This window comes from Cornus florida, unplaced genomic scaffold, assembly GCF_030987335.1.
Source record: "Cornus florida cultivar Cherokee Brave unplaced genomic scaffold, ASM3098733v1 CherokeeBrave_3.0.0_Hap2_Chr02, whole genome shotgun sequence".
Classification (NCBI taxonomy): Eukaryota; Viridiplantae; Streptophyta; class Magnoliopsida; order Cornales; family Cornaceae; genus Cornus; species Cornus florida.
Genome location: NW_026775572.1, coordinates 18,424,414 through 18,550,402, shown reverse-complemented (window position 1 = coordinate 18,550,402; position 125,989 = coordinate 18,424,414). Strand labels below are relative to the sequence as shown.

The 125,989-nt window shown below is 33.2% G+C and overlaps 17 protein-coding genes, 1 long non-coding RNA gene and 1 other non-coding gene across 29 annotated transcripts in view; 8 read left to right on the top strand and 11 right to left on the bottom strand.

The window, feature by feature from the left end:
* LOC132294029 (mitochondrial import receptor subunit TOM6 homolog) overlaps positions 1–2,455 on the top strand; it is a 2,653-nt gene extending 198 nt beyond the window's left edge. The window contains exons 1-2 of the mRNA XM_059791750.1: positions 1–101; positions 2,255–2,455. The exon at positions 1–101 is cut by the window's left edge and continues 198 nt beyond it. Of these exons, the coding sequence (XP_059647733.1) occupies positions 1–71 (71 nt within the window). The 3' untranslated portion in view covers positions 72–101; positions 2,255–2,455. The remainder of the gene's footprint in view (positions 102–2,254) is intronic.
* A 2,519-nt stretch (positions 2,456–4,974) lies between these two features.
* On the top strand, positions 4,975–7,169 carry LOC132294028 (CASP-like protein 5C1). The gene is made up of 3 exons (XM_059791749.1): positions 4,975–5,516; positions 6,491–6,623; positions 6,836–7,169. Exons 1-3 carry the CDS (start codon positions 5,383–5,385, stop codon positions 7,028–7,030), a joined length of 462 nt encoding a protein of 153 aa, XP_059647732.1. The 5' UTR covers positions 4,975–5,382; the 3' UTR covers positions 7,031–7,169.
* A 751-nt stretch (positions 7,170–7,920) lies between these two features.
* LOC132294024 (pentatricopeptide repeat-containing protein At2g15980) lies at positions 7,921–10,998 on the bottom strand. The gene is made up of 3 exons (XM_059791742.1): positions 9,319–10,998; positions 9,139–9,204; positions 7,921–8,488 (listed from the first exon to the last, which is right to left on the bottom strand). Exon 1 carries the CDS (start codon positions 10,992–10,994, stop codon positions 9,399–9,401), a length of 1,596 nt encoding a protein of 531 aa, XP_059647725.1. The 5' UTR covers positions 10,995–10,998; the 3' UTR covers positions 7,921–8,488; positions 9,139–9,204; positions 9,319–9,398.
* Positions 10,999–14,397: 3,399 nt separating this feature from the next.
* On the top strand, positions 14,398–15,383 carry LOC132294027 (protein VACUOLELESS GAMETOPHYTES). The gene has a single exon (XM_059791747.1). It carries the CDS (start codon positions 14,530–14,532, stop codon positions 15,229–15,231), a length of 702 nt encoding a protein of 233 aa, XP_059647730.1. The 5' UTR covers positions 14,398–14,529; the 3' UTR covers positions 15,232–15,383.
* A 585-nt stretch (positions 15,384–15,968) lies between these two features.
* LOC132294025 (plastid division protein PDV2) lies at positions 15,969–21,982 on the bottom strand. The gene is made up of 2 exons (XM_059791743.1): positions 21,524–21,982; positions 15,969–16,763 (listed from the first exon to the last, which is right to left on the bottom strand). The coding sequence occupies exons 1-2, from the start codon at positions 21,776–21,778 to the stop codon at positions 16,107–16,109; spliced, it is 912 nt and encodes a 303-aa protein (XP_059647726.1). The 5' UTR covers positions 21,779–21,982; the 3' UTR covers positions 15,969–16,106.
* Positions 21,983–22,184: 202 nt separating this feature from the next.
* On the bottom strand, positions 22,185–29,363 carry LOC132294026 (uncharacterized). 3 transcript variants are annotated; one of them, XM_059791744.1, is made up of 5 exons: positions 28,797–29,363; positions 28,380–28,448; positions 25,264–27,954; positions 23,800–23,850; positions 22,185–22,960 (listed from the first exon to the last, which is right to left on the bottom strand). In XM_059791744.1, exons 1-3 carry the CDS (start codon positions 29,194–29,196, stop codon positions 27,686–27,688), a joined length of 738 nt encoding a protein of 245 aa, XP_059647727.1. In that variant the 5' UTR covers positions 29,197–29,363; the 3' UTR covers positions 22,185–22,960; positions 23,800–23,850; positions 25,264–27,685. The 3 variants fall into 3 exon arrangements, with proteins under 3 accessions (XP_059647727.1, XP_059647728.1, XP_059647729.1); XM_059791745.1 differs by having other exon boundaries at positions 25,264–27,909; XM_059791746.1 differs by having other exon boundaries at positions 25,264–25,812.
* Positions 29,364–32,923: 3,560 nt separating this feature from the next.
* Positions 32,924–38,891, bottom strand: LOC132294023 (probable E3 ubiquitin-protein ligase ARI2). Of its 6 annotated transcripts, none has more exons than XM_059791740.1 (7): positions 38,507–38,891; positions 37,714–37,749; positions 37,325–37,604; positions 36,477–36,954; positions 34,779–35,327; positions 34,531–34,698; positions 32,924–33,366 (listed from the first exon to the last, which is right to left on the bottom strand). In XM_059791740.1, exons 1-7 carry the CDS (start codon positions 38,624–38,626, stop codon positions 33,348–33,350), a joined length of 1,650 nt encoding a protein of 549 aa, XP_059647723.1. In that variant the 5' UTR covers positions 38,627–38,891; the 3' UTR covers positions 32,924–33,347. The 6 variants fall into 6 exon arrangements, with proteins under 6 accessions (XP_059647723.1, XP_059647724.1, XP_059647720.1 ...); XM_059791741.1 differs by having other exon boundaries at positions 32,924–33,363; XM_059791737.1 differs by having other exon boundaries at positions 34,536–34,698.
* Positions 38,892–40,983: 2,092 nt separating this feature from the next.
* On the bottom strand, positions 40,984–45,122 carry LOC132294021 (uncharacterized). 3 transcript variants are annotated; one of them, XM_059791733.1, is made up of 7 exons: positions 44,966–45,122; positions 43,388–43,484; positions 43,120–43,258; positions 42,097–42,179; positions 41,895–41,954; positions 41,627–41,731; positions 40,984–41,284 (listed from the first exon to the last, which is right to left on the bottom strand). In XM_059791733.1, the coding sequence occupies exons 1-7, from the start codon at positions 45,052–45,054 to the stop codon at positions 41,153–41,155; spliced, it is 705 nt and encodes a 234-aa protein (XP_059647716.1). In that variant the 5' UTR covers positions 45,055–45,122; the 3' UTR covers positions 40,984–41,152. The 3 variants fall into 3 exon arrangements, with proteins under 3 accessions (XP_059647716.1, XP_059647715.1, XP_059647717.1); XM_059791732.1 differs by having other exon boundaries at positions 41,820–41,954; positions 44,966–45,120; XM_059791734.1 differs by lacking the exon at positions 41,627–41,731 and having other exon boundaries at positions 41,820–41,954.
* A 1,391-nt stretch (positions 45,123–46,513) lies between these two features.
* Positions 46,514–48,194, bottom strand: LOC132294020 (uncharacterized). Of its 2 annotated transcripts, none has more exons than XM_059791730.1 (2): positions 48,054–48,194; positions 46,514–47,327 (listed from the first exon to the last, which is right to left on the bottom strand). In XM_059791730.1, exon 2 carries the CDS (start codon positions 47,301–47,303, stop codon positions 46,644–46,646), a length of 660 nt encoding a protein of 219 aa, XP_059647713.1. In that variant the 5' UTR covers positions 47,304–47,327; positions 48,054–48,194; the 3' UTR covers positions 46,514–46,643. The 2 variants fall into 2 exon arrangements, with proteins under 2 accessions (XP_059647713.1, XP_059647714.1); XM_059791731.1 differs by lacking the exon at positions 48,054–48,194 and adding an exon at positions 47,787–48,033.
* Positions 48,195–48,909: 715 nt separating this feature from the next.
* On the bottom strand, positions 48,910–55,145 carry LOC132294019 (uncharacterized). Its single transcript, XR_009477956.1, has 3 exons — positions 52,873–55,145; positions 52,691–52,778; positions 48,910–49,365 (listed from the first exon to the last, which is right to left on the bottom strand). It is a non-coding gene; the product is annotated as an uncharacterized LOC132294019 (long non-coding RNA).
* Positions 55,146–65,357: 10,212 nt separating this feature from the next.
* On the top strand, positions 65,358–71,120 carry LOC132294017 (probable 1-acyl-sn-glycerol-3-phosphate acyltransferase 5). The gene is made up of 4 exons (XM_059791728.1): positions 65,358–65,504; positions 67,020–67,779; positions 68,093–68,223; positions 70,600–71,120. The coding sequence occupies exons 2-4, from the start codon at positions 67,184–67,186 to the stop codon at positions 71,007–71,009; spliced, it is 1,137 nt and encodes a 378-aa protein (XP_059647711.1). The 5' UTR covers positions 65,358–65,504; positions 67,020–67,183; the 3' UTR covers positions 71,010–71,120.
* Positions 71,121–71,905: 785 nt separating this feature from the next.
* On the bottom strand, positions 71,906–73,824 carry LOC132294018 (UPF0496 protein At4g34320-like). Its single transcript, XM_059791729.1, has one exon. It carries the CDS (start codon positions 73,209–73,211, stop codon positions 72,090–72,092), a length of 1,122 nt encoding a protein of 373 aa, XP_059647712.1. The 5' UTR covers positions 73,212–73,824; the 3' UTR covers positions 71,906–72,089.
* Positions 73,825–77,245: 3,421 nt separating this feature from the next.
* LOC132285855 (putative lipid-transfer protein DIR1) lies at positions 77,246–77,840 on the top strand. The gene has a single exon (XM_059788090.1). The coding sequence runs from the start codon at positions 77,315–77,317 to the stop codon at positions 77,636–77,638; it is 324 nt and encodes a 107-aa protein (XP_059644073.1). The 5' UTR covers positions 77,246–77,314; the 3' UTR covers positions 77,639–77,840.
* A 448-nt stretch (positions 77,841–78,288) lies between these two features.
* LOC132295736 (adenylate isopentenyltransferase 3, chloroplastic-like) lies at positions 78,289–80,010 on the bottom strand. The gene is made up of 2 exons (XM_059794027.1): positions 79,551–80,010; positions 78,289–78,740 (listed from the first exon to the last, which is right to left on the bottom strand). The coding sequence occupies exons 1-2, from the start codon at positions 80,008–80,010 to the stop codon at positions 78,289–78,291; spliced, it is 912 nt and encodes a 303-aa protein (XP_059650010.1).
* A 20,329-nt stretch (positions 80,011–100,339) lies between these two features.
* LOC132298113 (small nucleolar RNA snoR83) lies at positions 100,340–100,471 on the top strand. The gene has a single exon (XR_009479536.1). It is a non-coding gene; the product is annotated as a small nucleolar RNA snoR83 (small nucleolar RNA).
* Positions 100,472–106,184: 5,713 nt separating this feature from the next.
* On the top strand, positions 106,185–107,890 carry LOC132285848 (NEDD8-conjugating enzyme Ubc12-like). Its single transcript, XM_059788080.1, has 5 exons — positions 106,185–106,290; positions 106,608–106,716; positions 107,095–107,173; positions 107,275–107,391; positions 107,482–107,890. Exons 1-5 carry the CDS (start codon positions 106,188–106,190, stop codon positions 107,620–107,622), a joined length of 549 nt encoding a protein of 182 aa, XP_059644063.1. The 5' UTR covers positions 106,185–106,187; the 3' UTR covers positions 107,623–107,890.
* A 3,978-nt stretch (positions 107,891–111,868) lies between these two features.
* LOC132294016 (NEDD8-conjugating enzyme Ubc12-like) lies at positions 111,869–114,085 on the top strand. The gene is made up of 6 exons (XM_059791727.1): positions 111,869–111,989; positions 112,614–112,721; positions 113,040–113,148; positions 113,398–113,476; positions 113,575–113,691; positions 113,781–114,085. The coding sequence occupies exons 2-6, from the start codon at positions 112,619–112,621 to the stop codon at positions 113,916–113,918; spliced, it is 546 nt and encodes a 181-aa protein (XP_059647710.1). The 5' UTR covers positions 111,869–111,989; positions 112,614–112,618; the 3' UTR covers positions 113,919–114,085.
* Positions 114,086–114,366: 281 nt separating this feature from the next.
* On the bottom strand, positions 114,367–117,001 carry LOC132294015 (probable NAD(P)H dehydrogenase (quinone) FQR1-like 1). The gene is made up of 2 exons (XM_059791725.1): positions 116,009–117,001; positions 114,367–114,892 (listed from the first exon to the last, which is right to left on the bottom strand). The coding sequence occupies exons 1-2, from the start codon at positions 116,557–116,559 to the stop codon at positions 114,634–114,636; spliced, it is 810 nt and encodes a 269-aa protein (XP_059647708.1). The 5' UTR covers positions 116,560–117,001; the 3' UTR covers positions 114,367–114,633.
* A 1,950-nt stretch (positions 117,002–118,951) lies between these two features.
* On the bottom strand, positions 118,952–124,680 carry LOC132294014 (deSI-like protein At4g17486). Its single transcript, XM_059791724.1, has 4 exons — positions 124,425–124,680; positions 122,449–122,701; positions 120,460–120,747; positions 118,952–119,543 (listed from the first exon to the last, which is right to left on the bottom strand). Exons 2-4 carry the CDS (start codon positions 122,645–122,647, stop codon positions 119,293–119,295), a joined length of 738 nt encoding a protein of 245 aa, XP_059647707.1. The 5' UTR covers positions 122,648–122,701; positions 124,425–124,680; the 3' UTR covers positions 118,952–119,292.
* Positions 124,681–125,989: the final 1,309 nt, after the last annotated feature.

Below are 125,989 nucleotides of genomic sequence, written 5' to 3'. Positions count from 1 at the left end.
CCGTGGTTCGAGTCACTCCTTACATTCTTCACTACTTTTCCGATGACGATGAACTCAAGCTTGAACTCTGATCCGTCCTCTTCAAATCGATTTCTTATGAGGTAGTAATTCACTCAAACAATATATTCATATACATGTATGTATGTCAAAGATTGTAATTGTACTGTGCGTGTTCAAAATTTGTTTATTTTTCATTATATAAAATATGGGTATGATTACTTTACCTGTTCTTTTTTGGGATTTTATGAATTATAAGTTAATTAAGATCTTGGTGTTTTTTTTTTTCAAAATTATTTGTTGTTTGAATTTTGTATGTAGATGTATATTGTTCTCTGTGATGCAAGTATATTAAACTCTTTCTGTTTTAGAATATGGTAGAAAGGGGTATTCTTTAGTTGAAATTTATCAACTTCGGGCTAATTAAACTCAGATTTTGTTTGTCCCAACATCTGAAAACCAGTAAGTTGGTTGTGGGAACAACAGGGAGTTGTTGTATTCAGTTACCCTTGTGAAGTAATCATGTTTAGGGAGCAATGGAAGTATTTATTGTACTTAAATTGATTTTGAAAATAAAAAAGCTATGGATTCTAAGTGGTCTGTGTGGATCACAAACACACATGCTTATATAATTTCACTATGCTAGGGAGTGATTCCAAGCTTTGAATTTCAGCCTTGGATGTAATGACACATTCTTACTAAAGAGGGTTTTAGCCTTTTAGCTTTTGCTTATGTTGGTGGTGATGAAGTTACCCTAGCCCACCATAGGATAATGGTGGTCCCAGGAGAATGAGGTAAGGGTGAAACTAAGGTGGCCTTTGGAGAGGGAATGCAGTAGTGGAGAAAATTCAGGAGATTCTTGATGCTGCTTTCCTCCCTTCCTTGCACTTTTCAGGGAAAAAAAGGAGAGAGAGAGAGAGAGAGAGACCTCTAGCATTATGGCTAAATATAGATACCTGCGGACCATAGGAAAATATTCTTAGCATGATATTTGGTGAACGTGTATCTAAGAGGACACCTCGTATATTTCTCTAAGACCACCCAGATAGACCAAACATCTGGGAATGCACCTCGGTAAGTCTGCGACACAATCCTCAGCTTATACCATGACCGTGCGTAGAAATGGAGTACCATGAGCATACCTCTCACGGTTAAATAGGAAATTGCTGTGAGCAATGTTGTTTGGGTAGATGAAGATGACCTCTCTCTCTGTATATATATATAATTTGGACCTCAATATCTTCCAATTGTATTGTCGGCCCACATTAGTATAAACAATTGTTTAGAAATGTAAACCAAGATGTAATATTGCCTCGCACTAAAATATTTCATGTTAATGTTTAGTGTGATTATTGTGATACCACCATGAAGTCACTGATCCAATTGAATTAGCTTCAACGGATATTTGGTTTCGAATTACCTTCAACAGATATTTTCTTTCCTGCTTTTATTGAGTTTAAAATTTGAACTGTGGTTTGTTTTCATTGGGAATTAGCCTATTATTTTCAGCTGGCTAAGCTTTTCAGGTCTGTGTGAGATTTTCCCCTGGCATTGGATTTGTGCTCCTATCTCAGCATGTTTATCTCCTTTACCTAATACTTACTGCTGACTGACCCAGAACTGGGTTGGCATGCTGGAAGAAGGGGTTGGCTTGTTGCAATGTGACCAACCGTATTATCTATCTCCTATAGCCAATCTGGTATCTGTGAGATTTCCCCTAGACTTGGGTTTGAGTCTACCTTAACCTAATAGCTTCTAAGATTTATAATTTCCAAACAATACATAATCTCCAAATGGATTAGATTGTTATCGGAACAATTTCAATTTGTCTTGTCCATTACTTAATGGATTGTCAGATTTGGATTATGGGTCTCTTGCCAATTCAAATTACCAATCAGATCCGGTTCAAAATCCAATCCAATGACATACATGGACATTATTTCACTTATGGCTGAAATTTCTTATTATTCATTGTTTAATTACAATTCACTCTTTATTCTTGTGGAACGCTGAACACACACACTTATGCATGTAGCACCTTATAAGTTGGATCTTCAGCTTGGACCCCTGCCACATTAATTTTTAGAGAATAACAACAGTGGCAGAGGGTAACAAAGAAATTGATAAAATACAATGATATTATTTGTACTTTTGAAGTCTATGCAGCAATCAGATTATCTGCTATATAGATTATTCGTTGACATTATTACCTACAGAATATTAATTTATCCTTATTTTTGGTGTTCATGTTGTGCAGATGTGTAGTTGGTTTGAGACGGGAAGAATGCTGGGACGCAGAGTAGCTCTTTTAGGGGTTTTCCTTTTATCTTTTTCATTTCTCATTTTTGGTTTGTCCCTTTTCAATTGAATCCTGAAAAATAGTGTGACTGGCATGCACTTGTGATGGATTATATGTTACTTTAGATCTCAAGCAAATGGAGAATTAAATTCTGGTTTATCTTTTGATGTGGTTGGATATGAACATGGAGTGTTCTTGTGGTATTTGTGATATTGACAGAATATTTTCTTTTTCCATAAAAAGACCATTTGCTTTATTTTTCTCATGGACCATTCAGTGTTCTCTATTGCTCTCCTATTCCTTCCCTATTAACCAAAGAAACCACCATATTTATGAATTATGACTCCCTTTCCTCCTTTTCCTTTCATGTCACACTTCTTTCCTACCAAACACAATATAGAAGGAACAGTTCTCTCCATTCAATTCAAAGAAATTTTCAATGGCTGCCCTCCTAGATTTTAGAAAAAGAAATCAATCTCTTTCATTTCTTAGATATTCCTTCCTTGCACAATGGAAAGTAGCTGCATTTTTTATGATGCGTTACCTTTGCTATCAACACTTCCTGATGATCTTACATGTAAGAAGAATTTTGGTTCCTTGGGTCTATTTTGGACATGAAAAAAAAGCAATTGCTGAAATTTTTTATTTTGTTATGAGAACTCGGCTCAATTTAATTAGAGGCCTTACAAAAAGTGGTCTTTCACTATTATATAATTCTCTAATTCTTTTAAATAGTGTAGTTGTTCATTTATTTAATTTTCGCCTAAATTTTTTTATCTATTCTTTTGTTCATTATCTAATAGACATGAAACAAAATATTTAATTTTATAATAGTAAAAATTAATAAAATTACAAAATAATTTAAGGTAAAGAACAATTTAACTTCGGTCCCGTTACTCTAAAAGAAATTTGAAAGACGTTGGAATTGGAGAAAAGGAAGAGAAACTGAGAAAATAGGATCCCCTCCAAGCAACTACAGCATGTTATCTATAGACATGAAACAAAATATTTAATTTTATAGTAACAAAAATTAATAGAATTACAAAATAATTTAAGGTAAAGAACCATTTAACTTGATTTACAAAACTTCATCCACAACATGTTATGGCACTTTCTTACCCTTTTTCTTAGAAACTTTCTTTTTGTATTTTCTCTACCACCAACATATTTCTATTCACAAATTCTAGAAAAATTCTCTATTCACAAATTCTAGAAAAATTAGTATTACCCAAATTTGATATTTCTACACAGTGATTTTCCTTCTAGGTGCAAGAATCATTTTCTTTCTCCATAAACCCTTAAAATAATTTCAATTTCCAAAGATCCATGCCATGCGAGAGTGATAGAAGGATTGACTGGTTTTGAGAGAAGAATTCAATTGAAAGAAGGAAACTGCTCCCTAATATGAAAGTTAGATGGTAAAAAAGAAACTACTCCCTAATATGAAAGTTTGATAGGATTAATATTATAAATACTTGGAGAGAATCCTTTCTGAGAAGATATGAAAAGTTTACAATTCTCGTATAAGGCTTAACCATATAATGATTGAGGAGAATAAAAATAACAAAACATGGAATGACCAGGAGAGGGAGAGAAAAAAAAAATTTTAAAAATAAAAAAATAAAAGATTGAAATCTTTTGGTCTACTATTAATTTTCACTATTGGAAGAAGGTTATAAAACTTTTAGGAAGATTTTAATATACGGAAACAAATTTTTGGGGATTTTTATAATTGAGAGAAGTATAGAAATCTTTTGGCCCATTATTTAAATTTCTCATTTGGAAGGAAATAAATTTATTCACAAGATTATATTCTACATGAAAGTAAAAATTATTTTGCGAGATTCCATTGATTGGGGTCTTAAGCGACCGTTTACTCAAATTATATGTTGGTTGAGAATTGCTCGGGAATTCATTGATATAATAACTTTGCCAGGTTCAAGAGGCTACTCTTTTTTCAGTGGAAGTATGGTTCGATAGCGAGGCGTGCTCAGAATTTGTCTGGAATTAATCTCCTAGAGTATTTCATGAACCTCAAGTGAGGAAGAGCTTTTACCATTAGACAACTACTCCTTTAGAATTAAGTAAATTTGGTCCCCGGCCTCTTAGAGTATCTCATAGGCAACCACCAGACTGTCTTGGAGTATCTCACAGGCCACACCTGGACCTCCAGTTGTACGACTCCCTTAAGAATAATTAATAGGAATTTGGTCCTAAAAAAATTCATATGAAATTTGATCGTATGTCTGTGGAACATTTAAATCTAAAATCTAAGACCAAATTATCTTCAACATTTTTTTTTTTTTTTGGTATCGTGCTGATTATTAAGGAATGAAAGATATGTGTTGTTTAATATTTATATACTACAAATTTGGGACAAGGTAAATATAATTTGTTAAATAAATGGAAAGGTAAAAAGTCAACTTTCTTTAATAATGAATATAATTTTATATATATATATATATATATACACAGCTGTGAAAAATATAGAGCATTTTGGATTTGTCGTGTCGGCAGAGTAAAGAAAGAATAAAAAAGCAGAACTTTCGGATGGTCCACGGATCATGTCTCATGTCCGTAAGATACCAATAAACCACATGAATACATTACAATGAACTGTTGGAATGTCACATTCTGTTTTGAAATAAATAAATCAAAATCAATCCAATTGTCAAATTCCGAAAAAAAAAATAATAAAATAAAATAAATTAAAGCATATATGCATATACAATCAATACTTTTTCAATAATCACGCCAATTTCCCATCCCAAAACTCTCTCCAAGCAACACACGCACACAAATAAAGTGTCGTCTCAGGCTGACGTTTTGTTTAACCATATTATGTCCTTCCTCACCGATTTTCTTTTCTGACTAATTCTGGGTCATACACGTATATATAAATATATGCATATATTAGATAATTTATACACAAGTATATAGTATATATGATTGATTTGATGACAGATTTGGGTAGTAGGCAGAGGTTGAGGAGAAGGATTGAATTGAAGGGTCAGGATGTGTTTTCAGAAAGGGAGATACAACCATCATCAAATTAATGTGAATTGCAGCAGTAGATGTAGATCGTCATGGATGAAGAAGTACCTGGTTCTGTGGGGACAAGTGGTAGCCTTGCTCTGAGATTGGGGCAGACTGTTTTCTCTTCTGCTTCTCTTCTTTTCATGTCTCTCGGTGTTGAGTTCTACAACTTCACTGCTTTCTGGTATATTTCCTTACTTTTTTTTTTTTTTCACATTTTTTCATCTTCATCTGCAATACCCGTATCACAGATTTTTGAATACCATATATATATATATATATATATATATATATATATATGTATGAGGTATATCTGTTTTGATGCAAAGTGATATAGTTGATGAAACAACCAATTAGAGCAATTATAAATGAAATTTGCTGCATATATTCCCCAAACTTGGACGTTCCAATTAACAAATTTTCAAGTCTCATACTATGAGTTTCTCTCTTTTGATAGATGTATAAAGTTCTAAAAGATGACAAACATACAAAGGAATTGAACAGAAAAACAAGGGAACTACTAAACTGAAACATAAACACTGTTTTAGTTGAAATTAGTAATGAAGTCTGGAGGTCGAGTTCAAATTTTATCATCACATTAATAACTTAAATTGATAGAGTCGGAACAAAAAAGAAAAAGAAAAAAGGCCACACGAGTGGCCTTGGTATAAACTTGGCCTCTCAAAGGAGAGTTAAGGGTTCGAATCTCGTGAGGTATGTATGCGTGAATTTGGTTTACCATCCAAAAAAGAGACCCTAATACTGCTGATTTAAAAATTGTACAGAAACATTTTTTTTTGGTTGCAACTCTCTTTTATAGTAATTTGGAAACAGTGTTCTCGTTTTTCTAGGTTTTCTATTCAAAAGTGCAAATTACTTAGAATGTAGTAATTAGCAAGAGGTAGAACTTAATACTGAAGCACACAGAGAGAAGAGGAAAATGATTTCCTCCTTCAAGTGTCCAATGTCCATTAAGACCTCAAATAGAGTGCACTGCCATCGTAGTGAATTTAGAATTATGTTGGTTAGGAAATTGTTTCACTTCAAGCATTTATTGGTACAGCTAAAAGGGTCTTAATGCTCTATTTGTCCTTTTTTTTTTCATAATCATTTTTTTACTAATACAATTTTTATTTATTTATTTATTTTTTTTTTCAGCTTTTTGGTAACAATCATGGGTTTGGTGATTCCATGGAGTTTCATTCTGGCATTGGTGGATGGCTACTCTGTCCTGGTTAAATGCCCTATTCGCCAGCGAGGAATACTGCTGATTGTTGTAATTGGAGATGGGGTATGTCCTGCTTTCCATTACTCATTTACAGCTAGATATGTTCATGGACACTAGTAGTGACAAGAGGCATGCTAGGCTTGCTATCTTATGACATTTGTCTATCTCTTGGATGACGTGAACCTCACCTCATTCAACGGATGATGGCCGACACACAACACGTGCGACTATTGCTACCATTTCTCGTAATGATAAATTCAATTATTGGATGGCAGGTTTTATCCATTCTCACATTAGCTGCAGCCTGCTCAACCGCCAGCGTAGTGGACATTCTGCTCCATGCTGACGGATCTTATTGCCCTCCGAAATTTTGCAGTAGATATCAGATATCTGCTGCAATTGCCTTCTTGTCATGGTTTTCATCTTTGGCTTCATCTCTTTTCAATCTCTGGCTACTTCCCACCTTGTGATTCTCATAATTAGAATTCTTTGTTTTCTTGAAATCTGTATAATCCTTGATTTTTCTAAATCTGAACTCTGTATATTATGGTGTTCAAATTTTGATACAAAAATAATCCAAAATGATACAAGTACAAAGCTGTGGATGAATTTGGTTTGGTGTCAGGATCATGACATTATTGTAGCTTAAACAATGAATCAGTAAACCATAACATCTGCATACATACACATATATATATATGATGATGATGATGATGATACATATTACAAACTTATCTCATCTTCTGAACATATAGATGTGAATATGAAAATTGCACAGATCCTTTCTTAGTGAAAGTAGTTTATGAATAAGAGTGGTGGATGCTTAATATGTTCATGTGCACACCACCAAGAGTACACACAAGGGTTCACACACACATGCACATGTGAGCAAAGGATTCATTGTCCCTCTCCCAGGCACTCTGGTCCGGGCATATTGTTTTCTTGTGTGTGTGGGTAGGTGGGGGCTCACATTGGTAAAAATTACATCTCCCAAGGCAAGTGAAGACATTTTTTACAATATATCCCCTCCACTGTTGAATCCCATTACATCTCTTATGCAACAATTTCACTTCACCACATTCCATTACATCACTTCACCACGATATAGTGCGTCCACAGGACCAAGACACATGATTCCCTCAATGGAGCAAAATAAGTTTTTTGAGGAGCATGTCAAACTAGGTTCAGCTCACCTGATAAATAAGGTGCATTTGATGTTTCAGTTCTGTATAACCTAGCAGAAGCTTATTGATGGCATTGTGCAGCAACTAACGGCTAGAGGTCATTCATTAATGGAGATCAGATGAAAATATATGCTACAGCAGTTACTCTCAAAGAATCCATTATGGAAATCACAACCTTCAGAAACAAAAACCAATACTTCAGAAACAGCTAAATTTCAGAACCCACATTAAAGATTGGGGAATCAAGTGACACAAATTCTCCGGAAGGTATTCTCTACAGAATATAATCATCTTTCCCACCAAATCAAAAGGCCAATAAAACAAGTAATTCATATCAACCTTTTTGAGAATACAGACACTTTTCACCTAATCTGTTTATGATTTATATACGACTAGACACCAATCTTTCCAATGACGTAGAGCTGATTAAATAAGTAACCCAGAATCCATACTAAGGAGTCTAAGGTTTCAGATTGTCAAAGAAATACAATGAAGGTCGGCCAAGAATCACCTTCTGATTCTTAACAGCTCCTATTTGCGGTAAGCCAATTAGTACTTAATCCTGCATGCCAAGGTATTGATCTGTATTTCTGAATCCACCTTGTCATCAGCCAAGTGCAAGAAACTTCCCCCAGATATTACCATTTTCAGAAAATGGCAGACTTTTAGAACAGCAGCGTCCTCTCAGGCTGTGAGAGTTTATGCTTCTCTCTAAGGTCTGAGTGTGCTTGAGCTAGCATGAGCCTGTCCAAATTCTGAGCTATCATGTACTAATCCAATTTTTTTGGCAATAAAATTCAACTAAATTACAGGGAAAAAGAGACAAATAAGATAACATCAATATAAACTATCTGATCAATCAATCAAACGACAGGATAGAAGCAAGATCAAATTACAACCAGTGTAAAGATTACCACTATTTACACCCCTTCAAACTTCTAGTCAACCCAACTGTTAATTAGTGTACCATCCATATTTGTTATACATGCCAAAAAACAAGTTGATCGGACTCCAAAATCTTATTCCAATACTACAATAATACTAAATGTAAATTTTATGGAGATTAGATGATCACGAGTTGTTACTAGTTTATAACACAATTAATATGTCATGCATAGTGAAGATCTATTATAGATAATTAACTGTGAAGCCTACTCTAAAATATAAGAAGAACTTGATTGCTCCAACCAAGGAGAGAGAACTATGTAAGCTACAAGGGAAACTGTCAAAATTGTAATAATAAAATATTCCAAATTGAATGTAATCTATCATCCCAGAAGGCAGACACCATAGAGTTAATTTTGCTTTTACTTTTACCTCATATGCTACAACTATTGTAATGCAATTCAAATCATACTGTTAAGTTACAACAAATCATCAACGGATTCACTTACCATGGTGAAAAATGCAATTTAAGATATCCATGCCTATTCCAAGAAGAAATCTCACCAAAAACCTACCTGTACATCCAGAAAGATATGTTGTCAAACAGTAATAGAGGAATTACCCGACAAAGGCAAAATTTTAGAAGTATAAAGTAAAGAACGCAGATGATATTTTCCTTTAAAACATACCATATCTATGTTCAACAACAAGATTTGGAATTTCAGAAGTGGAAGTAGCTTGCAACTATTGGGGAAAATAAATAAATCATTTAATTCACTTCCTGTTGCATTTGAGTTTCAAGCATTTCCTTCCTCAAAACTCCTGCTAGTTCATTGTTCCCTTGTTTCACATACCCATCAATAAAAGAACCATAAATTTCCGAATCTGGTTTGAATCCTTTACCAACCATCTCTGCCTGAAGCTTCAATGCTTCTTCCATTTTACCCTCCTGACACAGACCCTTTATCAGGAACTCATAACTCTTTCCCCTTGGAGCAAGATCATGTCTTTTTGACCCAACTCTCAAAAACTCCAAAGCTTCAGAAACCCTACACTTATCACAAAGTCCTCCGATCACTGCATCAACTGTTGAACCCTCCGGCCTAAAACCTTTCCTACACATATCCTTATACAAGAGCATCGCCGAATCAACATCTCCAATCTTACAATACCCATTTATAAGATGCTCAAAAGTCACACAAGTACTCTCAATCCCACTCAACCCCATCTCTCTGAAAAAGTCTTCAGCTCTTCCAATATCCCCAATTCCACAAAACCCACCAATGATAGTGTTGTAAGCCACAACATCATGCTTCACACCCTTGACTCCCATTTCTTCCCACAACCTCATAGCTTCTTCCATCTTCCCATCATCACAATTCGCCGCCATCAATATACCGTAACTTTCCACATTGGGCACACAATTCAGTCTCTCCATTTCTTTCCAAACCTCCTCCACATTTTCAATCAAACCATCTCGATAAAAAGAAAGCAAAATTGTATTAAAAGTGTGTACATTTGGCACAACCTTAACACGACCCACTCTATCTTCAACCTCACCATCAAACCCAAAACCAAAAACCTCTCTGTACATACCATACCCAGCATAAGAACCGCGACAATTCGAAACCGACCCAATTATCAAATTACAAGTACTAACCGTTGGGTAAATGCCGCGAGACCGTAGCATCCGAACAATTTCGATACACTGATCGATCCTCTTTGATTGCAAACATGCTGTAATCAGTAAATCGAACACGAACGGTGCCGAATCGCAGGTTCGATAGGTTTTGACCAAAGTTTCGAAGATTTTAGGTGGCGATGAAGATGAGGACGGTGATGATGATGAAGAATTAATGGGTGGTTCGGATGAACGAATTGCGGATTGGATTAGGGTTAGGGCATGGGATTTGAGGCGAGCGCGAGAGAGGATGTGGATGATGGTGGAGTAGGAGAGGAGGGTGTGGTGACAGAGGGAGTGGTGTTGAGTGAAGAGGAAGAAGCGGAGGGCAAGGTGGGGATTGTTGCGGAGGCTGAGGATAATTTGGGAAACTTCCGAGGGTTGGAAGCCGCCGGGAAAGAGGGATCGGAGTTGGGTCCATCGGGACTTGGAGCGGTGGTGTTGGAGGATGGAGACGACGGTTGAGATTAGAGTTTCGGATTGTTGAAGGGTTTGAACGGACGGTGATGAAGAGGGGGTGGTGGAGGAGAAGAGAGAAAATGAAGAGAGAGAGTGGTGGTTTTTGGGGAAGGAAGTGAAGAAGAAAGTGCGTTTCAGAACTGAGGACGCCATTGAAGGAGAGCAGATTTTGGTACTGGTCTTTAGTTTTCTTTCAGGTCCTTTCATTTTTATGTAATTTTTCATTTGACAGGCAAAAATATTATTATTATTATTTATTATTTTAGCAGAAGAATTAACCACTATTTAAACGTTCTAATGGTGCAGTTGTGTTGATAACTCAGTGGATCTCTCGTCTCATGAATTCTGAAATGTGAGGTTTGGACTTTTTACTTCTACTGAGGCTTTGAAGTGTCAGAGTTTTGACTTTTTATATTTACTAATCTAATATTCAAAATCTATTACTTTTAAAAAAATAATAATAATAAAATAAAGAAAAATAATTCTTGTACCAATAAATTGCTAAACATATTCTATTAATTGTTTAATGATGCAATAAATAAGGAAGTGGAGTCTTTACTTAGTTATATTTGATATAAATAACCAATTAAAAATTATTCTATTAGATATTCATTGTTAGTGTTCGGTGTGAATATTGCTACTTTAAAATAAAAACCGGGATCACTCCATTTTACAAATTAAAATGATGTAATTTTAATTTCCATATACAGCTGCTTTTAATTCAGGTTGTTTTCTTAGTAATTCTAATAATGAACTTTAGCATATTGTTTTCTTAGTTTTTCCAATAAAGAACTTTATAGCATGCTTTTTTCCCAATTATTGTAGTTTTGATTCCAATTCATGTTGTATGTTTGCAAGTATCATTAGAATGAACCTTTTTAAGCTCTTATTCTTGATTCAAATCAATCCTCTAAATTTGGAAGGACTTGGATTTGAAGCAAAAGCAACAAGCAAGTAGGAGATTCCTAAATCTCTACAGTTATTGATGTATTCTCGATTTTTTTTTTTTTTTTTTTTAAGAATTAAGAGAGTTTTTAATTTACTCTATTGATTTAAGATAACTGATATAATAATAGTGGAAGAAAATTGTAGAAGTAGCTACCTGAAAGTGTTTTTTTTTATCCATTGGATGCTTGGCAGCTTTCTTGGCATGGAAAATATTATTCTGGATTTAGAGAGCTGCAACATTTACATAATTTTGAAATTTTTTAGTTTTAAAGTTTTGAATTTCCATACTTATCGAATTTTAATATATCAATATTTTTTGTGTTTTAGTGTGCTTCTAATTCAAAGGCTATTTTTTTTTTTTTTTTTTTGACAAGAAATTAAAAAACTCATTTGCTGATGTGGAGACTTCAACCTTCATCTTTTATTTTAGAAGGTAAAAAGGTTACAATACTGAGTAAAAATTAGTCATACTCCCATCTACAGTTAAAAAAATAATTTATGTTTTTATCATGAGATTCTGACAACCATCTATTTGTGTAGTTGTTGGTGAGGTCATTTCTCAGAATTCTTGGAACCCAGTGAGCAACATGTCATTTAGATAAGCAACAGGGAAAGAAAAGGAGAGGGTGTCACTGTTAGCAAGAGGGAGAGAGGAAAGAAGAGAGTACCAAAATGGTCATAGTGACCTATTATTACACAAATGGAGTGGATAAAATGGAAATTCAGGAATTCATTGGACATAGAAAATAGGGACAAAAAGAAAAAGTCACTAGTTCCCCTAGTATTTCTTCCAATTCTTTTCACTTTTAAAAAGATTACAGTAGGTTACCATGTTAACAAACTCTTACTCTACTTCTTCTTCTTCTTCTTCTTCTTCTTTTTTTTTTTTTTTTTTTTTTTTTTTTTTTTTGAAACAAAGACAAAGATAAGCACTCCCTTTGTCTTTCTACAACTTTAATGAAACACACTTGATTGCCCATCAAGAAAGAAAATGATATATTTGTTAATTCATTTTTATTACATTCTGACGTGACAATAAATAATTGAGATAAATACAACAATAACAAGAATTCTTGTTGGATTCTATCTATTGAAATGGTTTTAAAAAAAAAAACGATCTTTGTAGCATTACTCTATGGAAAGATAAAAAAAAAACATGGAAGAATTACAAATATATCAACTAAAATTAATTGTGAAACTAGAAAAGGGAGAGTGCAGAGGAAGCAGAGACAAAGAATCGTATTCATTTTCCCACTTTTACTAGGTCTTGCAAGTACAATGCTACAATTGACTGGACATTTAGTATATGTATCACTTGCACTCCTTCAAATATTCCAAGATGTTTTTATACTTTGATTGTACCAACAAGAATAAAAGAGCTAAAGGAAAAAGGAAAAAGAACTAAAATGACATTATTCATTGTTTACCCATTCTATTGATGCTTCTTTCTCCAACATTCAGTACTCTTGACCACATGACTATTCTACAGTATTGAACCATTCTAGTTGTGGTCAAAGTGATTCTTGAGGGAAATGTCTCTTACAAATATGATATTGCTTTTACTTTCTTATATGTATGTTTATTATACACACACACACACACAACCAAATCTAGAAGATTAAAGGCAGATGATTTAACTTTATGTACTATATAACAACTTAATCTCATCTAGACTACCTTAAGCAACATTTATTCTCACTTTATATTTATGTGTAACAAGTGAAGTCTCATCTAAGCTAAATTCCAACACTTAAAGCAACATTCATTCCATAATTGAGAGGATCAGTTCCATTGTACCGTAATCACAGCAAGAATAGACATCCTAGTGGAAGATGCAAGTAATAATATCTTTGCCTAATAATGGAACAATTTAATGGTTAAACAAAACCTATAAGAATATGATCCTTTATACCATTCTTTGCTTCAATAAATATGGAAGGGCAGATGTACTCTCTCTCTCTATATTTGTGTGTGTGTGTGTGTGTGTGTACACATATTCTGCTGTGTCATGTCAAGTACTTAAAGCTGTGATGAACATTGAAATCCAATAATATTCTAGTTAGATTTACTAAGCCTTAACCAACTTTATAGATGCCACATGTTTATTACGAAATCCCTAGATTTTCACTAATCCCTTCATTCCTAAGAATACTCCTCCACTTTTTATGGTTAGTAGCATACAGGTCGAATGAGAAGATCCCTTGGACAACATACATGGATTGACATGAACTGCATTCATTAAAAATAAAAAAATTGAGTTTTGTGATTACATACAAAGTAACTGTTCTTAGACTTGAAGGCACATTTGGGTAATTTTAACTATTGGATATATATATAAATCATGATGTATTTAACTTGATTTGCCTCAATTTCATCATCCCATCAATTAGGGTTTCGAATAAATAACATCAAATTAGGTACAACCATTAATTAAATGCAAGCAAAACCAAGCATGTGTATGTGTTGTATTACATGGCAATATGGCATATAGTGATGCATGATGTGTATGTACATTAATATATGCTGAGTTCCATTTGGAGTTTAGTAGATTGGGAAATCATATAAAGTGAAAAATTCGTATTCTCTTGTGGGACATGAACCAATGCCTTATGTCTGGTCCTCTCCCAATCCTATATGTAAGCACTCACTATACACCACTATATCCACAATCCATAAGCATAAATCCCAAGTTGCTTAAATAATAAGCCAATCACAACCCCAATTGGAAGCCATAAATCTTGTTATCTAGGGTTTAAATCACTATAAATATGGGACACCTGAGCTCTTTAGCGGTACCTACCAAACAAAAACCATGAAATATGATGAAATATCCCACTTTGGCCACCCCAAACACAAGCTCAAATTTGAATACACAGAGAACCCATTCAAGTGTGATGGGTGCAAGGAAGTAGGGATAGGGTCACGGTACAAGTGCAGCACATGTGACTATGATCTCCACATGCACTGTGCCCTGCCTGAACCCTCTATCACTCACCGCTTCTACACCAAATGCTCGTTCCAGTTCCTTCCCCGCCCACCCGGCAACAGCCCACGCTACTGCAACGCCTGTGAGAAGGACATCACCGGTTTCGTTTACCACTGCAACTCGTGTGGGTTTGATCTCCACCCGTGCTGTGCGAAGCTGCCAATGGTGCTGGATGATGGAGAGGTGAAGCTGTACTTGTATAGGAAGGTTAGTGCTCCGTGTCACCGGTGTGGAAGGAAGGGGAGGAGCTGGAGCTACCGATCCACCTGCAAGAAGTACAATTTGCATGTGGCATGTGTGAAGGAGATGCTGGCGGAGAGTTGGCACTGGCAGGGGAAGAACAGGAAGCTGGAGACTAGAATCCCTAGCCTGAAAAATACGCTCCAGACCCATCATGGTAAAAGCAAGGGGAAGGTGCAGAAGTGTTGTGAGATGGCTGGCTTGGCTGTCCAGTTTGTTATATCAGCTGTTCTTGGAGATCCTACTACTCTTATCGCTGGGGTTGTCGGGTCATTGATGAAATCCTAATGTGTATTAAGCTTAAAACTTGGATGTCACAGTTTGGAAAAAAATGTAGTCTAGTAAATGCCAAGTACTGTGTTATATAAACGTCTATGTGCCTATAATGTGACAAGTTCTGTAACTCAATGTCTTATTAATATCCCCTTGTACTTCTAAAAGGGTCCAGATTGCAAGATATATGGCTTTATATGCTTCATCTGTCAAGATAGAATAACGGTAAAGATGCATACTTACCCAAAAACACACTGCGAGTGTGACCCAGAATCGATAAATAACTCTGAATTTTCTCCCCCGTTATAGGTAAGAAGTTGAAGTACAAAGACAAGTAGCCCTTCACTGTTCTCACATGCATCTGCGTCGATGCTATTAGATAATCTCCAAGCTCCCAAAACAGAGTAGATCCATGCCATAGAGCACCAGTTAGCACCAATCAAATATCACCTAAAGCATAGTACTATAGCTTGATCAATTGCTGTCAATTATATCAGAAGTTCAAGGTTTCTCAAAAGGAAGCACACAACCAAGAAAAATTTGTGATGATAGGCCCCTTGTTTACTGAATCAGAAAATCCAAACAAATCAACCACAGAACAATATCAGTACACAAAAAAATAACTTTATGACCACCCAAACAAAGTGAGAATGTCTTATGCAGATAATTTGATTTTGATAATTGATTATTGAAATCTTTAGATTTGAATAAACAGAAAATTTTTCAATCTTTATCCAAAGCATAGAAGATAATGTTGGAATAAACTTTTTGCAAACAAATCATAAAATTCCACATACATCATCATTACTGCAGGCCTCCTAAGAAGAAATTTCAAACACACCACATCAAAAAGATTTGGGATATACAAAAGATGGTAAGCATATACCATTTTATCCACACCCATAACTTACATCTGGTGTTGCAACGACTGAATCGAATGGAATTTCAACTCTTTCTTTCACAATGCATCGAGTTTCCCCATCCTCCATCACCAGGACCTTCCCAGGCGGGCATTGAACAATTGCTTTCTTCGCTGCAGTTCCTTGCTGACGAAACAGGCCAAAAACCTTGAACTGTGAATCTCTTTTCATAAGGCTAGGTTTGAAACCAGCCAAGGTAAGCAAAGATACCACACCAACAAAGGTAAGCACTGTCTTGGCTGCCGCATTGATGAAAAATCCCAACCCTTTGGATGATTTTTTGGATCCATTTTGCACTTGATTTCTTTCTGATTCATGGAGACTCTTCTTTGTTTTATTGGTTGGGTCACCACTGATGACCCCATTTTGAGCGGACTTATGTGTGGAAGTGAAGTGCGAAAGATGGCCATTGTCTGAAAACATTGAGCTAGGGCCTCGACTTGGATACGGAGGAAGGAGGAGATCATTGTTGTCCCCTACTGCTTCACTAGCAAAAGCAGAAGCCTCATGTATGACTTCCAAGTCCTCACCTTTATACTCCTTCAGCTTCTTGAGCAACTTCTCACGGCTGTAATCAATTTCAGCAAGAGCTGCCTCCCTTTCATACCCTTGCTGCTGTTGTAGCAACTGATAATCAAAAGGAAGTGGTGAAGAGATCAACATCAATTTATAGATCTAAGAAAAAGAAAATATTATGGAGGTAAGAATGCACTTCCTTTATCTGGTTCCAATTCCTCTAAAACTTAAAATAAATAAATATTAAGTGATAAAAGAAATCAAGCAAAAAACTAGGGAAAAAAAAAAAACCAGAAAAGAAACAAAGCAAACAAAATGAGAATTTTATAAAGAACTCACCTACCTTCTCCCAGTTGCAATTTCACTTGGGGTGAAGAAAATGGTAACTTTTGGGACAGCAGGGTCAAAGTAAATGATAAATAGAGTGCTAAGCTACAGCTGTCCATATTTTCATAACAATACTTGGTCCTATACTGAGTTATATATTTTAAGAGCTTACAGATCCTTATAATATGGAAAGAAGAAGAATCATCCACCGTCGACACTTTTCTCTTAAAAGGAGTTAGTCTCACTGTCTTTATACATCACAGTAGCACCTGGAACATAATCAAAGGTGATTCCTAACGAACAGAAGACTTCCAGGATATAACTGCATTAAAATCAATCAATGTGCATTTCACTTGCAAAGTCTCTGCCACCAAAGATAACCAAGAGAAAGAGGAGAAAAATAGCACCAGCTTTCAGGGATTAGTTCAGGTCCTCACGAAGACCATTCTAGTGCTTAAAAGGAGAAGAGTTTTGAAATTTTACAACCCTTACCACTTCAAGTTAATAATCACAACTTCGGAATGGTTTCCAAATTTTACAACCCTTATCACTAAAAGTTAATTTCACTTCTTCTTCTTATGAAAGGGCAACCACAAGTACAGAATACCTGCACCCCACTTTGTGTGAAGTTTGGACAAATTAACCTCCCATTACTACAAAAAGACATTACCCATGCGCGGTGACATGATATGACTAAAAAATATATTGCAGAGGTAGCCATTAGATATCATTGGCATGGGCATTGAAGGTCATTTTTATCTAGAGTTTCTTCCAGAAATCCTCAAAGCACTCTAGTTCAAAGTAAGCAAACAACATATCAGAAAAGCACAAGAAGGAGATGAAAAATCAGATAGCACCAGCAAAAGGGGAACAAACAATACTGATGTGGTAGCCAGCAGAGTCATAATCCTATAAATCTTGGACTCATGAACTGGGGCTTAGGTACAACTCACTCCAACTCTGTGACGCAGAACAGGGATGCTCAGTGTCTTATTTCTCTTTTGGTAGGTAGGAAACCTAGTGAACTGCCCGAGATGAAGAGCTCAAGTTTGATTACATAAAATAATTCCGTCCCACCTTGGCTCCCCACAATTTTATCTTTTTTTGTCATTTAGATAAACTTGGCTCTACGTAGATTTAACACACAATCAAAACCTTACACTTGTAAAGAGTGCAATAATGAAGCATTTGCTATAGCTTTCTGTCTCATTTTTAAAAAATACACATTGTTTAAATAAGTCTTTTTCTTAAAATCCACCAGGGTTGATAACCTCACATACGTGAATATAGCATACAACTCCCTATGATGAATAATTGATATTCTAAATATATACATATATTTATTGTATAAGTGCACCTGCCATAGGCCTGCCAAGCTAAAAAGGTCACAACTCAATTCGTTTTGAAACAATGTCTAAGAGATAGATAATGGAATTTTGATGGGTCAGCCACGGTCTTTGCAGAAAGGCCAAGGTGGTCCATCTACTAACCCTTCACAGCAACACCTACAAGCGTGATGTTAACCCATGCTGCCTAGAATAAGAGAATCCGCTCAAAAATGTTTGCTTCCTTTCAAGAGAGTATCATCGTCTTCAAGCATGAGCAAAATTATTTCATGTAAATAGCTAGTCTCAAGGCTGAATTCTCCACCAGAATACTCAGGCATTCTATGTCTTCCCTCGTGTGTAAGAGCTGAAGGCTATGCTTCAGTTACAAGAATGTTGTAACATTCTCAGTAGTACATGTTTCCTTGTTGACAACTGTCCTAAGGTTTGCTGGACCCTTGACGGCTTTAGAGTTTCTGGGCAATCCAACATTCACCACTTTGTCATGGACAGCAAACTCCCATGCCTCATGAGACAACATTGCGAGACACCTCTCCCTTCATATGCATGTTTGCTTTGACCAATACAACATGTCAGAATCATGTTGTCTGTGCTAAACAAGTAACCCCTCAAATTGATGACCTCAACTGCAATATCATGGCTAAGACCCAAGACTGCCACATTCATGAAACTTCTAGGTCATACTAGCACCTGTTCACATCACATGATGAGGGATGCTGATACATGCCATGTCTAAGGCGTGCTGACTCTCAAGGCATGCCTTTGCGCCTGTACGTCCTCTCTGTGTCATTGGCAACATGCCCTCCAACCATGTATGCGGAACATCTGTATGCCACCAAAGAGCCAACAAGATGTTTACACCCAGCAAATGCTTCCCTTTGCTGCCCAGCCACTTGCCTTCAACTCTATCTTTTATCCTTGTGGGGCTAAGCCCCCACTTCCGATGCTACTTTGTCCACCATGCTGGCCATTTCTGGGACTACTTGTGGACATTCCTCGAAAGTTAAGAGTGTCATCTGTTTGCCTTGAGGAAGCCTTTGTCATGCCAAGATCATGAAGAGGCCTCCCTACCACATGGCATGGGTACATTGCTGGACTGTGCAAGGCATCACCACCCAGCTAGAATAAGAACATCTTAGGAAGCTACCATTCCTTTATCTCATCAATACAATCACTTGGCTTGACTAGTCAAGGTCAATTGTGTATAAGGAAACAAAATAAGATAGCAACCTCGAAGAGTGATAATAAAAAGTTTCAAATAGATTTTCCATAAAATAGCTCAAAGTGAAAAAAAAAAACCAAAATAATAATACTAATAATAAAAGACTACTGTCTATTGCTAATCTAAACAAACAAAAGCAAATTAATGATCACATATGCTGAGGATGTCATAATGGCCCTTGCCATGAAACACCAAGAACATTTGAGATTAGCAGATCAACATGAATTTATTGCAAATAGCTATAGGCAGGGATACAGACGAACAGAGTTGTTCATGAATAACAATAGGCTCACTTGGACTAGTTCAATAATTTAGCAAACCAAACTTGCCCTTGGTTTTAAACTTTCAATAAACAAGCTGGATCTGAGTAATACCATCCTCAGCTCTGTTGGCTCATGAACGTGTGATGATGGTTCAATATAACTAGGTTGTTATTTACTGATCGGTCCTCTTTTGGCCCCTTTGCTTAGGAGTGGGCCTGTGTGTTCAACTCTTAGATCTGGAGTTCGAGAATTGTTAGAGAGAGAAGAGTGATAAGTTGTTATTTACTGGTCCTTTGTTAATTCAAACTTTGTCAATATTACCCAGATATGTGATGCCAGGAAAAAAGAATCAGCATTAACCAATGTGAACAGAAGCGTGATGCCTGGGGAAAGGGGGAAAAAAGAAGAAGAAAAGAACAGAAGCGTTTTTTTTCCTTAGATACAAAACATGTATATATCAACTCTTTACGCATCCATTCTTTAGCTCAAAAAAAGCAATGTAGCTTTGATAAGATTTGAACCAATGCATATAAAATTGGAGTAAGACCTATTTAGGTTTCCTAGTAGCCTAAAACTATATGGTGATTCATTATATTCTTAAGGTCGATAAAATCAGGCACCCACACTATGCAAACAAACAAAATTATTATCTACAAATGTACCAATTACCATGTAAATAAATGTCTCAACCATAAAATAAATTTTGGATAGAATAATTGAGTAAACACTCAAGTATCAACAAAGTTAAACTAAAACATATTTAGTTTCATGCCAATTAATTTGATTATGAAGACTATTCTTGCTTACATAATTGATGGAAAGGCATAACAAGATGAAAACTTCAAATGACTTTGACTAACTTGACAAGCAAATGACAAATGGTACAGAGAAACAAGTGGGTCTTAGAAAAGATAGGAGTTCCTTTTTTTTTTTTTTTTTGATAAGTAAAAAAAAGATAGGAGTTCTTAGCTACATGTATTGATGTAATTAATTCCCAATCACAATAGGTTAACATTAATGATCAGTATTCAGCCCCACTCACCTTACATGAGTATAAATGAACTAACTGGCATATTCAAGAATGGGCTCCATAATCCATATAATATTTGACTGTTTAAAAAAAAAAATTATAATTACAAAGGTTTATTGGAATAAAGAAATTAACATAGAACGTTATGTAAAATCCTACTCTAGGAAAAGTAGAACTACTAAGAATAAATTGGTGAAAAAATTGACCACAAAAGATGATCATTCTAATCATCTCAGATCAATTATTTAAAAGAGACAAGCAATTCCACCTCTAGTCCTTGCCTTCTCTCTCACACGGAGCAGAGTGTGCCAACACACACACACAAAGAGGGCTTAGTGATGGTCAACCTGTCCTGGGTTGAAGGAGAGTTTGTACAGCATTGCGCATAGAGAAATTTTACAATATTTATATCAGAAATTGCCGTCTAAAGTGTAAAAAAAACTTTTTAGTCCTTCCGCCACTATCTATTACAATTCATTAGCAAAAAACCAATCAAATTTACAGAAATGATTCTACACAAAGAAACTTAAATAACACACCGTGTGTATATTAGAAATAAACACTAATTTAACCTGACTGACTTCAAATTAGGGTTTATCTGGATTTCCAACAAAACCCTAATCCCAATAAGATTGGCCTATAAGAAACAATAATAAAAATGACAAAGAGGAACGAACAGAGACCTGCAAAGAAGAGAGTTGAGCTTCCAGCGATTCGAGGGCGTCGCGAATGTCGAGAAGGTTCTCTGTTTCTTCTTCTTCTCGGTCTGCTTCGCCGATTTTCTTCTCCAAAGATGTAGAAGGGTCGTCTTTATCTCCATTTTCTTGTTGATTGTCGTGTTCTGAGTGTGCATTTGGTGCTTTGTGGATGCAACTGGTGATCTTGGATCGAAGCTCGGAGGTTCTAGCCAAGACGAGGCAAATCCCATCTTCGTCCATTGCTCTTTCTCTCTCCTCTCTCTGTTTGTCTCTCTCTAGTTGGAAGTGTTTTGTTTGATGGCGGGTTTGAAAGCGTTGGCACCGCCAAAAAGACCCACCAATGTTTGCACAAGTGATGCAGATGCCCTCTTAGCAGATATGTCAGATAACACTTGCCAGTATTTGCCAAAACCTAGATTCTAATTTCTAACAAACAATCCATCTGTTATTTTCAAAAAAATAATAAATAAATAAACTTATCGACCGTGTTATAAACTTTTTCTCTCTAATATTTAAAAGTCAAGATAGATATTTAATATCATTCTATCATTGCACCTAATTTGAGTTTTTTTGGAGGGCTAATTTGAGTCATTTTCTTACCATGCACAAAGGGGTGTTTTTTTTTTTTACACCTGAATGAATAGAGTAAAATCAAACGGTACAAAAAGTCGCAAGCCATGTATATACACAAGATATTAAGCAGGTGTGTATACATGTATATGTATTAATGGTATCATTGCTTAGAAAGACCATTAAGAGCTGTGCGCAGTTTGAACCTTTCTTTGCTTTAAAATACCATATTACAGAACACAGCAGAATAAACTTCACAATCCACCAATGGATGGCAGCATCTCATCATAGTCTCTGTAATGCAAAATGCAGCCAAGACAATTAGGAATGACAGTCCAATCACAACCATCCCATTTTAGAAAGACTTCAGTGATCAAACCAGCTCCAACTTATGGTACCCAACACTAGCATGAACACGTTGATCATGCTATAAGACAACACTATTTCTCAGACTCAAGTAGGGTCATAATCGACTTGGTATTACAAAAGTTGATCATTCTAGGCTATCATTCTCACTGCAATGAACAATATGTTCACCAACCCATGACCAATCAACTCTATTAACAGGAATTTATGAGGGCACAAGACATTAAATTCTTTGGAATGCAGACGACGGGAACCAAGTTATGCAGTATGTATTCAATTTTCTTCTAGGATTTTTTGTGCCGATTCTTCCTTCGAGAGTTGGGCGTGAATTGCTCAATCATCTCCGTGATAGCTGGGCACAAACACGATTCCTTTACAAAAACAAGGCCACAATCTTTAGTAGAAGAATGTTCTATCCCTTGTGTACCTTGAAGATGGTATAAGCATATTCTTCTTTTGCAGCTTCCAGCTCCTGGAACTCCCCACCTGTGTACATTTAAACTCTAGTGTCATAATACACAGGAAACAACGTAAAGAAGCTTTGGAAATATATATGGAAATCTTGCAAGTCATATCTAATTTCCTTTCGTGTTTGTATCAGTTAATTTTTATGGTTTCAGAGGCCAGCTTAACGAAAAAATCTGACGAAACTTTACACCAGGACAGATAATGTTAAAAACTAATAAAAATAAAAATAAAAAATCGCATTCTTTGAAAAAATATATATTTCCATGTCTTCTAGTCTGTATTTTCCTAGGATTAACATATATTCGACAATTGTAATGCAGCTTGACAAGCAAATTTTTTTTAATGTTGGACTCGTAAAAATAATAATGTTTTGCCTTTACAAGCAGTGTTTGCACCAGAACAAATTAAGGGCCTAGGTATGCCGCAGGATAAGAATGGTTTCCTGAACAAAGTGCCAAACATAAAGGGATTCTGCATAACTCAATTACATTGCTGTCAGTGCATTTCCAAACCTTAAAATTTATTTATCTTCACAAAAACCACCGATAGAAGCCACTACCACAGAAGTAAAGTTCATCAGCCCCATTAGAAACAAAAGTTAGGTGAAGCTCCCAACATAACATGCAGACCATAACCAATTTCTAACAATGAAAGAGATAAGTTTCATGTGAATTTATGAGGGAATAAAATTCAGCAACTGACCACATAGAATGCCATGCCATGTAAGCGAGCCAATGTCTCCAGATATAAATAAATATTTTTATTGTCTGATTTATATGCGGCCTGGATCATCACAAGCTTATAAAAGGTAATAGAACAATGTAACACATTTAAATAAAATGACAAAAGGCTCTCACATTGAGGATTATAGAGATATCAGTCGTGGAATCCCATAAACCAAAAAGTGCCTGTGAAAATGAACAATAAATAGGTTGCATTTGTTCAGTCCCATAAAAAAATAATGATATAATGATAAATGAAGGCTTGAAGCTGGTAATATCACGGAGATTATACAGGCTTGGCTATAGACCATAGCATGCATCACCGGAGCATTGTGTGCACTAATTCAGAAGATAGCTTCTTGTCATGTTTCATCTTTCTAGGATTAACTACTTCAACCAAATAACAAGTGACTTGCAATACAACACTTATCGTTAGAACAAGCTTATTGATACCATTAAACCAGCAAGCAAGTAATAATGAGATTGGTTTTAAGATGCTTAGAACAAGGCACCACTTTTTAATGCCTTAGTTCCAGCTCCCAAAAGCGTCAGGTACAAACCCTTAAAAGCATTAATAGCCGTAGAAAAGTTTAAACAATTGCCAAACACAGAGTTATGTAAATTTCATCAGAAAGGCATTTAGTGCAGGCCCAAAAGGTTCAACATAAAACAGCCTAAAATTACAAATGCAAAAAACTCAAATCATACAAATTTCCATCATACTCTGTTTCAATACTGAGAACACACAGGAAAAAAAACAGAGCAAATTTCTTTTCAGTTTCTCTGCTTCCACGTACAGCATGAATTTGAACTTCTTGTAAAGAAGACAATTACGATGTAGAAAGATCAAAGAAATGGTACAGTAAGAAGCATGACCTAAAATTTTGTAGCAAATGCTCAATTTCTGTTATTCTCTTGACAATCTATGTACATCCATTGCAGTACTTAAGTCTCCATTCATCCTTGAACATGAAAAGGATTGTGGAAGCGTGAATGGGAAGATAAATTTGTCAGCACCCTAAGCTCCAGATATCATACTGAAGTAACTGAAGTTGTGTAGAATATTCACTCATTGATGAAGAGAATGAAATAGGAGATCAAGGCAAACCATGACAGAGAAGGGTCAGCAAGTCGGATATGGCTGGGATGCACTTAATCTTTTTCTCAGAAAGCCAGTTTGGTGTCCATGAAATATGATTGGAAAACAGGAGCCAATATGTTCAGTAGACAAATACATTTCATATACCACCCTCAGCATGCTGATATTACCATTGAAATCACATATATTACTGTGGCCTCAATTATGGTGGGAAATTATTTTATTTCCAGTTTATATATCCAGATCCTCGTCTCAACTAATATGGCAAGGCATTCATGGGAAAATGATGGAGGAAAGTAATGAGCCACATCAGTTGGATGAGAGCGGAATATTCAAAATACGATTAATACTTCTTATTCAAAAGAGCGGAATATCCAACTGTTCATAAATCACTGCAATCTCTTCTTTAAATATGCCAAGTATAAGATAGGCCACTGAATCCAAGATTATCACATAATGATTTATAGCATTTGCAGAACTCAACATCCAAGAAGAATTACCTACAATGTCATCCCGGTTCATCCCCCAGGTAGTGTGAGTCTACACAGAAGTCTCCTTAGCATCCATGCAGCAACTGTTCTAACATGATTCCCCAATGGTAGACCAAAACAAAAGTTCATTAGCATCATGGATATCTGTAAACAGAGTTCGGAACCAGTGGGAATCTCCACACATCAACAAATTTCATTATGAATGAACCTGCTAATCAATGATAGAAACATTACACTCAGAAATGCTCTACCAAAGCCATATACACCTTAGAAAATATTTGAGGATGCACTTGCTCAAACATAAGTTTTGGTAATCAAGTTAGCCCTACCGCAATTGACCTTAGTTTCCAACAAAAGCATTATATCTGGGATTTTCCGCCCTCGACCATATCCCATACCTGATTAGCAAAGTGGGTGATGAAATGGCCACAACCTCGTTCAACAAACACTCAAACAGCAATATGTGCGGTCACTCTGCAAATTAGTAATGTGCTAATTTATGCTGGTACAATGTGCATCTTTCTAAATTTCCAATTCGCTACTGATGCGAGGTTTCACCTGTGATTAAAAGGATTATATAAATAAGACAAATTTAATTGATAAAGACTAATAAAACTATAAATAATATTTAAACTAAACATGTAAGAAGTTAACATGGCAGGATTTCAAAGACTGGTTTGAACTAATTCTGAATATCCTAAATATTATAATACCAAATTGACTATAAGTTAAAAATGAATCACACTAGTAGCCTTAGCACTCAAGGAAGCACCTAAGAGCATCCGCACTGGGTTAGCCAAACGGCCCTTTCCGCAAGGAGCAGCCCAAATGCGCCCGCAGCGGGCTGGCGATAATTGGGCGGGCCCACATGGGCTCGCAATCTGGCTAAAACGCCGTCGTTTTGGGCTTTAGTGTTCATAACTCAGGAACAATGCCTTAAGGCACTGTTTGGCAGCATGGGTAGTTTTGGAAAAAACCAAAAAATAGGTTATTTTGGGCTCATTTATATTTTAAAAAATAAAACAAAATTCATTAAATAAAAAATATATTGTTTCGGCACTGTTTGTCCCAAAAAAAATTTATTTGGGCCAAAAATAAATTTAAAAACCTTCCCCCCCTCCTCTTAAAATTTGATTTTTTTTAAAACTTTTTTTTGTTTTAAATTTTAAATTTATGCCACAAACAGTACATTTGGCCGTTAAGGCATTGTTTGGCTGACACAAACAATGCCTTAATGGCTTTAATTTAAAATTTAAAAAAAAAATGTTTAAAAAATTTAATTTTTTAAAACTTTTATAAAAAATTAAAATTAAAATTTCATTTTCTTATTCCTATAGGATTTTGTAATCCTTATTTTCTTATTCCAATTCATTATTTTTAATCTTAAAAAACCATAACATAATAAAAGTTCTAGTACAAGAAATGTCATAACATTTTTAAAGTAAACAAAATGCAACATAAATTAAACATCTTCACCACCATAGCGGTTCCACAAATTTTTCATCAAACCATTCCTCAACCGCGTATTTGTCTCTCTGTTGCGAATCTGAAGTTGGTGGGAGAATATGTGTGCCACTAAAACCGATGCGCATTGACTTAAAGTAGGAATCGGGATTGCATCCACCGCTGGCGAAGTCCATCTTCCAACATTTGCGTAACACTCATCTTCAATGATCATATTGTGAAGGATGATGCACGTTTTCATTATGAGGCACAAGTCACCTTTCTTCCAATAACGCATTGGTCCTTGCGTTTTTGCCCACTTGATCTGCAATACTCCAAAAGCCCGCTCCACATCTTTCCTGCATGCCTCTTGTCGCGGAGCAAACAAATTTTCTTTTCCAGTGGTTAGGTGCGAAATGGTCTGCATCAAAGTTGCCCACTTAGGGTATATACCATCAGATGGGTAATACTCCATTTTATAGTGATGTCCATTCACTACATAATTAACCAGAGGGAATTGGCCATTGACGATACCGTTGAATACCGGGGAATGATCCAACACATTTATATCATTGTGTGAACCTGGCATTCCAAAGAATGCATGCCAGATCCACAAATCTTGTGAGACAACTATTTCCAATATCAGAGCATACAATCGATAGAACCAAGCATACCCGGGACTCCTCTCTGCTCCCCTTCTTCAAGCAGCCGTGCCATGTCGACTTCGTTGGGTGGCGCATATACTCCTCTGCATACACAGCAACAATAGCATTACAAAATGCCTTCAAGCATTTAATGGCAATGCTCTCGCCGATTTTAATATACTCATCATAGTGATCGGCTGCACAACCATATGCAAGTATACGAACAGCAGTTGTCATCTTTTGTATAAAGGACAGCTCCAGACGACCAGTCGCATCCTTTTTTTTTGGTGGACAAAGTAGTCATCATAAGTTTTGACATCATTAAGGATACGAAGAAAAAGTTCTCATCGCATCCTGAATCGCCTGTGGAAGTACTCCGGTGGATATGTGCAATTCTCGTTGAAGTAGTCTTTCATTAGCTGATAGTGGCTTCCCTCTCGGTCACAATGGAGGCACTGCTTCTTATTACGGACTTGAAATACTTGCTCAACTATCTTTGGCCTCACTAAATTCATAATCTCATAGAATTTGTCTTGATCCTGTTGAATCAACGCGGCAATAGAGTCATCTTCCGAAGAACATGACGAGGAAGAGGAAGAGGAAGAATTAGAGTCTGCCAAAGGAAAAGCTTGTGATAACGAAGCCATTGGAATTTCAAAATTGAAAAAGAAGGAAAATGATATTTTGCTACAATGTTGAGAAATGAATGTAGTATGAGCAAATGAGTATTCATTATATAAGATGAAAAATATAGCCGTTAGAAATATATCCGAAAAAGTTAAAAATAATAATAATAAATTTTTGGAGTGCATGTTTCTGGAGAGCGAAAGCTACTGACGTGACTCTTGGAAAAGCTGAAGTGACATTTTTGGAGAGCCAAATCCAGAAAGGTTGGTGCAGATGCTCTTAACAGAATTCAAAAGTTCATATACAAATGCAAGCTAAATAAATAAATAAATCTACCAACTACAAAATATTATTAAAGATTGTAGACAAGAAACATAAACTGAAGAAATGTGCAAACATAGCACAACAAACCTGATGTTTTCCTCTTCTTGCTACTCTCAACATTCTGATTTTCTTCAATTATCCTTTTTTCATCTTCACCTTAAATAGCAATATAAAAATTGGAACAAATATCATTACATCAATTTTAAAAACGTAAGGGCCTGTTTAGTTAAGTTTTCTAAAAATATTTCTAGAGCACTCAGAAAACATAAAAAAAAACTAAGAGAGTTTTCTGAAAACAGACATTTTCTTGACTTGGGTTTTCCAAAACAGTTCTTAGAAACTATCAACAAAAAAGATTTTTGTACAATTTTCTGATTTTCAGTTCTCAAAACTGAATCGAGCAAACACTAAAGGATTTCTAAAAGGAACAAATTAAGGGCAAATTTTGAAAATCAATAAAGGACAATACACAATATACCAATACCTATATACATATATGTATACCTTCATGAGATTGAGGTGGTGGAATAGTGAAGTGCAAGCAATGATCGAGGAGTCCCCATCGGAGTTTGATGAGCATTTTAGCCCTAAGTTCTCTCCGGCGAATGATATGGTTCCAACCCGCTCCGAGACTGAACGTGCTTCCTTCGTTGGTGAGCTTCACTTCATAGACATGAGAGGTATCGTCATCGACGGCTCCGATTCTGGTCTGGTTCGGATCCTGATCTAAGCTCCGTTTGTTGTGATGGTCCATGTGGTCCACAATGTGTTGCCTGAACGGTCGTCCAGGGAATTGGACCCTCCCTCGCCTCGTGCTCGTATCACTGTCTGTCAGTTCTTTGCTCACAGGCCATAGCTCTGCCTCTTGAGGAGCGTAGTTCAGATCAGATGTCCACGTCTCCATCGATCGGACTCATTGCTCAACCATCCATCCGATAACTATTGCAGCCTCAATCCAAGCTGTGAAATCATCAACCCCAACTCAACTCTTGAATTCCGAGTGAATTTGGGCTTCCAACTCTTTGGAGTTCAAATTTGAACGTTTTGTTTTAAGGGCTTCGTTTGGATAATCAAGACATCAACAAATTCCATCATTTGACCCGTATTGACTATTAAAAAGGAAGGCGCGTGTAACCACGTACGGTAGTATAATTTCTCTAATTATTGAAGATATTAATGTAATTATGACAAATTATAGAAGAGATCCGTCATTTACATTGTTTGAGTTTTATAATTTGGGCTTCCAACTCTTTGGAGTTAAAATTTGAGCATATGAGAGCAACTCCAATGATGATGCAGTATATGGGCTGTCATTTTCAAAATATAGTTGGTGAATTTAAAATGAACTCTTTAATGATGTGTTATTTGAGTTGTTAATTTTTAACTTTGCTAAATCTGATGTCAAATGTAGCATAACAAATAGCTACTCCTATTTCATAAATAGAAGAGAATGACTGCAGGTAAAGAAAGAAAGAGGGGTTCATATATATATATATTAAAAATCATAAAAAATTTCACCGAATAGGATTTTGTTTGCAAAACAAGAATTACAACCTTGATTAGTTGATTTAGGAAAAAAAAAAATTAAAACAAAACCCATACATACTAGACAGCAGTTGCAGAAAAAGCTTCTCATTCTCGTAGATTTTGTAGTTCGCACTTGCAAAGAGAAAGAGAGAGGGCAAGTTCAGAATCAAGAACAAGAATAGAGACGGAGGCAATTGGGGAGACTGAAATGATTTGTCCTATGTGTTGATAAAGTTTGCTTGTTATGTAAATGACAAGTTTACTCATTTATTTTTATATAATTTACATTTTTATCTATTACATTGGATTTGATAATTAATTTTTTCTTTTTTAATCAGACAAATGAGCTAAATAAAATATAAACACTCACAAATATATATATATATATATATATATATATATATATATATATATATATATGGTTATTGAAAATTAGTAGTTGGGAATGGTAATTAGAAAAAAATGATGGTTGTGTCAAAAAATAGCATTTTGGATTAAATATACCATTAAAGCAAAGTTATTAAAATATAGAATTTTGACACTCTAACTCCTCTCAAAATATAGATTTATCATGCAAAAATAGTATTTTACATTGGAGATGGTATGATATAGTAAGGCTTCGTTTAGATAACATGACATCAACAAATTCATTTGACTCATGTTGACGATTAAAAAGGAAGGTGTGTAACCACATTTTATTTTTAGTAAAGGATAGTGTAATTTTTCAAATCATCAAACTAATCCATATAATTATGACAAATTATAAGAGATTCATGTAATTTAGCATAGGTCAAAGTTCATCATGTTTTATAATTTTGAATTAGCACGAGTCAAGTTTATTAGCATGAGTCAAAATAAAGAATAATGATAGGGAGATCGATGAATTAATCCCAAATAAGTATCGAATCTAAAAGTTTTCAAAAATAATTGTTTAACACGTAATAAAAATGATCAACTACGTCAAATTCGATACTAATTCGGTGATTCCTTTTCAATTCCCCTATCATTACTCTAATAAAATAATACATTTACTTTTCAACCTAAGCTCAAACCAAATTGCACTTTACACCATTTAAATTATAAATTTTTGAGTTGCGTATGCTAAAAGCTAGGTTTGCCGGAGTTGCATTCCTATTAAATAAAAGTGAATTCATGATAATATTCAACATCAAGATATTCCAGAATATTATCAAAAATTAGTTTCTCTTTATAGGATGGTAAATTTGCACACAATTAACCCTTTTAAAATCCAATTTGCAACAAGTGACACTTTTCAAAGCCCTATTTATTTTACTTAATGATATTTAATTATTTATTAATTTAGTTTGAATTCACATTGTTGAATTAGTTTAAAGTTTTATACATTCGTGACTCGAGGGTTGACGATGACTAGGAAGTGGGATGAGATAAGATTAGCACACTTACTGTGGATCTAGATAAGTGAGAGATATAAAGGGAAATGATAAATGAAATAGATGGGTGATTAGTCGTGTTAGTTTTCGATATCCATATTTTTCGGCACACCGGTAATTATTATCATTCACAATAATATCGGTCGGTGCATCATGAATTGGTCGGTACAATCTATTATCAGCGTTACGTTCAGTAATTTTTTTTTCTGTACCAATCATATTGGCTTTTTCATGTTTGCACTTTGCAGGCTTGCAGCTTGTTTGTTGGATTAAAAAAAAATAAAAAAATAAAAATAAATGATGATGAAAATTTTAATGTAGTTGTAAAGCTGAGTTCATTAGACAGTGTGTAGAGAAAACTTTCAACAAAAAAAACAATGATTTTCTCTTGGAGTTTACCTTTGATTTGAAGAAAATGGGTTGTGTGACTGTGTGTTATGGACTTATGGCTTTGTAGTTTGTACACAGAGCATAAGTTTGGAGTCTTTTGACTTGACAATTCAAATTTTGAAATTAATAAAAAAAGTTTGGAGTATTTTGACTTGACAATTCAGATTTTGACATTAATAAAAAAAAAAAAAGAAAGAAAAGGATAAGGACACCACGTCATTCATTTCGGTGATGAATTATGAGAATAATATTATGTATTATTCTCAGTATTTTTAACATTAAATTAATTATATGTGTGTCTGTGTGGTATGATATGTGTGTTCATTTATTTTATAATTAAATTCATTTTTATTCATTAGTTTAGCAAAAAGTATAATATTAAACATTTTTATGACGACAGAAACTTAGAATTCATTAGTGGTTCATTACTTATACTAAATGATATTTGAAAATTTCATTAAAAATCACCAAAATTCATTAAAAATTCATCCTTATCGAATTATGTTGTAAAAAGTCACATATCGGTACATTTTAGTCAACATGTGTGTGTTTGAAAAAAATTCACGACTACGATAACCGATAACGTTACATAATACTGATACTCGTCTGGGTCCGTTACACCGCGACTGCGAACCACGGTCCAACTCTTCGTACAGGTAGGCTACCCCCTAGTTTGTTAAGGAAGAAAAAAAAAGAATAGTAATAGTAAAATAGGAATTGTTTGAGAAAATAACTGATTGTTTCATTTTGTGAATAGAGTTATAGTATATTAGGAACTGACTTTTGTAAAATAATAAGGAAAAATTAATAGTAATTAGCAACTATTTTATCTCCCTTCATTTGTACAATGAAAAGTAAATGGATAAAAAGAGAATAAGAATTAAAAAGATAAGAAAAAAAAATATGCTGTTTTCAAAAGAAAAAAGGTAAGCCTAAAAGAAAATCAACCAATAAATGTTTATACTCCAGTGAGTATGGCTATTGATCATCCTTCTTTGGGCGGCTTCATATTTTTAATTGAGTAACATTAAATTATTAAAAAATTAGTCCAATGGGAGGCTGCGATCACTTACCTAACCAAAAAGAAATTTATTGTCGAGTCATTAACCGATTGGTATAATCTCTCCTTTTTCGAATGTAAAAACCCTGAAGTTGAATGTAAAAACCCAACATGTATGAATTTGTGTGAGTATTTAGAGAACCAAAATACACACACAAAAGGTAACAACTTTCTTTCAATGTGAATATAATTAATTAATTATAATGGATTAGTGGATGAAAAATGATATTTGAACCAATAAGTGAGACCAAAAACATTAGCGTCTTAAGATTTGAATTATGGACTAGAATAACATTGCTCTTGGCTACATAAATTCATTGGATAAAGTGTGACCAACACATTCACATAAAGGATCACTTATCAGGAACCTATTACATTAGATAGAAAATTAAACGAAATGGGAAAACATCTGGGTGCCTCCACCCATTATCAATTCAGAGAACTGCTTTTCAAGTTGAGAGCTGTACACTTGCATATGAAACCAGCAGACCAGCAACACTGACAACAATCTAGCCCCACCCAATACATATATATATATATATATAGATTCAAGTCAAGTCTATCACTTCTGGAGGCACGTTGAGGTCAAAAACACCGCCGGTTCCCTTTCTAGCTCGCTTCCGTGATGAGCATTTAGCTTCGGAACTCCCAGAGCCTGAGGGTTGATCAGATTCTGTTGTTCCTGCTAAAAATACATCATGTTATCAGAAACTTAGTTTTTGATGTTTTTTTACGAAAAATTAAGAGTGGCACTCATTAGACATTAGTAATGAATTTAAAGTAGGCTTAGGTAAAATGAATACGTACGTAGAACAGCCTATAAACTAATTTGAGATAAAATAAAGAAAGACCTTAACTCATAACTCTATTATTGAAAATCTTAATTAGACAATCTAATAAAAAACAAGAATCGTATGCATCAACTTTATAATAATCATATTTATTAGAAATTGTCACCTAAGAGTAATACAACAGGCCAAAGAAATGTTATAGAATTACCTTACAAAGCAACTGAAATGCGTATAAGTTCATGATTACACCATGCATTCGACAACTGGCACACCCATAAATTGAGGGTGTTGAGAAGATCAGGGGAAAGAAAGACAGTTATTACTGACTGAATACAAGATAAATTAGTGCTGGGGCCAAATTTGTACAATCCGACAGTTTATCAGCAAAATAAAGCCCAACTGTAAGAAGGAATGATTCAAGTTGTGAAAAAAGACTTGGTAGTGTCTACAAACTACAAATATGGCCCTAGATAGAGCTGAATGACACACAGCTGGATCATTCGGCTGTGTGTTAAGAATCTTCTGGACTCAACCCAACACCTAGGATGACTAATAATCAAGATAAAAGGAAAATCTCACCAGACTAAAGAAATTTCAGAACTGGTTTCAAGATAGCTTTCTAAAATTTATTTTCATTTAGTAGGAGGGTTGGTCTCTGGTAATTTGCATGCGCAGTCAATCAAACCAACTGGCATCCCTACTGTAGGAAATATTGATCTGGAAAAAATAAAATTCATAAACTGACATGAGAGAACTGGGACAGTTCAGCAAATGCATGCTTAATTATCTAATATTAGTGAAATTTTGTTCAAATACCATGTCCATTTTACATATGAACGTGTAGCTTGTATCATTCACAATTTACTCGTGTTCATCAAAATGCCTCAACCAACGCAATGATGTACTGCCAGATGGGCCATTGTTACCAAAAAAATCATAAAAACACAAGGGTCCTCACTGCATAGGTGTGTGTGATTTCCACACTAATTCTTTTTCTATGGTAATAATACAATAAATAGCTAAGTAATGTGGGAAGTAACAAGTTCAAATATCTTTACCATACATTACCATTTGTATAAGCTGGACATTTCTCAGTATTATTGGCTCCGGTACTCCAACAGACAGAAAGTTCTGCTACCCTCTCAATGCCTCTTGACTGGTATGGAGCTATATTGTGGTTACCAAATTGGAAAGAACCCAATAAATCATTCTCAATGCATTCATACCTGGAATAAAATAGTGAGCGCCTGAGTCTCAAGAATCTTAATAAGGAATCTTAGTAAAGTTTGAGGCTAAAAATACTTACGTTTTCTGGCAGAGGAAATCCACTATTTTAGAGAGATTGATGATCTGCACCCTCATCTTCGAAACTTTGTCCCCATCATACTCATCAAATGGCTCTTCTATGAGCTTTGACAGCCTCTCAACATTTGCCTCAAGCTGTTGCTGCTGGTCCTCAAACAGATTTTGTTTTATTTCCCTTTCCGTATTTGTCATCTCATCCTTAAACAAGTCATCACCAAACATGTAATATGCAAATGGGTAAGAATATGATAGAATCAGCCTTGATCTAAAGAGCCTGTAAAGTCCATCTGTAACCCAGCCGAAGTCTTTAACAATCAAACCTTTCTTTTCCAAACCAGACACCTTCCATTTAATAGCATCCTTTAGGTTAGATTCAAGCTTAAAGGAATCTTTATGAGCTTTGTAACGATTATGATAGTGCATGTACCGGTAGAGATCACGCTTCGCACGCTCTGCCTTTTTGCTTCGGTCTTCTTTATAGCGACCACAACTATGACCACTGATCTGTGACCAAGTATGAGCCCGGCCAGTAGCCCCAGCACAAAGCCAGCTATGACAACAGTAAATAAAGTAAGAAAAAACCATTTAACTTAATAAAGAAAAGCATTGACAGCAAGAAAGGCCACATGCTGAGAAACAATGGGTCATAGAGCATGCAGCTAAGAAAAAATATCCAGAAAAACAACATGGAACTTATATCCTGAACAAAAACATACAACAGAACAATATGATCAACTAATTCCTACATTGTAATCAAGTCAATTCCATCTCATATTAAAAACGGACAATAAATTGATAGCATGTGTCAATCTCCGTGTTATCTTGGTAACAAAAGATCGCCAGACATTATGTTGAGGACATTTTCAAATTTGCGTTTACTCCTCAACTTCACCCAATTATCCTCTTGCATGGAATGATGTGTTGGCTTAAAACATATTCAATAAATCAATTATTTGGATTGTCTTCTGAGTCCATAGGTTCTACACTTTTTCGAATATTTTGCAAGCATTTTAAGGTTATGTTTGTTAGGAGGGAAGGAATGGGGATGGAGGGAATAGAGGAAGTTGGAGGGAAGAAAAGGATGTGATGAATGAGCCATACCTCTAGGGCCACCATTTTTTATCCCTCCAAAATTGGAGGGAAGAGAGAAAGAAAGAAAAGGAGAAGTATGGTATATCATGCAATATGACATTATTACCCTTCATCAATTTTCGCAAAAAAAAACTCTCCTCTCTTCTCTTACCAAATAATGGAAGGTGTTACCTATTTCTACTCCCTTCCAGTCAACCAAACAAAAAGAGAGAAGGGCACCTTCCCTTCCCTAGATATGTCTCATTCATCCTACCGCCCATTTTCCATTCTTCGTAACAAACAAAGCATAAAAATTTTCATTGTGCTTCATAGTTGTTTTCGAATCTGAGCAAAATGGCACTTTGAAACAATTTTTTTACATTTGCATGTTGGAATAAATTTTGAAAGGTCTAGGGTAGCGACTAGCAAGTGTAACCTCAAGAAAGGAAGGCAATTTTTTTAAAAAATATGAGTAAAAGGCAACTAACTGTGTTAAAAGAAGTAAATAGCATTTATGCTAGCACCAGAAATATCATTTATAAAAAAAGCATCAAGTCCTCTAGCAGTATATTACAGAAATATGAAACAGCTTCCATATAAAACAAAGGCAAGAAGAAAGAGCTCTTACCAAAATGATTGCCCACAGATGCAACTCACAGAGTTGCAGCCACCATTCTTCTCCACAGGTTTGTGACAATGTGGACAAGGCTTTGTATTGACTGTAATCCAATTAATTGTTTCTGATTCATCTCGACACTTCTTGGACCACAACTCCCACATCAAACATGAGCAAGGAGAGTGTGCTTCAGATAAGCAACTGAAACAGAACTGCAGACCACATGAACATTCAACCTCACAAAATTCATCATCGACGCGAATTGCATTGCCACAATGAGGAACACTTGGGCACCACTTAACCATTTTATTGTCCTCGATATAAGACTCAAGAAGAAAACGGTCAAATTTCTCTGCTAGATGAGGGTGCCTCTTACTGACTAGATTTCGGACAATAGCTTCATCACAAATAGCATGACATTTGTGGGCCATGCATCTAATACGCTTGCTTTGACCTTCATTTATCTTCACAATAAAATGCTCCGTCCAACCTAAATGAAAAAAGAATATATATATAGAATAAGCCCCAAATATAATAAAATAAAATTAAGTTAAATGAGCACAAAACTTTCAGGGTATTATGTAAAATATATGATTGCACAACAAGACACGAAGCAATAAGAATAAGAAAGAACAGTAGTGAATAAATCTCAAACACTGAATATAAGAGTTCCAGAAAACATATATCATCACCATCATTGTTGCCTTTTATTCCATTTATCCCATAAGAATGGGGTCGGCCACATGAATTTCCATAGCATATAGATAATAACTAATTCAATCCATGCAATCATTATAATTAAAGAGACAACCAAAACAACCTGTATGCTACACAGAAGAACAGACAACAGAAGAACTTACAGTTGTTGCAAAAGCAGTGGCCACAATCCATTTTTGTCACCTCACTGCCAGGTATGTCCTCCATGCAGATATCACACATTACTTTAGAAGAAGAAGGTGGTGATTCAAGATCACGATGCTCAATGTCAGTAACACCAGCTTGAGCAAACAAGCTAGCTTTCCCTTTCTCCACAAGCACTGCAAGTAACTTCTCAACATCCCATTGGTAATGAATTAGCAGAGTCCGAGCGTCGCGCTCTCTCAGTGAAAGCAGGTCCACTACTCTTTGCAAATCCTCCCTCTGCATTAGAGTACCTCAAATCATTAGCATTGAATCCACAAATAAATCATTAGCATTTGAATCCACAAATATCATCACAAGAGAAACATAATGGGTTCTTTCTTTTTACCTGTGCAACCAGAAGAGACTCTTTCGTGATGATTACCTGCAAAAGGAAAAGAAAATTCAACTTGTTTGGGAAAAAACAGATAAGGGTAACACACAATACAAACACTCTCAATGAAACAGAAAAACTACTGTTATAATATTGCCTTTCATTCTTAGAAAGGTTTGTCATTTGAAAATGGGGTTAAAGTTTATCCTTAAACGCATTCCTAATCCTTGCACAAATCCAATACCTAAAAATACAGAAAAGAAAAACTAAAACAATGCAAGAGAATAGTGACATGATTAACATTACTCAATAAACAAAAAATAGTATCCCCGTAAATAAAGTACAGATGTATCATTAAGTTAAATTATTCTCAGTTTGTGTGCAAAAATGAAGAATAAAATATTGCATCAGCTGATACAATCAAACCTTCTTTATCATTAAAGAGCAGTTAAATTGTTTTCAAAGCTAAACCCTAAAAACAAGATTGCTATTTCACAACCATAAGGGCGGAATTACCACCAACAATCACTAAACCTCTCAGAATTATCACCAAATCAATCACTAAACCTCTTACTACCATACTGACAAATTCGAGACAGCTACATGAAACCCAGGTGGGCACATAAAAATCTTATCTTGTTAGAGAGAACGATACGGGTAGAGAGAAAAAATAAAAATTTGGAGCAAGCCGAAACAATCAGAAACTTCACAATGACACTGAAACAAAATTTAACACACAGACATATATATAATTATGAATTATATATATTCACATATGTATATACAGAATTGTGTATGTATCGACTACCTTACTGGAAGGAACTGTCGTAGGATCCCATTGCGAACCGGACTCTTTATTCTCCAGTCCGTCGAGCGAGTCTTGATCAGAATAATAATAATCTTCGTCACTACTCATATAATCATCCATCGAAGAAGATCAACAATTAAGATTAATAAATATTATATATATATATATATATAGATAAGTGATCGTCGAATAGATTCGATGATCGGTTCAAGGAATCGAGAGAGATAGAAGAAACTATGTTTCCCGGCGAGTTTGCCGACAAGAGGGCACAGATAGTTTGCTTAACTGCAGAAGCGAGTCGTTAGAGAGAGAGTAATTTTTATGGAGAGGCAAGCCATGGATGGATTTGAGTTGGATTTGGATTGAAATTGAAACGAAATTTCATTGGTATATATGTTGGGGACAAAGTAAATTTAAGAAAGTTGGAATAAAAATAATATTATACTTGTATTTATTAAAATAATAAATAGAAAATTTGTTTTACCGCAAAAAAATGTTTAAAAATATGATTATATAAATATAAATATATATATATATATATATATATATATATATATATATTTACAAGGCTTAAATTAGCAGATGTAGAGTTAAAGTGCTCTAAAATTTATCGGAGGCCATTAACCATTGGCACTCCAATTTCATATATGTCTTGAGTAGAATACTAGAAAATTGTCTAATTGTGCAAAAAAAAAAATAAATAAATAAAATTGCTACGCATTCATTTTACATCACAAATAAAATTTGCTAAACATTAATATTAGTACATGGGTAAATTATTTACTAGAGTGATAATGCTCTATAAAGATTATAGTAAGATATTGAAAAATTGTAAATTAAAGTTGGAGGCTTTACAGATGAAAATTTACTTTATTGAACCACTTGATTTGGGTTCTCTCGAATAATTTTTTCTTCAAAACATTTTGACCTACAACTAATTATTAAAAATATGTCACGTGTGCGTTGTATTATAATTTTATACCCAACTTAATAAAACAAAAATAGGACGTAGTATTTGTTTTAACCATTCGACATAGCCCAAAATGCTAGAAAAAATAAATGTGTGTATGTTTTTTTTATTAATTTGAGTATCACTGTGTCAATGTTATAAATTATTCTAATAATAGTAGAATTGATTGAAAAAAAGATTGACTTTTTATATATAGGGAAAATGATTAATGCACCGATTTGTTAGGCCTATTTATTTTAATTAGTCTATTTATAAAACAAATAAGAGAATAGGACCTCCACTTAAAAAAATTTGATTAAGTTATTTATTGCAACAAATCGGTGCAAGTATCATTACTATTTATAACATGCATAAAAAACAAGGTAGTTTTGAGAAGGGAGAAATAGAAATAGAAACAGTTAGTTTTTTTGAAGTATAATTTTGTATCATATGCTTTGGTAGGAAGGAAAAAAATAAAATTGAATGGAAGGGAGAGAAGAAAGGTTGACTGAGACATCCCTGGGGAAGATATTAAGCGTTTTCTTCTTTTTGTTTAGTTGAATGGAAAAAAATAATAGAAACAGTTAGTTTTTTTGAAGTATAATTTTGTATCTTAAGCTTTAGTAGGAAGGAAAAAAACAAAATTGAATGGAAGGGACAGAAGAAATGATGATTGAGACATCCTAGGGAAGATATTAAAAGAGTTTTTCTCTTTTTGTTCAATTGAATGAAAAAAAAGAAGGAAAAAATCGACAATTTAATTTGATATATAGGATAAAAGAAAATTAAATTCTTTAGTTATTTTTACCATTAGACCCATCCCTTATTTTATTTATGAGATTTATTAAATATTTATAAAGGGTGATGTAGTAATTTAAAACTTCTATAATAAGTTCACTTGCCTTCTCTCATATCTTTCGTCCATATTTGGACTGATGAAAATTTGTGAAAAAATGATCATTTCTATTATCGTTTCTTTTCTTATATTATTTCTATTGAACAAGGAAATTTGTTCCTTCCTTCCTATTTTCCTTCTACCTCTCTTATTTAATTCTTACCTAACATAGCATAAGAAAATATAAAATAATAAATAAATAAAGTAGGAAATACAATTTTCCATAAATTTGTTCTCTAGGAACAGAATTAAAAGAAGAGGAATATTCATAGTTGAGTAATTTAAAAACTATTTCTGATTTTTTTAATTTTTGTTTTTATGATTCTTAAAAACTATTTTTAGAAAATTAAATTAAATAGGTCTTAAATTTTTGTCTGCAACCAAAAGTTGCGTTGCAACTTCTCACCGAGCAAATGGGCATGCGAGTTTCTTGCCAAGATAAAAATACAAAGTTTTTGCGGATCTGTCTCATGCTCTGCAATGCTAGGAGTCTCTTTCGAACCCATGACCTACAAAGTCTTTTTTTATGTCCATTAATTATTTAATTAGATGGTGAATAAGATCAACCTTCAACCCCTATAATATTCCAAACTCACCGAAAACAAAGAAAGTAAAACAGATAAGCCAACCTCATCACCAAAATTAGAGTAAATAATCATAAAATACATACACATAACAAGCTTTCTTCAATCTCATTCTCTATTTGTTGATTTTATTGAACTTCAGTTATAAGTAGAATCAAATCAAAATTACAGTGGAAGAAAGGCAGAAAATGAAAAAGAACAGAGAGTTACAATCACTTCTAGCTGTCCATGTCGTCGATGCTGGTTCTAAAAATATAGTCTTCATCTTCTAATTCATCTTGAAAAAGAGATATAGTAGGTGTTATGTTGCCACTCTCCTTGATTCCGTTGCTTTCTAACGATCTCTGTCCCTGTAAAATACTTCTTATCATTGGTAACATAAAGATGAGACTTTTTTCGTGCGTTTGGATGTTCATTTGAGATAGATTTTTCATTTTGACTCATAGTATTCGAGGCACATTCAAGCATCTAAAATGGAGTCATTGCATATATAATAGTATACGTAATACCATAAATTATTTCAAAAAATCGATTGATGTATATAGATGCGATGCAATAGACTATTCCCCGAATGCTATGCAAAACAAAATGAACTTTGTTTTCCATTTTCACACGACATCCAAATGCCTCCCTGTACATTTTAAGTAGCCTCTAGAAACATTAAAATTATCAAGATTGTGAGATTTGCAAACCTTCTTCAAAATATAGAAGAAATAGTGAAATGCATCACCAAAAGTATTCCACTCGACGGACCAGGTGAATTCTGGAGCATTAAATAACGGACGCCTAAAGTGTGGCTGTAGGAAACACGAATTATGCCTTGGAAAATAGCATAATTAAAAAGAAAGAAAAAATAAGAGGCTACGGTTCTATGTTTTGTTTTACCTGGCCAAAAGTGATTGAGATGAAAATGCCATCTGGTTTGAGAACCCTATGAATACCTTGAAGCATTGTCATTACCTTGTTTACTGTTGCAGGCCGTGGATTCCAGGGGTCACCACTGTCCACGAACAATACATCCTTCAAATTCAAAAATATATGTATGCTTCACTCATTTAACATCAAGTGAAAGACTAAGTATAACAATTTTAGTATTATTGAGATCAAAAGACAGGAGTGCTACTATACATAAAATGAGAACCGTCAGGCATAGTAAGTTTACCATAGTTCCTTTCTCTATAACCACGTCAAAATACTCGTTGCTAAAGGGCAGATCTAGCATGTCAGCTTCCAGCACTTTAATTTCTGATGACAGAAACGACAACCAAAAATTAAAAAAGAAAAACTGATAAACAAAACTATTGTATAAAAATCCCCAATTTTACTGCATACGAATTTGGTCCCTACAATAACTTCACTATTCTCACGCTCAAAAATAATGTTAAAAAATAATAGGAATGGTTGTTCGCTGTGGAACTTATTGAAATCCCATGACTTCTAGACCATGTCACAATATAGGTCTCACAGTACATGTTAAACTGTAGCCCTTTTTGCTCAGCAAGTAGTATTTTGCAGAGACTATATTATAAATCCAATTACCAGTGTGTTGGGTGTGCATATATGCCATTAGTGTTTGCTTTATCAAGTAGCCAAATCTAATAACACGGGGTTATGGCTAAACCTCCTTAACAGAATTCTCTTGTTTTTTAAGGTAACATGATATTTTTATGTAGCGAAGCACTCGATATGGCACTTAATTCATTTCAATTTTCCAAACAACAACATAACTAAAAGAACATAATAAGAGAGTCTTGTGTACAATATATAGCAGTAAGCTTGAATTCTCATATATACTTGCTAGGTAAATGTTCAAACAGATACGTCAGACACATTTATCCCATATCTATGCCCAAATGTATGTATCACGTGTACTTCACACATTTCAAGAGAGTCCATATAATGTGGTAAATTAGATAAGCTAAATTAATGAATATATAATCTATGGCTTGTTGAATATAAAATGCAGTATAAATACAATTACAAATCGATGATTTTTTATGAAGAACAAAAATTCACATCACAAATATCTCAATTTGATTACAATCTTTGACATGGCAATCTTCAATGTTAACCTACAAACCTCAATCCCTTAAAATTGAGGTCTCCATCCCCATATGAGAAACCTTTTATATAAGCAGACAAGTTATTTAAAAATTAAATATTTTTCATCTATCAAGCTTCAAACCTTTATATCCCTTGTATAATAATCTCTCCTTCATTTTCTCCACAGCAATAGCCGACAGATCAATGCAAGTTATTTCAGAAATCCCATCTTTGTACAATTCTTCACACAATTTTGAGTTTCCACATCCTAGTTCCAACACCTGATTTGTACATGACCAAAAATGTCAACTTTTATTAAATGCCTCAATAATTTGATTAAACAAAATTACAGTGAACTCTAGTGTGAGCCCGTGAGGTGTTTTAAGAGAGAGAGAGAGAGGATTTTATACAGAAAGATTGGGTTTGACATGTTGTTGAATGAGATGACGGAAATGAGAGTAGTCTTTGAACCATTCATAATGCTCCTCATGAGAAAATCGCTCATCCCTGAAATTAACAATATAAAACAAGTTACAATAGAAGCCATACGCTTCCTGGTAAGATTTTTCTGGAACAATAAATTCCTCAAGCTAATTGTGGGCATGGAGAAAGATTTTAAAGTTAAAAGTTTTGGTGCAAACTTGAATGAGGAATAATGGTTAAGAAGGTAAAGATATATGATATATCTCTGTGGTGTGATTTCTTGCTCCTGCAAGGGCCTACACACAGTATACTTGTTGCAGAGTTATCTATGTCTCAGGTTTGACAAAAGATGCTACTATAAGCTACAATATTTCAGAAATAAGTAACAGTGGCATGTTTTTAATTTTTGTTAATTAAATGAGAATGAAAAACAGTATGCCTAATGACTTTAAGGTTATATTTTCGTGTTGTGGCTCATTCAACGCAGGTTAAGTATCCGTGATACATATGAAGAGTCAACAAAAGCCTATATTCTTTGACCTGGGTATACTTTGCAAGCACCCAACTATAAAGTTCATATAATTACCTATTTTATGGATGCCTGCTACAAAGTCACACCGGGGGTTCACGGCATCCAATTACATATTTACGTACTAGGCATCAGCTAGTTTTAAGTGTAATTTCATATGGAATTCAGTGAATTGAAAGCTTTGGCAACGACATTTTATAAGGAATGAAGGGCATTAGAGGATTTTGATTTTAAGGATTTAACATCTCGTCTCTCAGATACACACACATATATATATACATAGAACTGGAGAAGGAAGGCTTGAGACTGAGACAGACCTAACATTTGGTTTTTTATAAGTGTCTCGAACTTGCACCAATGACACTGATGTTCAAGTGTTAAACTGTTGGACCAGGCACTCATATATATATATATATATATATATATATATATATATATATATTCATTTATTTTATTTTATTTGGCAGGTGCTTATATATATATATATATATTCATTTATTTTATTTTATTTGGCAGGTGCTTACCTTTGAGAGTAACAATACTGTTAGATGCAGACGATGCCTTTTGAATGGCTCTGCAAAGAGAGCTAAAGATATTATCTGCGGGGGTCATAAGGACTGAAAGATAAACCTATCTTTATGATACCCTTCTCTTAATTATAGTAAATTGCTACTCTTTTTTTATTTTTTATTTCTTTTATTTTGGTGTAATATTCTCATAAAAACGAAAAGGGTTATCAAATATCAACAAATTTAAGATAACGGAATTTTGTATTAAATGTGTAGCTTTGTTTTGGATTCAGTTGAACTAATAAATTAAGCCGACTCGTGGATTAGCTTACGGATGTTTGGGTTTTTAGGGTACATAATAGTATTAAGATGCTTGAACGAAAATGTAATGAATGAACAGAAGGACTAAAATTTTGAAAATTAATAACTTAACATGGTTTAATTTCTTTTTTTCCTAAGCTTTCTTAGTAACCAAACAGAGGATTGAAACTAGAATGAAAATTCAATGAAAAGGCAGTGGGACTCACCAGTAATGAGGGTCGAGGTATGCTAAGGCAGTGGACGGACAAACGACGTCGGTCTTCTGCGTTTCCATCTGGTTTTGTTCTCGATCCATTTGAAAGTCTTCAGTCACCTGCTTATAATTATTCAAAGAGAAATAAGAACCAACAACCCTAAACCCCTAAACTAGTGGGAGTTACAGGGAGTCTGTGAGTAGCGAATAGTGGCCCACAGTGTCTGGATAAATTACTTTTATTATTTTTGTTATTTAAAGTATATTATAGGTTTAGCCAATTAGTGACTTAATTTATCATTATATGAATAAAATAAAGCAAAATTTATTATTTTTATATTATTATTTTGACTTATCTATGTTATATTCGTATTTTATTTGTTAAAAAAAAAAAAAAATTATTGTAGTTTTTAACTTCGCGAGAACGGGTGCCCCTCATAAAGGGGGTTGCAATGACCACGCCCGGTCAACTATTTACTAAAAACACAAGTTGTTTGTCCAATGTCGGAAGGTCAAGGAGTTGGTGACCTACTGATAAGGGAGTCGGCGACCAAAGCCCGGCGAACAACGACCATAACTATAATAGTTTAAGGTAACAAAATTTTTTATCGGGTAAGTTCCAACTCACGCGTAATGATCTGAGCAATGTCTGGAAAAGAGGATCGTATTGTACCACCCCTGTTGGAACATAATGTCCCCTACCTTATGACCAATCCCAATAAAATACCACCTAAGTAGTTCAATCCATTTGATAACGGAATCAGGAAATCCAAGTACAATAGCTTCACAAAAAATTTCTATACATGATGCTCTCACCTATTCTTATTTTAATTTATTCGCTCTCTTCCAATTAAATTTCAAACATTTATACTGAATAAAAACAACAGCTCAGTGCGCAGACCACTCCACCTTCCTAATGCGCTCCACAACTTGCAAATTCTCCACTACTTGGTGAACTATGTCAATCTTACAACAAAATGATTCAAGAAAAAGCCAAACTTTTCAGGTTGAGTTCGATGGAAAGGTAAATAATACATCCCACTTCAATGATCAGATGGTGACCTGTGTAAGCTAAAAAAGGTAAACCAAGCAAGGCACCATGTCCAGCAGCATCCAACGTTTTATCAAGGCAACTAGAAGCTGCTAGCCTGCAGCTACTGCATCCTGCAATTTCAAGAAGACGATCACTCCTACGTGTGACATGATCACACATGTAAGTGACCGTGGCAGTCAACTACAGCATAGCATGCGTTCTGTACTACAAAGGATCCGGAAACCGAGTCTGAGTCCAAGGAAGCTTTATGGACAATAGGCATCATGGAAATCAATAGAACTGCAAAGTAACACCATAATGCAATAAGAGAGATACAGTGTTCATCTTCTGGCGCGGTTGAAGCTATTGCATTGAATGAAAATTTAGCGAACCTAATTTCACTGATGCATCATCGTTTGGCATGGGAAAACTAAAGAGAGTGTTGGGTGAAGTAGAAAAACCAAGTTATTTACTAGGTGGAAACAACACATGAAAATGCAGCTGCAAATGATGGAAAGGATCAAGCTCTAGAAGAACTAAAAGACTATCAATTGCACAATTTCTTTCACACAAGTAAAAGCTTATTGAAGTGGCATATACAAGTGCATTAAAAATAGTACAAGTTGTCCACCACCCAACTTCAAAAATATAAAGTTTACTAGGTAATTAGGGCAAAGACTACAACGAGGCCGACAGACAAAAACAACATCTTCAAAAGCGAATTTATCTGCCGCCCTCCGTTTGAATGCTGATGAAAGCCATGAACATGACCGCCATGAAACGAACTTGAAAACATATACGGAAATCCGGTGGTTGCTCCATATACAGTAGCATCATGAAAACCATGCACATGAAGGTTTAAGGATTGCATCAAACCACCAAAAGTAGCAGAAAATGTTGAGTTCCTAATCCTTGCATTTTCCGTTGGCATGAATCCTCCCATTATTCCCATTCCATCTTGTCGGAAATAGTTTGCACCGGGAGCCTGAGCCGTTTCTGGTCTTTGCCCTGCTGGGCGATTAGGAATTTCAGCTCCAGGTACCGACCTAGACCTTGGATCCGAACTTGTTTTGCCCCTTCCATATAATGGAACCAATTTCTCCTCCTGTATAAGGGCCTTACAAACCGGGCATTCACGGCAATGGGAATGAATATGCAACCACCTATAAAGACAGGGCCAACAGTAAAGATGCCCACAGAGAGTCACAATCGGGTCTTGAGCCAACTCAAAGCATATATTGCACTCAAAATTGCCAGTGTCATTGCTAATTTCACCCGAATTATATGGGCCCATAGATTCACCAATTTCACTATCCATATCAAAACCTATAACTTCAAATCCCTGATGATATTCATATAAGAACACAATTCAGTGATCAAATTCAACATCCAAATGCAGAAACAGAGCTAGAATTGTTACAAAAAACAGAAAGAATAAGAAGAAACCAAAAACTAAATCAAAACATTCACTATCCAAATCAAAACCTATAACTTCAAATGACTCTGATATTTATATACAATCACAATTCAGAGCTTTAATTGTAACATATATCAAAAACTAAACCAAAACAAGCATTATAAAGCTCAAGCCGTGACCTACACTAAAACAAATTAACCATTCTCATCAATCAACAAAGAAATTTCCAAGTAATCTACACATAAACATAAAATTCAACAATTATGCCAAATGTCCATGCAAAAACCCAAAATCCTCATTTAGTAGCTAAAAAAACAAAGGAACCCAGAGAGATAAAAACCTCGAATCATAACTGTGCCTAATAAAAACTTTAATTCGACATACCTAAAATAAGATCCAGAACTTTCTTGTTATTTTCTTTACTTTTCTTTCATTTTCACAGCATCCAAAAGAAGCGTACTAAATTGCAATCGAATTTCGCTCATGAGAAAAAGTTTTCATCGTTATCAATTGCAATTATAAAATAGCAGTAAAATATAGATCCAGATTTCGCTTTCAGTTCAAACCAGATCTAAACCATTAAACAAGGCAATAATATATATACACACACATATACACATACATACATATATAGAGAGAGAGAGAAATTACCTGTGATTTGGTTAGATAACGAGTTGACTGGCCTGAGAAGAAAGTTGTGAAGAAGCGATGGGACTGGAATGAAAATTAGGTCTTAACCGACAAGTTTTGTTTCGTGAAGTGAGACGAACGATTCAAATTTCCGTAAAAGGAATATATAAGGTTATGATAAATTTTGTGAAGGTGGTGGTAATTTGTAAAAAGTTCTGAATGAGGGACTTATTAATAAAATAAAAAATGTGTTAAAGTGGGATAAGGATTTTACATAATAACCTCTTAAGTTTAGAATATTACTTATGATGTTATGGTCATTATTGAGTGGATAACTTTTAGCCGCAAAAGTGTTGTGGGTTTGTTTTACCCAAAAAAAAAAAAAACAAACTTTTAGCCGCCTCTAACGGAAAAAGAAATAATTAGCCGATTCTAAAATTATTATTATGTTATGACCCTCACTTGTTTCAAATTTTAAATCAATGGAAAGTATGACTATCAAAATTATAAAAATTCTCTCTGAAAATTAAGTTAAAGAAGAAAAAAATACTAGAAGTTTAAAATTTTATTTTCTATTTTTAGAATTCTTAAGATATTTTAAAAAATACTTTTCAAGGAATTGAAGCTGATAAATAGTGACTTGTGATTTATAATTGTTAAATAATACTACCTCCCATAGGAAAAAAAATATAATGAAAATAAGGATCTGCTATTTTAAGTAACTCTAATAATAATTTTCTGTTTTCAAAAAATTGTACAAAAGAAAACTATTTTTTGAAAAATCAATTATAAAAGGTTTTATTTTAATAAAATTGTCTTTTATAATTATTTGAAAATAATTTTCTATTCTTTGAATTTTTAAGAATTGTTTTTAGAATTACAAACTAAGTAAACCCTAAATTTCTCAAATTTGAATTAAGGAAAGTTTGGATTTTTTTTTTTTATTATTTATTATTTTTCTAACGAGCAAGTTGTGGTCTTTATGTAAAGCTCCCAATAATTTTCTCCATAAATAAGTGTATCATTTTCATAGTAAGTGTATCATTTTCAAGGTTCATGAATTAATAAAATACATATAGACACCGTCAAAATTATTATATATTCTCACGTTAATTACATGTGGACACATGATTAAATGTGTCAATTTTATGTCAACATCAACTCAATATTTACGTCACTTTTTGTTTATGTGTCAATACGTAATTAGCCAAGACCGAATGTCCGTCACTTTTTGTTTATGTGTCACTGCGTAGTTAGCCAAGACCGGATGTCCGGAACCGCATAATAATATCTCTCATACACACTAATAAATAGGCTTCCACCCGGGGAATCCCTGCATTAGAAAGAAGTTTGTGTGACATAACCAAATACTGGAGAAGCCTGAGATCACTATCCAAATAAAAACAGAAAATAGAGACACAATTTCAAAGATAATCTCATTTAAATAATCTTTTTTACTCAAGCAATCCATTTCATAACAAAATTAAAATCCAAAAAATAGAACAATATAGAAGTATAATTTATAATTAACAGCTATAATTAAGAGTTATTCATATGAGTTATTACATGTTAATGTTATATAGAAATTGTAGCATAATCTAAGATCCCAACATCAATGTCAAGACTCTCACACTAAACATTAATTAAACGTAACTTCTTTTTTTTTTTTTTGGTCAACAAATTATTTCTTAGGATCCCTTCTCCCAGTTCAAATATAATCTCATTTAAAAAGAAAAAAGAATATCATTAAGGAGAGTAGTTGATTGCAATTAATGAAATTTCATTTATGAAAAAAAGAATTCATCTTTGAAATTATAATATGATAATTTCGCTTTCAGTCCGTACTAGATCTAAACCATGAAATAAGGCAAGAATTAAGATATTATATACAACGATCTAGTACGGACTGAAAGCCAAATTACCATATTATAATTTGAAAAGATAATATATATATATATATATATATATATATATATATATATATATATATGGGGTAAAGTGCAAAAAAAAAAACCCGAACTTTACTCTCTCCCAAAGAACCCCTGAACTTCAATTTTTTTAAAAAACCCCCTAAATTATTCCAATTTTTGCAAAAAAGAGATCACTGCAAACTTTGGAAAACATTCAAGTCAGAGGAGGTCCTTCATATGATCCATAAGCCGGGGATCATCTGGAAACAGTAGCCATGACTCATTATCAGTTTCTTTACTTGTAACCACTGCAGTCGGTGTCCTTGATACAAATGCAGAACCCAAAACTCCAGCCTCAGCACCATCACAAAAGGCCCCAGAAGTCTCACTGTGACGATTGGCTTATCTGAACAAGCTAGAGATCCCAGTGCTATTGCTAGGTGCAGTGGTCATGGGTCTAGCATTACCAATTTACGGGGTACTTCTTACTAAAGTAATCAAAACCTTCTATGAACCAGCTCATGAACTTCGGAAGGATTCAAAATTCTGGGCATTCATATTTCTTGTTCTTGCCGTGGCGACTTTATTCTGTGTCCCACTAAGAACATACTCTTTTGCTATGGTGGGGTGTAAGTTAATAAAACGGATCAGATTGATGTGCTTTGAGAAAGTTGTTCACATGAATATAAGTTGGTTTGATGAAGCAAAGCACTCAAGTGGAGCAAATGGCGCTAGGCTTTCTTCTGATGCCACTTTTGTGCAAAGTTTGGTTGGAGACACACGTTCTTTGATCGTTCAGAATGTTGCAACAGCTACTGCTAGTTTGATTATTGCTTTTGCAGCGTGCTGGCAACTGGCTATTATAATTCTTGTCATGATTCCTCTATTAGGACTAAATGGATATTTTCAAAAGAAGTATATGGAAGGATTTATGGCTGATGTAAAGGTTAGATCCAAACCTCGGGCCATAGTAAAAAAAATAACTATGTCTCATAATTAAGAAACCATCAGGGATTCGAAGAAAAGCGACAATTGCTTGTTGTGTGGGATTAAAGTAGTAGGTTGGATTTTGAGGATCAACATTTTTTTTTCCCGGTAATTATTGAGGATCAACATACCCCTCCTTTCAATCTGCTCCGGAGCCTATAAATGTCCGAAAGTATTGTAACACTAAACTAAAGAAATAATAACTATATCTCATAATTAAGAAGCGATCTCAACAAAAACATTTGTTCATAATTAATGTCATTGAATTTTAGTTTCATCCTGATAGTACTAAACAGCTTTCCACCATTTTAGATTTCGGATTCAAATATATGTTCTTCTTTTACAGCTGTGATCTAAGTAGACCAACGTAGTGATAGTTCACAGCATTTGGAAAGATGGCTGAGGAGAGCAATTTGAGTGGAGATATGAACACAGAGCGGGCTGAAACATCAAAAAGCCATTCACCAGTGATGGAGACTCGGAAAACAGCAGAAAAGTCTTGCAGCTAAGATAATTCGGATAATACCCGAAAGAAAATTGAAGTCACTGAAACTGTTCCATGTTTCAAACTGTTCTCCTTTGCTGACTCCACTAATCATGTACTAATGTTTGTGGGCACAATCGCAGCTATAGGGAATGGAATCTGCATGCCCCTTATGACTCTGCTCATTGGAGATGTAATCAATTCCTTGGGACAGAATGTGAACTCAAAAAATGTGGTTCATGAAGTTTCGAAGGTATCTTTAGCTTAACCTTGATAATCACTCCCCCATAACAAGACAGTTCTTGCCAAATTGTCAAAAAAAAAAATTGTCTTGTTCCGGTCATTTATGCCTAAATTTCTCAATTTGTCATTTGTGTGTTCTCCATCCAGTTGTATTAGAAGTATTAGCGTATTGGTAAAATCAGTTATTGATTTCAGCTCCTAACAAACAGTATAAAATTTATTTTCAGATATCTGTTTGGTATGTTTACTTGGCTCTGGGGTCTGGTTTAGCAGCATTTTTTGGTAAGTGCATCAGGCTTCTTCCTGATAAAAGAATTTAGTTTTCTAGCTACCTCATGTAAATAATTGTTTTTGATTAAAGAAACTGAGAAAAACATGTTTGCTAAGTCACAGAGGTGGTTTGCTGGATGGTCACTGGGGAGAGGCAGGCTCCAAGAATTAGATGTTTACACTTAAAAACTATACTGAAGCAAGATATTGCATTCTTTGACTCGGAGGGTAAAACCAGAGAAATTATTGATAGGATGTCAGGACACACCTTCCTTATTCAAGATGCCATTGGTGAAAAAGGTATTGCTACTATAGCAAGGGAGCCCGACCATTATTAGCAATCCCAGTACTCTATTCCTATTTTAGGTTAAATTGGTACTTTTCTTATCAATGTATGTACAACAAGTTGGGAAGTTTCTAGTGGTGGTAGCTTCGTTCTTGGGAGGCTTTGTTATAGCTTTCATCAAGCGTTGGCTTCTCACCTTCGTCCTGATAACTTCAATTCCACTTCTTGTCATCTCTGGTGCTATCATGACCCTCCTTATAGTGAATCTTAAATCCCGTGGACAAGTTGCTTATTCACAAGCTGCAATATAGGTGGTGTTCTATCTATTTTTTGGCACTACACAAAACCATCATTTTTATTTATTTATTTATTTTTTTAATTTTTCCCAGTAAATGGAAGACAAAAACAAAACCATCAACATATATCTAAGCAACGATAAGAAGTCATATGGGGCCGGGAAGAGTAGCCGGGGGTTTACCTTGTAGCTAGAAGTCCAAAGGGCGGGTAGTTGCTAGGGTTCACACGTCATCAAAGAAGTCAAAGAAATTCAAAGGTTTCAAGAAATGCTGGAAAATGGAAACAGAAAAGGCACAAGACTATTTCATGAAATATGAAAATAAGAGAAGGGTGAAAAAGGAACAGGAAAAGAATCCATCCAACCTGCAATCATTTGAAACATAGAGCTTGAGTGCCACTTTGAAACCTCTGTAACTTCACTTCAACTGCTGGTTCTTGTGGGAAATAAAATCACAGAAACCATATTTTGTAATATATAGAGCATAAATAGACCAGAGACTGAAGGAAAGGATGAATTGATCATAATCAGAACAAGTTGATATCAGAAGTATCATCAACTTTAAACTCGCCAAAATATGGAAAAAGGGTTACCTATGAAGGATTCCAGATTTTGTGAAATCTGCCCTTTGATTATGGGATCCAACCTTTCACACCACACAACCCGAATTTTCAAGACTTATACACATATATATTTTTTTAATGGATTTGTAGGAATTGATTACATTGGAAAGATTTATTTTTTTATGTCAGTGGGTTAGGTATTCATCTCCTTTCTCCCTCTCTCTCTCTCTCTCTCTCTCTCTCTCTCAAACAACTCGCTTGTTACTCAGGGCCGGCCCTGAGATTCCAAATCTATCATCACCAATAAATAATTGTGCGCATGTGCAGTGTGCATAAGACAGCTAACTAATAACAATAAATCTATCAATTAAAGAGTGCAAAATTTTCACAGGCACAAAATAAAAAATGAAGAGAACAGTTTATTGGATAACAAAAAACTGCAGCTTCTTTTACATTCATTGCTTCTACTAAAATTTGATGATTACAGATAACAAAAATATGTGGAGATGAGGTGACTATATATATTATAGGAGCCCTGAGATTCCAAATCTATCATCACCAATAAATAATTGTGCGCATGTGCAGTGTGCATAAGACAGCTAACTAATAACAATAAATCTATCAATTAAAGAGTGCAAAATTTTCACAGGCACAAAATAAAAAATGAAGAGAACAGTTTATTAGATAACAAAAAACTGCAGCTTCTTTTACATTCATTGCTTCTACTAAAATTTGATGATTACAGATAACAAAAATATGTGGAGATGAGGTGACTATATATATTATAGGAGGCTGAACTTGTAGTACTGAAGAAGTAGTGGGACTTTTAGATTATATGTGGATTCCAAATCTATCATCACCAATAAATAATTGTGCGCATGTGCAGTGTGCATAAGACAGCTAACTAATAACAATAAATCTATCAATTAAAGAGTGCAAAATTTTCACAGGCACAAAATAAAAAATGAAGAGAACAGTTTATTAGATAACAAAAAACTGCAGCTTCTTTTACATTCATTGCTTCTACTAAAATTTGATGATTACAGATAACAAAAATATGTGGAGATGAGGTGACTATATATATTATAGGAGGCTGAACTTGTAGTACTGAAGAAGTAGTGGGACTTTTAGATTATATGTGGCATCCACTATCATATATAGTTTTGTCTTTCACTCTTTATATTAAATACACTACACTTTGTGTTTGTTTTTTTTGGCAGCCAATTACACCATTCTTGATTTCAGGATGGGGAATCAACTTTAGTAGCAGTGATTGGTTGATCATTGCTACAGAATACCTGTGCAAATTAATAGAAAAACCATTAACTTTTGTTTTGTTAAAGCCTGCTCTTGATTTCCATGTGTTAGTACGTTCTGATGGCAAGTGCTTTGAGTCTTTGACACTATTATTAACTGAAATTCTAGCTGAGCCAACTTCACAGAACATCAATAATGGTGGTATGTATCTTCATATAAAAATATAATATAAAAAAACCCTTAATTTGGCACTGACCATAAGTTAGAGATCGAAAAAGTTAATTATTACCTCAACGGCGGCTCAACCCACTAGAAGGGATTCTTAATTTTCGTAGGATTGAATGTGAAAATGCAAAAAACTATGAGGAAAAGGGGTATGGTTGCTGCTGTTCTGAGATTGGAGTGGAATCAGGGAGAGGAAAAAAAAAGAAAAGAAAAAAAGTACCTGCCATAGATTATGCACTCGATCGCCATGAAAGACACGTGTAGAAAGGCACACATTTATTAAAATACTAAGAGAGCCATAATATATTCATTCAGCTTTTGATAGCCATCACACACAGTGACACACACACAAAAAACCCTAGTTTGGAAGCTACTTTTCACTATTGGAACAAAGGTAAAAGCCCGAATCAAACGAACCAAAGTTAGACCAAATCAAATGATGAGATGAACGAAAGAAAGAAACATATATAAAAGATCGATTCATGCAAAAGGAGAGAGAGAGAGAGAGAGAGAGGATGAACATACCTTGTCACCTGAGGCGATAGCGGAGGCTGCGCCCTGCGGAGTGTCGAAGCACATTATGTCGTCTGAAACTTGCCCTTACTTTTTTTCCCCTATGGGCCTCAAAATTTGAGGCGTCTAAAATTTGAGGCCCATGGCGACCAAGACTTGTCCTAACTTAATTTTATTTTTTACCATCCCTATGGGCCTCAAATTTTGAGGCCCTCTAAAATTTGAGCCCCAAGGCGACAGCCTTGGTCGCCTTGGGCCAGGGCCGGCCCTGTTGTTACTTGGTACTCCATTTTTGTGCGTGACTAATTATTATTTTTAATGCATTTTACCATGAAGTCATATTTGTTTCTTCTTACTAGTCCATGCAATGTAACTGTAAAAGCATCCAATATTTGTTTCCTTCTCTCTGTTAATTAAAGTGGGATCAAAAAGGTCATTTTTTTAACTCTATATATATATTGTTAATTCTTCAAATGATTAATTCAAAATAAATAAAGTTTTAGATAAATCATACTTATATATGTCTGTGTATTATATATATATATATATATATATATATATATATATATACTACTACTACTAACAAAAGTAGATTCGTTTTCTAATATTTATATACAATTTATCAGTCATTTTAACTCAATTAATATATTAAATCAGTTATATAAATTTAGTCAATATATGTGACTTTTCACGTACCATGTGAATTTTCAAGCAATTGTTTCATTGTAAATTATTATATTCTTCTATACATACATATATCATAATGAGAAAAGTTTCTTATATTTATATACATTTATTCAGTTATTCTAATTCAAGAAATATAATAATCTTATACGAGAATTTTCATACATTACGTGGCTTTTCACGCAATTGTTATCCTTCAAATTATTACATATATCATAACCTGAAAACTTTTCCAAAGTTCATCACTATTTTAAATAGCTAAAAAACCTATTCCATATACCTCACTTTTCACACATTTGTTTAATGAAAGTTTAACTTCTTTTACAAGTACATATGTAATAATGACAAAGCCATTCTAAAAGTTACCTTCTAATTAATACCAATTCAACACCTTCTGTATTTTAAATTAATAAATAAATCTCACTTAAAAGACACTAATATTTTCATTTTAAGAACAAAATATATAATTAAAAAATATTTTAACATTACTTTTTGGAATAATTGCCTCAAGAAGATGTTATTTTAACTAGAGTTGTCTCCAAATTAAAATACCTATTGTGTGGGTGTGTGGGTGTGTGGGTGTATATATATATATACACACACTTTAAATCATAATTTTTAGTTAGTTACGTTAGGGTTTTATTAATTAAATAAGTTTTTAAAACTTCCTATTGAATAATAAAATTTAATATGGAAATGTGTCAATATTGAATAGTCGCGTCTACTTACTAGGGGTGTGGAGTAGCCTATATAAGGTTCCTCTGACATATTGTATATAAGTTTTAACGTGTACTGGGTACCTTTATGTAATTTTTCTATGTCATTATCTTCCTTTCCTAGAACCAAATCTATTGTTATTTTCATTTCGCTATATTTGAATTTATGGGCAATACGACAGTGTATGCGTGAAAAACATTGGAGTTATAAGTACTATTGCTTTCCTTTTTAGTATACAGGCTAAAAATTTCTCAACTTTTCTCTTTAATTTTAATATTTGATTTTATATTGTATTTTAAATTTTATTACGGTTAGATGGAAACACTGGAACTCTTATTTATATATATATTTTGAATTTTATTATTGTTGAATAAAATTGTTGAAAGTCGTGTCATTAAGAAAACGTAATATAATGAAACCAAAACACGTGGGATAGGTAAGTTATTTGTGTTGGTTGAAATTGAGATTCAATTAGTCTTACCGAAAAATTTAATCTCTGAAACTTTCTCTAAAAAGGAAAGGAATAAAACGTTTTGTTTCGTGTTATATACATCACTCCATATATATACATTTTAGACTGTTAAGATTGTTTAAAAATAAAAATTCCATTCTCATTATCACTTTATCTCAAATACTTTAAAGTGGTATTTCCGGTTTGAACAGGACTATTAAAACGATTTTACAGATTGAGAATTAATTTTTTATTTTTTTAAATTTTTTCTTGGTACCTAGAACATTCATCAGCACGGAAAACATTTGAATCCATATTAAATTCTCATAAAATTCAGTTTTTATTAAATAACTTAACGATCAATGTTCTAGAAAATTCTAATTGTTTATGCAAAACAAAGTATATATGAGAAAGAATAATAAAACCATGTTAGGATTCATCCTTTTGGCAAACAATCAATTATTAATTTTAAAATAGAGATATATATGCATTGGAATTTTTAATAAACGCTGCTAATTTGAAATTTATTTATTTATTTATTAAAGTTGAGTAATAGGTTGCTATCTTTAGCCAGGATGCACTGATTATGTAATTATTTATGGAGGTAGTTTGATTGGTACTCACCTTCTTTGTTTCGGTTAATATCAGTATTGCTGCCTTGACATTAATTTCTATAACATTTAATCTCATACTCTTTTTTTTATTAATGATTTAAATATGCAATTTTGTGCTAGTATCTTCTTTTTATTATTGTGCTAAACAAAAAATTTATATCTTCTTTTTATTTATTAACTTCAAAATGCAAGGTAAATTTAGTTTGAATTGCATATAATTTAATGTAGCTGGTAACAATTTATTTTACATATATTAAGGAAGGAAATCTAGTTGTTTTCAACAATTATATGTTTTATTATATTGAACTAAATTTTCACCACGTGCAATGCACGTGCGTAGATAATTCTATAAAAGTGTATTTGAATTATAAAATTTATATACATTTTAAAATAATTAATTTAATTAAAAAATATTATTACGTGAATTTTCAAGTTTCTCATTTACATTGTTATACACCAATCATTGCATTGTTCAGGATTTCAACACTTTTTGATATTCTTGCTAATGCACTTTTACACCTTTAGATGGATAGATTTACATTCTTAACTATCGCACCTCTTTGCAAAGAAAGGGAAAAAAAACAAAGAAAAAAAAAAAGGAAAAAAAAAAAAAAAAAAAAAAAAAAAACAACTCTGGATTGTTTTATATACTTTGGTTGTCTTCTTTTATAAAAAGTTTCTTTTAAATTCAAACATTTTTTCCTTCATTATAAGAGTTATTGTCCAATTAAAATATATCATATCTCAATTTAAATTATTTTGTATTTATTATTATCATTTTTACAATAAAAGAACATGTTTTGCTTAGTTAAAACTATTGAAAGTATATGATCATATAAAAAAATTAGACAGATATTTCATCTCCCTAAATTACTCTCCTGCTCTCTCTCTCTCTCTATCTTTTTATGCAAATTTTTTTGTGCAAAAAGTTATTAGATATTTTATTCACGATCACCTTTGAACCCTTTTTGCTGGAAGCACATCTTCAAATTGATTTTCAAGAAAAGTAATGGTAAAAACTTCTTATAATTGAACAAACATATCATTTCATGAATAGGTCTGTAGTAGCCTATAAATAGTAGAGTAGTCCAATAATTTTTTAAATTTCCTTCTTTGTCCATGCAACCAATATACTATCTCATATTATGTATATAAAGTGTATTTGATTTATAATATTTATATACATTTTAAAATAATTAATTTAATTACGTGACTTTTCAAGTTTTCCATTTACACTGTTAAAACTACTGGCACCTATTTGCAAAGAAAGGAAAAAAATAAAAAAATAAAACAAAACAAAACTCCAGACTATTTTATATATTTTGGTTGTCTTCTTTTTATAAAGTGTTTCTCTTAAATTCAAAAAAGTATTTCTTTCATGAAGAGTTATTGTCTAATTAAAATTTACCACCTCTCAATTTAAATTATTTTGTATTTATTATTATTATTTTTACAATAAAAGAACATAATTTGTTTCCTTAAAACTATTGAAAGTATATGATCATATAAAAAAAAGTAAACGGATATTTCAACTTCTTAAATTACTCTCTTGCTCTCCTGTTTCTATCTTTCTTGTAAAGGTTTTTGTGCAAAAAATTATTAAATATTTTATTCACGGTCACCTTTAAACCCTTTTTGTTGGAAACACATCTTTTATTGTGTATCAAAATGGTTTTCAAGTACTTTAACCAAAAAAAATTGGTTTTTCAAGTAAGTTAATGGTAAAAACTGCTTATAGTTGAACCGACATATCATTTCATGAATAGGTGTGTAGTAGCCTATAAATAGTATAGTAATCAAATAATTTTCTAAATTTCCTTCTCTGTCCATGCAACCAATATATTCTCTCTCTCTCTATATATATATATATATATTTATGTTGAATCCATGAATAGTATGATAATGGAAGAGTTGGTAAATGTTTTTTTGTGAACGTGACAATCTTGGAGCCTTTCAACTCTCTAACAGGCCAGAAGTTTCTTATTCTCTATTTTACTCTAATACGCTTTTACTGATATTTTATTGGGCTGTTATTATTTTATAATACTTTATTTCAAAAATCTACTATCCTTTAAAATACTCTCGACGAATTTTAATGGTTTGAAAAATAAATTCCGACTATGTGTGAACAACTTTAAGGTCTCTATATAATATGCTATCATGTATATTATATTTTATTCAGTCATACATAACAAAAAAATAAAATAAAAAATAGATATAAGACGTGCACATATAATTATTTAATTTTTATTGCATATTTTTAAATCTATTTATAAAAAATGTAACGTGTTATATGTCGTATTTATAAACGTACTGTTATATTCTAATCTCTTGTACAATTGATTCAATAGTCTTTTTCATTGCTTTGCAAAATAAAATTATATTCTTTAATTGTTCGGCTATATATACCACAAGAATATTAGGGTTTGCATAAGGTTGGATAAAGGGAGTTTGAAGATGATGAAAAGTGTTATTTATCTCTGAGATTAATAGTCAAATAGTTATTCGGATGATGAATGATAACTTAAAGTTTTGAATTTATTTTGCTCTAAATTTATAAATACATAAACTAAATTAATTTAGCACTTTTATTTAATTTCATTTTAGATTTTATTTCTATATTTGATTTCCAAATTACTTTTACGTATCATTTAAGCTATTTTACTATCTCAAAATCTTGTTAAGTTCAATCACGTGCATCGCACGTGGTCCTATCTAGTGTATATATATATATATATATATATATAGATCACTGACTAAGAATAGTCGACACTTCCAATGCACCACACTCAATAAACCTATTGTACAAGTTTTAACTTTGGTTAGGTCTCTCATTGTTTGTTCACCAAATTGGATTTTATCATATAGCATCTCATTTCCTTCTTCACACTTGAATTATCGGTTTATATATATATTTTTATATTATATTTTTTAATTATATAATTATTAATATATATGCCTATTTATTTTTCTTTAGTTGATGCACGCGTGCCTCCACTGATGTTTGAATCTTTGACCTCTTTTTGATAAGGAGTTTGGTACCGCTGGACTACTGACGCACTGGTAATATATATATATATATATATATATTGATGCCTACAAAGAGATATATGTATAATAAAATGTATGTTCTCATGTACAATATTATATGTCAAAATGCATTAAGAATGGTTTAGAGTCATTATATTATTATTTACAAAAAAAATTGGAAGCGAAACCGTAATACAGGACCATAACCGTTCCCAACGATTCCGGTACGTTCTGGTTCCAATTCTTAGGAAATGTTGGGAATGGTTTCAGTTCCGATTCTGCCTAGGACCGTAGGAACAGGAAGGGGTGCACCCCTAGTTGCTCTGCAGGCTTGTGTGGCACTTCTCTATTGGATATCTCTTTGCTGACATGTGGTACTTCTATTAGAGGGGAAATTTCACTCCATAATCACCGTTATAAATAAATCAATATATATAATGTATTTGATTTTATTCAAATTTTCAGCCACCTTAATTCCATTAAACTAAAATAAGTTCCTGATTTGTTAACGAAGTCTACCTATGCTAATTACTTTGTATAGAGTTCCGGAGCAAATGACTAAACTGTAGCGGTGTTAAATATTTATTTATTCGTTCATTTTTTTTTATTCAAAAGGTCAAATGCAACAGTGTAGAAGTTGGATGAAAGGAATTCCGAAATTATTATACGGAGTGTATATATATATATATACAAACATGTGCCCTTCTTACTCTTTAAATAGACAAGTGATCCTTAATTCTCTAAACTTTGCGCAACCACTAATACATGCCTGTACTAACCTAACAAGATATAACATTGACCTTGTGGGCCTATGGCCAAAACCGTTTTAACAAAAGAATAACTCGTAACAAAAGGGTCATTTTACATTTCAAGTTTTTTTAAATATTATTTCATTTTATTTTTAATTTATTTTATTTTAATTTTTCAAAGTAGAAGTTCTTATTCGAGGGGTATTATTTACCACACAGGTATAATGGTATATGCACATTGTACTCCTCCGTCTCAGAATAAGTGTTTAATTTTTTTTTTTTTTTTTTATTCGTCTCAAAATAAATGTCATTTTTTGAAAAGTCAATGTGCTATTATTATTATTAATTAATTATTATTATTATTATTATTATTATTAATATTTTTGTAAGATTAACAATATAACCTTCATATATTGAACCTATAAAAAGTAAACCATTATATCATTTTCGTTCATTAGGAATAAATTTGGTAATTCATTCGCTACTAATATAATAATAAAATAATAATAATTATTTTCTTAAAATTTAGATTCCAAAAAAGGAACAGTTGTTTTGGAACTAGAAAGTACTAATGTTAAATTTTAGTTTAGAAAGTTTTGTAAGTGTTTTAATATTATATTTTTTGGAAAGCAAGTTTTTGCAAATTTTTTTATTAATTAACCCGGGATGTCAAGGACTCAGGGAAGGCACGAACCCTTATAACTCCTCAACAACTCGACTAATTCCTGAAGACTCGGAAGGGCGCTTCTCCACCCTGATCGGGTAAGTCACTGTAGGGATAACGGAGGTTAGTCACAAAGAATACCCAACAGAACTCGAACCCCAAATCTTGAGCTTACTACGCTCCAAAATCCAACATTGCAAGTTTGTTATAGCTTAATTGATGAAAAAGTTGTTGTTTATTACCCTTGACCCTAAGGAATAGATGTAAATTTGCGGGATCAAATATAGATAAATGATATATTTAGGTTTATATCAACTACATTTCTTCTATTATTATCCTTTACTAATATTTTTTTTAATGGTGATAAAACTTATTAGAATTTTAAATTCCAACCATTCAAAGTAGCATTGTCATTTCTATTGTGATAATGATATACAAACAAACCAATAATAGAAAAATAAATTGTGCAATCCAATTTCATTGTTTCACACTAAGACATACATAGTACAATTCTTCTCAACAGAGATGGCTGGCGCTACAAAATAATAGAAAAATAAATGGCGCGACAGCTCCATTCTGTTTGGGGGCATTTTGGGAAATTAATTTTGAAATGAAAAAAATAAACAAGAATGAGAATGTAAAATGAGATCCTCACCCCCCAAATTCCCCCATTGTCAATAGCACGAGAAATCACTAAATAGTTTTGGTTTATTTAATTCACTTTTATGCAGTCATTTTCTCAATTCAATAACGTTATTTATCGAATTCATCAAATGCTACTGGTGCACGATCATTTAATAATTTCGGTAACTGTAAAAGCATCCAATATTTGTTTTCTTCTCTCTGTTAATTAAAGTGGGAATTAAAAGGTCATTTTTTTAACTCTATATATATATTGTTAATTCTTCAAATGATTATTAATTCAAAATAAATAAAGTTTTAGATAAATCATACTCGTATATGTGTGTGTATTATATATATATATATATAGATTGATCACTGACTAAGAATAGCCGACACTTTCAATGCACCACACTCAATAAACCTATTGTACAAGTTTTAACTTGGGTTAGGTCTCGCATTGTTTGTTCACCAAAATTGGATTGTATCATATAGCATCTCATTTCCTTCTTCACACTTGAATTATTGGTTTATATATATATATTTATATATTATATTTTTTAATTATATAATTATTAATATATATGCCTATTTGTTTTTCTTTAGTTGATACACATGTGCCTCCTCCACTGATGTTTGAACCTTTGACCTTTTTTTAATAAGGAGTTTGGTACCGCTGAACTACTGACGCACTGGTATATATATATATATATATATATATATATATATTGATGCCTACAAAGAGATATATGTACACTAAAATATATGTTCTCATGTACAATATTATATGTCAAAATGCATTAAGATTGGGTTTAGAGTTATTAAATTATTAGTTACAAAAAAAACTGGAACCGAAATCGTAGTACCGGACCATAACTGTTCCCACCGATTCCGGTACGTTATGGTTCCAATTCTTAAGAAATGTTGGGAATGGTTTCAGTTCCGATTCTGCCTAGCACCGTAGGAATCGGAACTAGGTGCACCCCTAGTTGCTTTGCAGGCTTGTGTGGCACTTCTCTATTGGATATCTCTTTGCTGACATGTGGAACTTCTATTAGAGGGGAAATTTCGCTCCATAATCACCGTTATAAATAAATCAATATATATAATGTATTGGATTTTATTCAAATTTTCAGCCACCTTAATTCCATTAAACTAAAATAAGTTCCAGATTTGTTAACGAAGTCTACCTATGCAAATTACTTTGTATAGAGTTCCGGAGCAAATGACTAAACTGTAGCGGTGTTAAGTATTTATTCATTCATTCATTTTTTTTATTCAAAAGGTCAAATGCACAACCACTAATACATGTCTCTACTAACCTAACAAGATATAACATTGACCTTGTGGGCCTATGGCCAAAACCGTTTTAACAAAAGAATTACTTGTAACAAAAGGGTCATTTTACATTCCAAGCTTTTTTAAATATTATTTCATTTTACTTTTAATTTATTTTATTTTAATTTTTCAAAGTATAAGTTCTTATTTTAATTTTTCAAAGTAGAAGTTCTTATTGGAGGGGTATTATTTTCCACACAGGTATAGTGGTATATGCACATTGTACCTTTTCGTCTCAAAATAAGTGTTTAATTTTTTTTTTTTTATTCGTCTCAAAATAAATGTCATTTTTTGAAAAGTCAATGTGCTATTATTATTATTATTATTAATTATTATTATTATTATTATTTATTTTTTTGTAAGATTAACAACATAACCTTCATATATTGAACTTATAAAAAGTAAACCATTACATCATTGTCGTTCATTATAAATAAATTTGGCAATTCATTCGCTACTAATATAAGAAAAAAATAATAATAATTATTTTCTTAAAATTTAGATTCCAAAAAAGGAACACTTATTTTGGAACTAAAAAGTACTAGTGTTAAATTTTAGACTAGAAAGTTTTTGTAAGTGTTTTAGTATTATATTTTTTGGAAAGCAAGTTTTTTTTTTATTTTTTTATTTTTATTGATTAACCTGGGGTGTCAAGGACTCAGGGAAGGCACGAACCCTTAGGACCCCTCAACACTAATTTCTGAAGACTTGAAAGGGCGCTTCTCCACCCGGATCAGTTTGTTATAGCTTAATTGACAAAAAAGTTGTTGTTTACCACTCTTGACCCTAACGAATAGATGTAAATTTGCAGGATCAAATATAGATAAATGATATATTTAGGTTTATATCAACTACATTTTTTCTATTATTATCCTTTACTAATATTTTTTTTAATGGTGATAAAACTTATTAGAACTTTAAATTCCAACCATTCAAAGTAGCAGTGTGATTTCTATTGTGATAATGATATACGAACAAACCAATAATAGAAAAATAAACTGTGCAATCCAATTTCATTGTTTCACACTAAGACATACGTAGTACAATTCTTCTCAACAGAGATGACTGGCGCGACAAAATAATAGAAAAATAAATGGCGCGACAGCTCCATTCTGTTTGGGGGCATTTTGGGAAACCAATTTTGGAATGAAAAAAATAAACAAGAATGAGAATGTAAAATGAGATCCTCACCCCCAAATTCCCCATTGTCAATAACACGAGAAATTATTAAATGGTTTTGGTTTATTTAATTCACTTTTAGGCAGTCATTTTCTCAATTCGGTAGCATTATTTATCTAATTCATCAAATGTTACTGGTGCATGAACATTTAATAATTTCTCCAATAACACATAGGTTCCACTTCCTCTTACTGGTTGGGGGCAGTTTTCGTAATTTGAAGCAATTTCCTAGCTTCTATTATAAACTCATATCCAGAGTACAATCACCATTCTTGCAGCCTCAAATTCACCGGTCCCTGGTCTGCCTCTCATCTGCTGTCTTCGCAACTTCCACACCTCAATGGTTATTTTTTGACCGTTAAAGACGGAAAAACGAACCCTAAAATCACTTAGTAAGTTCATCTCCAACCATCACATCGATCTCATATCTGTATATTTATGTGTGTGTCTATATATATCTTCACACACATGTTTGTTTATATCTATCTATATATATATATGTGTATATATATTTCTTTTATCTGATTTTACATCAATAGCTCAAATATTCCCTGTTCTTTACTAAATCAAGATTTTTCCTTTAGTACTTCATTGTTTTGAGTTCAATTTTACTTGATGAACTGGCAGTTCACTGTTGACACAAAGATGGAACAATGACCTATAAATCTGTGTGTGTTGTGTGTGTATTGCTTTCTTGATCTAATTTTAAGATCAATAGTTCAAATATTGTGCGATCTTCACCAGATCAAGATTGTCCCTTTCACATTTCACTTATTCCAGTTTAATATCACTGTATTTTATCTGTTTATGTGTATGTGACTGAAAATTAAATGCTGATGTGATTTGATGGAAGTAATATTCTTCAAGTTATATATTGTCTATTTATGAGTGTGTAACGGAAGAAGTCATGAGAAGCTTGTTTAGTCATCTAGTGTTGGTGGAATCGGATGTGTCTTTTTTTCTTTTGTATGTGTTCAAGTCAGACTCAGAACCTTGATAGGAGTTTTATATATTCATAGACACACACACAGAGATACATGCATATATGTATTTGTTTATGTGTAGATTGATAGTTCTATAACATCCTATTAAGATAGGTCCCAATTGGTCACCCAATTATGAGACATTCAATTTATGCCCACTACTTCGGGTTTTCTTTGAATCTTGAAAAGTAACTACAAACAATTTACATTGTGTTGTTCAATATTAACAATTTACATTGTGATTTATTCATCACAAAAACTACTGGTCCTGTTTCTCTCTCTCCCCCATCACATACAAAGACAGAACAAGAAAAATAATGTTACACTACCACCTACAGTATTCAGGAGTATCACATACATCTATGTCTAAAAATAATTCTTTGACTATCGTACCTAGAAAAAGGTTATAACCATACTCAGTTTCTGATTAATCTTGATGATCGCAGAAAGGAGTGGGTTTCTGAATCGGTTTTGTATTGGAATTGTAGCGTATATGTGATACATTGTGCAGAGAAAATTCCCCTTCTGTAATAATTAGAGCACTTCTGTTATTAAATAATTTACATTTCATAGTAATGCATTTTATTATAGTTGAGCTATGCCAGTTTAGTCATTGTAATTCTGCCGACTGTCGATCAATGCTCATTCGTTGACTTCATTAAGTTTGTACTTGTGCATGGGCTTTATTATACTTGTTTATTGGATATATTACATACAAACAATTTGACACTAATAAGTCCGGTAACACTCTCTTTTGGCAGGATAAGTGTAAAGTACCTTCATTAACTGTTTGTGCATATAACTTCTTTATCTGCATCCACCATGCTGATACTTTCTTCTGCTGAAATCTATTGGTTTATCTGTGCTTTCCTGATGCTCGAAGCATATCAGTGCTTAAAAAATTCAAAAATTTTGCTCCACCAGGTTGCACGTTTCCCCCAGTCATGAGGAGTTTGTTCCTCTCTTTTTTCCCATTTCAGTAGAAATGGCTCTGTAGGATCCGATTACAGTCGTGAGGAGTCTGGCATCTTGATTGACCTTTTGGTATAAAATAAGGGCTGCTCATAGTGCTGCAGATCTGCTAGGAGATGGAAGCAGATGGAAGATCACCAACTGAAATCTGCAAGCCTCTCACTTCAAACTTTGGACGAAGGCACCGTACTTTAACTCCCCTAAGAGTCATAAGGGGTGTAATGTGTTTACTGGTGTTACTTTTAACAGCATTTATGATGATAGTATACTTTGGTTTTATGATGGCTGTCACATTACGATTTTTCAGCAGACATCACAGCAGGATTGCAACATCTTTTTTCTTTGGCGCTTGGCTAGCATTGTGGCCTTTTCTCTATGAAAAGATAAACAAGACTAAAGTGGTTTTCTGTGGAGAAAGTGTTCCTGCAAAGGAGAGTGTGTTGCTTATGGCAAACCACAGAACTGAAGTTGATTGGATGTACTTGTGGGACTTTGCATTGCGGAAGGGACGCCTGCAATATATAAAGTATATTCTTAAGAGCAGTTTGATGAAGATGCCTATATTTGGTTGGTCATTTCATATTATGGAATTCATCTCAGTGGAGAGGAACTGGGAGGTTGATGAAGCAAATATGCGTCAGATGCTTTCAACATTTAAGGATCCTCGAGATCCCCTCTGGCTTGCTGTTTTTCCGGAGGGCACAGATTTCACGTAACTTTTTTATTCAATTTAATAGTTATTACATTTTGATGAGTTTTTAGATTTTTTTGCCTCCCAAAAACACATGTTATCTGTTACATGATCAAGTTCACATAATGGGATATATTCCATAATTAGGTTTTTTTTATGAGGATTTCAATGATTTCATTGGAACTTTTGAAGACGCAATAAGCACATCTAAAACTTACAGATTGTGGATTCTAAGAGCAAGTGTTTGTGCATAATCTAACTTTATGACTAGAAAAGCATAGCACATACTTCATAAAACATTGTACATCTAATTTCTTTCTCCATTTAAATGCAGTGAACAGAAGTGCATTCGGAGTCAAAAGTATGCTTCTGAAAATGGATTACCAATTTTAAAGAATGTGCTGCTTCCAAGAACCAAGGGTTTTTGTGCCTGCTTGGAGGAATTGAGGGGCTATGTGGATGCAGGTGTTCTGTTCTTTCTCTAACTCTCTTGCTTCCCTTTTGCTTAACATTTACTGGTTTGGTTTTAATTTGTTTGGTTAATTTGAGACCATCCAATTTATACGCTTGAGATTTAAATTTCCTCATTTTATTTTTAGAGAATATAATGGCATGAGATGGTGGAAGAACGAATTCATTAAATTGAATAGGAAATTTCAATCTTCTAGAATGACCGGAGAACTGAAATATAATGAAATGCATGCTTACTGCTAAAAACCATTTCTGCGGGGACCTTTGACGAACATTTTTTCTAAAAATGTGACAAATTAAATCTGCTTTCTGAGTGACCAAATCTAGATACATAATTGAAAGTCCTTTGAATTCAATGAACTAACTCTCGTTCACTAAGACAGAAGTTAAAACACTTGTTCCCGAGTATCAAAGGTTTTGTGCTGCCAACAATAGAAAAGTTATAGTTACTTATCAAAAAAAAACAATAGAAAAGTTATAGTTACCTACCCACCAAGACATTTTAAGGACATTTCAGTTTTTTTGATAAAGTCTAAAAAGACTGATACTACTACGAGACTAGTAACATCTGGTTTTCCAGTTCAATTTCCTCTTTGGATTTGTTCCTATCTCATTCTTCCCATTCATTCATTTCATCTTAACCCAAATTTTAGGTCACACCCTTATATGACAGAAACCTAACCTTGAACTACTTGCCTGAACCTGAATAATCTTTCACCACTTCAATGATTTAGCTGTATATTTCAATTGTCAATTTTCATGTAATGGCCATCCTCCTATGAAATATAATACCGACACGAGATATAGACATGATACAACACGGATACACTGACATGACAAATCCTAAAAATGGACATGGACATGGCAACAATACCACAAACAAGAAGATATTTTACATATATTATGATATATAGAGAAAAAATGCCTTTTTTCTTTTCTTCTCTCTCTCTCTCTCTTATTTATTTTTATTAATAACGGAGGGTGATGAGACTAACCCCTTTGAATACCCGCAATCACCCCAAACCACCATGGGTATTGTCAGGGGCGGCTGGAGCCTTAGGCGAGTTAGGCGGTTGCCTAAGGCTCCAACCAATAAGAAGGCCCCATAATTATTTATTTATTTATATATTATAACTTTCCTAAAACAATTATAATATTTTCTTTAATTATTAAATTTTAACGCATAGAGAAGTTTGACAGTTGACCTAAAAGATCTGGATTTTTTATCTTTTTTTTGAGGGCCACCAAATTTTATTTTCTTTATATATTATAACTTACCTATATATTTTATTTTCTTATATTATTAAACTTCAACAAATACAAAATTTAATAGTGTGCCCCAAATATTTCTATCCTTGTATTATTGTTATAAGTATTATTATTATTATTATTATTTTTGCCCTCTCTCATCCTCATTACATCACCATATATACACACACACTGAATTTTATATATATATTTAAGTGAAAATTGGTGAAACTTTCTATATTTTTTTAAGACTCCTATTAACTTTTATTTTCTCTTTTTTTCTTACTCATATATTTTTCTCTTCTCTCATTATAAGTTTTTTTTTTTTTTTTTCTTCATCTTCTTCACTGTTACAATTTACAATCTCACTCTGTAAGAGGATTTTGAGTACACTTATATTCTATTAAAGAATTTATTGGAGCATTAGATCAAATTATTTGAAATCAGTTTTTATTATTCTATAACTTAAATTAGTTTATAGTTTTATTAATTTTTGTTATCATAAAATTATATATTTTGTTTATAATTTTTATTTATATTGTTAAATGTGACTATTAGAAGTACATAGCCAATTAATTAACAATGGAACTAGAGTTTGAAAAAAATTTAGTGATAGGTTTAAAAATCACTAAACAAATAATTAGCATATTACTGACATAAATATATGGGTCGATTTAATTAAAAGGCCACTTTATTTTTTTTGTCCAAAGTCTCAAATTATATTGAGCCGCCCCTGGGTATTGTGTAAGCCCAGAGAGGAGGTCTTTGACGCCCCTAGGAATTAAAACACAAAACCTCTGGGTCATGTCCAGATACCTTATGCCACCTCAGTTACACTATCGGGTTGCAAAAATTTCTTTATAATAATTCAATCTAGTGTTTTGTGACCTATAACAAGATATTTTTAACTTATTAATCAGGCTGCAATGCAATCACTAATTTTTAATTATGTTTTATGTTTTTCTCGTTTTTTTGGTTGGATACTAAGTTGTATGACTCATTTGCAATTTGATAGGGTAATTTGGATTTTCATCCGATAGGTAGTTTTACAACAAGTCTTATACTTGTGTCACTTAATTACTCCACATCCTCGTTATGATCCTTCCATGCATCTTACTGCAGTTTATGATGTAACCATTGCGTACAAGCATCGTTTGCCGTCTTTCTTGGATAATGCCTTCGGGGTTGACCCTGCTGAAGTTCATATTCATGTTCGACGCGTCCCTCTAAATGACATCCCGGAATCTGAAGACAGAGTTGCTTCATGGTTGGTGGATGCATTCCGTCGCAAGGATCAGTTACTTTCTGATTTTTATTCACAAGGCCATTTCCCCAATGAAGGAACCGAGAAGGAACTGTCTACCACTATGTGTCTGGTAAATTTTATGGTTGTAATCATCTTGACTGGCACGTGTACGTACTTGACCTTATTCTCCTCCATTTGGTTCAAAATGTATGTTTCGTTTGTATGTGCTTATATGGCATCTGCTACCTATTTTAACATTCGACCATCCCCATTGTTGGCTTTGTGAAAGCTGCATTTTGATGAAATCTATCCATGTATTTTGAACTCGCACTATTGCAGGAGCTAATCCCATTACACTGTAGAATTTACTTGCAATCAAACTTGATGTTTTATTTGATTCTCTCTCTCTCTCTCTCTCAGCTGTGTCGACTCTCGAGAAATTATTACGTGGTTCGGGACTAGATTGTCCCGGACAATCATTAGTTTAAAGTAACTACATCTGATGCTTTTTATTTATATGTGACAAACATTTGCTAGGTAGTAGTAGTTGATGCTAGGCACATGTGGGATAGCCATAACCAGAACGCATTTTTGAAATAGAACATAGAAGTGTGATTTCTAAAATTGGGTTTAAACTTTATTTTAAAATAACAGTTTTAGGAAACACTGAATTGGACAAATTTTCAATCTGTTCCTATTGTTTGTTCTCTGAGAAAAGGAAAAGAAAATAGTACTCCAAAAGAGATCTTAAACTGGGATAATTTTGACACCTCAATGACAGTAAATGCTGCTCAATTCACAAAATTAACAGAACAACCAATGATTACAAAGTGAATAAATGTATATTGACTTTTGGTTTTATTTAATTAGTTGACTTTTGCATCTTTATATTAGTATGTTTGTTACTATTGAACGTAGTTCCCTTTTGCATTTTTATGTTAGTATGTTTATTATTAAACTCAAGTTTTTGGTTTACATGATTTTGCATCTTTATATTTACTATTGCCTTTTTATTAGATGTCATTTTTAATTTTTTCTCAACTTGCGTCTTATTTCACTCAGGCGCGCGCCTCGCCTTGCGCCTCAGGCTCTAGGGGACCTTGGTGTCTCGGTGCGCCTTGAGCCTTTAACAACTATAGTATATTCAACTATGAAGGAAACATTAAACATGTGAACCTGTGATTCCATAAAGAATGATTGATTGTATTAAAAAATATGAAGGATATACTAGAAACTAGAACTTTCCATGCCTAGGCACTACTAGAAGGCCAAGAATTTAAATGCCCAGTCTCTCATTATTCTTGACAACAACATTAATTTTCCTGCATAAGAACAGTATTTGATTGGGAATACCAAGGATCGTCTTCTAATTCTGAGGGGGTTTTATGATCCTCTGCAGAACCACAGTCCTCGCCCTACGAATATCCCGGCTGCACATATCAGCTTGCACACCCAAATCCTCAACATTCTTCATGAACACTCCCAGCTTCTTCTTTATCTCCTCTATCCCAATCTTCACAGCCTCTTCAGTAATCGCGAAATCAGCGTTGTGCAAGAGCGATTCAATATCAATCTCCAACCGGTTGGTGAGTACTCTGATGTTGTCCAAGTCCTTGATAGCAATATAAGTCCCCACTTGCATAGAGCTAATGATCTCCTTCTGTCCTTTCACAGCTTTCTCATAGTTCTTCATCAGAGAGTCAATCCACTTCCCCATTGTGCCCAATGGGATCGAAGTTGCAGCAGCAAGCGCAGCTGCAACAGGTGGAGCGGCCATGGCTGCTGCCACAACCGAGCAAATCAACACAGTTGCAAACGTAGCCACGAAGATTATACTCGACACCTTCCTCCAAGCATGAATGTACTTGAGCTTCTTGTCAAGCTTGTTCTTTTTAAGCTGCAATTTCTCAAGCATCGACATTTGCTGCCTATAAACAGACTGAAAGATTTGGTAGAACTCTTCAGTGAAAGGATCACCAGCATCCTTAAAATTCTTCAACTCCTCCAGCGTCTTCATGTACCTATCTCCTTCACTCTCCTCCTCCTCCTCAAAGTTCTGTAGCGCGACAAGAATAAGCAACTGGCTGTCGCGAGCACGCTTTAGACATTTCTCCAACGCAGTGCAGAAATCTAGGGTCTGCAAGCTGTTCTCGAAGTACTCCTCAACGAGCTCGAACAATTCTTGGTTTTTCCATATGTCTTTCTTGCAATCTAGGATCACCTTCACTACCTCCTGGTTCATCTCCAAAAGGCATCCCGTGACTTCTTTTAGAGAATCAAATGAAAGTGCCCGGACTTCAACCCCAACAGCAAGTGTGTTGATGACATTATTCGTTCGAGCTTGGAGGGTTGTGTCGAATGACTGCAGGTCTGTGTCGACCCTGCACGCGGCTTCGTAGGAGTTGAGCTCCGTTGTGTACTGAATGTTATTGCTGAAATTCATTGTTGTTGAAGTCTCAGTGATCTTCTTGCTATTGTGCCCACCCATCGCTTTTCAATCAGATCCAATTCACAAACCACAAAGAAACACAAGATCAAACTTCAATTTGGAACCTTGTAAATGCAAAACCTTGTTCACATGCAATCCCAGCTACTTGATAGAAAATATAAATGAAATAGATCAAACCCACATCAACAAACCTATGAAAACCAGAGATTGTAAGGAATTTATACTATTTTCACAGATTTCACTACCACAGAGAACCTAGAAAATCACTGGATTTCACTAAAAATCATAAATTTCAATATACCCAGAAATCGAAAAGATTAATACTTCGATTTCTTCACAAATCAACTCAAAAATAATAATAATAATAAATAAATGAGTCGAACTTGAAGGCTTTGAAGATGAACAGAAGTATAAACCCTAGAAACAGACAAGATTGTGTATAAATATGATGGGATTGTTTGTGTTGCCAGGTGGGAAAGTGATTATACCAAAATAAAGTTGATGATGAGGTAGAGATTTAGCTAGAGGGGGAGAGATTGAGATTGAGGCTGAAAAGGAATGAAGAGACTTACAGGGAATTAAAACCGTTAAGGACCAAAGAAATGTGGTGGGGGGGTTGAAGGTTTTGGGAATAGCTTGCACGCATGAGAAAAAATGAGAGATCGGTGATGGAAAACGCGGGAAGCAATGTATGTATATTCTTGTATTTCTCTCTCAGAACTTAATAAACATGTGTATATATGTATGTGTATGAAGAGTTGTTACGCGGAAAGCAATGGTTACAATGTAAAAGTGAGAACTGTCAAACTTCACCACAAAGATTAGTGAGAGAGACAAGTTCTGGATTTGAAGAAAGTGGGGAACAAGTTTGCGAAGGAAAGCTACTGAGTACTCTGCACAAGGCTAACTTGCTTTGCTTTGTCAAATGACTATAATACCCATTTGCACTTTTACTTTGGGTTAGTTTTGGGTAAATTTCACTTACATACTCTGAAATTTGTAATATCCCACGTAATTTCATAATTTCATTTACTTCCTTTTGATTTATACCATAGCCTGACTATTTTACCTTTCTAATGTTTAAAAGACAGTAAATATTTTATCAACAAAAAAGATAAATGAAATTATGAAATATAAAGAGCATTGCTTAAATTAGGTGTATATTAAAAAATATGAATTCAAATATAACTTGGATTCCGAATATGGACCCAACCCAAAGGTGTAAACCTCAACTTAATACGCATTACCCAATCATTTTTCGTGACATTATTCTTGATTTTTGATTAATTATTTATAATAAGTGAGAAAATGCTAATTTATGAGATATTTTATCTATCTTAGTACTAGAATAATGTTCTAATACTACTATTAATCTGCATTTATGAAGACAATAGATGATTGATTATATTATTTGTGAGTATTTTGTAAATCCAAACTCAATCCAAACCCAACACCGTGAATTCAAATTTAAATTAAAGATTTGAGCACAAATTATACTCGGGTTAGGAAGATTGAACTTGTGCTATGTTTGCATTAAGTCCCTTAAACCAACCCGACCTGTATGAATTGCAATTCTAATGAAATCTACTTATACTGTATATGGGAACAGTGTGTCATATTTGGAGTCATAATCTTATTTCAGGGATAAAGAACAATAAAATATGAATGGAATATAAAATAATATATAGATGGTTGTTGCTTTTGAATTTCTCAGCTCAACTTCTCAACTTAAAAGGAAACCAACATAAAGTAACATCCATTGAGTCCATTTATAGTAATTTAAAATCCATATGTGTAACTTGTGATAAAAGTCATCCAAAATTTTGTGGATCAAATTTCTTCCTTTGTACCTCCAATCTCACGATTTTTATTTATACACATCATGTTCTCCATAAAAGATTTTTATTTATACATATTATGTTCTCCATAAAAGGTTCCAACAACTGAGTTGTAATCATGTGATAAGTAATTAAGATCGTCCATTGCGATGCAACACGATATTTTTGTGAAAATTTAAAATACACACACGTGGCTTTTAATATTCTAAATAAAATTTAATGATTGCATTTACATTAATAATATTACAGGAAATTGATATAAAAATATATATGTTTTTTTTTGTTGTATCTGGTTGTGCCCGTATCCTCCTTTTTTCTTTTTCATTTTTTGATTTATCGAATGAATGTGTCCGTATCGTATTTGCACCTATATTAGGATTCGTGCTTCTTAGCAAGGGCGGATCCAGAGGTATGGCCCACCCCAAAAAGAAAAAAAAAAAAAAAATTGTCACTAGAGGTAATTTTAGCCCAAAAATAAAAATAAAAATAAATAGTACTAGCCCACTTCATAATAGATTAGTCCACCTTATTATGCATTTCTGGATTGTTGTGCTATAATTGTTCATGGAGACATTTTGATGGAATAATTTTTATAAATTTCTAAAATAATAAAATATTCTTAAAAAAACAGTACTGAGTTGAACCTTTTGTTTCCCTAAAACAAAATCAAGTGATGTTACTTTTATCACATGCGGTATTTGAGGAAAAAAACAAAAGAAGTGGTATTTGGATAAATAGAAATAAAAATAGTAATGGGTCATATGTTATTTTGTTGAAAGGACAGGGGTGTTTGTTTGCGAGAGACTCAGTCGAAAAAGCAGAATAAAGCGAGTCGTTTTATCCGGAATGCTCGGCTGTTTTCAATCCACTACGAGATGCCACGTATCTGTTCGACACGCGTCAAATTATTATTGGCTGCCCCCTTTGAGAGAATTCAAAATAATTCCACGCTACGTCAAAGACTTTACATTCCTCGTGTCACGTGTTTTGTAACGCTCATTTTGTGTTTCCAATTATTCACACTTAACACTTGATCAAAAAAAGAAAAAAGAATAACAGAATAATTATTTTATTAAGTGAGTAAAAATGCTAAAGCCTGAATCCAATTGTAATAATTAAATAAAGATAAAATAATTAAGTGAACCAATGATATAGGCCATATCTTATATATATATATATATATATATATATATATTATGAGGTACACAACTTCACATGCAACTTTTTTCCAAAACCATCAAATATTGGACAAAATTAGTATTATTATATCTACTGATCAACCCACATGAATTTCTCTCGCTAAAAGCCAATATGTCCTGCACCACTGCACACCCGTGATGCATGACAGCCAAGTTGCCAACCTAGCTTGTGTCACGAGACACCCTCTGTGTGGCCTCTAGAGTCAAGCCTTCAACAATCACTTCCTTGACAACAAGAAGCAAAACACAACCACCCACCTCACCATATGTATGTATACCTTAAGCCCCACTAGACCTTTACTTATAGTGACGTGGCACGATATGACTAGAACATAACAAGATTTGTGAAAGGATAAGTCATTCTTAAAAAAATTATTAGGTGGTCGGAGACCATGTGATTTAGACAATTATGAGATATCATGTAATTAAATGACTTAATTTTATTAGCTTCTTTTTATTGCATGACATTTCGTGATTGGGCAAAACCACTTGGACCACTTAATAATTTATTGATAAGTCTTGCCTTCCTATCGAGAAATTATTAGACGGTCCTAATTCATGGACACTTAGTGATTCAATTCAATTCAGACTCCTATTAAAAAAAATGATACTACTACCTTTGTCCCATATTAATAGTTCACTATTTCATTTGACGTCCCAAATTAGCTGTCAACTTTAAAAAGTCAAAACAAATAAGCCTTATCTTTCTATCCTTGTCCTTATATTTTTTAAAAAAATTCAAACTTGATAACTATACATATCTAAGCTAAAAATGACAAGTTGGTAATTTTTAAAAAAGACAATACATTAATTGATTGTCCTCTTAAAAACTCCAAATTCTAAACATAGACATCTCATATGGGATTGATGGAGTACAAGAATGTATTAATATATTACAAAAAAATCTCAACATCAGTCTAAACTGAACTGATCCACCCCTACCACCACATGTCAAATGGTCCAGAATCATATAATAATTTCTCCTTCCCACCACCTATCCCTTTGTGTCCGTGTATATATATAGCCTTACTCATAACCATGATCAGAACACTGGCAAGATAAACAAGTTGTAAGAGAGAGAGTAAAACTAGAGTGTTGTTGAGAGATGGAGGCATACACAAAGCTTGTTCTTGTGGCTTTGGTGGTGGCTATGGCCTTCGGGAGCGAGCCCGTGGAGGCGGCCTTTGGTCAGTCCATATGCGGCATGACAACCGATGGTCTCATGTCGTGCAAGCCATCTGTGGCTGCAGGGGTGAACCCTTTGCCGGCGCCTACGCCTGCCTGTTGCTCTGCCCTTTCTAAAGCTGACATGCAATGCCTGTGCTCTTTCAAGAGCTCCAGTCTGTTGCCTACTCTCGGCGTCGACCCGGACCTCGCCATGCAACTCCCGGCTAAATGCAACCTTGTCCAGTCAGTGATCCATTGCTGAAGTTTAATGAACTAATTATATGTCCAACTGGATAATGGCCTTCTATTGTTTTTTGTTTGTTTGCTCTGTTGCTTAATTGTTGTGTGATTGAGTCTTCACTTTGTAAGTTGTCATGCTCTTCCTTGTGTTTTAAGTTATGTTGTAATAAGTCATGGCCATTTGATTTCTTCAAAGTGAATGCATTTATTGTGCAAGTGTGAAATGTGGTATTCCCTTTCCAAAAATTATTAGATAGTCCTAGTCCTCCTGGATCATTCCCGCGCACAATTGGTACGTAGTAGAACGTAGTTTAGTCCAATTTATTTTATATATATATATATATGAATTTGGAACTAGTTAATGCACTCATTCTTCTAATAAAATCACTTAAAGCTATTCATTGCACATATCCAATGTTAAAAGTAAAAATATCTATTATTAAGACCAAATTAATGACACACATTTTTTTTTTTTTGCTGTCCTACTTGAAACCACTTTTTCTCTCCATGGTCGACATAATTAAGCATCGCCTGAGAAAAACTGAACCAAAATCTAGAGGCTGTTACATGGAGAGGTCTAACCTAAACACTCAAAAAACATTTTTCTTAATATAAAATGACTTGATCTTCACAAGTCAATATTGATATAATATATATATATATATATCAAGTCTAAATTGAAACTTGCAGCTGGCCCATAGGCTGAATCATGGTGGTAGGGATGATCATGGTGTCGTTCGCAACGAATATCTCGTTCTCTCTAAAGAAATCGTTCAATATGTCCAGCGTCGGTTGAATCACTAGATCCTCCCAAGCATCCTTGGCCTTTTTTCCGCATTTTTCCCCGCATTTTTCAAACACGGGGGTAGCATCAATGCGATGCAACAGCCACCCGAGCTCGTACCTCATCCGTTGGATCTTACCAAGTTGGCAATTGACTAATTTACAAGTATTATTCTTAATCTCTTCAATGGAAGCTTTGAGCAACATCTCCTTGCTTGTCCGGTCCATGTCCTTCTCGGCCCTAAAATACTTGTCCATTTCTGGCACCCCAATTGACCTACGAATGCCCCTAGTGTAATCCGCCTCGGGGACATACATTTTTCGTACCTCTTCAACAAGCCCTGCATGGATAAAAAATAATAATAATTAAATAAATTAGTATCAACAATTCTTGTCAGTTGAATGAAGTGGGAATCAAAAAATTTATAATATATAAATAATTATGAATGTCATTTCTTATCGTTTGAATGAGATGAAAAGTGTAGTATTATTTCCTGAAAAAAAAAAAAAAAAAAAAGTTCAATGCGTTGAAACCAGTATAAAAAAAAAATTAGGGTTAATCACGGATCGGATCGGTTCGGTTTGAGGGTAAAGTTTAATCCAATCCGGTCCCCACTGATTGGTAAAATTTGAAACAGAACCTATCCGTGGGGACCGTCAATCCGAACCAAACCGATTCGTAAAATAACAGATCGAATCTGTTCGGTTTCCATGTATTGAGCTTTTCAAACAACCCCCAATATGATTATATTTTATGGCCCATTAAAATCTCAAATTAGTTATTAAAAACCTGTAATGACTAATGATTTTGGTGACCTAGGGTTAACTTACAGTCTTAAATAATGAATAAAAATAAAAAATAGAAATACATATACATATATAATATTAATATAAAGTTCGATTAACGGGTCAAATCGGATTTTCCAGGGCCAATCCGTTAACCGAACCATGAACAGCGAATCGCTATTTTTCTAAACCATCAGCGAATAATGAGATCTAAAAATCGAATCGAACTACACAGATCGGATTGATTCGGACTGAATTAACAAATTATATGCTCACCCGTAAGAAAAACACACCATGAGTGTCATTTCTCATCATGAATGAAGTAGGTGCATAATAGTCGACAACAAAGACAATAAGAACAATACCTGCACGGACCATATCATCAACCCGTTTTGCCACAGAATAGTGCAACACAGGCAATGAAACATCAACCCATATAAAGCAACAGTCATATTTAGACTTGAAGTTGAAGGACGGGTCCTCCACAAGTGCTTCAATGTAGGAATTGGATCCTCCAACGATGATCGGAACTTGTCCCGACTTCACTATCCGCTCAATGGCGGAACCTGCATGGCGGCAGAAGTCATGAGCAGTGAAGTCGGTGTCCGGCTCAAACTCCCCGAGCAAATGGTGGGGCACGCCTCGCCTCTCCGAAACAGAAGACTTGTTGGTGACAATGTCAAGTCCCTTGTACACCTGCATTTTGTCAGAGTTGATAATCTCTGCCGGAAAACGGGTTGCAATGTCCACGGAGAGCTGGGATTTTCCGACTCCGGTGGCTCCCATTATGAACACAACCTTGGTCTTTTGGTAGTGAGACTCCATGGTTATGAGAAAAAAATTAGAAGAAGACCTACAAGAATAACCAAGTTGAGATGGTTAGGGTGTGTTGAGACCTTGTAAGTTTTAGAAAATGCTTGGCATGATGGTACTATTTATATATACACATCTGGTCTCAAAATTGTAACACTTTATTGGGACTTTTTTTTTTAAATAGAAAAAATGAAATGAATCATTTAATGCATATTTCAATCATTTAATAGCATGATCGGTTAAAATATACTGACAACTATTTTTTTTTTTAACTACTTCTATAAAAAGCATAGCTCTTAATTTTATTTATAGCGCTGTTTTGTGTTTGGAAAGCAAAGTCATCCTTTTTCTATAGAGATTATGTTAATTTCTGTATTTAGACAAAGTAAATTATCCCATTTCTTTGGAGATTATGTTAATTTCTATATTTGGACAACACATAGATGATTCAATGCCTTTAAGTTTAATTAATGCTTTAATGTATTTCTATATATACTTCGTTCAAATATCTCCAATATACCATTCTCTGTCAAACAACTTCATGATTATAGTAAGTTAATAAATCACCTACTAAAAGTTGTGATTCAATCCTAAAAAAATTTCCCACCAAAAAAGAGAATAATTTCAAAATTTGAAGGCTTATTAATTATTACCCATAAACTTTTCAGACAATTTGTAATACCAATTTCTCCAAAAATTTAAGGAAAATCTATGGCTATTTGTAGCATTGACCTTCTATTTGGAATTTAAGAAAATACTTATGAAGTACGGACACTCGAAGAGTTGTATTTGTGTCGTGTCTGTTTCGGTGTGTTGTCGCGCACTCATCGAACACGTATTCGACATTTCATAAATGTTTTCGTAATTAAAAATAAATTTTTATTATTTTGGACAATTAGGCCGACATTTTCAAACATTTCTAATACAAGTTTATCCGATAATTTTAAAAATAATATAAACACGTTCTAAATTGTTCAATATTTTTTATAATAAACTTTGACATTTTACACATATTATAAACGTTAAATGATATTTGTTCATTTAAAATAAAAACACTATTATGACAAAGAAGTAGAATAACCGTATGTATGATCTAAAAGTCATTACAATTTACAACTATTAGTATATAAATTAGAAATGAATTAAAATTTTATAATACTATTACTCAATAAATTATATATAAATAAATATTTTTTTTTATATAAAGTGGTGTCCAAACTCTACCCATATCTTACTTTATAAAAATTTGGCGTAAATACTATAAGATCATTGATTTTAACGTAATTGAACCCTAAGTCTTCTATTTGAAAGGTGAAAAAAGTACCATAGGCTAGTCATCTTTAATAGTAATATAATATATTATTGTAAATACAAAAATAAATTTTTGCTCATTTTATAAACATTATCATAAACATAATCACATTTTTAAAAAAATATAATAGCAAAGCTACTAACTCCTAAAAGTATTCATGACGGGTACAACTTTGTCCGATCATGATAATAAATAAATTAATACATGCATCCAACTACGTTATATGTGTGTCATGAAACATGTGACTGTCACCCGCACAACTCAATACAACTCTTATAGAAAAAAAAAATGAAATATTCGTGCTTTCTAAATTCTAGTGTTAAGAAGTATACAATTACAACGTTTTTCAAACTAAACCCTCCAAATTTAAGTTAAAATGATAATTACTCCAACTTATATTAATAGCCTAAGTAAATATTTAATGGATTAATTAAGTTCAAAACGACTCATGATCTTGTCGGTTAAAACGTGCAACATACACCCCATCCCCCTTCATCCAAGAGCCAATCCGAGGTCCATGGTCTAACCTAAGCTCATAGTGTGACTATAATTTCTAATATATATATATATATTCACCTTTATAAGAGTGATACAGAAACTCTCAATATGAAATTTCCAGTCACATTATTATAAACAAAATTAAAATCTTAAAAATAAAAGAAAATTATGTAACAGTTTTATAAAGGTGGTGAAGTCAAGTAATATCTCATCTATCTTTTATATATGTATCAACATGTATATATAATAATAATTTAAAAGCATATTATTCAATTTAAGTAGCATAAAAATATAAAAACACAATCCACCAACTCAAACCAGTTCAAAACCACAAGTTAAATATTATATGTATATATGAAATTCTTTGCAGAGCATTTAATTATCAATCATATATAAATCATGCTAGTATCTCAAAACTAATTTTCTATCCAAGCAAATTAACCGTGCTTTTATACGGACCGTCACTCCTACACCCACATACTTTACAAGGAAGGACTCTAGGTAATATCTCTGTATCCACTAATACTTTTAGTAATTTAATTTTTTTTAAATAACAACAAAATGCATTTGGTAACTCTATTTTGACTTTTCATATTTTAAAACTTTTGAAAACTCTTTTCATATTTCCTTCATAATTCTCAACTCTACAAATGTAAGTTTTGGTTTTGAAATACTGTTATTTTATTACTTTTCAAAATGAGAATTAGAAAAATGTTATTTTATTATTTTTTACAATTAGAGAAATGTTATTTTATTATTTTTCATAATTAGAGAAACATTTTTAATTATACTCAAATAGTAAATAAAATAAAATAATATATTCTATTATATTCGAATAGTAAAATTAAATATTTTATTTTATTAATTTTCAATTATACTCAAATAGTAAATAAAACATTATTTTTCAATTATATTCATATAGTAAATAAAATTTAAAATATATTTTATTATACTCAAATAGTAAAATTAAAAATTTTATTTTATTATTTTATTAATTTTCAATTATACACAAATAGTAAATAAAATATTATTTTTCAATTATACTCATATAGTAAATAAAATTAAAAATAAATTTTGTTATACTAAAATAGTAAGTAAAATAAAAAATATTTTATTACTCAAATAGTAAAATTAAAAATGTTAATTTATAATTTATTAATTTTCAATTATACTCGAATAGTAAATAAAATATTATTTTATTATTTTTCAATTTTACTCAAATAGTTAATGAAATAAAAAATATATATTTTATTATACTCAAATAGTAAAATTAAAAGTGTTATTCTATTATTTTATTAATTTTCAATTATACACTAATATTAAATAAAAGAGTCAAATTTAAAAAGAAAATACCAAACATATTTTCGCATTTCTCTTTTTTTAAATTAAATAATAGATATACATTACCAAACGTATTTAATTTTGACAGAAATGATTGTACAAGTTTTTTAAAAAATTTCATTTTCACATAAATGAAAGTGTAATAAAAAAATGAAAGTCATAGATTTACCAAACAGTCTCTTACGGAACTCAAACACTCACCATCCATTTTGGAAGAAAAAGGAGATATCATTAGGGCGCAAAACCTTTCGTTTAGGAATTCAATACAGAGATAACATGTATAAAATGATTGATTTAGTTTTTTTTAAATGGTTATTAAAAACTTATAAAATAAAAAATGTTTTCAAAGAACTACAAATTACAATTACCTGAAAATAAATATTTTTTAATTAATTTTTAGATTTTTTTTTTTAATTTCAAAAAAATGTCACCTAAGAAGTTTTTTTGTACAGTTTTTTGAAAACAAAAAATAATTTTCAGAAAGTTGAACCAAAGCCTAATATTACCTATAAAACTCGATAAAACTCGAATTTAGGAGTTTTTTTTCAAGGCGTCAACTTTTACGATTCCACCCCAACACACCTCACAATTGGATTTGCATGGTAAAATCTCACCTCAAGATTCTTTCTTATTTTCTCTTTAACAAAAAAAATAAATTAAAATGTTCACTATCTAGAGTAATACAGTTGGAAAACAAAACTGGTCGTTAGCAAACATGTCATAATAATCACATGAATTCATGAAAAAATAATTACACAGGAGTAACACATTGAGTTGATTCTCAAAGACTGCTACTTACTTGAGCTAGCACTTAAAACCATAAATCATATCAAGATTCATAAATGGAATTAACTACAACTAAACAATTAATGAAGTTTGTAAAATTCAAAGAATATAGAAAAGACATGTGGTGTGTGTATATGTATATATATACATATATATATGTTATTGAATAAATGACAAAAAAAAAAAAATTACTTTCCTGAAACATATTTTCCTACCTCTAACTCCTTTCTTTTCCTTCCCTGTTTCTAGCTTGTTCTCTTCCTCCTCTTTTCTTCCAACAGCCGTCTGTGTGTGTGATCTTCCCTTTCCCATCTATGGTTTATATAGAATTCTTTTTAAAACCAATAGACATAATTTGTATATTAATTAATAAAAAAATGATGCTTCCTCCAAACTTAGAGGACACCAACTCGCGTTGTGTGGATTTGTGAGTCCCACATAATGACAAAATGTGGGACTCATGCCAACCCACATAATTTTTATTGGATGTACTTTAAATTTAAAAAATGTATTGTTGTTCATATTAAATAACAAACAAAATATCATTAAATGATTAAATTCATATATAAATATTTTCCAATCTCGAACTCGTGAAGACCCAAATTTTTTTTATCTTCCTTCCCTGTTTCTAGTTTGTTCTGTTCCTCGTCTTTTTCTTCAAACAGCCGTCTGTGTGTGTCCCAATCTTCCCTTTCCCATCTTTAATTTATATAGAATTATTTTCAAAATCAATATACATAATTTGTATATTAATTAATAAAAAATAATACTTCCTTCAAGTTTGGAGGACACAAATTCGCATTGTGTGGGCTTGTAAGTTCCATCACATTATGTGAAATTGTGGGACTCACACTTACATAATTCCTTATTTAATGTACTTTAAATTTAAAAAATGTATTGTTATTCATATTAAATAACAAATAAAACACCATTAAATGGTTAAATTATATATATATATATATATATAAGTACACAAAATTGAATACCATTGACGTGTTTAAATTTCAAAGAAAATAACATTCATAACTATGTTAAGTGTGCACGTATGAATTGGGTAATCCAAATAGGAGTAATTAATAGAAGTATAATTACATTCATAAAAGCGTATCTAATCCAAATAGGAGTACTTAATAGATTCATAAAAGCATATCTAAAACTATTATTTAAAACTATTTGTTTTTTTTTTTCTTATTTATTTAAATTTATAAATTCAAGACTCGGGTTTCATGACGGTTGTAATAGTGACCTATATTTATTTATTCAATCAATTTAAACTAATCTACAAAATTAAGTACTAATTTAAATGCGGGTCATTACAAATGTCTCCCATTCGTTACCCACTTCTCACAATGAGCTGTTACCTCCTGCTCAATGAGCTGTCCTCCCCCCCCCCCCCCCCCCACCCCCTACAAATTTAAAAATTTTAAATTGGATGTACTAAATCTCCCAATAAATTATTACGAGTCAATAATCATATCACACATAAGTAAATATATCGTAAATGTGAGAAATTATTATATAATCCCACGATCTTGGTCCAATTCAATTACCATTCAAAACATAAATATATGTATCATTAATGTATAAGCTTTATTAATCTTTTCGTTTGGGTGTCAAATGATGGTTGTAATAATTTTTTAAAAATTTTGAAAGTTTTATTTAATTTTTTTTTTGTTTATGTGTCAAATGGTAGTTGATTAAGGTCAAGTATCTTCTCTAAAAACATCTCTAGCAGTATATTTTCACAACTCTTTGAAGTAATTATCAAATAACAAGTCAAAATAAATAATCAAATATCATTTTTTATTTGATGCCTCAAGGTGTTGTCAATGCGTGGGTGCTGTTGGGAAACGTGCAAGTTTTAAAAACTTTTCGAGGGATTTTGATTCATAGATCTTGATTCATCACATAGAGATAAGTTTTATGCAAAAATAAAAATATAATGTATCATTCAATTAATGGATTGAATACTTACATCAAAGGTCTGAGTAAACCTTTAAAACTTTCCTCTAAAGTGAATGTTCTCACTTATTGTAGATCCCTTAGCAAGATGCCTTCTCCTTGGATCTCCATCTTCTTGGTAATTATTTTGCCTTTAGAAATCACTCATAAGCCTCCATGAATTACCTTGGAAAACTAGGCTTGTGGGAACCTCCATTAGATGAGAACATAAACCCTAATTTTCTAGAGAGAGAAAATTTATTCCTTTTTCCTTCTCATAAAAATCACCCCCTAAAATATATATAAACCATGTATATTTATAGGCAACATAAAAATAAAGAAAAGGAAACAACAAATCCTTCTCCATCTCTAATTCATATGTCTCAAATCTAATATGATTCAATATCAAGTTGGGCTATGAGTGAGAATCCATTGGGCCTATTATTTTATTGGCTACAATGAATTAATAATTGGCCCGGTCCATGGACCCAATTCAATTAATTCATAAATTAATTTCTACTCCACTAAAAGAAATTAATTGAACTCCAATTAAATAATAAATAACCTCTAAGTCAATATTGCACTTTGACCCCTCTATGCATAATTAGTTATCGGATAAATAATGCCATCAATCCGACTACTTAATTAATATATTTATTTTGGTACCTTTGATTATTTCTGGCTCGATCACAATAAAACATTTGTTCGACAAAAATAATAATTTAATAAATAAATATATAATAAATCATTTTGTCTAAAATCATACGAAGGCCTTCGAATTTACTTTGTGATCAACCATAATCAATACAAAATAAATACAAGTAGGAATGATGCAAATATGGAAAATATAACCCTCTAACTATTAATTACATAACTACCCGAAGTGTCGGTCTAAGGATCCCGAAGAATCCGCCGAACAAATCAAAGTAATTATTAATTAATAAAAGAATCTATACTTTTCTCATGCTTAAGAGTCAAATGCCATGACGGTGATAGGGAGTAATTGCATACGACGGCTCTCGCAATATATCTCAACCTAACGCGGATCCAGTTCAAGTCTTAATTAATTATGAGTCCATCCATAATTACCGACTATGAACAATTTATAATTATTATTTATATATCATGCATTGATTGCCATCACATACATATATATAAATATTTTTGTAATTACATGGACACTATCAATTTCATAGTGAATCGAAATATAATACATTGAATTCACCAATTGTATAAAACATAAATATTTCAGAAACGTCAGGAACATATGTCAATTAATCCAAACAGGAATTTGCTATGCCAGGGCATATAAATCCCAACAGCTCCCACTTGCCCTCATAGCCAATTCAAATTGCACCTAACTCCAATGTTATCCAAATGATGATCAAAATTATTGATCAATGCCACCTTTGATAATGGATCAACAAAGTTGTGTTCCAATGCAATGTTCTAGCTATAAGTACATTTTCTTGCCGGATAATATAATGTAGAACATGATACTTCCTATCAGTGTATTTTGTTCATCTATGGAACCTTGGGTCATTGGTTTGGACTACTTCTGCACTATTGTCGCAATATAACTCGATAGGCAGGCTAGTATGCTCCACAACCTCTAAATCAGTGAGATCAAACCAATAGGCTTATATTGCCACCTTTAAGGCTGCAATATATTCCACCTGCAGGTTTGAGTCAACAGTTGAAATCTGCTTGACAATCTACCAACTGATTTCCCTTCCATTAAGTGAACATACACTAAGTCATGAACCTCATAGTATCTACTTCTGATTGAAACTCAGAACTAGCATACCTGACTAGGACCATATCATCACATCCATAAATAAGTATGATATCATTGATTCTCCTTAGGTACTTAATGATATTTTTCACAATAGACCAGTTGTCAAGTCCAGTATTGGACTGATCTCTACTGACTATCCCTACTATGTAGCGGATGTCCTGTTTGGTATAGACCATGGCATATATGAGACTCTCATATGCCGAAACATATTGTTCCAGTCTCATTTGCTCAATCTCCTCTGCTAGTCTTGAAAAACTACTTACTAGAGAGAGCGATCCATATCAATAAAGTAAGAACTCATTCTTTGAGTTATGCATACCAAACCTGGTCAAAACTTTATCAATGTAGGATTATTAAGATAAGCCTATTTTCCTTTTAACCTGATCTTGCAAAAGCTTGATCCTAAGAATATAGCTTACATCTTGAAAATCCTTTATTTAAAAGTAATTGAACAACTACCTTTTAATTGATGACAAAACTTCCACGTCATTATAAATGAGTAGGATGTCATCAATATATAGAATTAAGAAAAATAATGACATTCCCTTGTACACTCATGATTTATTCACTAAGAAATCTTCTGGAATCTTTTTGTAGATTAACTTGCCTTCCATAGGAATCACCCTACTAGAAAGTTCTACAAGATCCCAGAATTTATTAGAATACATAGATTCCAACTCTGATTTCATAGTAACTCACCAAAACGATCTGTATCCACATCGGTTCACGCTTCCGTGTAGCTTACTGGGTCCAACTCATGTTTAACAGGGATGTCCATAATGGTCTCACCTAAAAACATGATTCTGTCGAATTGGATGATAATCCTCCCACTACATCAATGTACCGATGCAAGAATCTGTGTAGTAGATGATGCTAATGCATCAATAGGGAATTCATATATTATTCTCAATCTCTATAATAAGTGTGTTCACATGTGGTACATCTGATACTCATACCAAATTCTCTAACATTATGCTACTAGGTATGTGATTCATAATATGATTCTCCTATATATAAACAGTGAGTGAAAACAATCAACTTTTATCTTTGAGATCATAAAATAATCCATCCTAGTGACATTTAGAGTAGCTATCAAATCTAGCATGCCTATGATCTGATTCCAACTTACTTGTCCATATCAAACGCACATGTGCAAGACTACCCCATATGTGCATATGATTCTGTAATACCCCTAATTTTAAAAGGATAGTCTCGGTATTTATTTATTTATTTTTATTGTATTTTTTTAATTGTTTAATTGATTATTTGACTAATTGTTTATGTGTTTAATTGAATTAAGTGTTACTTGGTTCATTGGCTACTTATCTATGTGTTATTTGTATTTTGTCTAGGTGTTATTTGTATTATTTGTTTAATTAGATTGTGCACTTAAATGATGTATTTGATTAATTGTAATTAATTATAAATTAAATGATTAAATGTTTTATTTTATTTTATTTTATTTTATGGTTATGATTAGTGGTAATGGACTAACTAATTGGGTCCCACGGACTACTTGAATAGGAGGTTGGATGGGTATGGATAATTACCCATGGATAGTTGTATATGTATATATATAGATATATATGTATATACATATATATAAAAAGGAAAGTAATTTATTAATATTATAGTAACTTTAGTATTAATAAATAATCTGATGTATATATTTTATATATTTATATAATAAAGATATACATATATTTTATACGTAACATGTTTTAAGTTACCTTTTTAATATTATGGTAACTTTAGTATAAATAAATAATCTGATGTATATATTTTATTTATTTAATAAGGATACAGATAGATTATATATGTAACATGTTTTAAGTTACCTTTTTAATATTATAGTAACTTTAGTATAAATAAATAATCTGATGTATATATTTTATTTATTTAATGAGGATATAGATAGATTATATACGTAACATGTTTTAAGTTACCTTTTAATATTATGGTAACTTTAGTATTAATAAATAATCTAATGTATATATTTTATTTAATTAATAAGGATATACATAAATTATATACGTAACATATTTTAAGTTACCTTTTTAATATTTTTATTTTTTATTTTTCTTTATTAAGTTGACTTGGATTGGGAAAAGGAATAGGGTTATTATTTAGCCTATAAATACACAACTATAGGTTGAAAAATGAGTGAAAATATATCACGTAATATATTCTATAGAGAAAGAGTTAGAGAGAGAAGGAGAAAGAAGAAGGAATGAGGAGAAAACCCTGTAGAGAGAAGATCAAGGAAGAAGAAGTTTAACTTTCGATTCGAAAGTTTAAGGCAAGTTCTTCTTCTATCTCTTTCCCTTTGATTTGTGTTTCTGTACATGCCTAGGAAATTCCAGAATTTATTAAACACATAAAATTAAATAATTATGCATGTTTAATTGGGTTAGAACATAGGTTTTATGAAATTGGTTTATATCTGTTCTTGTGTTATGAATTGATAAAATGCATGATTTTGATTTGATTTCTTATGTGAATTTTTACATGTTTAAATTATGTATTTTTCATATCTGTGGAATGATGGAACATAGAAATATACCTAGGATTCCTGAACATTAAATAGGGACTAGGTTTGGGTTTTCATAAATTTGAATATACTCAACATAATGATGCTTGCTATTTGAATGTTTTAAACAAACGAATGGATTTAATCTTTTAAAATATTTTAGCAATTGAGATTAAATGTGTAGGATGAATTGGATATAGAGAATCATTATTTAACGGTATAATAAAATATCATTATGTATAAGATTCAGTTTGTGTAGGACATATGATATAGGAAGTTTAAAGAAATAATAAGTCATTCCTATTATGTGATAACTTGATATCATATTTATCATAGTTATTTATGGAATGTTTGATGTATTTCCTTAATTGTTACATCAATTGTTGGATTGTGTGGTTTAATGCACCGGTATGGGACGATGGCATTCTAGGGATGGATTAACTTATCAGTTAAGTCCTACCTATTTTATATAAGGGAATGGATTAACTAAAATGTTAAGTCCTACTTATATTTAAGTCAGGTCAGCTGAACAAGTTGAATGACTTATTGAGGATTAATTTATTATATAAGGGAATGGATTAACTAAAATGTTAAGTCCTACTTATATTCAAGTCAGTTTAGCTGAACAAGTTGAATGACTTATGGATGATTAATTTATACTGGATAGGATGGTTACTAGATTTTATATATATAAATATGGTGCCATGATATGAGCTTGAGTCTCAGGATCAATGGTTAGGGCGCGTATATCGCCAGGGATGTGTAGCTAGATATAGTGTAGTTGTGTACCCTGGTAGGTCTAGGTACTCATGCCCACTATATGTGCGTTTTGCATGTTGCCTACTATTCAGGTTGAGACAACCCTATAGTCTAGTGAGGTTCCTTTAGTGTGTATATATATATATACGGACTATTAGTTACTGTTGGATTGACTAGGATGTATACGTGTATCGGATCTCTGCTTGGACTGTAGTAGAGTAGAACTTGTTTGTGGGCCTGACCCACCATTATTTTTCAGGTGTTCGTTACGAGTAGAGGTTGTTCGTGCTGAGCGGGGATCAGTCTACTTCATTCTTCCGATGCTACATAGGAGTTCCTTTATGATTCAGTTTCCTGTTTTAGAATACTGTCATTTGTTTAGTTTGGATTTTCTAGGGGTCCACACAGTATGGATTCCCGAGTTGTTTTTTGGAGGATCAGTTGTATCAGAAGAGTTTATTAATTAATGGAAATATATTATGAGGTTTATTATTAGATTATCATTTTCTTTTTTGTCAGCATTTTATTTATTCTTCTTTGTTCTTTTGTACTCTGTGTTCGTTTATTATCAATTTGTTTTGATATCCTCGGGTATTCGGGCGTGGGCCTGGCCAACCCGCATTCAAAAATTCGGGGGTATCACAGATTCAAACTAATATTTAGTCAAAAACACAGCTCAACGGTATCCTTGAGACAGACTAAGATGGAATGCAATTCATAATGCGCATCGATGTCATTAACGCTAAACTCTTAAATGAAAGAGATAATGTGGCATTACTGATCATAGATCTAACCATGTTAAGTGGAATTCTGTTATTCCTATTTGACACCTAAATTAATTTAGCGTCAATTGCGGAAAACTGGTACACAACACCCTCATTGACCATATAGTCTTTGCACTATCCCAAGAAATACTCAAATACTCGATCAGATCGAAGTGTCTTGATAAGTTTACCTAATCTGTGCTCCACTTCAGTCTTGACCCTCTCGGAATATACCAAAAGTATAAGATTTGTGTCGCAACAGGTAAATTTATCCAAAACGTGAGTAATCTTGATTGGATGTTCATAAGACTACGCGTGTACGTGTGTACCGACTCCAATTGTTCTTTATGTCTATTTCATTTGGCTGATTAAGCCCTTAGAGTTATCTATCCTTCAAAACAAGATTCACAAGTTTGGTTTAGGCTCCTCTGCCTCACTAGGTAATAAACCTTCTTTAACCAATCTTTAAATCTCATTTTGATTGATTACAACCCAAAAATAGACACAAAAAATACAATGAGTCAGGAATAACAAATTTTCTCTTAACATTCAATCTAGAAGATGCAACATTAGTTTCTACATCCTGCAAATCTTAAGAGCTTGTGATTATAGTATATTAACCATCTTTCAATGCACCAGAAGCAATCGCATATCTATTCAATTTTATAAAACCAGTTTTACAAAATAACGATCTAGTTTTTATAAGCCAAAAGTGAAATAAGAATGAGATTGCGTTTCACTTCTGTGCATAAAGATAGTTCTCTAATACTAATATCCTCATACTCTCTAATTTCAGATGTAATACTCCCACTGACTTAACTACAACCTTGGCATCAGGTCAAAAGATAAATATATATCCATATCATCAAGGCTTCTGGATTCCTGAAATCCTTACAATAAATTGCAAACATGTTTAGTGGCTCCAGAATCTATCCATCAGGAATCAATAGATACAACCACATAACATGGCTCAATGATTAAATATATATTTTCCTATGCCACGTCATTGCTTAGACATTTTGTCCTTTAGTGTCTTAGTTAACGGCAAAAGAAACAGTTTCATTCGCCCTCAACATACACTGCCTTATTCCCTTTAACCTTTTAGATACCTATGTTTTGTGCTAGCCTAGTCCTATTATCATCCTTCTTCTTTGTTTTGCCCGTCCACTTGGGCCTAGAAGAAGATGGTATAGACTAGGTTAGATTGATAGGAACGCCCATACTCTTGATTATCCCTTCATCTGTTACCAATTCTATAAGAATATCAGCGAGTGTGAACTCAAACTGATTCCTTATTTAGTTCACTATAACAGAATCGAACGAGTTTGGTAACAAGACAATAATCATGTCAACTTGAAACTTACCACCCAAGTCAGCCCTATTGATCTCCAGCTAATTTTAAATAATAAACAATCATTTTCCAAAATTTGATTTCAAACTGGAGTTCATGAGGCTATCTTGATGGTATTTAAATTTGACACAGTACTTAGGCATATGCTCTATCTAATCTCACCAAAATATCTCATTGACATTTAATATGATGCTTGAAGAAAATAAAATAATACAAATGTTAGCTTTGGAGTATATTCGAGCTAAACTCTAGAATATTGCACCAAGTCATATCATTTGCCTTATCTAATTTATTAAAAGCATTAATGTCAAATTTGGTATTTCAAAGTAAAAGAGATATGTATAGGAGTAATAAACACATTTTGTACCCTTACGTTGTGAATAAAATATCTAAGTTCATTTTCCAGTCATTATAAATAAGGTCCAATATCATAGAATATGTAAGCAAGCAGATAAAATGGATTAAACATAATTTATCTGAATATAAATGCATTCATACAACATGCAAGGTGAATTATTAATTCTGTCATGCATATTTAAAATTAAAATGAGTTTGTTAACCACATAATATAATAAATCTCAATCGAACAAGAAATCATTATCATTATTGGTGCACAATCCCTTTTAATTAATGCGGGTCCCTCAACTCTGTAGCATAATAAATCAACCAATCAATATGTCAATAACTTATCATGTTGGAGGAGTTCATTATTACTATTGTTGAGATTCATTTACTATTAGGTGAGCACTTCCATTAAAATAGTATGTAGGTCCCTTAACCACTGCATGAAAAATCGAATAACCAATACGCCAATAACTTATTCGGTTAGCGAAGTTCATTATTGCTATTGGCGGGCAAATCCCATCATTTTCATATCTCTTAAGACAATGCCTTGTCTATCTATATGAAATGATTCCCGATTATGTTTAGCCTTTCTAAAATCACCTAGTATAGACCACTCCGTTGGGGAGCTAACACTATTGATTTTAGATTGAGTGTATAACATTATTAATGCTCTAATGAAAAATAAAACATTAAATATCTTGTCATTATAATCTAGACTCTTTAAATCATGCGTAGGGCCTTATTTTTAAAGATCTAATTACAATGAACATTTAATATTATTATTTTCATGAGATAACCATTCTTGTAATATTAAGACTCTTCAAATCATGCGTGGGGCCTTATTTTTGAAGATCTAATTACAATGGTGTTAATAACAAAGGCCATGGGGTAATGTATAAAAATCCCCGCTCTCACTCAATTTTTAATCATTCATAATTAGGATTTTGAATTTATTTATTTCATGATATAATGCATGCAAAACGTCTTAATTTTAATCCAATTAAATTTAGAAAATATTTGGACTTTAAACGATTCACTAATATTTAATTTGAAGCACACTTTAAAAAAAAATAATTTACAAAAATAATTTTTCGTTTCCCAATAAGTGCCCTCAAATTAATTAGTAATCTAATCCAATTAATTTTCATAATTTAATTAATGTAAATCAAGCCATTTAAATAAATATCATGGATCCAATGCATGAATAATAATTAATTAACAATTATATATTCCATGCATTTCATACATCGCATAAATAAATAAATAACAGATAAAACAAATAAAACGGCCAATGGAATCAGCTTTTAACATTTAATTGCTCTAATCACTGCGCGAAGATCTTCCATCAGCTTGCAAACACCCACATAAGGCTGGTACGCACCAGGAGAAGCGAAACGGCGGTCCGAATGCGCTGGAAAGGTCTTACACGCACCAACACGCGCTTACCACGCGCCTTCCAACCTCTTCTCGCGCCTGGACGCGTCTCTAGAGGTCTCCAGCGCGTGCCACGCGCTCCCACGCGCCTACACGCGCTGGGAGAATGCTGAAGCGCATGCCACGCGCTCTCACGCGCGGGCACGCGCGTGTGCGAATTGCCAGCGCGTTCCACGCGCTGGCACGCGCCATGCGCGCTGCTGTGGTTCCGGCGCGTGTCATGCACGCGCCTTGCTACTGCTGGTGCATGGGGCAACTTACAGCCGCACTCCACTGGATCTTTGCCTCGCTGAACTTTGATCCGACGGTTGCTGATGTGCGCTCATGTATACCTCACCACACCGGATCATCCGTCCACCTTCTGGAGCTGTCCCTTGTCGCCGGCCAAACTCTGGTCACCGAAAAATCGCCGAAAAATTCCAGAAAAATCAGAAAAATTCCTAGAAAATTAAATTAAGCCTCAAAAAATTCCAGAAAAATTCCAAAAAATTCGGAAAAATTCCAGAAAATTACTGAAGCATAATTTAACCCTTTTGGACCTTCTTGAAGCTTCATAGCATTATTTGATGAATATTACATGGCTTTAAAAATATTTACAACTTGAAATACAATGGGAAAAATAAATTACATCATTGAACTTTCAAACGGCTAAATCAAAGCCTTAATTACATTCATCCAAAGATAAAATTACATTCAATATTCCTATAAGCTTCATCCATGGCCCAACCATACATCATCATTCATTCACAATTATTCATACATCATTATGTATCAATATATATTAACATATTAAATCATACATCAACATACATCAATAAAAATATATATGAATATAATTTTGGATCCATGAATGATGATTTTCATAAAATCATGATCTCTAGTAATGAATCAAACCATGCTCTGATACCACTGTTGGGAAACGTGCAAGTTTTAAAAACTTTTCGAGGGATTTTGATTCATAGATCTTGATTCATCACATAGAGATAAGTTTTATGCAAAAATAAAAATATAATGTATCATTCAATTAATGGATTGAATACTTACATCAAAGGTCTGAGTAAACCTTTAAAACTTTCCTCTAAAGTGAATGTTCTCACTTATTGTAGATCCCTTAGCAAGATGCCTTCTCCTTGGATCTCCATCTTCTTGGTAATTATTTTGCCTTTAGAAATCACTCATAAGCCTCCATGAATTACCTTGGAAAACTAGGCTTGTGGGAACCTCCATTAGATGAGAACATAAACCCTAATTTTCTAGAGAGAGAAAATTTATTCCTTTTTCCTTCTCATAAAAATCACCCCCTAAAATATACATAAACCATGTATATTTATAGGCAACATAAAAATAAAGAAAAGGAAACAACAAATCCTTCTCCATCTCTAATTCATATGTCTCAAATCTAATATGATTCAATATCAAGTTGGGCTATGAGTGAGAATCCATTGGGCCTATTATTTTATTGGCTACAATGAATTAATAATTGGCCCGGTCCATGGACCCAATTCAATTAATTCATAAATTAATTTCTACTCCACTAAAAGAAATTAATTGAACTCCAATTAAATAATAAATAACCTCTAAGTCAATATTGCACTTTGACCCCTCTATGCATAATTAGTTATCGGATAAATAATGCCATCAATCCGACTACTTAATTAATATATTTATTTTGGTACCTTTGATTATTTCTGGCTCGATCACAATAAAACATTTGTTCGACAAAAATAATAATTTAATAAATAAATATATAATAAATCATTTTGTCTAAAATCATACGAAGGCCTTCGAATTTACTTTGTGATCAACCATAATCAATACAAAATAAATACAAGTAGGAATGATGCAAATATGGAAAATATAACCCTCTAACTATTAATTACATAACTACCCGAAGTGTCGGTCTAAGGATCCCGAAGAATCCGCCGAACAAATCAAAGTAATTATTAATTAATAAAAGAATCTATACTTTTCTCATGCTTAAGAGTCAAATGCCATGACGGTGATAGGGAGTAATTGCATACGACGGCTCTCGCAATATATCTCAACCTAACGCGGATCCAGTTCAAGTCTTAATTAATTATGAGTCCATCCATAATTACCGACTATGAACAATTTATAATTATTATTTATATATCATGCATTGATTGCCATCACATACATATATATAAATATTTTTGTAATTACATGGACACTATCAATTTCATAGTGAATCGAAATATAATACATTGAATTCACCAATTGTATAAAACATAAATATTTCAGAAACGTCAGGAACATATGTCAATTAATCCAAACAGGAATTTGCTATGCCAGGGCATATAAATCCCAACAGGTGCAATGTTCCATAATCGAAGAAGAGAACTGAATGAATAATGAGTAATATTTGTGCGTGTAAGAAATATAATTGAAGAAGAGAATTGAATAAACAGTAAAATTTCGGTTGCCGAAACATAGAAGAGAATGGCCGGATAATTTCTTTATTGATAAAAAAGAGTTATAGGGGTAAGTGGAATTTGTTGGAGTGTCAATTTTCTTAAAAAAAAATTCTTATCCATCACCAATGAGTCATAGATCGACGAATGCCACGGATGCTTTGGAATCAAATTCAAGATTTCATGGCATTTAAAATGACATTGCAATGTTTGTTCAATGAATGAATATAATCATCATTAACTAAAAAATTGAAATTCCTTTGAATTCTATATACTATGTATTTTGGTTAGTGTTTTAAGGAGTTCGGCATTTTCCAAAACCATTTAGGAAGTTGGATTTGTTTTTGTTAACAACTAATTTAAGAGATAAGTCACGTGAGTGTTTCAAATTCTCACTATTATAAGAGTCTTGCTATTTGACCCGATAAATAAAAACCTACTATTTTACCTAGCCTATATGGCTATTCATGTATCAAATATAACGGGATCCACCTTAAAATATATGGTAATTAACTATTTGAAAAGTTGTCATTCCTTTTTTAGGTATATCTTAATCTAGTATACAGTTTCAACCACCATGTATATGTATATTTGTCTTATACTTCAAATTGCATCTGTATTTCAAATTATATCTTTGATCATTAATATCCATCTATTATTTTGATAGGCATTTTTTAATTGTTATAAGAGCTTCTTCAACCGTTGTGTATATATTTTTGTGTAAATCTGATGGGTCAAAGTAGATATACACAAAAAATTTGTACTATTTATTTTTAGCTTCAGTGGTTGTTTTATACTTTTTGTGTAAAAAAAATCCCCCAATAACAACCAACCACGTATCATACCCAAAGCCCTACGTAATTTTTTACAAACCTACTTGATCCACTTTACTTTTTCGCAATTAAACCTCACGTTCCAATCCTCCTTAATTAGGAAAAAAAAAAAAAAAAAATTTCCCCTATATTTCACTTTTTCATCCCGCCAATAGCAAACATTTCCCGCCGCCGCTGCCAGAATTATAACTTAATAACAAATAATAAAATAAGATTCAAGTATGTAGAAACTACATAATCAAAGGTTTTATATCAACAATTATATAAAAACGTGATTAAAATATATATTTAATATTTGGCTAGCTAATACATATTTTATCTCATTAGAATAAAATGTAAAAAGATAAAAAATCTAAAAATACCCTAAAATCTAACAAACAAAAGTGATGATTGTTAAAGATAAGATCAAACAAAAGTGATGAATCAAACTATGTTTATTAAAAAAAAAAATTAATAAAAGATGGTTGAGCAGTTTTTACCTTGCTGCTAGTTACAGACTCTTCTTTATGGCGCTTTATAAAACTGGGAACAAAGAGGGAATGAGAGAGAAGAAAGAGAACCGTGAGTGGGAAAGAGGGAAGAGAAAGAAAATATGCTTACGTGGCTGTGTAAAAGGTCAGTGTAAAATACACAACCCTTTTACACATTAGTGATGTTGCAGTGTATCTTAACAGACTGCTGGAGATGAAAAAAAACTATAAATCATATGTGACAGTGTATATTTTACACAAAATGATTTATTAATATACTGTTGTAGATGCTCTAATTATCAAAGCTAATGATCTATATTTGACTCTCATAAAAAAAAAAAACAATAAGAATTTTTTTAAAAAAAGAATTGCAAAGTGTGAAAAAATTATAAAAACATTGCAATTTTTATTTTAGATGTTGTACAAATTAAATTATTAAATTTGAGTACCATGAAACTTGCTCTGAAAACGAAAAAGAAAATGATACGGCTATGGAGAACTAGAAAAATAAGGAAATGGGTTATAGAAAAGTGAAAAGATATGGAAAGGGAAAGGAATGTATTTTATGGAAACAAACCATAGTAGTAATTATGCCTATTTAAGTTAAAATATTAAAATATTTTTATGTCTGTCGACTTTAAGTCAGGATATTAAAATCTTCAATAATATCATTTTTTCATAAAACATTTTAAAAGAAAAAAAGACTATTTTTTTTCTAACACCAACAAGAATCTTTCTTTGCAATGGTTGTGGACTTCTTTGAAAATAAAAAAATGAATAATATTTGCCTACTCATGAAAAGTGCCCATTCTCCTTACCATTGATGGCACAACACGTGTCCAAAAAGACAATACTTATAGTGAGAAATAAAAATATACAGTGTGCACGGAGCTAGACTAATTTGAGTTCGTTTGTTATGTGTGCGCGCCGATATGTGTTGTGCATGTACAACTCACATAATATTTACTCACCGGTTAGGGCTTATATATTATCTTCATTGCACATGTGACATAGTCTTGTTGTGTCACACCATCTATTAATCTTTGATGGTTAATGAAAAAAAAAAAATCAAAACTCAGGTGGGATTATTTTATTTTTGAATGATAATATTTTATTTCATTATATATGAATCATGATTTGTTATAAGAAGATTGTACTACATAAGAATGATAATAAGAGACGAAAAATTAAACATCATTTTATTATTTTGACGTGCTTTAAATTTAAAATAAATACGTATTATACTTTCATTGTTATTTTATTATTATGTCACAAGAATGAAAAAATAGAATTTTCTATTCACATGTGAAGAGACAAATATTGGGAACAAAAACAACGCCTTATTTGAGGAAGTCCAAAAAGTTTGGGGACAAATTGAAAATATACCAAAACAATGGTACCAAAAATATTAATGATGGAAATCAAGGGCCGGAAACACAAAAAAAAATAAAATAAAATAAAATAAGTTCCCATGGATTAGGGTTTCGTTCCGGTCCTTTATATATATAGGATAATTGCAAAAGAGTTTCGCAGAACAGAGGCGTTAACGCGTTTTGAAGAGCTAGGGTTTCAAAATTCCGCCTCCTTTCTTAATTTCTATAATACCAAGCTCAGAATCTCCAAATTCTTAGCTTTTTGTGTGTGTAAGTTCTTAGTTATTCATGTGTGTGTGTGTGTGTGTGTGCGTGTCAGTGTGTGTGTGTATATATATATTATATAATGATGTAATGTGAGAGGTGCCTTCATAATCCCAGCTAAGCTAAAGAGTATGGTGCTTATCTGATTCATGGGAGGCCAATAGAAATTATGTGGAAGTTTCGCTGATAACGCCATTATTATTATCACAAAATGGTGTATACTAGTAGCTTTCCATACATTTCCAAAGTGTTTTCTTTTTTATTTTCTTTTTCTTTTTTCTTGTTCTTTCAAACCCTGAAGTTCAGTTCTTCAATAATTTTTTGTTAATGTCTCTATGCATGTGCCTATTCTCTTGCCAAATAAATACCCCTTCCGACTCATTGCTGATTTTTTTTACCCCGAAATTATTATTATTTTTTTATTTTTAAATTGGAAATTAAGGCACTTAATTTATGTGAATTATATCATTTTGTTTTTCTCACATAAAATACATATTTGTTGTGTTGGTCACATGGTCGGATTTTACATGGTGCATGTCACAGTCCAAGACCGGCCACATGAGTCAAGCTGTCATAAGTCTATACATTGACTGGTTTCATTTTTTAATTTTTTTTTTTGAAAATGTAAACTAAATAAATTTTAGATAATTTTTTTAATTTTCAATTAAAATGGCTTTAACGGCCATAAATTTCTAAAACAAAAAAGGGTAACAAGTTCGAGTGATTGACAAAGGGTCAAAAGGTCACAAGTCAAAGTACATTTCTGTTCTGAAAAATTGCATAGGACAGTCCGTCGTGCAACGTGTCAGTAGCCTATTGGCTGCTGACTTTTTCTAATTTTATTATTTCCAGTTTTTGGAGCTGGTTTTTTTATTTACTTTTTTTTAAAAAAAAAACAATTATAGAAAGGAAAAATAGACAGTAAACAATTACAGCAGTGCCAAACTTTTGAAGAAAGCAAAATTCCTTTCATTTTCATTTTCACAAAACTGGTAAAACAGAGTCCCACAGTCCCACTCTTCTTGCATCGCAGCCGTGGTATCTGCCTCAAATTGTTTAGCAGTCACAAGGTTGTTCGGATCAGATTCTAGGTAGGGATCAGATCGGGAAGCATAAGATTGGAATGGCAGCCTACTTTACCGTAGGCCCCACACAAGTCAAACCCGAGCAACTCGATTCTTGCCCGAAAATTTTATTGGAATAGGAAATGTTCTTGAAACCTCGGGTTGGGATTGAATTTAAATGTTAGAATCCAAATTTATTTTGGACAGGATTTTATACTTAGTTTTTACCAACCCTAACAACCCGAAGTACAAGAAAAGTATATAATTTTTATTTTTTTAATAATAAGCATAGATGATTTAATATTATTTGGTTGTGCTAAAAAAGAGAATAATATTGTTTGGTTGATTTATGTTCTTTTTATTTTAGGACAAATTACATTGACACTCTATCAAGTTAGGTCAAATTTCATATAGGTGGATATTTTGATTTTAAATTGCACTCACATATTGAAGAAGAGTTTGATTCGTATTCCACTTACATTCTAAATATCACTTTTCAAGTTGTCACATATTTTAATTGAAATTTCGCTCACATCCGAAATATCACTTTTCAAAATTATTAAATTATTTTTTACATACAAAATAACCACGCTTACCTTGACTTAGACTCACAAAAATGGTATTTCAATTTTTTCATCTCTCTCCTCTATATCTAATTTCTCATTGCAAATTTCAACTGACCGATCTTGATCTCAACTACTATTAAGAAGCAAAACAGACCAGTTTCTTATGGTGCTGCTACAAAGCACTACAACTGTTGCAGATCCATCTCTTCCCGTCCAGATATTTTGTAGAGAGGAGAAAGAGAGAAAGAGAGATTTAATGTCTGAGTTTTAATATATTATTATATAGGGGCATTTCTATCATTTAAGTTTATACATATTTTATATTAAATTATATTAAAAAAAAAGGGAGGTAAATAGGTCATTTCTATGTGTCCGGATCCAAAAACTAATTTAAGGTGTAATTAAAAATTAAAATCAAAATATTTATCTATGTGAGATTTGATCAAACTTGAGGGAGCAGTGTAACTTGTCCTTTAATTTATGTAAGTGTACATAGTTATACTTTAACAATTTTTTAATATTTATTTATTAATAGTAGGATATCACAATTTGGGATGACCCAAGGGATCTTAAAAAACCCGTGCGATGTGCGGGTTAAGACATGATATGGTTGCTTAGGAGTCGGGACTTGAGCTTGGCTCGAGCTAAGGTGTTAAAACCTTAGGTTTCATGTGGGTTAATCCCTTAGCCTGCCCAATCCCACCCTAACAACCTGACATATGTGAAAAGTTTTATGATGCGTTTGGTGTGTATGAATGGAATGTCCATTTCAACCATTCCATTATTTAGTATGCAATTTAAAATGAGAATGATCATTCTATTGGAATGAAAATCGATTTTACAACTAAACCTATGAAATGACCATTTCATTCCCAAATAATTTTTTGTTTTTAAAAATAATTTCCCAAAAACACTCTCATATTCCAAATTCAAAAACCACCATTATTTTCCACCACAACCACCTCCACTACCACCGCCACCGACTTTCACCACCTTCCTTTGCCTCAACCACCACCGCTACCGCCATCACCTTTCACCACCGCCACTACTTTTCACCACCACCGCCACCGCCTTTCACCACCACTGCCATTGCCTTCCACCACCACCACCATCTTTCACCATAGCCAACGCCTTCCACCACCACTGCTGCCATCGCTTTTCACCATCACCCCCTTCCGCCACCGTCGCCGCCTTCTACCACCGTTATCGCCTTCCACCGCCGCCATTGCCTTCCACCATCACCACCTTTATCGCCACTGCCTTCCACCACCACCGCCATCGCCTTCCACCACCTTCTAGCACCACCACTGCCACCGCCTTCCACCACTGCCACCACTTTCCACCACCTCCATTGCCTTCCACCACCGCCATAATCACCTCCATTGGCTTCCACCACCGCTACCTACACCATTATCTCCTTCTACCACCGCCGCACTACTACTGCTGCCTTTCACCAACACCATTGCCACCGCCGTCGCCTTCCACCATCGCCTTCTACCACCAACACTTCCACCTCCACAGCTTTCCACCTCCACCACCATCGTCACCACAACCACTGCCACCATTTTTTTTTAAAAATGTCATTTTGTTAATTAATTTATTTGTTATTAAGAGGGACATTTTGGATAACTCAATTAGAAATTTATTTCATTCTAAATTTTAAATTATCCAGCCAAACAGAATGATTATTATCATTCTATTTTTACATATTTCATTCCATTCTCATTCTCATTTTATTTACATTTGTAGTCTATTTTATTTCTGCACATCAAACACATCATTAGAATTTTTAAAATTGTATGAAGTGAAGTTGAGAAGTTTGAAAGATTCTAAAATATTAGATTGTACTTATATATAATTGTAGAAAGTACAGATTATTTTGGAATGGGAGAGAATTTTTAATGGACAGCCATGAGGCCTATAAATAGATGTGATATTCATTTGTAATCAACAAGTTCAAATATGGGTGAGATGCTCCAAGAGTGAAAGATTTTTGTATTACAATGGAGTAGTAATAGAAATCTATCATTCTACCATATTGAAATTGAATAGTAATAGAAGTTTATTATTTTACCATGTGAGTCAGAGGAGATGTACAGTTATAGACCATAAGCCTAACGGTTCAATCTTACGCCATCTTTAGTCCATTTTAATTTAAGAGTGTTGTTTATGAGAAATAGTAATTTTTAAGAGACATGCGGGACATATATTGCTTCCTTGCATATTTAAATTTGAAATTTAAAACTTAAAGATGTGAATTATATTATTTTGAAACAGAGGGAATAATAAATATGTTTTCTGTTGGTCCACCTTGCAAATTAATAAATATGTTTCTGCAAACATCTCCAATCCAATATTATTATTATTATTATTATTATGATTATGTAATTAGAAGTTTGGACTATTTGGTATTGGCAGAAAAAATAATTTTAAAAAATTAAACGAGAGAAGTTATGATAGGTGTGACCAACACTATTTTATCGAACAAATAAAAAAATAATGATCACAATGGTTATGGAAAAAGAAAAAAGAAACTATTTGATTTTATGAATGCTAATCGCATATAAATTATAATAAAAATAAAGATAAAAAATAAATAATCAATACTCACGAGTCACTACCATTACCTCGATCTCACACCTACATAGTCTATCACCACAAAACAAAATTTCCCTCCCTCATTTTTTATCATTCAATGAATGACGAATCCCCTTTAATTCATCATTTATTGCATCAATAATTTTTCCTTTTTTTCTCTTCACTTTCAATTCTTTTCATCCAAACAGCAACAATGCATGGAAGAGGAGAAAGCCCACAATCCCATGTCCGGAAATACAAGTGGAGTATTAAAAAGAGGCCAAAATTACCACAAAAATCTCATCAATGACCCACCACCAGTGTTTCGTAAATTAAGGGTTGCCACTCTCATCTCACATCATTATACTATATATCCTTCCACCGTAACTCTCTATCTCTCTCTCCTAATTGTATCTATAAGCTTTTTCTCCTATATCTATATATAAATCCTATATATATATATATAGTTATATCTACAATCTCTTCTTATTTTTCCATCCCTGCATTCATTGCTTGGAGCCAGCAGGTAACTTAATTCACCTCATCTATCTCAAATTTATATGCATGCACCATCCCATTGTTTGCAAGTTAATTTGATCTTACATGATAAATCTTTTTTCTTTCATGTATGTATATGTGTGTTTGTAATATATTGTATTTGACTTTGTAATTTGATCAGGTTAATTCAGCTGATTATATAGCTTGTGATTTATATATATATTTGGATTTTTGTGTGTTTATGCTTTCGAGATTCTTTTGGGATTGGAAAATTGAGGCCTATTTGTTTGTTTGTTTGATTGATTACCAAGTGGTTTTTGCGTGTCAATGTCCTATATGAACTATGTTTATCACTATATTACTTCTAGATTTGATCAAGAAGAAAAGAAGAAAAGAAGAAAAAAAAAAAAAAAAGAAAACCATTTGGGGCGAGGTAAAAAAAGAAAAAAAAAAAAAAGAGCCACCTTGCCATTGTTTCATAAACAAGAACTATACCGTTAGCAATTCATCTCTTGAATTTGCCTTATTAAGTTTATGGATCAAAAAGGCAAAGAGATGTAAAATCAATGCGGGCCTTTCACAACACTCTTTTTGCTCACACCCAGTCTCGAACACTTCCTCTCGTCTTTGAGGAAGGAGAGATTATACCATTGGGCTAGAGGCCCGTTGCCTTAGATATCGATAAGCTAATTGTGAAATTTACTTGCCGGTCCCGTTTATCCAATACCTCACAAACCATTCATTAGGTCAATATGATCCGATTATTTATGTTTTATATTGAAAAGCCATCAAATTGTATCATATGCTCCTACTATTCTATCTATTGAGAAATTTTTTTTTTGGAAGTCTATATGTACCACTTTCTTGTCAACAATACGGTGTTTCTTGTTCCTGCTCAATGATCTATAGGGTGTTGAATTATCAGATTGAATTGGCATTTTGTTGGGTGTCTTTTGGAACAAAAACTGTTAATTAATACATGGGCTTTATTCCTGGAGATTTTAGATAAGCTTTTTGCTGATCGTTTTGTGTCGACTTTGTGCATAGCAGAACACTATAGTCCCTCTTTGTGCTCATATACTTGTGACTTCCTTCGGATTTTACTTGGAAGTTGCTTCTTCTCCAATGACATTCAAGAATTACATAAATCATACTGTTACTGCACTAATTTATCTCCCTCTACTTTCTTCTATACAATTATTTTGCGAATAATATCTCTATAACTTAAATTTAATGTTCTACTTATAGGAAATATGATTAAGATTTTCAAGGAGAAGGAAAAACAGAGGGCAGCAGAAGCCAAAGTCGCGTTACTTGTTAAGAAGGAAACTGCAGCAGAATTATGTCTTAATAGAGGTTTTTTCTGCCTTGTGCATATTAATAAATTTTAATTATCTCAATTTTTTTCCTGGAGTTGTCTTAAACTATGGTTTTGAGGTATCTCTCTGCTTTAAAATTTTTATAAGGCATCGGAGAATATGTATAAAGCTGCAGCCCCTATTTAAATATTCTTGTTCATGTCCTTTTCTTTCATGAAGCCAGTTAGGTTGCAATGTGAATGGACTGATAGAGAAAGTTGGTTCTTGTATGAGAAATTAATTAGTCTACGTTTATACCTTCAGTAGATTTAAGTACTTGATATTACATTTATTTTAGTGTTTCTGATCTTGTAGATATCAGTGAACTGAACCTACCAGCATGTTGTAGCATAGAATTTGTGGATGGCAAGGATAACCTGATGAACTTTGAGGTCACAGTTAAGCCTGATGAAGGATACTACACGTAAGTAATCTTGTGAATTATAAGTACTGAAGGTCATTGGAACCTACTGATCATATGAGCAACCTGCATGACACTGTGTGTCTGTGTGTGTGCAGTACTTATAATCCTTGAGTTGGGCACTATTTAGTGTCCAATTGGTTTGTCACCCAAAAAACAGTTCTAAAAATAATTCTCAAAAACTGTCAACCGAGCAGGTTTTTGTATCGTGGTCCTAGCCACGTGTGTTGTGTGCCACGAGTCTAATAATGGTGCTCAAGAATGGCATTCCTGAGTCTAAATGCTAAACAGATTCAACTCAAAGAAAGCCTTGTTCCAACTATTTGAGGTTCACTCTCAATGTCTGATATTCTCTTTTTTTATGTTGTTCTCTTGTAACAGAGGTGGTAAATTTGTATTCTCTTTCCAAGTTCCTCCTGTCTATCCTCATGATCCACCAAAGGTCAAGTGCAAGACCCAGGCAAGCAATCGCGTCTTCTTTACTAAAATGGCTATGAAAATCTCTTGATAATGGTGTTAGGGCATGTAACTGGCATTTTAAACAGCACATTTTACTTGCAGACATATCATCCTAATATCGACTTGGATGGAAATGTGTGTCTTAACATCCTACGAGAAGACTGGAAACCTGTTCTTAATATAAATACTGTAATATACGGACTACTAAATCTTTTCACGGTAATCATTTGTACTCTGTTACAAATGGATCGTTCCAATTTAAGGTGTGTAGTATACTTACAGTTTGTGTGTGGATATGCATTTGTGCAGCAACCTAATCATGAAGATCCCCTCAATGAAGATGCTGCTAACGATTTGAGAGATGATCCGAATAAATTCGCGGAGAATGTGAAGTATTCATTGGAGGGTGGCATTGTGGGACACACCTACTTCCCTGGCTGCATGGACTAGAAAACTAGCACGGATTGGATCGAATTCACAAATTCACGAATCAAATGAACACCCCCTAAATCCCTGCCTTTGAGCATCTCCTTCTGTGCCAAAGCATTTGTTGGAGGGATTGTTGCAATAAGGTGAAGAGGTCAAGACTTTCAATCAAAGGAGAGAATGTTTCAAAGTCCAGAGTAGACCAATTTGCCTTGAATGGAAATAATTTTAAGACATTTCCTACCATGAAAATTAAAATGTAGATGGTAGTGGATGCGTTAATTGAGACATTTCACACAATGAAAACTATTCATTCATGCACAGGTGCAATAAGATTCTAAATAGAGCGGGAGAATGAATAATATTTGATTTCTATTCCCCTTTTTTTCTTTAAATTCATACCAAAGTTTCACTCAGAAGTACCAACAAATTGCATAATTCAAGAAAATAAGCCAAACTTTTGAAGAAAGCAATCCTTTTCATTGCATATTCACAAAACTTGTTGCCACCTCTTTTTGCTTCTCAAATAACATACATACATATCTTAGAATTTTTTTTATTCAAACTTATACAAACCTGTCATCTGCATTTAATCCAAATGCTACATGATCATATGTAATGGATTGAAAATCACCGTGTTAAAAAAAAAAAAAAATGTAACGCCTCCTCTCAGGCGGTGCCACATAAGCGCCACCTAGTTAGCCCAAGTGGCTCACAGTCAAAGTTGATTAAAAAAATCATAAATGCCACAGGATAAGAATAGTGAAATCCTACAATATTAGTAGAAAAAAAATTAAACTAAATTTTAAGTACAAAATCTTTACAACAGATAGAGAATAATGTGCGCACACACATTTCCAACAATGAAAATTAAGAATCAGACGGTCGTGGATGCGTTAATTTAGACATTTCGTACCATAAAAACTGTTCTTGCACCGGTGCAATAAGATTTTGAATAGAGAGAATGAATAGGTATTTGATTTAGATTTCTTTTTTTCTTTTTTTTTTAATAACATTGAGGTTATTTTTGTAATTTCATATAGAGTGTATTTTGGTCATCAAATGGGTGTTTGTACTTTGAATGAGTTGGGGGTATTTTGATAAATTTTGTAGTAAAGGGCACTGATGGACCCAAAAAATTTTGTGAGGAGAAGCGGCGTTTTAATTTGTGAGTACAAAATTATATGATTGGTTCATTTTTGTAATTTTAATAGAGTTTTTTTTCATAAATTTTTAAAAATGTAAAGTATAAAATGAAAAAAAAAAAAAAAAATCAGTGGAGCAAATTATAATTCTAGTAGGGGCATCTTCATAAATTATCAAAATTTGAAGTATAAAATGTTAAAAAAAAAGAATCTAATGGGGTCGAATTGTAATTTTAGAGGGGGCATTTTCATAAAACTTTTAAAAATTAAGATATAAAATGAAAATATTAAAATAGGAGGGCATCCCCCAGCGCGCCGGTCGGCGGTCCCATGCTGGGTCCGTGGCCGGTAACGGGTTAGTGTATTATTATTTTTTATTACTTTATTACTATTACTATTATTATTATTATTATCGGGCACACCAGCTAAGGAAGTTGGGTGTTTTACCAACTAAGCCGCTGAATAATGTCCGACATTTATATTATCTAAATATAAATTCATTAAGGATTTTGTAGTTAGCATTTTTTTTTGTAATTGTATTGTCCAAATAATTCATATTTTCATTAATTTACTTGTCTATTATCTCAATATTTCATTATATTTGCATTTTTATAATTAAGTTAACAAACAGTTACATAATCCATTTAAGTTAGAAAGGTTAAATAGGTTATTAAATGACTCGTTTATTAAACGGGTTAATTACATAAGTGTGTTACCCGTTTAATAAATGGATTGTGTTCAGGTCGAGGGTCTTTGACACGATTATTAAATGGGTCATTTTCAAATTGACTTATTTAACAAAATACTCATAGATCGACATGGTACGATTATGATCTGACAACACGGATTGTCACTCTTGAATAATTGAGTAATTGAATTAAAAAAAAATGCAAATTGATTTTTATTAATATTGTAATTAGTTGATAAGTTTATTATTCAATTCAAATACTTTGTACATCTATAAATACCAATTATTGTAAGTGGACTTTTTAAATTTCCCTTCTATTTTCGTCTCATTTTGTGTCAAATGCTTTTTTTTTGGGCATGATATGTCCGTGATTGGCTGGGACACCTAATAATTTCTCCAACCTATAAATGTTGAAAAATATAGGGTGCCATATGTTATTATTTAATCTTAAACAAGCTTTATTCTAATATGAGAAGCAAGATACAATTAATTAAAATCTAATATGCTCAGTAGAATAATTTATTAATTTATATCTCTTTGCGTGTCTCTCGTTATACAGCGATCTCTATATCTATAATACATCAGTAACAATATTTTAAATCTATATAGTACGGATACGGACACATTACGACACGAATACGTCGACACGTTAAATTTTTAAAAAATAAGACACAGATATGACATAGATACGACTACATATAAATATAAATTTTTATTTTTATATATTTATTCAGCAATAGTATTATAAAACTTTTATTCATTTATAATTTCTATACTAAGAGTTACTATGAAATGAATTAGAAAATGAAATTATGTCATTATTATAATGATTTTTATATCATATATATCATTATTTCACTATTTTACTGGATAGACTTATGTTAAAAATGTTTCATATGTATTGGGAAAGTATCCGAAATAATAAAATTATTTTTTATTTATGGACACGTATATGAAGTATTGGACACGTATTCAAAGAGTGTCCTAGGAGTGTTAGTGTCCGACATGAATACGATTCTTTAGTAAAAGTGTCCATGCTTCTTAATGTCAAACCAATAGGTTCAGCTAACCAAACACCATGGACAAAATACTAATTCAATTACAAATATAATTAGTTAAGATTTGATCAAACATTAGATTTAGACCCACCAGAGACCATAAGGCTTGAATCCACTTGAACTGGGTTCACGTTGTTTGTTTGATGACAGAGGGAGAGAAGTATACTTTAATTTGAGAAATAATTTTACAAATGAGCAGCTTGGGTATTTATAGACCAAGAGGTAACTTTGGTTCAACCCGAACAAATATTGGGGGCAATGGTTGAGTCCGAACCATCATAAGTCATAATGGTTCATCCCAAACCAACACACCGCTTATCCATTGGCAAGAAACCGTCCACCCACCCGCGATTCGGATTTAACAGCCATCTGCTGGGCTGAGCCGCTCCGTTTTAGGTGGGCTGAACCGAACTCCTTTAGGTTTCAGGAAGTTTGAACATAGTTAAACCCGAATATGGACTAGGTCCATAAAGTTGTAACCTTCATTTACACCTTGCTAACTTCCCACGTGAGACAAGTTACCCAAACATCCATTTCAATTTTTTTATTTTTTATTTTTTGCAACCAAGGGAAGAGGGAATGAGAATACGAGCACACTTGTTTAGAAAGCTGTATGGTTGTAATTTAGGCGAGTTGTATAAGTTTGAAATATAACTTGAGCCCAGCCCATCATTATATGAAATGCTAAATCCAAGTCTAACCCTAACCCTATCATCAATCTTAACTACTTAAACCGAATTCAACCCATCCTTCTACTTTTAAATTTGGGCTTAGATTCGGTTACTTATATGGTTAATTTTTATATCGAAAATTTAATATGATCTTGAATTAGTTTTTAATTAAATTACTCTTACACAAGAAGAAGTTTAAACACATTTTGTATATTTTTAATAAATTACAAACAAATTTTTAGAAAATTAATTCTCCTAAATGTTAACGTACAATAAGTTAAAGATTTAATAAAAATGAAGTTGAAAAGAAAAAAAAAAAATTATAGTTTAAATATTATATATAATGTATTTAAAAGTAAAAATATATATGAAAATAATATTAAAATTCGGATTCAAGTTGGCTCGGGTTGCTAACACTTTATTCCAAGTCCGACCCTAATTAAATTCGGGTTAAAAATTTTTAATCCAAACTCAATCCTAATGGTAAAATTGATATCCAAATTCGTGAAAAATTAGACTGAGTTCAAGTTGAATCCGGATTGCCCGAACCAAGTTACACCGTGTAGCGCTGAGACTTGTAATATGATGATGTGTGATATAGGAGAGGCAACCCGTGGTTTACGTAACAGTGGTGGTGTGTCATTGACGAGCTTTTTGTTGTAATTTTGGCCCTTTTTAACACTCAACTTGTATTTCTGGACATGTCTCTCTCTCTCTCTTAAATGCGTCTGTTAGCTCTTTCTCCCCATATGTATATATTAGTCCATATCTCTATATCTATAATCCCTTTCTATTTCCCATCCCTGCGTCCATTGCTTGTAAAGAGCGGGTAATTTAATTCATCTCATCTATCTAAAATTTCACACACATACATATCTGTATGCACCATCCCAGCGTTCGCATCTTATTTTGATCTTACATGATAAATCTTTTTCTTTCATGTATGTATATGTTTTTGTGTAATATATTTTATATGACTCTGGAATTCTTGTGTGTTTATATGGTTTTGTGATTATCTTTGAAGTGGAAAATTGTTGCCTGTATTCTCCTTCTTTCTCGAATTGTTTATCTGCTTTTGTTTGGGTAAGTAAATTGTTTATTTGTTTGTTTGTTGATTACCATGTGTTTTTTTGTGTGTAAATGTCCTATATGAAGAATGTTCATTACTATATATCACTTCTAGATTTGATTAAGAAAAAAAAAAAAAAACTATTTGGCATAGAAGTTGCTAATCATTTTGTGTTGCTTTTGTGCATAGAAGTATTCTTTGTGCTCGTATCCTTCAGATTTTCTTGAGATTTTATTTGGAAGTCGCTTCTTCTCCAATGAAATTCGAGAATTACATAAATCATGCTGTTGATGCATTCATCTTTATCCCTCTATTTTCTTCTTTAACAATTATTTTTTTGTGAATTAGTCTCAGGATTAACTTATATTTGATGTTTTATTGTAGGAAATATGATTAAGATTTTCAAGGAGAAGGAAAAACAGAGAGCAGCAGAAGCCAAAGCGGCGTTACTTGTTAAGAAGGAAACTGCAGCAGAATTATGTCTTAATAGAGGTTTTTTCTGTCTTTTGCATATTAATGAATTTTAATTATCTCAATTTTTTTCCTGGAGTTGTCTTAAACTATTGTTTTGAGGTATCTCTCTGCTTTAAAAAAATTTTAAGGCATCGGAGAATAATGTATAAAGCTGCAGCCCCAATTTAAATATTTGTGTTCGTCTCCTTTTCTTTCATGAAGCGAGTTAGGTTGCAATGTGAATGGATTGATACAGAAAGTTGGTTCTTGTATGAGAAATTAATTAGTTTACGTTTATAACTTCAGCAGATTTAAGTACGTGACATTACGGGTATTTTCGTGTTTCTGATCTTGTAGATATCTCTGAACTGAACCTACCAACATGTTGTAGCATAGACTTTGTGGATGGCAAGGATAACCTGATGAACTTTGAGGTCACAGTTAAGCCTGATGAAGGATACTACACGTAAGTAATCTCATGGATTATAAGTACTGAAGGTCATTGAAACCTACCGATCATATGAACAACCTGCATGACACTGTGTGTGTGCCTGTGTGCACGCCGTGTGCCACAAGTCTAATTATGGTGCTTGAGAATGGCATCCGTGCATCTAAATGCTTAACAGATTCAACTCAAAGAAAGCCTCATTCCAACTATTTGAGGTCGACTCTAAATGTTTGATATGCTCTTTTCTATGTTATTGTCTTGTAACAGAGGTGGTACATTCGTATTCACTTTCCAAGTTCCTCCTGTCTATCCTCATGATCCACCGAAGGTCAAGTGCAAGACCATGGTAATCAGTCGCATTCTGTTCGCTAAAATGGTTCTTCTCTCTTGATAATGTTGTTAGTGCACGTAACTGGCAGTCTAAACAGCACGTTTTTCTTGCAGACGTATCATCCTAATATCGACTTGGATGGAAATGTCTGCCTTAACATTTTACGAGAAGACTGGAAACCTGTTCTTAATATAAATACTGTAATATATGGACTATTAAATCTTTTCACGGTAATCAGTATACTCTTTTACAAATTGATCGTTGCAACTTAATGGACCTAGTATATTTACAGTTTTTGTGTGCCCGTTCATTTGTGCAGCAACCTAATCATGAAGATCCCCTTAATCAAGAAGCTGCTGATGACTTGAGAGATGATCCAAATAAATTCGCGGAACATGTGAAAACTGCAATGGAGGGTGGCTATGTGGGATACACCTACTTCCAAAGCTGCGTGTAAAAGCTGCTTGTACAACATTTACCAAATTCCTTGCTCAAAGATTGCGTAAGATAAGTTCGTGATATTGGCTTATAAGGAAGTACTATTATCCTCTCTCTCAAAGAAATATTATGTGAAATGTTCATATGACCTCTCTCTATATCTATGTTATTGTTGATTTTGATTTTTTGTTTCTGTTTTCTACCATATCTGGCGTTCCTATATTTTGTATATTGGTTGTGTCATTGTGACTAAAAAGTAACACCAAAGTTGAGATTTATTTTCAATGTAATTTTTGTATATAAGAGAGCTTATGGGTTCAAGTCTCCATTAGGGCACAGTGAGGGTGTGTTTTGCTCACGTGACGTGAGGAACCGGGAAAAAAAAAAAAAGACAAAAAAAGAAAAAGAAAAAGTCATAAGAATCATGGTATTAAAAAGCACACGCCATAAGAACTACGTGCAAAGAGTTGCACGAGGGAACACCAACCACAACTTGATTATATATGTTCATGAGTAAATTCCAAACCATATACACCTTTTTTAACAAGACCAGGGAAAAATCGAAGAATAGAAAATCAAGCCAACGAAAAAGAAAGAAAAATGACGAACTTCTCGGCTATTTGAATTCTATCAACACCACTAACCAAATTCTATCGACACAAGGAATGCATATACCATACAGAGTGTATATACTTTGAATGAACAGAAGGAACATTTAGAGACACTTAACTGGGCTAGCTAATGCGGTGATCACGCTTGGCTGAGAAGCGATGAGAAAATCTCTTAACTATCGTAGCCATGTACTTTCCCTGATGCTCTGCAAGTGCCAGCTCCGTTTCACTTGGTTCTCTCGTGCCATCCCCAGAAAAAACTCCTGCACCATAGGGAGAACCCCCTCTAATGGAGTCCATTTTGAACATTCCAGCTCCAAATGTGTATCCAATTGGAACATACACCATACCATGGTGCGCTAGCTGCGTGATTGCTGTCCAACTGCAGCAGATATAAAGCAAAATTAATGGGATGGTGGTTGGTCACTCAAATGATATCTGTTAGAAGAATAACAACTAAAAATTCTTTCCATGTTTCCCCCACAGAGAGAACATATGTTAATAATTATTTACAATAACCATCAGAAAACACATTTAACCAAATATAGAAACCTTTAGCTCTTGATTTCTTTGTAGTCATACAATTCAGTGATGTTCCATATTCTGACTAGCAAAAGGTTGATATGGCAGTGACAGGGAATGTCTTCATAAATTGGGATGGTGTACTTACAAATAAATCAAGAACTTTTGATCTTAAGCTAATGGCTACCAACTATGCTTAAATGATGAAATAGCTTTCCGATATGTCTTGCTAGAATCATAATAACGTGAATTTTCCTGACTTGAAAAGTTGTGTCCGGATTTGTGTTGTTTAAGGCTTATAGTTTTGATTTGGATTTCAGAAAGATCCACAAATGCTTTGAGAACTTTATTTCAATGACTTAGAAATAACAAGGTGATGGGAGTTATTTGAAATTTTATGCTCTTCTACCTCTAATTCATCCTCTCTCTCGTCTCTTCCAGTCCAACTTCAATCAGCATCCCTCTAATTTTGAACCCTTAAATCCCTCCTTCCAAATCCATTAGTCAATCTAATCGGAACACAACCTAAAAGCTTTTGGAACAGTGCACAAGGACCAAGACATAGCCTCTCCTCCCTCTTCCTTTCCTTTCCTTTCCTTTCATTTCCCATCAAATGTTCACCCATAAAGAGAACCATGACACCAGAATTGTTATTGACTTAATATATGCTTCATTTAAAATAGAAAATAGACCAAATTCATTAAGCAACCACATATAATAGATAGCAAAGTATTGAGTTCCAATTCAAGAAATTTATGCTTCATCAGAAGTGGAAAACATGCCAAATCCATTAAGCAACCACAGATAATAGATAACAAAGTATTGAGTTCCAATTCAAGAAATTCATGGATGTAGTATCAAGAATGCAATATAGATAATAGATAGCAAAGTATTGATCATCATATAATCTTGAGGCCATGAAATTGATAATTTTAAACTACCCAAAGAAGAAGCAGCCAGATAGAAATTGACTCACGCAGTGGTCTCTTGCCCTCCTCCTTGTGTACCAGTACTCACAAAGAACCCTGCAGGCACCCCAGCAAGCTTCTGCTCGTTCCACAAACCCCCTGTGGAGTCGAAAAACGCCTTCATTTGTGCTGCCATACTACCATACCTTGTTGGAAACCCAAACAACAACCCATCAGCCTCCACCAATTCCTCCACCGATATCACCGGAATCTCATCACCCTTAGGGGGAACTCTCATCTGCTTCAAAACCTCCGGTGACATCGTCTCCGGTACCCGGTACAACACCCCTTCAACACCATCTATCCCATCAACCCCTTCCTTCATCCTCCTTGCCAAAACCTCAATATGCCCATACATTGAATAGAACACAATGAATATTCTCAACTTCCTCTCGACAGTTCCCAAAGCCCCATCTTGAAATGGAGCTGTTGCATCAGTACTAGGGTTTTGACCCCCAATTGGGATTGACCCATCTCTCACTGGGTTTGGTGCATCTTGATCAGATGCACCCAAAGGTGCCCTTTTCTTGCTTGGAACACACCCTCCTCCTTTACCCATAAAAGATAGATATTTCTTGAATCAAAGGACGACCCTTAATTCTATCTGCTTCAAAGAAGTTCTTGGAATTGCTATAGTGTAGTTAACTTGTTGATTCAGTCAAATAAACAAACGGGTGTTGGGCAAAGATAATTGTGGACAGAAATCAAACTGACGAATTTACAATTGGGCATCCAAATCTTCTTATTCTTTGGAAAGATGAAGGAAGCTTCAAGCTGTCTTGCTCTATCTGATGAGAAACAAGACAGCATAGGATTGACCTAATTGCTGAGTTGTGAAGAACTTTTGACTCTCAGATCACTGACTGGCATTCGAGTTCACATGAAGCTTCGCTGGCAGTACAAAGGAAGAGAAAATTACGATTTTCGATTAAATCAGAAGTTCAGAACGGTAATTCAGTTAAGCTAAAAAAAAAGTTATAAAGAAAACATTTGATTGGGACAAAATAAACATTTTTCTCGGTAAGTAGGGCACAACGGACATCATAACAGTCAAGAGGGGACTAGTGATTCAATAGGTAAATTATTATTCTAATTTATTTGGCTGGCTAATTATGAAAAAATTAAATAAAATTGGCACAAATTTTTATTCAAATTTATATAAAAAAAAATTGATTAGTCTCATTATGGTGATATTATTTTCATTTAGATAAATGTAGTAAGATATTTCTAATTTTTGAACTATTACAATTTTAAAGTATTTAAATATAAATATAATGGATAACGATACTCTCGGGTCTTGCACAATTTGAGTTGCCATTAGCAAAAGCGCTCACCTATAAATATAAATACATATATATTATCAATTTGAAATTTCATTAAAAGAATATGACAGTATATATATATATTTATACTTGTTCATGGAATGATGATGATAATAGATACTATACTTTTTTAATATATGGATTCAAGATGTGAAACAACTTGTACGTTTCCTAACTCTCAATGGTAAAATTGTCTGCCTTCTAAGTATCTAATTCTTAAAATGTGACTCATCGTAATCTTTTGGAAAGATATATATATATATTTGACTCCTCCAATCACCCAATTTTCTTCATCAAGTATTGGAATACCTGAAGATTGACAAGTTATGAAGTACGGACACTCCTTCCAGGGGTCCCGTATTCGTGTCCAATACTTTTCGAATACTGACACCCGTGTCCGAGGTTTGGACACATGTCCGACACTTCTATAAAGTGTCCAAATATTATTTTTTATTGGACACGCGTGTCCGAGGCTCGGACACACGGTCCGACACTTTTGTGAGACAAAATTTATTTTCTCACTCCTCTTAGTCTCTCATATTCTTCAATTATCTCTCTTCATGAACAAGATATATATATATATATATAAAAGTTACATGAACAAAACTTTATGTCTCTTCTGCACATCTTCGTTTGGAATTTAGATCAACTTTATTTTTCATTTATTTTCTGTTTTGTCTTGTCTATATTTTTCTTATAACAGAGATGAAATTATTGAAATTGATTCTGTTATTTGTTGTTGTTTTATTTATCTGTACAAGATTCTAGTAATTATATTTTGAATATATAATTATATATATATATATATATATATATAGATATAGATATATATAATTTTATAGGCGTATCCCCGCCGCATCCGTGTCTTATTTTTTTGAAATTTGCCGTGTCGCCGTATTCGTGTCGTGTCGTACCCGTGTCCCGTATCCGTACTTCATAGTTGACAAGCTACTTTAAATATATATATTGTTTGCATGTATTTGAAAATGGTTTTTTTTTTTCCTTGACTTGTCTAGTTGTCTTGAAAATGAATTTTTACTATTTGGATTTTGTATAACAAATCAAAATTAATGCCCTACAAATTCAAAATTATTGAAATGAGCATAAGGTTTAAATTTGAGATTTTGACTCCTTTCACAATTATGATCCGCTGAATGGAGAGAGTTATTTAGTCAGTTGCAGATTCATGGTAAGAGAAGTGCTACCGACAATCGCTCCACACTCTTCTTTTGTGAGTTCATAAATAATGCAAATTCAAGATAAAATGAGTGTTAGCGACATTTGCTCCACAGTCGCCATCTGTGGAATCATAAATAGTTAAGATTCATAGGAAGTGAATTGCTAGCGACAGTTACTCCACACTCGCCTTTCATGACCTTTAGTGACCGGATAAAAATAAATCATAACAGCTATGATTGATTTTCAACCAATCACAACACCTAATCTGATTATTTATTTATTTATTTACTGTTCCTTGATGGATTATAGGAATGTAGGTACTGAAGTTATTGATATCAGAGCAGTGACCAACACATTTAATTTGTATTAGTTAGACATAATTTTAAAGAAGCCCTTAAGGAGGCTTGATCACACTGAGAAGCTAAGAGGATGCAAAACATATCCTACAGTAACAAATGCAAAATCTAAATTTTTTTTTTCAAAAGACAAGAGTACCAAGGAACACAAGACCTCAATGACAATTTTTTGAGCAATGCAGCATTTTTTACTAGGTTCTGCTTCTGCTATGACAACATGAGCTTGCACATCCAAAGCTGTAAACCACTAGAATCATAGGACTATCTTACAAAGACAACAAGCATCATGTGACAATCATAAGAAAGAAAAAATCTATAAATTGAAGATGCAACTCTAGCGCTGTCATTCAGATGAGTTTCATGGATGACGAAAGATTAGCTCCTGGTTGAGAGAGAGACTTGGAGAAGTATCAGGTTACGAATATGACAGTCTTCTTACACGTCCGTCAAGGACTCATTTCTTGAATTTTTTAACTCCCATGGTGGTAGGCAGCCTTTATAATGGGAGTGTAGGATCAATGAAGATATTGATACTTCCCTCTTCTGCTGATGCATTGAAATGGATGACAAACAACTGAAGGAGCTTCTCAGTCTCTTCTTTTCACTGTCATAGCCTTGGAATTTTGGATCACGTTGAACGGCAGAAGCTTTAAGGGACCCCGGGAGTATGCAGTTGCAGGATGAACCTAAGGGGAACAAGAAAAGTATGAACTTAGAATGACCTGTAATCACCACCAGAATCTAAATCAATTTATCCAATGAGCAGGTACTGCCTTTATTTCAGGATTACTTGAACTGTGGAATTGAGTGGACAATCAAGTAAAGACCTTTCTAATCCTTTAATTAAATGAGAGCAAAATAGAATTATGGGACCCCAAATTTTTACTACTTTTGCAACTGTTTATAATATATATGGGAGCAAAATAAAATACAAGAACTCATCCGTATTAATTAATGATAAAAGCTCAGACTGCCAAGCGGAAATTGTGGTCTTAAATCTTGGAGCAACCACTTCATGAAAAATCATATTTAAGGTTAACCAGCCTCTCCCAACATTCTGCATCTGTGGCATTTTCCAAGTGGAGGGGCTTTATACTTTTTCTACCACTATAGAGGGATGCCTTATCCATCATCCTTCCCATCCCTCCAACTTTCCGTTGCACCAAATGATGGAGACTTGCTCCATCCCTCTTCTCTTCCCTCGCTCCCTTCTCATTCCTCTCTTCCTACCAAACACGCCTTAAGGTATTGCCTTTTGGGGATTTCAGACTCAAGTTGAGTCGGCATATGTGAACTTTATATGTGCATGAGAGAGGGAGTTTAATTGAAGAATAAAGTCTCATTTTAATTATTGTAGTAAAAAAAATCTCAATTTTAATAATAAATAACAGTACCGAGAGACATTGAGAAGGTTCTCAACAGGTACAGAAACGGCCAATATTTTGAGGTTTAGTTGTTCCTGAAGGCCAAATGCCCCCCAAAAAAACCTCAAATATTCAAGATAATTTGAGAAAAAAAAATGAATGAAGTAAAAAACTTTGTTCAAGTCAAATCTTGTAGCAAAATAATGTTGTTTGGCAAGAAAGACTTCAAATGAAATACCTATTCTTGCTAGTCGATTTACCCATTTTGGAATCTGGTTCCCGGTCAGCTTGTAACACATATCCTCACAGAAATGATTGCAATTCTTCACAACCATGTGATATGTGTCGCCATTGTAGTTTGCAGACTGATACACCATGAATTCTCTGAACTGGATAGGGTCCAAGTTTGTTGTTCCCATGAATATTGACTTTCTAAACTTGAAGTTAGGGCATTTCCGAGGTTCAACCTCAAAGACTCCAGTTGTTGGGTGGTCATGGACTCCAAAAGCATATTCCACACCGTTAACTGCAACCATGCATATGAACAATAAGGTTTTTTATTTAGGAAAAAAAATAGAATTTTTTGCTTTCATTGTGCGAACCTGCCTTCTATAAATATGGAAGGACAAAGAAAATTTTCCAAAAAAAAAAACTGATTAAATCACCAGTAGTTGCCCCAAATTATTTCATAAACAAACTTTATTGGAAGGATTACTGAATTACAACATTCAAAAATTATATTTTCAATACTTTGCTGAAGGAAAGGGAGTACGGTGCTACACAGATGGATCTAAACCATGATTTACAATTTATCAGTCACTGTTAGGACTTGATTTAGCAAATTCAGTGATCAAAATGATGATTGTAATTAGTCCAGTAAAATGTTCGTGTGGATTAATCTGTGTCAGTTAGTCAGACTTATTGGTGTGACTTGTTGCCTACACGAGAGACATAGTAGAGCAGGTAGACCCATTGCTTCCTATGAGGGATAGTAGTAGAAAATGAGCTGGTTGCCGATGACTCGATGAGCACTATAGAATGAGGAGGGTTACAAGGAGCAATTACTTTTGAAGTGGAGAGTAGTGGTTGGTAATACTGTAGTAGAGCCTGGATTGATGGGAATGTCATATGTAGAAGTAAATCAACGGCTACTGATTTTGGGATGAATCAATAAATTGGCAGTAAAACTGTAGTTCTTTGCACAGTTGATTGGTTGGTATCTAGACTAGGTCAGTAGGCCCCGTGATCATTGATTATTTGAATAATTATGCATGCATGATGAATAGCTAACTGAATTGGATTAAATTGGTGCTTAAATTTATGGTCATTAGCATTCTCCACTACCACCATCATGTCGTCGTTATTGTTGATGCTTGTGTAACTTTTAATCCTGAAATGAACAGTATAACAATATTCACGCAATTGCCCAGTGTATGTCATGCCTGTGTGAGGTTTCTGGAGGGAAATACAGGAGATAAACCTATGCTTTTGTGTTATTTTGGACAAAACAGCTACTCTAAGACAGATCTGCTTCCTCACACTAGCTAGCATGAGTTCTTACCATTGCACCATGAAATTGACCCCCATGTATAACGACATTTAGTTCAAAAATAATCACATAACAATACATGAACTTGGGAAGGGTATATCAGCAGTTCAAATTGGCTTTTAAGTTTCAAATCAACTACAACATATTGAACTACAATCAAGGTGACAACGTTCACTAGCTGGCTTCATTACCAGCTTCATGAATTTATGGACAGAGTATGATATGATTAGTCTGAGAATTATTTCAAAAACATGCTGACTTAAGAGTTCTAGTTCTTTTAAGAAGAAATGAAGTGGTCCAGAAAGTTAAGTCCCGACACAATTATAGGGGTGCTTTTTAAGAGAAGAAAGGAAACTTGTTTTAACCAAAAAGAAAAGAACTAATGTTCCTTTTCATGTGCATAACAATCAATTAGGTCTAGTAGCCATCTTAAGGTTACACTAAACGACACTCATGAAAGATTGAAGTAGAGCATAGAAAATATGGATTTTATCTCTGTTTTAGATACGGCCACGTGTAAATAATGTAGCTTATTATCTTGAGTAGATGTCAAAAAAGAAAATTTAAGCATCAAGAGCTAATTGATCCTGGACACACGGAAGTCTATGCCAAGTGCAACCCCCTAATTTGAAAGGTCATGATCAATAAAATGCATCAACATAAAGAGGTTAAGCTAACCTTCCACCCCAGTGTGGAAAACACCAAGGCCTGCCCAATAGAAATAGCCATTGATGGGTGTCAAGTCATACACATTAAGATAAACAGGTGTTCTTCCTGGACTAGAGCTTGCTGAATTCACTTTTGGGAACATACAACAGGGGATTGACAAATGAAGAGGCATGATTGAGCTCCACCCACTCTTTGATCTTGGTTTCATGTCGTAAGGGTGTAACTGTGTGAAACTAGGAATCAATCATTGCTTAGTCCCAACCTGTAATAAACAATATATATATATATATATATATATATATATATATATATATATATATATATATATAAGCCAATCAATGTTATTAAAAAAAAAAACATAATGACTTGACAATGTATAAAATTAAAATTGACAAACTACCAGTTTTGAAAAAAATAAAAATAAAATAATATTAGAACTAAATAAATGTCAATAATTTTATTTCTATTTGTTTCCCTAATAACAAAGAAAAACTAAATTGACATTCAGTTGTACCAAGAGACCTAAAAGTTTTGCAACAACTAAAGAATTCTTTAATCAGTAAAAATTCTGACTTGAATGTAAAACAAATTCAACTCTGACAAAAACTCGCACAAACACATTGCCAGTCCATTTCTATGCTCATATTTATCTTCAAGTAATATTGCAGTTCATTATGCAACTATAACCAACATTATTAATGATATATATATATATATATATGAATGTAGTACAGTCCTTCCTCTTTCTCCAGATCGAATTCATTTTTAAACGATGGAATTAGGCCGAAAATTTACGGCCAAGCAGCAGTCTAAAGTTGACAACAACTGCATAATGAAACAAACCGTTCTCAGTTTAGGTGATCTATCCAATTTATGGCTAGGTTTAACCCCACATTACTAATACAAGTAAACTAGGCATCTTCCAAACAAAATTTTAAAAGATTATTCAAAGATTTTGACAACTGAACATAAGAAATCATCCAGTATTTCAACCATTTGTTTTCTCCCTTGGGGATCAGAAGCACTAACCCTTGGTCTATACCTCATTTATGTGGGGGCCCAACTTGCATGACATATTCCTTCATTGCTACAGCATCGTCAATTTTAATTGCATGTTGCAGAACCATGTTACCAACTTTTTCATGTACGGTAGCCATTTTTTGTCAAAGATCACACAAGCGCATCGATTTCCGTTATGTAATCTACTAATTTTCTTTTCCTCTCTTTCTCCACCAATCCTCGAAACCTTAGACCTAGAGGTTCACCACACAAGCCAACCTTTAAGCCAAAGAGGCCATTAGAGGACCGGTATCATCTAGTAATTTTCTGCTCATTCATCATGGATTCTTAGCAAACTTCTGGAATTGTCCAAATAGAACGGAAGATGACCAGACAAAATGGAATAAAACTACTAAAATGTAGACAGTTGGGCTAAAATTTGTACAACACTATAATAAAAACATATAAATATATATAGATATATATATATATAGGCTTTGCATAAATGCTAATTTCATACTTATCTCTATCTCTATTTATGCGCATTGACAGCATCAGACTCTAGGCTTCCTATTTCTAGACAAGCCTAATTATCAGGCAATTTGTTCGTGACTCACCCTCTCATCAGACTCATCACAGTTGTAAGGCAATTCACAGTTTGAGATGATGATCAACCACTTTGAAAGATTAACAATTCCAAATAATAGCACCAATCCATGAATAAAAACAAAAAAAGACCCAAAAAAAAAAAACAACGAGATCACCAATACTGTAAAGGGATGTCCAACATTTAAAATCAATAAAAAAGAAAAAGGAAGAGCATTAACAAGTTCAAGAAAGCAAGTCAGATTCATAAGAAAACCCATCAAATAAATGAATGAAAAGAAGGGAATCAACTAATGCAGCTTACAAAAAAGAAACACAAAATTTTGAGGATTTAAGCCAAACCCTTGAAAGAAAATTGAAAATCAGAGGGACCCACTTACCAAATTGGAGAAAACACCCATCAGATCATGAGATGAATTGACTCACAACCAAAATGCAATGAAACCCGCCATTCTCACACCAGAAAGAACACCTGAAACCACATTGTTCTAACATATACTTTCAGAGTTGTGTACTGAAAACCACTGTTAATTTCAAAGCCCCGAAAAAGAAAAAGATAGAAATGGAAAGAGAAAATCTTTGGGATTTAAAGGTGAGAGGAAAAAAAATCTGTGTGTTGAACACATGTCACTTCTGTTTAACAGTAATGCTATTTACTACACGTATTTATTATTCCAGATTTCCAATTTATAAAGTTTCAAACCGCCAACTGTCAAGTTAGAGGTCTTTGTCCGTTTACGACGTCGTATTTGTAGCTTTGTGCTTTCTTTCCAAATAAATTGGTCAAATAGCCAGTCATGAGTTGCCACATAGACAGAGCTGCCATCTTGTCTGTTTACGTGGACCATACTTAACTAAGGGTGCAAGTTGGGCAGACCCAACTCAATTCGGTACCAACCCAAATTCAACCCGTTGTGGTCTAATCTAAGGAGCACTTTAACACTTTTAGTTAATTGTTAGAAAAAATAAAAAGAAAAAGAAATGGCAGTAGGGTCTTATTTTTCTTGTTCATTATTATCTCAATTTTATAATTAAATGAGATGTTTTCATTTATTATTGGACCACGTCAATGTAATATCTACTCAATTATGCAATACATTTACATTTTAAGAATATAATATTTTTATTTATTATTGAACCATATCAACAAATATCTACTCATCAATGAATAGATAAATATTATCCTATCAAAAGTATCAAAGATATAACAGTTGCGTAATGCATTTACATTTTGAGAATGTAATACTCCTGCAGTCGTTAAATCGAACATATAATACCATTAATTTTTTATTTAATATTATTATACGAAAGTGTTGCGATTTAAAGACAAGGACAGACACTAAACCCTAATTGGTTTGTTCATGCAAGTTAGTGGAGAGCATTTTGAATCTTGGTGGGTTGGCAATTCTTGGCGTATCTAAATACAGAGTGGCAAGACTTATCCGTTGACCGTTAATTCTGCAAGTCATGTGAGCTATTTGACTAATGCTATGTCATGCAATTGCATTTCATATAATAGAAGTCAAATAGTTCATAAAATTACGTATGACTGATATATATATATATATATATATATATATATATATATATATATCAGTCATACGTAATTTTATGAACTATTTGACTTCTATTATATATATATATATATATATATCGCATTTCATAAAATATAAGTCAAATAGTTCATAAAATTACGTATGACTGATACATATATATATATATTAAAATGACTGCGGTGTCACAAAAATATTCTCACATTATAATTGTCTTCTGAAAAATTTATCACACAAGATATTCATGCACTCCTGTTTCGAAATGTGTATTAATAATCACTAAATCCTCATCACAGAAGAAATACTTAAAATGAATTGTCTGGTCTTTTTATTGATCATCTTTATCAAATATAAAAAAGTGAAGGATTTTATTCCTTTATATTTTACATACA

Bases quoted from the DNA above. Each gene is read 5' to 3' on its own strand.
- LOC132294018 (XM_059791729.1), bottom strand. From the start codon at position 73,211: ATGGGTGGGCACAATAGCAAGAAGATCACTGAGACTTCAACAACAATG.
- LOC132294026 (XM_059791744.1), bottom strand. From the start codon at position 29,196: ATGGAGACGTGGACATCTGATCTGAACTACGCTCCTCAAGAGGCAGAG. The intron at 28,449-28,796 runs GTATACATATAT...TTGCTATTTAAG, and splicing joins ACCACCTCAATCTCATGAAG to GTGAAGATGAAAAAAGGATA. The intron at 27,955-28,379 runs GTTTGTTGTGCT...TTCCTTTGGCAG, and splicing joins CAAGAAGAGGAAAACATCAG to ACTCTAATTCTTCCTCTTCC.
- LOC132294015 (XM_059791725.1), bottom strand. From the start codon at position 116,559: ATGGGTAAAGGAGGAGGGTGTGTTCCAAGCAAGAAAAGGGCACCTTTG. The intron at 114,893-116,008 runs GTGAGTCAATTT...TATCTGCTGCAG, and splicing joins GGAGGGCAAGAGACCACTGC to TTGGACAGCAATCACGCAGC.
- LOC132295736 (XM_059794027.1), bottom strand. From the start codon at position 80,010: ATGGAGTCTCACTACCAAAAGACCAAGGTTGTGTTCATAATGGGAGCC. The intron at 78,741-79,550 runs GTATTGTTCTTA...TTATCCATGCAG, and splicing joins TGATGATATGGTCCGTGCAG to GGCTTGTTGAAGAGGTACGA.
- LOC132285848 (XM_059788080.1), top strand. From the start codon at position 106,188: ATGATTAAGATTTTCAAGGAGAAGGAAAAACAGAGGGCAGCAGAAGCC. The intron at 106,291-106,607 runs GTTTTTTCTGCC...CTGATCTTGTAG, and splicing joins AGAATTATGTCTTAATAGAG to ATATCAGTGAACTGAACCTA. The intron at 107,392-107,481 runs GTAATCATTTGT...GCATTTGTGCAG, and splicing joins GACTACTAAATCTTTTCACG to CAACCTAATCATGAAGATCC.
- LOC132294028 (XM_059791749.1), top strand. From the start codon at position 5,383: ATGGATGAAGAAGTACCTGGTTCTGTGGGGACAAGTGGTAGCCTTGCT. The intron at 5,517-6,490 runs GTATATTTCCTT...TTTTTTTTTCAG, and splicing joins TACAACTTCACTGCTTTCTG to CTTTTTGGTAACAATCATGG. The intron at 6,624-6,835 runs GTATGTCCTGCT...ATTGGATGGCAG, and splicing joins TTGTTGTAATTGGAGATGGG to GTTTTATCCATTCTCACATT.
- LOC132294021 (XM_059791732.1), bottom strand. From the start codon at position 45,054: ATGGATCGAGAACAAAACCAGATGGAAACGCAGAAGACCGACGTCGTT. The intron at 43,259-43,387 runs GTATAAAATCCT...TGTACAAATCAG, and splicing joins ATGTCAAACCCAATCTTTCT to GTGTTGGAACTAGGATGTGG. The intron at 41,955-42,096 runs GTAAACTTACTA...TTGAATTTGAAG, and splicing joins TTATAGAGAAAGGAACTATG to GATGTATTGTTCGTGGACAG.
- LOC132294020 (XM_059791730.1), bottom strand. From the start codon at position 47,303: ATGGATAGTGAAATTGGTGAATCTATGGGCCCATATAATTCGGGTGAA.
- LOC132294023 (XM_059791735.1), bottom strand. From the start codon at position 38,626: ATGGATGATTATATGAGTAGTGACGAAGATTATTATTATTCTGATCAA. The intron at 36,955-37,324 runs GTAAGTTCTTCT...TTTTTCATTTAG, and splicing joins CCACTGCTTTTGCAACAACT to GTTGGACGGAGCATTTTATT. The intron at 35,328-36,476 runs GTAAGAGCTCTT...CTGTTGTCATAG, and splicing joins ATCTGTGGGCAATCATTTTG to CTGGCTTTGTGCTGGGGCTA.
- LOC132294016 (XM_059791727.1), top strand. From the start codon at position 112,619: ATGATTAAGATTTTCAAGGAGAAGGAAAAACAGAGAGCAGCAGAAGCC. The intron at 113,149-113,397 runs GTAAGTAATCTC...GTCTTGTAACAG, and splicing joins CCTGATGAAGGATACTACAC to AGGTGGTACATTCGTATTCA. The intron at 113,692-113,780 runs GTAATCAGTATA...TCATTTGTGCAG, and splicing joins GACTATTAAATCTTTTCACG to CAACCTAATCATGAAGATCC.
- LOC132294014 (XM_059791724.1), bottom strand. From the start codon at position 122,647: ATGAAACCAAGATCAAAGAGTGGGTGGAGCTCAATCATGCCTCTTCAT. The intron at 120,748-122,448 runs GTTAGCTTAACC...GCATGGTTGCAG, and splicing joins TTTCCACACTGGGGTGGAAG to TTAACGGTGTGGAATATGCT. The intron at 119,544-120,459 runs GTATTTCATTTG...TGTTCCCCTTAG, and splicing joins AAATCGACTAGCAAGAATAG to GTTCATCCTGCAACTGCATA.
- LOC132294027 (XM_059791747.1), top strand. From the start codon at position 14,530: ATGAAATATGATGAAATATCCCACTTTGGCCACCCCAAACACAAGCTC.
- LOC132294024 (XM_059791742.1), bottom strand. From the start codon at position 10,994: ATGAAAAATTACATAAAAATGAAAGGACCTGAAAGAAAACTAAAGACC.
- LOC132285855 (XM_059788090.1), top strand. From the start codon at position 77,315: ATGGAGGCATACACAAAGCTTGTTCTTGTGGCTTTGGTGGTGGCTATG.
- LOC132294025 (XM_059791743.1), bottom strand. From the start codon at position 21,778: ATGGACGAAGATGGGATTTGCCTCGTCTTGGCTAGAACCTCCGAGCTT. The intron at 16,764-21,523 runs GTCTCTGTTCGT...TTTGATTATCAG, and splicing joins CTCAACTCTCTTCTTTGCAG to TTGCTACAACAGCAGCAAGG.
- LOC132294017 (XM_059791728.1), top strand. From the start codon at position 67,184: ATGGAAGCAGATGGAAGATCACCAACTGAAATCTGCAAGCCTCTCACT. The intron at 67,780-68,092 runs GTAACTTTTTTA...ATTTAAATGCAG, and splicing joins CCGGAGGGCACAGATTTCAC to TGAACAGAAGTGCATTCGGA. The intron at 68,224-70,599 runs GTGTTCTGTTCT...ATCTTACTGCAG, and splicing joins GAGGGGCTATGTGGATGCAG to TTTATGATGTAACCATTGCG.